At 53.7% G+C, this 135,450-nt stretch overlaps 6 protein-coding genes across 25 annotated transcripts; 5 read left to right on the forward strand and 1 right to left on the reverse strand.

The window, feature by feature from the left end:
- Positions 1-1,729: 1,729 nt before the first annotated feature.
- FAM214B (family with sequence similarity 214 member B) lies at positions 1,730-40,633 on the forward strand. 9 transcript variants are annotated; one of them, XM_032097617.1, is made up of 12 exons: positions 1,730-1,792; positions 7,096-7,192; positions 28,870-28,934; positions 31,114-31,206; positions 31,804-32,005; positions 33,639-34,911; positions 36,452-36,510; positions 36,817-36,913; positions 37,342-37,500; positions 37,874-37,942; positions 38,407-38,612; positions 38,836-40,633. In XM_032097617.1, the coding sequence occupies exons 6-12, from the start codon at positions 33,805-33,807 to the stop codon at positions 38,987-38,989; spliced, it is 1,851 nt and encodes a 616-aa protein (XP_031953508.1). In that variant the 5' UTR covers positions 1,730-1,792; positions 7,096-7,192; positions 28,870-28,934; positions 31,114-31,206; positions 31,804-32,005; positions 33,639-33,804; the 3' UTR covers positions 38,990-40,633. The 9 variants fall into 9 exon arrangements, with proteins under 9 accessions (XP_031953508.1, XP_031953505.1, XP_031953514.1 ...); XM_032097614.1 differs by lacking the exon at positions 28,870-28,934; XM_032097615.1 differs by lacking the exons at positions 1,730-1,792; positions 28,870-28,934 and adding an exon at positions 1,838-1,929.
- Positions 40,634-40,764: 131 nt separating this feature from the next.
- On the forward strand, positions 40,765-48,278 carry STOML2 (stomatin like 2). The gene is made up of 10 exons (XM_032097624.1): positions 40,765-40,869; positions 42,616-42,768; positions 43,047-43,146; positions 44,141-44,199; positions 44,454-44,555; positions 45,184-45,318; positions 46,420-46,564; positions 46,895-46,974; positions 47,176-47,304; positions 48,009-48,278. The coding sequence occupies exons 1-10, from the start codon at positions 40,819-40,821 to the stop codon at positions 48,138-48,140; spliced, it is 1,086 nt and encodes a 361-aa protein (XP_031953515.1). The 5' UTR covers positions 40,765-40,818; the 3' UTR covers positions 48,141-48,278.
- Positions 48,279-48,876: 598 nt separating this feature from the next.
- Positions 48,877-65,843, forward strand: PIGO (phosphatidylinositol glycan anchor biosynthesis class O). Of its 4 annotated transcripts, none has more exons than XM_032097607.1 (11): positions 48,877-48,958; positions 49,415-49,908; positions 51,779-51,922; positions 53,005-53,128; positions 54,103-54,262; positions 55,425-55,598; positions 57,445-59,014; positions 59,517-59,720; positions 59,991-60,193; positions 60,973-61,043; positions 61,642-65,843. In XM_032097607.1, exons 2-11 carry the CDS (start codon positions 49,416-49,418, stop codon positions 61,760-61,762), a joined length of 3,264 nt encoding a protein of 1,087 aa, XP_031953498.1. In that variant the 5' UTR covers positions 48,877-48,958; position 49,415; the 3' UTR covers positions 61,763-65,843. The 4 variants fall into 4 exon arrangements, with proteins under 4 accessions (XP_031953498.1, XP_031953495.1, XP_031953499.1 ...); XM_032097604.1 differs by having other exon boundaries at positions 48,893-48,998; XM_032097608.1 differs by lacking the exon at positions 60,973-61,043 and having other exon boundaries at positions 48,893-48,998; positions 61,642-61,747.
- Positions 65,844-66,369: 526 nt separating this feature from the next.
- Positions 66,370-76,676, forward strand: FANCG (FA complementation group G). Of its 4 annotated transcripts, XM_032097610.1 has the most exons (14): positions 66,372-66,523; positions 66,623-66,704; positions 68,275-68,406; positions 69,177-69,370; positions 69,979-70,132; positions 71,299-71,429; positions 71,799-71,945; positions 72,728-72,888; positions 73,122-73,188; positions 73,673-74,010; positions 74,169-74,224; positions 74,797-74,934; positions 75,780-75,912; positions 76,195-76,400. In XM_032097610.1, exons 1-14 carry the CDS (start codon positions 66,401-66,403, stop codon positions 76,310-76,312), a joined length of 1,974 nt encoding a protein of 657 aa, XP_031953501.1. In that variant the 5' UTR covers positions 66,372-66,400; the 3' UTR covers positions 76,313-76,400. The 4 variants fall into 4 exon arrangements, with proteins under 4 accessions (XP_031953503.1, XP_031953504.1, XP_031953502.1 ...); XM_032097611.1 differs by lacking the exon at positions 75,780-75,912 and having other exon boundaries at positions 66,371-66,523; positions 76,195-76,676; XM_032097612.1 differs by lacking the exons at positions 75,780-75,912; positions 76,195-76,400 and having other exon boundaries at positions 66,370-66,523; positions 74,682-74,889.
- A 1,315-nt stretch (positions 76,677-77,991) lies between these two features.
- VCP (valosin containing protein) lies at positions 77,992-100,583 on the forward strand. Its single transcript, XM_032096282.1, has 17 exons — positions 77,992-78,110; positions 82,972-83,083; positions 83,466-83,638; positions 85,434-85,576; positions 88,660-88,790; positions 90,468-90,599; positions 91,014-91,116; positions 92,838-92,971; positions 93,225-93,360; positions 94,388-94,500; positions 95,120-95,284; positions 95,393-95,515; positions 96,581-96,793; positions 97,940-98,248; positions 99,105-99,260; positions 99,587-99,741; positions 100,137-100,583. The coding sequence occupies exons 1-17, from the start codon at positions 78,094-78,096 to the stop codon at positions 100,240-100,242; spliced, it is 2,421 nt and encodes an 806-aa protein (XP_031952173.1). The 5' UTR covers positions 77,992-78,093; the 3' UTR covers positions 100,243-100,583.
- A 7,025-nt stretch (positions 100,584-107,608) lies between these two features.
- DNAJB5 (DnaJ heat shock protein family (Hsp40) member B5) lies at positions 107,609-123,029 on the reverse strand. 6 transcript variants are annotated; one of them, XM_032096600.1, is made up of 4 exons: positions 119,331-120,684; positions 116,061-116,305; positions 113,222-113,820; positions 107,609-109,092 (listed from the first exon to the last, which is right to left on the reverse strand). In XM_032096600.1, the coding sequence occupies exons 1-4, from the start codon at positions 119,396-119,398 to the stop codon at positions 108,859-108,861; spliced, it is 1,146 nt and encodes a 381-aa protein (XP_031952491.1). In that variant the 5' UTR covers positions 119,399-120,684; the 3' UTR covers positions 107,609-108,858. The 6 variants fall into 6 exon arrangements, with proteins under 6 accessions (XP_031952491.1, XP_031952493.1, XP_031952492.1 ...); XM_032096602.1 differs by lacking the exon at positions 119,331-120,684 and adding an exon at positions 122,971-123,029 and having other exon boundaries at positions 108,747-109,092; XM_032096601.1 differs by having other exon boundaries at positions 108,747-109,092; positions 120,512-120,683.
- Positions 123,030-135,450: the final 12,421 nt, after the last annotated feature.

Genomic DNA, 135,450 nt, shown 5'->3' on the forward strand with positions numbered 1-135,450 from the left:
TGGTTGGACTCCAGAGCTTCTTGCCAGCCCAGCAGAGATGACACACAGGGTCAAAAGCTAAAGTTTGCCCTGGAAGTCTGTAGGAAACCCGCACTGTGAAGGACAAGCAGGCATGTGGGGGAGCTGAGCTTCCTCGGCTCTTCCTGACACCAGCACCTGCACACATGAAGTTTGAGGCAGCAGCTCCTAAGTCACCAGGAACACCGGAGGATCGCGTGCTCCTGTCATTACACTCAGAAATTAAAATATTCCATATATTAAATACACTTTAGTGGTCCACAAGCTGAATTTGGGGGCAGCCAGGGGTTATTTAGCAAGAAATCTCCTACAGCAGCAACCTGAGGCCCAGGAGGAGATGAGGTCCTGTGTTGGCAGCTGCTCCATGGCAACGTAGCAGGACACTGAGCTGCCATCTCTCCCTGCAGAGAGGCACGTGCAGGGCACGGCTGTCAGAGGACCGTCTGTCCTGCTGCCCCTGCTCACTGCTATTCCCAGACAGCACCAGCACAGCTTTATCCATGACGGCACCTCCGAAAATAATGCCCCAGGATCAGCAGCAAGGCGAGGGGGGCGTTGGGACTCGGCAGCCGGTGTGCTGCAGGTTCCTATCCAGCTCACTGCATGCTAGCACAGTCAGAAGACGAGATCTTGGTTATATTTATCACTTGACGATACTGGCCCCCACTATTTTTAGAGTGGTGTTGCAGCTGCAGCTCTCTGAGGAGTGGGGTGAGTCAGTTGGGGGACTGATCTTTACCAAGCTTCACCCAAAATTGATGAAGTCAAGGCATCTCTTCCCTGGCCTGAATGGCCTGTGGTCAGGCTGGTGAGCTGCGAGCCGCTTCCCCTCAGGGCAGTGGGTCGGGGGTCCTCACGGGCAGGTGGCAGAGCCCTGGTGCCCCACGGCTGCTGGGTGTTTTCGTATCTCTGAGCAGCCTTGTCCCGGGGGGCAGCTGCCCCCTCGGGCCCGGCATCCACTGTGGGTTCTGGCACAGGCTAGTTCCCAGCCCAGCAGTGTGGGCGGATGGCAGACCGGGCCTGCGGGGCAGCGGCACCACCCGGGGAGTGGGGAACACCAGGGTGACCCCACTCAGGACATGGGGCAAGGGACACCTCGGGGGTGTCACCTGGGGGAGGCCATACTCATGGGTCCAGGGGAGGGCTGTCTTGGGGGCTGGCACATGTCGCACGCGTGGGGCTGGGACACGCTCTGCCCGAGGGTGTGTGCGCGGGGTGGGACACGCCGTAGAGCCGGGGGCACCTATGCGGTGGGACGTGCTGGGGATGAGGGGTGCCTGTGGAGTGGGACACGCCGTGCCCGTGGGGCCTTGCCGTGCCCGTGGGTGGGACACGCCGTTTTCGTGGGGCCGTGCCCGTGGGTGGGACACGCCGTGCCGGTGGGGCCGTGCCGCAGCCCCGCCGCGGGCCGGGGGTCCTCGCTCAGCCCGCAGGGCCGAGGGGGCGACAGCCCCGCCCCGCGCCGAGAAAGGCCCCGCCCCCAGCGCCGCCGTCGACCAATGAGAAGCCGCTCCGCCTAGGCCCGCCCCTTCCCCGCTGTCATCACACTCCCGCACGTGGAGGGGGCGGGCCGCGGGCGGGGTCTCGGCGCGCTGCTTCACCTCCCATTGGTCGCGCGGCCCCGCGGCGCGCCCCGCCCCGCGCCCTTCCCCGCCCGGCGCACCAATCAGCGCGCGGCAGGCGGGCGCGGGGGGCGTGTTCGCGGCGGCACCCGGAAGGAGCGGAGGAGCCGCGTACAGTCGGGGCCGCGGCGGCGGCGGCGGAGGGGGCGCTGGTGGGTCCGGCGGGGCCGCGGCGGGCAGGGCCGGGGGGCGCGGGGCACGACCGGGCTCCGGCGGGGACGGGCAGCCCGTGCTGCGTGCGAAGGGCTTCGTGCGCCCCATCTCCGCCGCCATCCCCCACTTCCAGAAGGTTCGGGGGGGGCCGTTGGGACCGGGGGCCCAGACCGCAGGGGCGAGCGGGAGCTGGGGGAGGCGCGACCGGGAGGGGCCGTGATCGGGTAGTACCGAGGAGGCCGTAACCGGGATGGGGGGCTATGAGCGGGGGGGGACCGTGACCGAGATGGGTTCTCTGAGCTGGGGGGATCATGACAGGGATGGGGATCTGTGAGTCTGGGACATCGTGACCGGGGTGGGGGCTATAGCCGGGGCACTTGGACCGGAGAGGGGCCTGGCACCGGGGGCGCTGTGGTAGGAGGTGCCGGGGCGGGGAGGGCAGGGGGCAGTGTGACCGCAGAGCGACTTTGGGCGGGGGGAGGGTGCCCGGGGGAACTGAGGCATCGGGAGGGCTGTGTCTGGCAGAGGCAGGTGTGGGGGGAGGCGGGAGGGACCGAAGCGGGGTGCAGGCTATGCTGCGGGGTGTCCCCGATCCTGGCTCCCAATGCCCCGGCAGCTCAGGGAGGCTGCACTCTCCCTGGTCTCGCCCACCAGGGCCACGTCCTCTGCGCTGTGACATGGGCAGGGACAGCCTGTCCGCGGCTCTGCCCGCACGGTGGGGCCTCCTCCCCCTCCTCCTCCTCCTCCCCCTCCTCCTCCTCCTCCTCTTCTTCCTCCCGCGGGCATCAGCTCCTGCCCAGCTGGGACGTGGTGGGTTGTTGTCCCCCGGGACGGTCCGCGGCGGTGGGGCCGGGTCCCCCGGGGGCGCGGGAGTCGCGGCTCGGGCGGCACCTGCCCCGGGGGTCCCTCCCAGGCCCCGGCGTGGGGCTGCGGGGTGGGCGCCGGGGCGGATGTGAACCCCGGCATCCGCCGCCCTCTGGTGACAGCCAGCCGCGGGCGGAAGGGCCCGTCGGGGACAGTCACCCACCCGAAGTCAGCGGCTGCCGACCTAGCGAGGTTTTCAAGCGTTTTGCGGGTTTTATACAGAAATCACGCAGGCGGCGTGCGCTCGTTAGCCCGGGTGTCATGTTTGGAAAGGTGGCCTGCGTTAGGGAAGGCAGAGGGAATGGCTGCGTGGTGGGTGCTGGGGAGGTGGGCTTGCTCACAGCCCGCCCGTGAACGAGATCCATCAGTGCGAGGGGCAGACACTTACCTCTGGGGTTTCCACACTCCTTTTATTATTTTTCTTTTAAGGAAGTAGTGTGGAATTTGCAACTGCTGTGGAAAGTGTATGGTAGAGGAATGTTGTGCAGTGTCTTAGTTTTGAAAGGCATTTGCAATCACTGCCTTTTAAAAAACATCAGACAAGCAGAGATTTGCTTGTGGACCTGTCCTCTCCCTGAATTGTGTCTGTTGGCATCAGCAAAAAGGGGAGGTTGGGAAATTGTGGAGTGTAGCAGGCTTGAACCCTGACACAAAGCAGTGTCTTGGCAAGCTTGGTAACACGAGGAGGTGAACAAGGTCCAGCAGGTGACAGAGGAGAAAACTCCCAATGTGATAGTGCTAGAGTTACTTTCAGCAGGGCTGGGCTTTAGGTTGAGGACTGGGAGAATGAAGTCATCCTGTAAAGCCTCGTCACCGCCTTGTTTCACTGCGGCAATTCCCATGGTGCGGGTCTCGGCGTGCGTGAGTGGTGGGGCCCTGGTAGGGACTCTACATGTCCCAGCATGCAGTCCCCTGTGCTAGGGCAGGGCACTGGTGGGAGTTGGTAGGGCTGAGGGGTTCGGACAGGGGTGGTTCCGAGGGACGCTGCTGCAATAGTGTTTCTTGCCAGGGAGTCAACACTTGCCCTCGCCTGACCTCCAGCCCCTGCTCCCATAACACTTAACCATAACACTGGATTCCTGCTGACTCCAGTGGGGCCTGGACACGTCCCTTGCCATGGAGCCTGGGGTGGTCAGGGTGTGTGGGTACAGCAGAGCCCTTGCTCTCACCCAGCTGTACAGCTGTGGCCCTTGGTGAGCTGGGCTTGTGGACCAAGGTCCAGCTGCAGTTGGAGCAGTGCTGGGGCTGTTTCAGCTCTGCCACTTGCCCACCTTGTTTCTGTTCCTCATGTGAGAAGTTTCTTATCCACTGAAAGAAGGAAAGGTTGTGGGGTCACTTTGCACTGACTGTGGGAACTCTGCTATTCAGAGGCACAGCTTGCTGAGGAGCTCTCTTGATTCCCTGCTTTTGCAGCAAGTCGTGCAGAGCAGCTCTCCATGCTCTATTTTTCATGTCTGCTCTCTCCAGAAGTGGCCTTTAGGGAACTATAGATAATTTAAATTTTACTGGTAGGGTTGCTCTTTCGCTCCTGGTGGCTTACTCCAAATCTGATGAAGGCCGCAGCCCCTAAACGCTCCCTTGGCTGGTGGTGCTGAGCTTTCTCAACCCCTCTGCCCTCGGCTGTCTTCTGGGGATGCAGAGCAGGAGGAGGAAGTTCCCTCCCTGTGTTCAAGGCACCTCTGAGAGCAGAGAAGCACATCTTTGCCCCTGGTCTTCCTTCTTGCTGTCTGCTACCAGCTGCTTGCCCTGGCACATTTCTGCATGACTGTGCTGAGTACCAGAGGCCAGAGATACCCAAACTTTGCTCTCTGAGTCTGAGGGTGATTGAAGGGGATGGTTATTGATCTGAGTCTTCAACATCAAAGGCTCTTGGCTCTTCCCAAGTCCTTTACATGCTCTTACTGCTCTGGGCTTGCCCACGTTTGTCCTCTGCTAGATTTGGTTAGCACCGTCATGTGCTGTGTGGAAATGCATCATGCCTGGGGGCCAGGACACTTCCTGATGCAGAACAAGAAAACCTGTTGTTGGTAGGTATGTGACCACAGACATGAAAGAAGAAAGTGAAGCCATATGGTTAGAAAAGTGGTGTCCTCAGCACGCTGTCAATGGAGCTGTAATCAAATTATCAGAGGCTTTGGTAGCTGGAGGAATTAATGAGTCGGGTTTGAGACAGGACAAGTGTGAAGGGCAGCATGGGGGAAATCCTGAAAGGAGGCATTTGTATGCTGGCAGATGGTTTGTTGCAGGTTACTTTGTGAGAGTCTTCTGTGAGAGGCTTTTGCCTGGTGTCTCTCCACGTTGCATCATTCCCAGGGACCCCCTTCCTCCAGGGAGCTGTGTGGCTCTCTGTGTCCTGGTAATGCCGTGTTACATTGTTTCTGATCCTTCCATCTTCAGTGCCTGGCACCTCTGCTCCCTGGAGCCTATTTTCTGACCAGCTCAGTTCCTTTGTTTTTTGATTTTGGTTTTGCTCGTGAGCAGGTGAGCCAGGTGAATATAAACTCCAGAGAACTTGGTCTCACAAAGTTCGAGGCCTGCTTTAAAAATTATTTTCTTTGACAGGGAAGTGTCTCTGTTCATCCTCTCTTTGGCTTTGCCCCTCTCTTTCACAGTCTCCCTTGCTTGGCCTGTGAATGCCCAGCTGCCAATAAACATGTTTTCCCCCTGTTTCTGTCTGCATCTTCAGCTGGTTGTGAATCTTGAATGAAGAGCAGCTGGGCTCACATGCTCTGCATTTCAGAGAGCTTTTTCAGGACCGGCCAGTGGTTTGCAGTCATACTTGCCTGTGGCCTGGACAACCCCCCAGCTAAGCAGCTTGATGGTAGAACAATACTTGGATAGGAAACCTTCAAAGGAGTCCTGTGTGCTGCAAAATGGGAAGTTAGTGATTCAGCTGGAAGTGCTTTTTAGTAACGAATGCATGTCCCGGGCCAGGGCTGATGTCAACCCTGTGATTCTTCTTGTTGGAAGTGAACAAAGATGCAAAGCCCTTTATGCAAGAGCTGAGGTGGTAATCCAGATCTGCTGGCCTCAGTCCATTTGGGGTAATTGCATTCTTCCTGGGTAGTGTTTTCAACCCATCCCTGTCAGATACATTGCCATCGCTTCCTGTGCTGCAGCAGTATGTGGGTGGCAGTCCTTCAGCCATGTCCAAAGCAATTCTTGTCACTGCTCAGGCTTAGCGCCTTTTGAGCCTTCTCTGAAAGTGTGCTAGAACAGGGACTTGGTGGAAGTTGGTACACATATATATATTTACATACACCCATGCTGCATTTACTGGGGCTTGCTCTGCTTATAAGCTCTCCAAAAAGATAGCCTTTTTGCCTAGCTAGTGCAGAATCCAGGTGGGACCTCTCCTGGGATGCCAATGTAGATGTCACTAAGCACAAGCTTTCTGAGTGCCCTCAGGACTGTTTTAAGGGCTGGAGTCCCAGTAGGGTAGTGTGGACATGCCTCCCTGCACCATGGTGTGGAGGCTGTGCTTCTGGGGCACTGGCAGCCTGTCTGCCCACGGTGGCTCTGGTCACAGCAGGGCTGTGCTGTAGTCATGCTGCAGGGTGGTTGCCTGTGTGGATGGTCAGGCTGGGGAGCAGGGACTGCCTCATAGCAGCTTTTGCTCATCATGCCTGAGGCCAGAGGAAGGTCAGACCTGATCCTGGGGAGGCTGATACTGTCCTGGTTTTCAGGATCTGCTATGCATGAAGACCTAGCCCCCACAAAATGTGATCTCCAATGGTCTGTAGTTAAAGCACTGGGAGCCTGGGGAGGAGACTTAAACAACATCTTTGTGATGGTGTTGGCAGGCCTCTTGGAGATTTCTATTAAGCAATTGTCGTTTTCTCCCTTCCCTGTAGCCTGGGAAACGCTGCGGCGTTGGATTTGTCTTGGTCTGTTTGGGTTGTTGGGAGGGGTGTCTCTCCAGCAGTGGAGTTTGTCCCTCCCTGCCCTGGCTCTGTGTCTCTGTGGGGTGGCTTAGCAGGTGGCCTGTGGAGACCACAGCCAGCACCTGTTCTTGCAGATAAACCATATGCCAGCGCACCCACTCGAGTACCAGCAAAGCCTGTGTGGTGAAGAAACCTACAGCTGCGTGGGTGGACAAGAACAAAGCCAAAGGCACAGAAAGGCCTTTATTTCCCACTGAAATCCGGGAAGGGAGATCGTGGCTGTGACCTTAGCAGCTCTCTCTGGAGAACCAACTGTGTGCCCACCCGCAGTCATGCAGGGAGCTGGGGGTAGATGGAACCCAGGAGGGAGTCAGGGCTGCAGCTGGAGGGGCAGCCTCAGCACCGGTAAAAGATGTGGTGGGATCTTTGAGCTGGTGGGGTGCTTGGGGTCTCTCACTTCTGTGCATGGGCCACTAACTCACTTGGCTTGGATGAGCAGTTACTGCGCACCCAGTGTTCCAGCTGAACTTGTGCCTGTGCACTTGTCTTTCCAGGTGACCCAAGACAGCCAGAACAAGCAACCCTAAGGCCACACTGCGAGTGCTGACAGCTGAGAGCTGCCTTCTCTGTCTGCTTCAGCCCTGCAACGAGGTTAGCAACATTCAGGCGTCACTGGTTTCCCTTCCCTCATCAGGGATGTGTGAAGAAACAGGGAACTCCGTGCTCTTCTCCCCTTGGCTCACAGGGATAACTCCATAAAGTAGGTGTCACCTAGGTGAGGTTCTCCCCCAGCCAAGGCTTTTTGGGTACTCCTGCATTCCACCTGGCTGTCAGCATGGCAAAGGGAACCTGGATGTGTGCAACCAGCACTGTTAAGACTGTTGAACCCTGCACACAGTTGTCAAGAGCTCAAGGGTGGTGTGTTCTAAACCCTTGGGAACTTGCAGTCTGTGCTGTTTGCCACACTCCCCCTTCTCCATGCCAGCAGGATTGATGGGAGCATTTTCCAGCTGCAGGTCCCTGCTGTCCTTCACCTGAACCCAGCTGAGACTTTATCCAGAGCTTGTGGCAGATGTCCTCATGTTCTCTATTAGAAGCATTTGGGTTTCCCCTGCATTTTCCCAGGATTTTGTAGCTTGGTGTTGGTGTATGAGGCTCAGACTGACAATGAAGTGTTTTAGGAGGACCAGCAGTTTTTGTGTTGCCACTGGCAAGAAATATTACCTGCTCTGAGGTAACCAGCCTGGAGCAGCCTGAGATGGCTGTGGGCTTCCTGCCCTGTCCCTGGATGCTTGTGTGCCTGCCTAGAATCCTGCCCTACCTGCACAGAGTGCTCTCACCTGGAAGGGAGCCCTCATCAGGACTGTGCCTCCGGCAGGGCAGGCTGAACCGTTCTCTCACCCCAGAGCTCGGGTGTGATTTGGCCAGGAGAGATTATGTGGGGAAGGTGTAGTTTAGGATGCATGGCTGCCCAGGCTCTGCAGCTCTTCCTCTGAAGTGTCTGCCAGGGATGTTGGGACCAGACCAGAGGCAGCTGGAAACTGGGCCTCAGGCCATCTCATCCTGCAGCCTGATGCTGAAGTGGTACCTACAGCAGGTGAGGCAGGGATAGATTTACCTGTGAAGGTGAAAGGAAGGAAGGACGGAATGAAGGAAGAAGTCCTTTGCTCATGCTAGTGCTCTGTGCTCCAGATTCCCAATCACACAGTGCAGTGACAGCAGAGTGGCCCCTTTATCCAGCTGGGTTGTGGCATTCACTGATACCTGTTCCATGATGGGATTTTATATCTCTCTTACTGATGAGAGACATGGCAAAGACCATAGAAAAGGTTTTCCCTCAGTTCTTCTGGAGCTGCTTGTAGGTCCCAGTCCACTAAGTTCACAGCATCTTCTCAGGGCTCCCCTGCCTTTTAACAAAGGGCATTTTAACACAGGGGTCACCACAGAATCATAGAAAGGCTTGGGTTAGAAGGGACCGTAAAGATCACATTCCAATCTTCCTGCCATGGGGAGGGGAGCCACACACTAGACCAAGTTGCTCAGGGCCCCATTCAACCTGGCCTTGAACACTTCCAGGGATGGGGCATCCACAGCTTCTCTCAGCAACCTGTGCCAGTGCCTCACCTGCCTCTGGCATAGTATTTGGATCCACTTTTATCCCACCCCTCCTTGCTAACCAGTTAGCTTAATATCTTCATGGACAGCAAATCTCCCATTTATGTGTAAAGCAGCAGCTTCTCCTGTTGCTTGGCCACAGCATGAACTTACTCTCTGGTTTGTATGTCACCTTACCCAGGTGATATCAGTAAGTTTATATTTGGGCTAAATTAACAATGTTGGTTCAGTTTAGTGCAGCTGGCAGTAGTCTGGAAACTGATACAGCTTGCAGACCCATGGACAGACTTGCAGGCTTCCTCTCTTGGGAATGGGATGGTTTCCCTTTGCTGGGAAACCTATCAACTGGGCAAAGTGGAGTTTATATCTTCAACAGAAAGCAGTCAGCCTAATGTCCTTCAGCCTTCCCTCAGTGTGTGTAGGCTGCCCTTGCCCCTGAGTCTGACCAGCTGATGTAGCACTAGGTCATCTTTCCACTGAAGACCACAAGAAAATGCTGCCTTGTCCTTCAGAACAGGGCTCTGGGTTCCTTGTGGGTATTGGCACTGGAGTTATGCAAGGAATCCCCTATTTGCCCTACCTTCTCTGTTGCAAATAGGTTGGGTATTCAAAGATCCTGTTCATGGGAGTGTTGGGACAGCTGGATCCTTGTTCAGTTCTTGCTGCTCCCAAGAATGGAGCAGAGGATCGTCTGCTGAGGCTATTTTAGGTTTCTGGACATTGCTGGTGTGTCCTATTTGTGTGCAATCCTACAGCTTCCTGCTAAGATCTGTGTGAGAATCCTGTATCCTCATGTGTGAAGGTTTTGCTTGGGCACGGTGTCCCAGGGATTAGGAAGAACTTTGAATTCCTCACTTACCTCGACATCTAAGCCATATCAGCTGTAACTGTGACCCCTTTTTCTACCTTTAGCTCCAAACATCCCTTGGACCTTGCTTTGTGGATGGCCACGTGTTGCCTGGTGGAAAGCAGGCTGCAGCTTTCCAATCTTTTCCTGACAAAAATGCAGCATCCTTCCTGTTTGCAGCAGTCGATTCCTTTTGTCTCAGATGGGAGCATGCATTGCCGAAAAGTCTTCCACGAAACCTCTAGGTGTGGAAATACTGCAAGGCCCACATCTGAGTGAGATGAGAGCCTGGCTCTGGCCATCTCTGTATGGCTACTTGCCATCTCCCACCACCATCCTCCAGCACAGTGTGGCACAGGGTGAGGCCTCCTAGCCTCTCCCTTCTTGGTACACCCAAGACTTTCGGCTTCCCTGCACTTTTTGGTTTCCACCTGCTCAGGTAATTTTTCAGCAGTGCTGAGCATTGCTAAGTTTCGTGTTGAGGCAAGATGTGGCTCTGCAGTTTTGGCCCATCTTTATTTTTAGCTGTGTAAGGCATGGTTGATGGTGTCAGAAGGAAGTTGCACGGCCTCCGGAGCTCCGTGACTCATCCTGGATCAGGACCGAGGCTTTGCGAGCTTCTGCTATAACCCTCAAGTGATGTAACTGGTTGTGGGAGAGGGCAGAACGGAGAGACAAGCAGAGCTTTTAGAAGTTCTTTTTTTTTTTCTTGTCTGCAAAGTTGTTAAATTCACATATTGAACGATATTGAGAGGTATCACTCCTGAGTGTGGTTCAACAGGGTCCTTTGTCTCTTCCCCTTCTGTCTTGTGCCTTCTGTCTTGTGCTTCTGTGAGAGAGGTGACAGGGAGAAGAGCTCTGCTTACCACCCAGGCTGGGTAACTGTTTAGTGGCACATAACAATGATGGGGAAGAGTTTTTAGGGCAGGAAACAAAGCAAGATCCTGTCTCCAATTCATGCCACAGTGAGGTTTGGTGCAGCAAAACAGATCTGAAGTGGAAACTCTCTGGAACTGGAGAGCAGAGGCTTAGGAGATGCCTGCCAGGATGCAGCAAGAAGAGTCTGAGACCCCCCCCATTCCCATCAGATCTGGTGCTGCTGCAATGTAGAAAGAGCTCCTGAGGCTTTCTGACCTGTAGGCAGCTGTGTTGGGCTGGACTGGACAGGGGGAGCATGTCACCCCCATGGAGCAGGCACTGTGGGACAGGTGAGGATGTTGAAGCATCCCTGCCTGCCACAGCATAAAGGAGATGCAGTTAAAAAGGCCTCTACTCCCCAAGTCTGGCAGCGTGGCTCTCCTGTGCCTTGCCTTGAGACTAGACAAGGTGGGGTGCGATGCACCTGGGTCCTGAGTAGGGTCCTTGCCCCTGAGGTAAGCAGGGATGATGGGTTGTGGAAGTGGGCTTACACCTCTGTCCTGTTTCCTTCCTTGGTGAAGGTGCTGCCTTTTAGGAGCATGTTGCAGCTTTTGGGTGTTTTATGTGTGGGGCAGCAGGGAGAGGACAGCAAGGGGGAAAAGAGGCAGGGGAGCATGCTGGAGGGTATTGCTGTGGCAACTTGCCACTGGCAGCATCGCTGGCAAGGCAGAAGAGCAGTCGGGCAGATGTGCAAAGTGCCACAGCCCTCAATGCAGCCCAGTCTCAGCTATGCCATGGGCTTGGGACCCCAGGACCCTGCCTGACAATCTGGCATCTGGAGCTGTTCTCCCCTGGCAGCAGCCTCAGGGTTAGTGGTGAGGGGTGTTTTGTCCATCTTCTCTCTGCTTTTGCCCCTCACTGGGACGTGGGCAGGCCTGCTTGCACACCTGTTTGGTTTGAAGCCCTGAGCTGCAGAGCAGGCCCAGCCAGGAACAAACCGGTCTCTTGATCCCTCTCACTGTACCATGGAAGAAGGCGAGTCATTCTGCTGCCCTTGCTTATCCTCAGTTAATCAACCTAAGTGGCTCCAGCCATGACTGCACCTTCCCAGGTTGCCTGGCCCTGTGCTGTGCTGTCCACCTTGCACAGCCAGTTTGCCTTGCTCCAGGGTATCTGTACTCTGAGGCAGAGCAGACACTCTTGTGACCCCCTCTGATATGGTTTGAGACCATTGGGACTGGTAAAGGAGAAGTTAAACATTTTTGAAGCTGCTCTTGGCTAGACCCCTTACCAGATCCTGGTAAGAGAGCTGGCTGCTGTTGGTGAAGGGAGCAGAGAAAATCATGCACTCACTAGCAGAGGGGATGGGTCAGGAAGCCATCTCCAACCTGGCTATAATGTGAGTGTGGCTGAGACTGGACCTGTCATCCATGATATGCCTAAAGGCCTGGATGTAAGCCAGGGAAAAGGACCTGCTGGCAGCAAGCACATGTTGCCCGTGTCAACATGGATGGCTATGTGAGCTGTAAACCTCTCTCATTACACCTCTCAAAGGTCACTGCTGGCAGCAAGCTGCAAAGCCCTGCCCACAGCTCTGCACACAGCCCAGTGAGAGAGGGGAACAATGCTCTTGGAGATGTATGGAGGTTAAACGTGTGGGCTTGCCATGGGGTGGCACATGCTGCTCTAGTGCCTGTGGCCAGAGTTGCCTGGGACTAGGATGTTCAGTCAAAAATGGATGGGAAAGGATGCCGCTCTGTGAGCTACCCAAATAGCTCTGCACTCAAAATGTCATAATCCTTGCCTGAGCTGTGACCCCTCCTTTCCAAGGCCTCATATATTCCCCTGAAAACCATTTCACCCTTTCCAATGTGTCATAGCATCCTTCTGCAATGTAGGGCTACTGTAAGATCTGTATGGACTGCCCACTTCTGTCCAGTGCTGCAGTTCCAGTCATCTTAAAACTCTCAATGAGGCTAGACTTGTTTGCACAATGTTCCCTGGACTCCAGACCCTGGTGTTCCCAAGGGAGAGCAAACAAGGAGGTGGAAGCTGGAACATGGAGGCTCTGGGAAAGCCGCCCGTGGCAGGCAGCGGTCTGCTTCCTCCCTCTCACTTCCAACAGGTTCCTTCCCCTTTCAGAGGGGAACAGCTTGCTCTGCACTGGCAGCTGGAGCTTCCTTCCCAGGGAGGAATCCGGGACACTGGTACCTGACACTGAAGGCAGTTTTGGGTCAGCAGCTCAAGCACTGCTTTCCATATATGTGACCTTCAGCACTTGGTGTGAGAGTTGGTGTTACAGTATATTATGGGTGCAGGTGATGCCAGAGCATGGTAAGAATCCATTGAGCCACACTGTAGTTCCCTCTGACCCCACTTTCACAGCCTGTGGTTTGTCATCTTTCCTCTGGACCGAGGCCCCAAGATGTGCTATGAAATACCATGGAGTGGTGCAGAGCCCAAGCAGATGAGGCTCTGGGTCATATGTGTGTGTTGGGGTGGGAATTGCTGTTTTCTAGGGCAGAGGATGTTGTCTCTTTTATCATTTGTGAAGCACCTTGCCTGCCAAGATCGCTGCCCAAAGCTCAATCTCTTGGGCACTGTGTCCCCATGAGTTACAACCATGTCATCTTTGAAGTGCTGCCCCCTCTTTTTCTGTCTTACCTGTTCCTACTACACAGTTTCAAGCACAAAGGACCAGAAAAGCTCAAAGGTAGTGGGGTCACATATGCTGCTGCTGATTTGGGGAGGAGTTAAGACAGGCAGTGCGGGAATAAGCATTTAGGGAGAGGCAGCCAAGAGAGATTTCCTCCTAGCTGAGCCGTGGTGTTGAGGCTCGGAGAGTACTGTGTTGGTTACGTGCTGCTGTGCTTTGCTGCTGCCATTACCTGAGACAAGTCCAGGACATGCATGCCTTCTTGTAATCAGGTGGGGACACCATCCTGAGCAGTGTCACTCTGGAAAATTGGACAGTGCCCTGTGGGACATCAGGAGCAACCTAAATGCTGCTGCTGTGGGAAGAGTGGTGGGGATTTCAGCAGAGAGGTGATAGATCAGTGGGACCAAGTGGAAACTTTGACTTGGGGGGTGTTTCTACCTGCATTCCCTAAATTGTGAGAAGGTAGCCGAGTCCAGCTGTGCTGCACAGATTGCCCTGCCTGGAAGATACATGAAGAATGGCTTGCAAGAGCAGACTCTTTGCTCCACTCAGGCCTGGAGAAAATGCCTGGATGCTGTGTACCAGGGTTTGCTTATTGCCAGTCATCGCTGCTGGAGCTGTCAGGCCAACGCTGCCACTCAGCCCTTTCTATACCAGCGTTTGCATTGCTGATGAGATTAGCATAGCTGGGCCAGCAGTGGACAAAGGGCGTAATTCTCAAGATCCTCTCTGCTGTGGCTGCCAGCAAAATAGAGCAGTTATGGCATCAAGTGGGGAGTCTGAGCTTTGCTTTCAATTCATCTTTTAAAAGCAGCAACAGCTAAAAATATAAGCTGTTTTTGAGGAATTAGAATATTCTCAGGCTTTTTTTCTAGGCCTGGTCTGCCAGCCTCTTTCCTAGGCTGACAGTCTGGGCTCTTAAGGTATTTGCAATGATCTGTTCTGGCCATGTGATGAATCTGGAGAAAGAACCAAAAAATTGCTGGCATCAATCTGCCACCCTGAAAGTGCTCCTCTTGCTGCTGTGCATGTTCCCTGTAACCAGAGGCTGTTTTGTGGCTTAGATTTGTTGAGGAAACAGACTTACAGCTCTCCTCTTTCTTCTGTGCAGCAATTTCCCTGGCAGCTCAGTAGGAATGATTTATTACAGATTTCAGCTGTTTAATTCTGTTTCCCTACAATATGACAGTATTGGAGTAACTGAGTAAAATGCGGTGGTGTTTCCGGAGGAAGACTGCTATCAGAGGCCATCCCTGTAGCAGAGGCTGGAAGCAAGGAGGAACAGTTTACCAGGAAATGCCTGTGTTCATGCACTGGGCACTTTTGGGAAGGAAAAGGCATCTCGCCGTTAAAGCTTCCTCGCTACAGGACTCCAAACATTGCTGGTGAAGCTCTTTGAGCAGTAGTGAGAATGCTGCCCTCCAGAGCCTGGGAAAGGTCTGACCAAAGTGGTGGTCTGGAGAGAAAAGGCAATATCTGTCCTTAAGTGAACCTTCAAGTGCTATTTTTGGAGTGTGGGGTTTTTTTTGTTTTTTGTTTTTTTTTTTTTTTTTGTTTTTTTTTTTTTTTTTTGTTTTTTTTTGTTTTTGTTTGTTTTTTTGTTTTTGTTTGTTTTTTGTTTTTTTTTTGTTTGGTTTGTTTTTTTTTTTTTGTTTGTGGTTTGGGCTTTTTTTGGTACTGAAAAGAAAAGGTATCACTTGTGCAAATCTGTGTAAGGAAAGAGAGAATTTCCTTTGGAGTGAGCTGGCGTGAAACTTGATACGTCTCTGATGTGTGTTAACAGAGAAATGAAAAGATAGTACCATAAAGTGATAGGGGATAATGAATTTCATCTAGTATTATGTTGTCCTGGGAGACAGGGCTGGGGCAAGGGTATTGCAATAATGTTACGCTTTGCATGACAATAACAGCAAATACCACCTTAACACACTTCCCTGGGGAGGGGTGAAAGGGTCAGTTTTCAGAGAGTCCCCAGGAAGGTGGAGCGAGGCAATCAAGAAGACAGGAGCCTGGGAAAAGATGCCCGGAGACTTAAAGATGAGCGGTGTGTAATAACTGTGCATCTTTTGCAGCTTGAGTTCTGCTTTCCCATTCCATGTCCCAGCTGAACTGGGCAATGCTGGGCTCTTAGCCTCACTGCAATCTTGAGAAACATACTAAAGAAAGCCTAGCTTTAATAACATTCATGAGATGCCTGACCCAGAGCCTGAATGAACAAATCTTTAAGTTCTCTGTCTACAAGGCAGATGGATGGGTGGTGGTTTGTTACTGCACCAGTCAGGGATTTTAAAGGGTTCTGCTGTGGGTGAACACTGCTGTAGACCTGGTCCCAGGAAGCTTAACTGGTTAGCAGGCCCTCAAAAGGGTTTCTGTAGGTGTGTGATAAAAACAGAGAGCCTGAGGTCAGTACCTGGAAACTTACCAGCTCCTAGAGCTGGACCAGAGTGTCAAGTCTTTACTCAAACACATGAATCTTTTAAGGTAAACAATGCCACAACTTGTTCTCAATGAAACAACCAGTCCCCTACCAGCCTTTTGAGATGTAGGGCACTCTTCTGATTTATAATGCTCTATCTGGATCTTTAATTTTTAAATTTTTTTTTCTGGGCTATGCTAAGTTACTGCATGTCCTGGTCCCCTCTGGTGGCAGAGAGCACGTGAGTCAGTTTGTGGGGCCAGATGTAGCCCAGCAGAGCTAGGTGCAGTCCATATGGCCAAGCAGCAGACTGAGGCCAACTTCTGCTTGAAGAGAGGTGGGAACAGAGGAGGCTCACAATTGGGAAAGCTGATGGATGTAGAACATGTGGGTACCTTTTTATCCCTCCCCATCACTGGGGTTCTCAGAGGTCTCAGTACCACCTTTGCCCTACTCCACGCTGTGCCAGGGGCTGGGGGCTGCCCACCCACTCTCCTTCCTTGGGGCAGGGCCAGCATGCTGTGACTCAGTTTCCCTGAAGCCTGAGGAGAAGGAGAGGGGTGGAGCAGGACCGGAAAGGGGCAGAGGGGAAGTTACAGCAGCTGGTAGGAAATGGCATTTTGGGGTGCTGCAAGGTGGCCCTACCCCATCTTGTTTGCCGGGGTGGTGTTTTGGGGTACAAGCAGGCTCTGTCTGTCATGGAGCTGGTGTTCCAGGATGTTGCTGGGCAGCTCTGTTCCAGCTGCAAAGCTGGCATTTTTGGCAGCCCTTGATCCATACTGCCTTTTCTTGTGCCAGGGATCATGCTAGGAAGGGAGAGCTGGCTGTACTTTCCATGTCCTCTGCATTCCCATGTGCAGGGTGTATAATTATGCACAATCCCATGGCACTGCTTCCCCTGGCATGTGACTTTGGGCTGCTGGTCAGGATGTGGGTCTGAGCTTATCTCAGACAAGGCCAGAATCAGCGTGCAGGCTGTGTAACAGCCTGATATCCCTCGCTGGCTCTGATTTGCTCCTGGTCATGGAGCAATGGCTGTACCTGGGGGCAGCAGCAGAGGAGTCCTTGCAAGACTGACAGTGGGGGTGCCCAGTCCCAGCTGCTTCCTTCATCTGCCCTATTCCTCTGTGTGACCCCAAAGCTGCATGCATGGAGCATGTTTTGTAATGAACCTGCTGAACTGAGGGGAGGCAGAGCAAAACCAGGAGACTATAAAGAGGTGTAAGTCCAACCCCTGCCTGTGTCGCTGCAGCAGTGTGAGGTACAGTAGTTTGTAATGATGATGCACATGGCCAGAGACATCCCTCCCACCCTGTTGTGAGTATCTGATGCATGGCACCAGCAGATTGTCAGTACAGTTCTTTTGTAAGTGGAGGGCAGGTCCAGCTTCCCATGGATGCTGCAAACTGCCTAGCTTCTGTGAATCTCTCTTCATTTGAGGCAGTGCCCTAAGGGTTAAGCCATGGTTGTGGGATAGGGTTTGTAACAGGAACAAAGAGGGCTTTTAAGGTCTGTGTTGGCCTAGGAATAGAGGGAATTGATTGAGCCTTTCCCAGTGTGTTGAATTACAAAGGTCATGGAGACCCTTTTGCTGGGAGGCAGCAGCCTTTGAGCTCCCTGCTGGAAGTGGGGCAGAGAGAAAAGAAACTGTGAAAGTCAGTGAGAGCAGCTTAGTGGAGAGCTTTAAGACCAGGTAAAAACTGGAACTGTATCGTGGGATAAATAATTATTGAACACAATGCTGGGTACCTTCTGCCCTGGAATTTTTGGGTGCTTTGGTTTTGTTCCACCTTCTTCCCCCTATTGCATTTACAGCTGCCCCCACACGTGGCACCTGAATTTGCAGCATCACTGGTGTAGCCAGAACTTGGGCCTCTCCAACCTGCTCGAGGCTGGTGAAGGCAGCAGAGGGTAAAAGGCAGTGGCTGTAAGGGCAGATCTTTCCAAAATGCAGAAGACGAGACAGGCCCTGGTGCCTACAGGCACATTTTGCCTTGACAGAAGAGGAAGCTTCATATGGGCCCAGGCTAAAACTGGATTTTTCATGGTAGTTGAGCAGGAAAGCCCAAATCTAGCTGGTTTCCAAGCCCCTCTTCTTAATGTTGTCTGTTCAGGATGTCCCATGGGGCACAGCAGCAGAGGGTCCAGGAAAAAGAGCTAGGGAGGGAATGGATGGCAGAAACCTCTGTTTCCCTTCCTGCAGCAAGAGGAAAAGTGGACACAGGTAGTTTCCATCTTAAGCTTTGGATGGCATGAGCCATCCAGCTAACCTACCCAAGATAGGTATGCAAAAAAGTGGTTTAGTCCTTAAAACTCTCAGGTTTTAAGTGCTAGCTTAGCAGGAATTTGGCCATTCACTGGCACAAACGTGCTCCCCGAGCTGATCTTTCATTTAAAGTAGTTCCACTTCTGGTCTTTATGTTGGATGAGATGACCTCAGATGTGATTTTTGGAGCAAAGGATTGTTTGGGCTCTGCCTGGGAGATGAAAGCTGGTTCGAGGGAATACCCCATGAGGGTCTGTGCAGCCAACACCTAAGTTAGCAGCCTAGAGGCTTCTCTACTTTTTCAAGCACTAGAAGGGCAGGACTGTGGGACCACAGAGCTGCATGAGAAGGGGGGCTTGTTTTGGAGCTCTCACAGACCAGAACATTTGTTCACCTTGGTAGCCAGCCTGTTCTCAGAGTCATTCTCTGTGTCTGTCCCAGTAACCAGGAACTGTTTCAGCAGAAGCATCAACTTCATGGACTTGTTGCTGCTTAGCATTGACATTGAGAAAGCCTGAATTCCTCCATCTATTGTTTCTCCAAATCCTCTCTCTCACCCTGTCCTTTGGTATCACCTGTGCTGCAGAAGCCTGCCACTAACATAAAGATGGGTGGACAACTGGGCTCCTCTCTGCTGTTAGTTCCCAGGTTGCTGACTTGGCAATTTGAAGACAGCAGGGTCTACTCACTGTATTTTGGGTGGACACTCTGCCACTCTTTTTGGCCACCCAGGCTGCAGAAGGAGAACATGAGGCACTTGCAAGGGTTCCCCTTCGTGTGGGAGCGATGTCAGAATCAAGGGCTGCTTGGCTGCCTCTGCTCTGCTCCTTCTCCCAGATGGAGAGGGGTGTTGCAAATGGGATGTTACCCCTCTGTTAGTCACAAAGGCGGGTGTGGCAGGAAAGTCTGGCTCAAAAGTCAGTCAGTCTGGCTCAAACTGGATCAGTCCCCAGCTGCTTAACTGGATGTGGGGCAGTTGCTCAGCTTCCTCTGTCCCCAGGGGCTGTGTCAGGGAGCTGACCATGTCCAAGAACTCATATAGGTTGTTGCTGCTCTCTCAGGGGCTCCCAGAGTTTGTAGGCAAGCCCATCTTTTCAGTGGTGGCAGGCTGATTTAAGCATGTGCATTTAAATTGCTGGGTCTGTCCTGCTGGTGCCTGCTGAGTTTCATTCAGGAGCTTGCCTAGTTGCTGTGACCTTGGTGGCACTGTGATCATGGTGTTGGCCCTGCTGACACATGGTGAGCACTATGGATCTCCCCCCTGCTTCCTTAAAAGAGACCCAAAGTACTGGAGCATCCTGATGAGAGGAGGAGTGGTGTGCAGGGGAAGCTGCTGGAGCTTATAAGGAAGCCATGGGACAAAAACTTGTATTTCTTTGTCCTGAGAGAGAGAAGAGGCTCTGATATACGTAGTGAGGATCAAAAATTTAAAAGTCCAGGGAGAAGCAGCAGTATACATACATATATGTATGTACATATGGCATACAATCCTAAGCTTTGGCAGAAAATTGTTCTTTGTGCCTATTAATATGTGACATTCCAGTCCAAAGTGTCGTCCCTCGCTCCCTGGCCAAAGCGTGGTTTACTTTGGCCTTAATTCCTGGGTGTCAGGGCCTTCTGTCCCAGCTGGGGCTGCATGACCCTGCTGAAGACGTATTGCTTGACTGACTTGTTCTCTTGCAGCATCAGCAAGGCTTGTCCTGAGTATCCTGTGTGCGGCTGCAGGCAGAATGCTGCAGCTGGCGAAGTGCTCCTGGGTGGAAGGGACCAGAGCCCCTTGTCAGCATGACTGTGACCCATAGGATGTGGAGAGGAAAGGGTGAGAGAAGAGCCTGTATGATCCCAATGATTTTCTGTTGTAGTCAACAGGAAATGGATCAGAGGCAGACAGGCAGAGGCACAGGTCTGTGAATGGGTGTGCTGCACAGAGCAGCATCTCCTGCTCACACTACAGCTCTCCTGTGCTCAGACACAGGTGGATGTGCAGAGCCCCTTGCTCTGCTGTCTGGAAGGTGTGCCACAGCTCTCACTGGGCTTGGCACAGCTGCACAGTGCCATCTTCCTCTGTCTGCTCTGGTCTCTCCCAGGAGACTGAGGTTACCTGGACAGCCCTCAGAAATGCTTAGCAGGTGGAGGCAATGTATGTGGCTTAGGAGCAGGCCAGGGTATGGAAAAGAGGGGAGGGAAAGGATGTGGGGCAAAGCCTGTTTGAGCCTCAGCCCCAAGCATTAGGGAATCGCCAGTCAGACAAGCAGCCTGCAGAGGATCTGTGTGTACGTAGATCATGTGCGTGACTTGCACTGTCCACACTCAGGAACTGGCCAAGCCTGTGGGCCCTGCATGCACTGTGGCATTAGCTGATGCCAGCTGACCGTAGCCATGCTTAGAAGTCATTTTGTGTCTCCCAGAAATCTGTCCACCTGGAGAGTGAAACTGGGAAGGGGCACAGCCTGGGGGGGGCATGTTTGACTGTACCCAAAGGCAGTTTAGCTGGCAGACATCTTGCTTGTGGATCTGAGCTGTGGCAGTGCTGGGTAACCCTCCCACAGCCAGCAGTGGAGGGCTGATAAAGGGAATGGGTTTGCCTGGAAGGCAGCCTCAGAGCCTGGAGGAAGCCCTCCCCTAGCATTGCTCCTTATCTTGGCAGTGCTGGCACAGAACAGCACTCCCAGCCTGCCTCTCTGCCCCTTCTCCCCACAATGGACTTGAGCCAGCAGTGTCACCTCTGCCCCTCTGGCTGCTGGGTGCTGCAGGGGGCGAGGGTTCTGGCATGGCCAGGCCAGGCTCCCTGCCCAGTCTGCTGCCTTGCAGAGTCCATGTCATTGCCCATGTTGCACATGCACACTCTCACACACTCTCTTCATACACGGGGCTGTGGCAGAGATGAGTTAGTCAGGAGGGGGTGAATCACAGGGGAATGAGTCAGTGGGAAGCAGAAGGCGGGTCCAGGACAGGGCCTTCAGGGAGCCCAAGGGTCTGACAGCTCGTGCTGAGCCCCTGGGAGATGGGCTGAGGGTGCCAGAGGGGAGCTGGGAAAGCTGCAGGGTTTAGCAGGTGGAGGCAATGCCTGTGCCTCGGGAACAGGCCAGGATCTTAGCTACATGCTGAATTCCAGCTGTGAGTATGTTGCTGTCCTGGAAAGGCTTGGGGCATTTGTGGTGCTGAGGCTTTCCCAAAGAGGAGCACTGCAAGGGAGCAGTCTGGGGACCAGGTATGCCTGCCTCCAGTGAACGGGGTGGATCTTCATCCCCACACAGGCAGTGGGGTGTCCAGCCAGTTCAGGCAAGCTGAGCAGTTCTCTATCAGATCCTGCCCAATTGTCTGAGAAAGCAGATGCAGGATGGAAAAATGAGTGATGCTTTCTGGGACAGAGAATGATAAATAGCTCTGGATTGAGTGAAGACAGCATGAAGGAAGAGCTGGGATGTAGATAATACACTGGAGATTTGGGGACATGGTTAGTTGTTGGCTCCAAAACCTCTTGTGTGACCTGGGCTCTGCTGCAGACCCTTGAGGGTATTGCAGGGGTCCCAGATGGCTGCTTCCCTCAGTGAGGGACCTGCTCTGGGCTGTTGACTTTCCATCTAGCACAGCTGGTCTCTGCTGAGTTGGATTCCTAATTGTCCTGCTCATCACTCCTGAAGACAGGTCCCTCGTGGGCATGGTGGAGGCAGCTTTGGTATCAGAGCTACAGTAGCACAACCAAAGCTCTCTGTGTCTAGGGCCAAACTTCTTGGAGCAGGTACTTGGGAATTCTCTCTTGGAATAACATAGGTGTATTGCAGCAGGCACTGGTATTGCTACCAACCAGAGCAAGGATCGGAGGATACTTGAACAAATCAGCCCCCGCTGATCTCAGTGTTGAGGTGAGTCTCTTTTTTCAACACCCCCAAGGTATGCAGGTGCAGGTACCTCCCGTCCTTCCTGGTGGCACCCTTGGCTGGGCAGGATGGAGCCCAGCAGGCTCCAACAGTCTGCAGAGATGAGATGGAGCTCTGGTGTGCTGCAGTGGGCAGAGGCTGAGAGTGGTGGGCTTGTGCCGCCTGGGAGAGGGAAGGCAGCGAAGGAGGCTCTTGCTGCTGCTGCAAACTGTGGGTTTGCAGTGAAGCTGCAGCTTGGCTCTCTTGAGAAGTGCCCAGGGGCAGGATGAGAAGCAGTGGCACACGAGGGAAGTTCCAATTAGATGTTAGGAAAAATATTTCTCTGCAAGGCAGTTAGGCTTTGGAGTAGGGCCCAGAGAAGGGAGGCAGTTTCCACACTTGGTGACTTTCAGCTCCTGGCATGGGCAAACCATTGCTTGAACTTGGCTCTGCTGTTAGCGTGATTGGACCCAAACCCTCTGAGGTCCCTTCCCACTGTTGTTCCTCAGTTCTGCAGTTCTCAGGTTGCTTGGCTATGTCACATGTTATGGACTATTGGATTGGCCAGCTTGAAGGCACATGGAGGGCTTGGGGTCTTGTTCTGTCTGTCCCCTTCTCACTTGGATTCACCTGTATGGTATTAGCAGTGGTGGGAGATGGAGGCACTGCCTTAGGAGTGTTGCTCAGCTCATTCACTTGCCCCAGTCTCCCTTAGCTGGAGCACACATCTCTCTGGAATTCTGCATTATTTCCTCTCCACATGAGCACAAGAAGCCAGTGGGCAATGAAGCACAGGATGTAAAGCATCCTCCTTGCTCTGCTGGAAGCACAGAGCTGTGATATGTAGGGGGTGCTGGTGTTTTTGGAAGGCTCCTGAGGAGGCTGGCCTCCAGCCCTCCAGATGGAAGGTTTATCTTCCCCATGATGCCTGTCCCAGAGATAGTGGCGATTGGAAGGGAAATCACTGGTAGCTTTTTTAAAGGTTCCAGCTGTTTGACCATCCTCAGCAGATGGATGCTGAGATGAGCCCAAAGGACTGTCTGGAAAGAATTATTTGCTCACAGTATTTTCTGTTTCTTTGCCAGCATTTTATTCTCATGGCTGCTCTTTTCCTGGTCCTGTCCTTCTGCAAGGCTGGCTGCTGGCAGTCTTATGAGTCTTGTCTTCAGGAACAACTTCACTCTGCGATTTATTGTGTCTCCGAGCTTTGACCTGGTATCTAATGCTGCAGAAGCCCATGTCTGGTGTGTAAGTGTTCAGAGGGTGTTTACAGTGTTTGGCCCATCCTGTCTGCAAGAGTAATGAACCAGAGCAAAGGGGTCTGCTTATAGCCATGGTGCCTGGGTTAAGCTGACCTGCAGCAGTAGCTACATATGCTTTCTTGTTTGGCAGAGGCTGGGTGGATGTCCAGGCTCCCTTTATGTAGGTTTTCAAGGTCTAGAACATTCTCATAAACCTGTGTTAGTCCCCAGATCCCTTCTGAAGTTGCTCCTTTCAGTCTTTCCCTCAGGCTTGTTGACACTGGGCTGCCATTGCCCTGTGTGCTCTGCTCTCCCTTCCTTGGCAGTCCACTCAATACTGCTCTGGGCATGCTTGCTTTAGTTGGATGTCCCTGTCACAGCACCCCCTGTGCATCAGGAGCAGCAGGATCTGGTGGCTTGGGCCTGAGGTTTGTTCCCAGCTGCGGGAACAAGTGCTGTGTGGCAGGGGATGAGCTGGTTTCTGGTAATCCAGGGAGAGCTCTTAGGCCTCTCACAGGCTCTGTCTCCTTAGGAGGGTCAGGTCTAGAAGGACATCTGTGTCCTCAGTGGCATGGATCAACCATCAGGTTGAAGGTGTTTTTGACCTAGTTGCCTCTGCTGTCTGTAGGACCCCAGGGGTGGTTCACGCTGTATGGACCAGGAGGTTTGCAGTTTCACAAGACATAATAGGAGCTGGACTGCATCTCCTGTGCTGCCTTTCATATGAATATGCCTACAGTCAGAATTCCAGTCCCTGCTACCCCCACATTTCCCTTCTTAGGGCCTTCTGCTCTCATGTGTTTGTCTTCATTATGGGCAACAGTGTCAGTGTTTAATGACAGCTGTGACAACCTGTTCGTAATTCCAGCAGGGTGTTTCTCTCTCACTTTCAGTCCTACAGGAAAGAGAGGTTTTCCTTTTCTGTGACAAGATGCAGGACATTGAATTCATGGTGGAAATACTCCTTGCCTGCAGTAGCCCTGGTTGTGTCCATCTTCTTAAAATCAAAGATGGACAAAGCCTCACCCTTATGGCCCAAATACCTGCCCAGCACACGCCATCACTCTGGCCTGTGCTAGACTTGAGCCTTTCTAAATCGCAGCTGGAAAAGGATGGATTGGGTGGCTGTGCACAGCTCTCTGTGTGTGTGTATGTGTGTGTGGTATCTCCTCCCCCTGTGCCACGTACATGTCTAGTACGGGGAGTGGAAAAGATGCTGAATGTCCCCACAGCTGCTGCAGCCTTATCTGCAGGCTGCAGCTTGGTAACCAAGCAGGAGGCCCGAGTGCCTGTGCTCAAGCACCTCCCTTGGAGGGCTCTTACAGTAAAAGGAAGTGTATTGCAAGAGGGCTTGCGGTGGGGAGGGGCAGTTCCCACGGGGCAAATGCTGCAGTGCACAATCCTTGCTGCCCTCCCCACTGCAGGCCATTTGCCTACTCTCTCTTCCAACGTGTAGCTTTGACACCCGGAGCTGATCAGAGCAATTCAGCATCCCTGGGATTTTCTCCACTGCCCTGAGGTGCCAGGTGACTGTTTGGAGCGGTAGGGAAAGGTGAAGGTGCCGTGGGTCTGTTGGGTGTCAGGGGCTCATCAGCTGAATGTGTGCAAGGAGGCTTGGACTTGGGGCTGTGGGTGTGTGGCAGTCGGGAATGGGAGGAGCCTGGGGTAAGTTAAGGTATGAACTGCAGCAATCAGGAGGCAACAGAGCACAGGTAAGAGCTACGGGCTTGCCTTGGGGGTTCATAGAAACCGGACAGGGTCTGATGGTGGTGGAGGATGGGGTGGGAATGAAGAGGAGCACACTTGTGGGGATACAGAGCCCAGGTGCCATGTGAAGGATGTGGGGAAGGGGCAGTATTGTGCATCTGGGTTTAGGCGGTGTGAATGGCTATGGGGCATCAGGGTACAGAAGGAGCTGGCTTGGTAAGGAGGCTGTGAATGCCTGTGGCTGTATGCAGTGGTGACCAGAGGGAGAAGAAAGGAGATGGCAGAGCAGGGAGCAACAGAGGTCCTATCACCTGCTGATTTCTGTGCATATCTTCTCCCAGCTTGCAAAATGTCACCCCACTACCAGAGCTCCCTGTCAGAGGCTCCTGTTTCTGTACTCAGCTAATAGTGCTGGAAAAGGGGCTGGGCTGTTCATGCTGGACACTGAGATCATGCTTCCCATGGTGCACAGTCCAGGAAAGGGAGCTGACAGGATGGGAGTTACTGTGTGATTGTCTTACCACTGGAGTTGAGTTAAACATGTTAGAGTATGGTTTGCAGGGCTTCTGATGCAGACACCATCTGCAGGGTATTATTCTTCCTCTTGGGAGATCAGATAAAAGGGACTCTTGGTGCTAACATTTGTACATCACTTAGAGTGGTGGGGGCCGCATCCAGATTGGGCCTGGGGAATGCCTCTCTTGGACAAGCATCCTTATTGAACTTGAAATGTGGCAGTGCATTGATGCCCTGGTCATGGCCAGAGACCTCAGGTGTCATGCAAGTGCAGACCAGAAGTGGTCCCTGCCCTTGGCCAGATCCCACTTGCCTTCTCAAAGCCATTCTGTGACTGGCTCACAGGCATGTGACTTGGTAATCACACAGTGGAAAATTTTCCATTGGTTTCAGTTGGCACCAGGGTCTGGACTGGAGCAGCCAGTCCGTGTAGTCATCCAGTGGCTGAGGTCCTCCACGCTCGTCCCTCAGGCCACCACCCCTGGAGAGGGACAGGAGGGCTGGAAGGGAGCTGGCTGACATGTCCCTGTGCTTGGGTGGCCAGGGGCTTGCTTTCACATTCTTTGTTGCCTCAGGGTGACTGCTGAGGCCACTGTGCTTGCCCCAAGTCCAACGCCATGGGGGTCCCCAAGGCTTGCAGGCGAGGTGCTGGCTGCACCTTCTCCTGTGCAGCAGCTACCCCGAGGTGAAAAGACACAGCTTTTTGTGAAGTGGAGCCAGCACAGAGGAATTTGCTGCTAGTGGACAGCTGTTGTCCTGGGCCTGGCTCGTGTCCTCCAGCACTTCTCACCCAGCACTGCCTCGGGAAGGGGAATGGGAGCTGCCCACCCTCGACTCCCTGTGCCGGGCAAGTGGGTGCCACCTCGGGCTAATGGGGGTGAATAGCTGCGGTGGAGCCTAGCAGCATCCTGCTGCCTCTGCAGGGATCCTCTTGGGCAGCGGAGAGTTTTCCCCACCCCCAGCTCTGCCGCTGCCTCTTTGTTTTCTGGCAGAAGCCTCTGTGCCTTTTCATTGCCGTTGAGGCGCCGAGCAGGAGCCTACATGTGCCGTGTGTGCGTCTCGCCGGGAATGTGATGCGGGCTGGGAATCCTGCCGGGCCAGGCATCTCCCCTGCAGGGCAGCGGGGGCCAAACAGCAGCTTCAGGGGTCTCCTTTCCAGGGGATTGTTCCTCCGGTCGAGTAAGGCTTCGAGGCAGCTGGTCTCCTCCACAAAACCCTCTCTTGCATTGGCAGCGCTTCTGCACCTTGCCACAAGTAGAGTAAGTTGGATGGGAAGGGGCTGGTCCTCAGCTGGGCACTCGGGCTCTCCGCTGTGGTCCCCCCTCGCTCCCGCTGGGAAAGCACCTGAGATTAAAGCAGCGCCAAAGGCTATGGAGCTGGATACAGCGGTGGCTGAGGATTGCTTGTGCTGCGCCTGCCTCTCCATGCATTTGATCTCTCGACTTCCAGCGGGGACTGAATTCCTGTGCTGGATTCTGGGCTCGGCTCTTGTGAAAGGATCCAATTATTTTAGAGCTTTGAGCATCTCCATTTGCTGCCCATATTTGCGGCGCGCTGGCTGGAATTCCAAGTGATTAACGTGGCTGTGACATCCCTCCTAGGGGTGTTATCTTTGCTCGCTGTCCCCCACCGCCCCCCTCTTCCTCCTCCGGCAGCGAGCGAGCGAGACAGGCAGGCAGAGACAAAGGTCTGTCCTCAACCTGGGCTGTCCTCCCCGTAAGCGGCTGCTGCATGGGATTTCCCTGCCCTGCCTGCTGCAGGTTTCCTGGGCTCCCGGTCGAACACTGGAGCTGGGCAGCCGTGGGCTGTATCGCAGAGGTTTGAACCTGCTGGGCTGGGTGGGCAGAGGGTGCTGCCGGCTTTGGAGAGCTGCCCGATTGTCCTGCCGGATTTTAAGCTGCTTTTCATTCTTTGACTGCGCTTTCCTGGGAAGAGGGGCAGCCGTGCGTGGAGGCGAGGTTGGCGAGGAGGGGGTTGGACGTGGGGGAAAGCTTTACACAGGTGACTGTCGCATAGTGGGATCTGCCTGCAGACCCTGTAAGCCCCCCTTTCCAGCCGCAGGCTATTGTCAGCGTCGCCGTCTGCAAGCCAGGCACCTGGGAAAGGTGTGCGGAGGCGGTCCGTGCCAGGACGAGGGGCAGCAGAGGGAGAAGGGGTAAGTCACTGGGCTGGGAGCTCTGCTCCGGCTCCCCCAGCTCCCAGGAGAGGTTTCATTGTGTTATCCTGACTTGGCCGAGCGGAAGGGCTCAGTCCCTGCGGCACCTGCGTGTGGTGCTGGGGCTGGGGAGGCATTGCATGTCGCTGGGCAGACCTCAGCCCTTGAGGAGGCTGCTGCAGCCTGGAGCCCCAGCAAGATGTACTGCAGAGAGGGCTGCTCTGTCCCCGGGGGCTTCTGCACCCCGTCAGTGCCGCCTCCCGCGGGATGGGAGGGAGCAGCAGCACCTCACGGACACGGTGCTGCGGGCACAGGGAGGTGTCGTGTCTCTCTCTCTCTGTAGAAGCTGTGTCTGGTGGTTTCTAGGAGCTTGCACTCCTGACATGGACATTAGATACCTCTTGCCCAATCCTTCCCCTCCGGGCTCAGGCTTCCTCTCCATTCCTAGCAGGGGCTAGCACTGAGCGAGGCTCTGCAGCTGCATAAATCTGGCATGGCAGGAGGCCTCCTGAGGACCCTCGAGAGCAGCACTTGCCCTTGCAGTGGGGCAAGGAAGCTCCCTCCCTCTGTTTCCACTCCCCCTCCCTCTCCTTCTTCCTCCCTCTTGTTTCCACAAAGTGTCAGCTCCTTCCTCCACAGCCTGAATTTCAGGATAGTGCCAGAGCCATGGCCAGTGGTCATCTTTCCCTTCAAGCATAGTTTGTTCCTCTAGCATCTCACTAGTCAGCTTCTCCCTGGGATTGCCACCTCTGCTACGGTGCTGGAGGTACTCCCCAGCCTCACGTGTCTGTCTCTCTCCTGATGGTGAGATGCCTGATCTGTCAGACTGTGCAGGAACCCTTCTCTGGTGGCAGCATTGCTGTTAGTGCTGCCATCCTTCAGGGTTGTGACGGAAACTTTCTGCCTGCTGGCACTTTGCAAGCTCTGCTCTTAGCCTGTGCCAGGGAGCTCCTGGGTTTGTGCTCACCACTGGTTAGATTTCCTTCTTTCTCCTTGGGTTCAGAGAGGACCTGTGGAGCTGTGATTTATCCTCCAGACAGTCTGTTTCCAGCAGTTTCTGTTGCCTCTTCTCTTGCCTTGTGCTCTGTTCATTCTAAGGATTATTTGCCCTCTGGTAATGATGGCCCTTTTCTTTCCTGGCTGTGTGGTTCCTGCTTCACCCCCAGTGAGGCCACCAGAGTCTCTCCGTAGCACTTCCCAGGAAAGGGAGCAGGAGAGAAGAAGGCAGCAAGAGCCACTTAGGGGTTGGTTTGGGGGTTTTTTTGTGGTCTAAATTGTGCAAAGACCTCTCTTGGCCCTGCCAGCCCCCAGGCTGGTGCTCTGTCCCAGGCAGCAGTGCCCAAGTCAAAGCCTCTTGTCCACTGGCCGTGTGTCCCTTCTGACCGGCTGGCAGTGCTGCTCTGGGAAGCCACTGGATCCCCCCTGAATGAGTGTGGCAACTTTGGGCACAGCTCTTGCTCTCTTCCTTGCACTGGTGCTGTGCAGCCATCCCTGCCAGGCTCCCAAGGGCTCTGCCTCATGACAGATACCTCCCTGCTCCACACTCATGCCGCTTCCTCTCTGGCTGGCGCAGTACAGCTCGAACAGCAAAGATCCTTTTGCAGGCTGCAGCCCGGCATGTGGCACTGCTGCTGCATTGCCCAGCTAGGAACCCGTCCTCACTCGCCATCCTGCTCTGTTTCCTCCAGACTGAGACCATGGTCTGTTAATCCTGGCTTCCCCCTGGATGTGCTAATAGCAATGGAACCAGCAGGTAAGCCAAGTCCCTGACCCAACCGCACCAGGCCTGGCTGTGTTATTCCATGTCAGGCTCTGGTGGTTCAGCGTCCCCAAGGAACACAGCCTTTCTGCCCCAGTGCCTGGGACACGCTCCCTCTCTGCAGGTCCTTTGGCACTGGGTATCTCTTGGGTGATGAAGCGTGGTGCCCTTCCCCAGGCAAAGAAATAGAGGAAAGCTGTGCCTGGCATAGCTCCAGATCCAGGTGCTGGGAGATCTTGGCAAAAGCACAGGGCCCTGCCTGTTTTCTGAGCAATGAGTAGCCTTGGCAGGAGCGGGGCAGAGAGTAGAAGAGCTCTGGCTAGGCTTCCCTCAAGAGGGAAATCTTTTTGAGTCCTGTCTTAGAGCACCAGCATGGGCTGAAACATTGTCAAAAAAAATGAGCATCACGTGGGCTTAGGAGGGACCAAACCCTTGGTCCAGGCACACGGAGCCCCATGTGCTGTGTCCAGGGGCTGGTACCTGTGCTGCTCAGCTGAGCTGGTGAGGCCCTGGGCCTGGCTCTGTCCCATCCATGTGGCCAGAAGTAGGGCTCTGGCAATGCCTGTCTCAAGGGGAAGAGAAGGCAGAGGTGACCAGGTGCTTTCTCCCTGTCCCCTGGACTGCAGGAGGCTGTGGTCCCAGGATTGCTGTCCTGCTCTGGGGGAGGTAGTGGACTCCCGTAGTGCTGTCAGAGGCTGAGCTCTACTGTGAGCAGGATGGGCTCTCAGCAGGGAGGAACTGCCCTGGGAGGCACTTGGCACTGCCAGGAGAACCTCCCTGGGACACAGCTCCTTGCATTTCAAAGGGGGTGAGAAGCAGTGCTATGCCCCAGCTGATCCCCATCCCAGGCTGATGGTCATTCCTCCAGAAGGATGTTCAAGGAGATCCTAGGGTCTACTTGGAGACACTTTGGGTGACACTTTCCTGTCCCCACCATGGGTTTGGCATTTCCAGCATGATGCTCCAAGCAACAGTATCTGGGCTGGCAAAAGATGGTGCAGCCCCTTGTTCTAGCTGTGTGTTCTATTGGCTGGTGCTGGCAGCACCTGAGGACTGGTGCTGAGAGCTCAGCTGGGATGGATTTCTGGTGTTAGCAGGTCAGCCTGTCCCGATACATCCATTCTTGTGAAAGGTAGCTGCTGCTGGGGAGAAAATGGCTGTGACTTCAGAGGGACACAGGGAAGAGAATGAAAGGATGCGGGTGAAACTGTGTGTTTGTTCTGGCAAGGACACATGCTTTCTTCCACTGAACCAGGCTGATTCTTGCTGTTGGTTGCTGATTTTGCTTCCCAGGGGTTGATTGTGCCACACAAGTCATGGTACAAGTCTCCCTCAGGGATGGAGGAGGGAAACAGCAACCTTCCAGGCAGGCAGAGCACAGCATGCTACCACTTCAGCATCCACCCACAACTGTGGGCATTCACTTGCTTTCCTACCTGCTTTGGTGCAGGTCTCACATGGGAAGGAGCCAGGAGGAGCTGGTCTTTACAAAAAGCTTTTGTTGAGGTTTTGGACCTGTGGTTTGTTGTGCTGCAGCACTGATTTGCCCTGCTGCAAGTGCTCCTTGGGTGCTGTTGTGTTGAATCTCAACAGGTCCTGTTCTGGCTGGTTGCTGGCAGTGCCCTTCCCCAGCAGCAGCGGTGGCTTTTGAGCTGTCCAGCTCTCAGGGACTGGTCATGACAGCCTGTAATTACAAATCTTATTGGAAATGTAATGAAAGAACAGCCTGTTTTCTGGGTCAGGTGAGGTCAGGCAGCAAGCACAGCTGATGCTGGCTTCCCACATGCAAGCTGGGGGGATGCAGAATTTGCCAGACCGGGATGCCAGAAGGGGATTGCACTTGAGTGTTGCTGCCTCTGGCCCTGCTGTTTCCAGCCTTCAGAGCAGTACTCACTGCTGGCTTGGGGTGCCCAGACAGTGACTTCCCTCTGGATGGGTGCTGCAGTGAGCCCCTCTTTGAGGGATGCATGGGGAGGGAGGAGAGGAGGGCGTGACCCCCAGGGACAGGCACCGTTTCCTCCTTCAGCTGCAGGTCCCTGGGCTAGTGAAGCCCATGAGCTGCCTCTGCTGTAGAGGTGCTGAGGTTGCAGGTGCCCAAGGGCTCCTGCCCACTCTGAAGGTGTTGCACCATGAGCTGCTGCATGAGCTGACTCTCCTCCACGCCCTCTTCCAGGCATCAAAGCTGCAGTGCCCGTGGATTATGACCACAGGGGAGCTGTGTTGCATCCGCAAATCTCCGTTGTGCATCAAGGGCACATCTGAACAGGTGACTGCTGTGCACATGAAAGGATTGCTGTCTTTGTGCTGGGGAAAACTGGTGGGGGGCCATCGTGGCTCAGGGCTGTCAGTCTCCTCATTTCTGCCTTCCCTGAAAGGCATCTCTTATTGGAAGAAAACAATTCCAAGCTCTTCTCCTTATCTGTAGGGCCAGAAAGTGTCCTGTGCTGTGGGTGGAAGGGGGAGGAGGTGAAAATGAGACCAGGAGCTAGCTGGAGGCCCAGAGGTTGCTGCAGTGTCTTGGAAAGCAAGGCATGAAATGGTCGCCAGAAAAAAGAGGAATCTCTTCCTATGCGCAGGGTTTCATACAGGAAGGCATGCAAAAGGGATGTAAAATCAAGCCAGGTATGAGAGTTCACAGCTTAGCTTAAAATATTTGTGGTTCAAATGGAAATCAAGGTGTTAGCACTGCCTGAGGTGGCTGAGGTGTATGTGGCCCTTGATTTGGGAGGTTGGGAAAGGCTGAGCCTAAATGCTGCCTTCCCTGCCTGTGTGACCCTGCAGACAGGCAGCACCGTCCTGCCTTTCTCCCAGGAAGCATCTGAACCACCCCAGCCCTGCATCTCCCCCTTTTCCTTCCCCTCAGAGCCACTGTGGACACTGAAGAGCTGGAGAGGACGTTGCAGAGGTTCGGAGGCACACCGTGATGGTGGGAGCCATTCCACGGCAGCCACGCCGCTTCTGGGGGGTGCCTGACTGGCAGGTGTCTTCAGCTAATTGTGCCAACGACCGCCTGCTGCAGGGCAGGGAGGTTAATCCGGAGCAAAGCAGGGTCCTGCTGCAGAGGGGTAAGTGAGGGGGACAGCCAGAACAGGCTGCAGTGTCGTGGGCTACACAGAGGGATTGAGGTTGGTGGGGATAACTGGACCAGCCCCACCCAGAGCCATTGCCCAGGACTTTGTCCTGATGACTTCTGAATATTTCCAAGGATGAAGACTCCATAACCTCTCTAGGTAACTGGTTACAGTGCTTGGTCACAGTAAAAGAAAATGGTGTTTTCTGATATTCAGAGGGAACCTCTTATATATATATCTATATATATATCTCTATATATCTATATATATAGATAGATATATATATAGATGAGATCTCACTGAGCCTTCTCTTCTCCAGGCTGAACAGTCCCAGCTCTCACAGCCTTTCCTCGTAGGACAGATGCTCCTGTCCCTTAATCGTTTCTTAGGGTCCCTTTGTTGCACTCTCTCAGGTGTGGCCTCACCAGTGCTGAGCAAAGAGGGAGGATCAGTTCCCTCAACATGCTGTTAATGCTGTACCTGGTGCACTACTGTTTTTCTTTGCTGCAAGGGCACATTGCTGGCTCATGGACAACTTGGTGCCCACCAGGGCCTTCAGGGCCTTTTCTGTTGTGCTGCCTTCCAGCCAGTCAGCCCCCAACATATCCTGGTGCATGGTTATACCTTTTATCACTTCTTTTAAACAAAATTCCTGGTCTTGACCACCTTGGCCTTCCATTTTCCCATCCCCATCCCAGCAGGGTCAAAATAGCATATGCAGCCTCACTGTCCAGAGAGCCTTGATCAACTTGGAGAACCAATTTCCCTATTGCTCACTTGCCCCTAAGCCCTTGCTCCACAAGATCAGGCACAGCTGCAAGGACAGGCAAAAGTCAGAGCTGCCAGGATGGGCAGTTTTTCCTCAGTCTGCTGGTGACTTTTCCTGCATCTCCTCAGCTCTTGCAGCCATTTCAGTATTTTTCATGCCTGAAAAGAAACAACATATAGACAGGATTCTCACAGCCCTCCAGCTGGACTGAAAATCAAAAGTGAGGCACCAAGCAGCATGGAGGAGGGCAGGCCCTCGGAGCTGGCAGGAGTGGGTGGATGGTGACACTGGTACTTCCCAGCTGCTGACTGAGGTGCTGGAGGTGCCTGGTCCAAGCTGGAAGGGGTAATGGGGATGTTAGGCCAGGTTCCTGTCCCCAGCATGGGACTGACACCAGCCCTGCCTCATTCAGTGCACGTGGCTGGGACAGGTTGTCTTGGCCAGTGCTGGGAGATGTTGCTGCTGTTGCCCAAAGGGGTGATTACAGGCCTGAGCCCCTGGGACTGGTCTGACCTGCCTGACTCCTGTGCTCCACAACAGCACAAGCGTGTCCCTGGCAGAGGGCAGGCCTCTTCCTCCCTGCTTGTCCAGACTTGTCCCCAGGAGTCTCCTGCCTGTCTGGAGACCTCTCCTTGCCTGAGCTGGGAAGGAAGTGCTGAACGCGCAGGTGGGTGATGCCTCAGGGTTTCCCAGAAAGCCACACCAGCCTGGTTCCTCTTCCTGTCCCTGGAGAGGGAGGTTCAAGTGGGGCTGTGTTAGGAGCTGCCCGTGTCCCAGTAGGTCCCTTGCAGCCAGAAGTCTGAATGAGGATGGGGGCTCCAGGCTGATCTTCATCCTTCTGCTTTCTTGTTTTTCCAGATGCTGTGCTGCAGAGCACCTCATAGTAGAGGGCTCACACAGAGATCGTGAGTGAGAGGGGATCCAGCTCCCACCCCCCTGCCCTTGCACCCTGACCTGTGGCACTTTACAGTCCCCCTCCTGCTGCCGCATGGGCTCCGCCCGGAGTCCCAGCAAGTGAGGCTCCATGCGGCACATCCACACAGAGACGTCCCTGCCCCCAGAGCGCAGCACGGACCCCAGCCTGTCCCGGCCCAGCGGGGAGACACCCTTGGAGCCTTCCTCGCAGTGCTGCACCCACCGCAGCATCCTCATGGGCTACAACGAGACAGAAATCAAGCGCCAGAAGGTTTACCAGGTGTCCATCTTCTCCCATCTCTCCAGCTCCTCTGAGAGCACAGAGCAGCGGGCAGGCACCCGGCCAGCTGTCAAGAGAGGATACCCCGAGCAGCGAACTCCGGAGGGGGGGCGAGATCCCAAACGAACTCACTGGGGTGACAGGGGGGTGGATGGGGGCCCTGGGCAGCCTTCCCTGGATGATGATGATACCTTTGAGGATGGTCTGCTGGTGGAGGAGCTCTCGCTCTGTGGCTCTGCCCAGCACTTCTCCCACAGTGGGCTGCGGGTGGTGGAGCACCGCTGTGAGGGCAGCCCTAGCCACAGCCCCAAGGCCAGCAGAGAAGACAAGTCACAGGATGTCTCCTCCTCCTCCTCTTCTTCCTTTTCCTCCTCCTCCTCCTCCTCCTCGTCATCCTGGCCCCGGCACATTGCTTGCAGTACTTTGCACATGAGAGACAGTTGCCCTGTCTCATCAGGGGATCAGCCCATAGACTATGGAGAGAATGGGGAGCCAGCAAGTGGCCACAATGTACTTCACCTTGAATTGCACAGTATTGCACAAACAACCCAGTTGGACCCTGGTGGGAAGAGAGAGAAGCCAGGGAGCAGCCCAGCTTGCACCAGCAGGGCTAGCGGAGAAGTGGAAGGGCCAGTGATGGCCAATGGGTGCAGGGAGCCCCCCACTCCACAGACAGCGCTCAGCCCCGAGCCCAGCAACCTGAGCTCCCAGGAGATGACGCCCTGTGGGAGCAGCCAGCTCAGCAGCACCTGCCCAGCCAAAAGGAAGTTGCTGCCTGCTGGCGAGGTTACGGCCGACTCCTGCTCTGAGGATGAGAGCCTGTCCCCACCAGCAAGGAAAAAGAGGGTCCTGCCATGCCATCCTGTGCCCACAGCCTGCCGCAGCACTGATGCCAAGGGAGCTCCGTTCTGGAATCACCTGCTTCCTGCAGCCAAGGTGAGCATTGCTCATGGGGGGAGGCAGCGAATGGTCTGGGGATGCCCAGCCCCACTGTGGCACCATGCCCCGAGCTGCAGTGCTGGTGTGAGCAAGGCAGCAGCTGACAGCCAGCCCTGGCACACATGGTCTGTTTTAACCAGCTCTTGACATCTTGTAGTCACTGGATACTCTGGATGCAACCAGCTTTTTCTCCTGGAGAGCCCTGCTTGGAGAGGAGACAACCTCCCCGCAGCAGTGAGAGCTGGACACATCGTGAAACCACATTTGGTGTCTCATGGCTTCCTGTTAAGCCATGATATAGCAGCAAGCTTGGGAAGAGTAGTTGGCCTCTACCTGCCTGATGAGGAGGAAGGCAGATGCATGGGATGGTTTGAACTCCTGGTCATGATGCCCATTAGAGCAAGTGTCTGGTGGCAGGCAGTGGGACTGGACATACTCTGACCAAGGAGCCCAGTGCTGTGTGTAGAGATGCCACTGGCTTTTCTGCCATTTTGGGGCGCCTGTGGCATGTCCCCAAGGTGCCACAAGGTCTTAGCAATGGGGCAGACCTCTGAGGTTTGCAGCCACCCTAGCAGCTCAGGAGCTGCCTGCAATTCCTCTTTTCTTACCCTGCTCCCTGCCCTTACCTGTCCTGCCAGCTGAGGCTGCAGCAGGCTCAGGCCAGACCTGGCATGCTCTTCTTTTTCTCTGGGGCATCCCATGGTGTGGGGACACACAGGAACTGATGTCAGAGCTATGCTGGCTTCTTGCTGCATGGAGCTGAGACACGCCATCCATGGGGCACAGCTCAATCCCTGCCAGCCTTTTTCATGACTGTCCCTCAGCCCAGCTGCTGCCAGCACTGTCCTTGCAGAGTGAAGCCCTCCAGCAGCTTCCCTGGGTTTTCCCGCCCGGTCATGCCAGCCAGCTTCATCATCCTTTTGTGTTGTGCTGCCCTTTGTGTGGCTTCCAGAAGGGAAAACCCCTGAAAAGAGGACATCTTTAAAAGAAGGCTGCAGTGTGGCTGTGGCTTTAACCCCCCACCCCACAGCTGTAGGATCCTAGCTGTGGGTAGCGATGGGAAACGCACCCCTCTGCCTGGTGGCACTGCTGAGGACTTTGCATGAATCACCAGGGGACAGAACTTTTCCCAGGCTGGTCAGGGAGCATCCTTGTAGGTGTCCCAATCCCTGGGAGGTGCAAGGGGGTGTCACTGCATGGCTCTGTCTACAGGTGTCTTTCACTGGGGCTGCTCCTGAGACCTGCTTTGTAGAGCGGGAATAGTGTGTTGTACCCTTGGGTACCAACACCGTCATTCCCAGCTGAGCCACTTTGGGGTTTGGGCAGCCCTATGTCCCCACCAGACACCCCAGTCCTTGTGCTACCCTGCTGGCCACCCCTGCAGAGGCTGCTGATGGCTGCCCATGGACTGGAGCCTGTTCATCTGCTGGGACACCCATGGGAATGTGGGGCAGGGCAAGGGGCGATGGCCCCTCCCAGGGGTGCACGGGCCTTGGTTGCTGCCCTAACAGAGTTCTCCATTTCGTGTCCCCTCCAGAGCTCTGCAGACTGCACGGCGGTTGGGAGGAGGCTGAAGAGTGGGCTGCGCCTCAAATCGTGAGTGTCCTGGCAGCCCCATGGGATGGACATGAGGGCTCAGGGTGCCTGCCCACCCCAGTACCCTGCAGCCCAATGGGAGGTTCAGGATGGGTCAAGTCCTCTTCCCTGCCCTGGCCCAGGTATCTCCCCTCTTGGACACCACAGACTGGGGGGGTTTTTTCTTCCCATGGGATGTAGGAAAGTGGGTTCCACCTCCAGCAAAGGTATAGGGGACCTGGAGAGGGATCCACATTCCCAGGGACATGAACAACCCAGGGCTGCGTGCTCTTCAGTCCAACACCAATCTTCTCTCCTCACTCCCAGGCGACATCTCCGGACCAGCCTCCGGAGGGGCACCAGGTCTCCCACAGTGCCCTGGGCCACCACCACTGTCAGCCATGCTCTGCTGGGCAACTTTGAGGTAACAGCGCCCACCTGCTGGGGGGAGGTGGGTCCTGGGGGCTCCACACAGGGCTAGCAATGGGTGTGAGAGGCTGAACCTGATGGGAGCCCTGGTGTGGGGCCAGGCTGCTTGTCCCCAAAAGGCCTGCCGTGCAGTGGCAACCACACAGCCACCAGCAGCATGGCTCAGCCAGCAGATCCTTGGGTGGAACCTGCTCAGATGGCTGCTGTGAGGCTGAGCCAAGGTACTCTCACAGCTTCTCCCTGTTAGATGGTTGGTGTTATCTCACCAGTTCAGGGTGTGTCTGTCTTAGAGCGAGGTCTCTGGGCACATGAGGGCAAGCAGTCACTTGGGTGCAGTGAAGATGGGGATGACTTCACCTGGAGCATTGAGGCAGGGGGTGGGGCTGGTGTTTGAGGTTCCCTAACACTTCCTTCCCCTCTCAGGAGTCCATCCTGAAAGGGCGCTTTGCACCATCGGGGAGGATCGAGGGCTTCACAGCAGAGATCGGTGCCAGTGGCTCGTACTGTCCCCAGCATGTCACCCTGCCCGTCGACGTCACCTACTTCGACATCTCTGAACACAGCGCGCCCTCGCCTTTCCTGGTACATGGATGTGGGGGAGGGGGGCTGTACCCCGGCACCCTGGCGCAGCCCCTCACTCTAGAGGGTGGCTCAAGCAACCACCTGCTTGTGGAGGTGGATGGCTGTGCCAGGGGCAATCTTTAACCCAAAAAGCCAAACGGGAAACAAGGGGGAACATACACAGGCCCAGCTGCTTCATGGTTGTCATTGTCATCACCTCTCTTGTCACCACCTCTCTGTTGCTGCTCCTGGTTTGGAGAGGAACTGAGCTGGGGGTCTTCTTGCTGACTTGTGCCAGGTGTTCCCAGCGAGGGAGTCTCAGGCCCATGCTGGTTCCCAGCTGGGCTCTCCCTCGGCTTTCTCCCTCTCTCACATGCTGTTTATTTTGCCCCAGGGAGTGATTGACTTGGAGGCCTTGGGAAAGAAGGGTTACAGTGTCCCCAAAGCTGGAACCATCCAAGTGGTGAGTCATTCCCTGGCCTGCAGTAGCAGTGTGGGGGTGGGGCTGGGTGGGCTCTGTTTGCCCTGCTGGGGTGGGTATGCTCCATTATGTTGTTAGGCAGGGCAGCAGCTGGAAGGCTTGTCTTCTGCAGAGGGGTTACATGGCCACCAAGACAGCACAGCAGAGGGGAGTACAGGGTACCTGGGATGCTGGCAGGGAGACAAGGTGATGGGAGAATCAGGGAAAGAAGAGGTTGGTGAGGGTTTTTGGCAGGAAAGTGTGCATGTGCAGTGGGAATGGGATGTGATGCAAGGGGAGCAAACGTGTGAAGGTGGGTGTAAAGGACTGACCTGTGGCACTCAGGCTAAGCCCTCTGGGACTGGTGTGAGGCTTTCTGGATCCTTTGACCAGCAGCTTCTGCTCCCAGATGCCCCATCTCTGCCCTGCATTCCTCCCAGTCTCACTCTCTACCCCTCTGCCCCCAGACCTTATTTAACCCCAACAAGACTGTGGTGAAGATGTTCTTGGTGACGTACGACTTCCAGGACATGCCAGCCAACCACATGACCTTCCTACGCCATCGCATCTTCCTGGTGCCCGTGGGGGAGGAGGAGGGGTCCACGGTGGCCCCCAGTGACCCACTGGGCACCAGCCCACCCCGCAGGGTTCTCTGCTACCTGATGCATCTAAGGTAAAGCATGCCAGGAGGGGTGGGCACCTGCCCCAAGGCCACCCCTGTGCTCCTCTCCAACATGTCCCAAGCCTGCAAGACTGGAGGAGGGACTGGGGAGGAGCAGGGACCAGCTGCTCCTTGACCAGGGGCCAAAGTAGCCAAGGGGGTTGTGCCCTCACTGAGGATGCCCTGCCCTTGCCTGGGAGCCTGAGGTCCCTCTGCCTTGATCGTCTTCACACAGGTTTCACAGTTCCAAGTCGGGGAAGATCTACCTTCATGACGACATTCGGCTGCTTTTCTCCCGCAAGTCGATCGAAGTGGATTCGGGGATCCCCTACGAACTGAAATCCTTCACAGAGATGCCCAGGCACCCCTGCTACTCACCCCGGGCCTGATCTTCTTCACCCCCCACCCCCCAAGGGCCACTGGGGGAGCCTCCAGCCCAGCACTTAGGGGAGAGATGAGTAAAGGGGCAGCAAGCACTGCTTTGAGATATCCCCCACCCTCCTGACCAGCACGGACACCACACTCTGCAGCAGGGCTGGGATCACCCCGGGGGCTTAACCAAGAGTGGCAGGGGCTGAGGAGCAGCCCTGGCACTCCAGGGACATGCCCAAGCCTTCTGCTGGCACTGCTCCCAGCTTGGAGACTGGTCTGTGGCCGAGGTGGGTGGGTGGGGAGTGAAGAGTTGGACTGGGGCTGTGGGTAAGACCAGCCACACTAGTCCCGGGTCTGGAAGCAGAAAATGTGGAAGAGTTTGTATTTATTAGTATTTATTGTTACTGGGAGTGCAGAGGAGGCTGGTGCAGAAGATCAGAGGTTCCGTGCTTGTTCTTCCCCCCAGCCCTGCCCCCACCAGGCTGCCTGTGTTGGGACAGGGCTGTGGGGACTGTGAGGGTGACTCGGGACAGGGACATCTCAGCCCATGGAAGGGAGAGTGACCCACTGCTCACCAGGGTGCAGCTCCCAGGCCAGGGCTGTGTTAAACACCCTGTGACAGGCTCAGCCTTGCTGGCACCCGCTATGCAGGGCCAGCCCAACTCAAAGCAGCTTGGGGAGGCCTGCACTTATCTTCTGGGTCTTTTAGGGCAAACCAAACCCCAAGAGGCCTGTGGCTGTCAAGGAAATGGCCACCGCCAGGTTCCTGACGGTAAGAGACACAGCTGTCACGTGGATGGGGACCTGGGGCTCTTTGCAGGAGTATGGGGATAGCCCTCTGGGCAAGAGCCTCCAGAGCACGTGTGCTGTGGATCTGAGAAGATTGCCAAAAAAAAAAAAGGAACCTTGCACTGTCAGTGGGTGGGGGGTGAATCCTATGAAGGAGGGAGCTTTGGGCAGGGTCTGCTGGCAGCGTGGTCAGGGGCTGGAGGATGGGCAGGAGCCCCAGCTTAGTTCCCTGGGAAGCAGGGAAGCAACAGAGGACATCAAATTCCAGGAGCTGGGCTGGATTCTCAGGAGCAGGACTGGGGGGAATCCAGAGAGGGGCAGGGCTGAGGGCAAAACAAGCTTGCACATCCCGTGTCTGTTATCACCCCTCTGCCCTCTGAGCGTCTCGGCAAGGCTCCCCCTGCCAGCCCAGGCTCTGGGGAGCCTCAGCCCCTCTCTCAGAGGGAAGAAGAGGGTGACAGGCCCGACCCCATCAACTCCCAGCCGTGGGGCTGCGACCCCAGTGCCGGGGCCTCGGTGTGGCCATGGGCCAGGAGTGGGGGGTGTGGGGTCGAGGTCCTGCTCTCCCCTGCCCGGGGGCGGCCAAGGGGCTCCGGCCCTGCTGCACTGAGAGGTGGAGGCCTGAACCCGCCCATACACTCACAGCGGGGGCCTGAATCCCCCAAACCGTGGATCTGAACCCCCCAAACACCGGGGGCCGCTCCTCCCCCTGCCCTGAGCAGTGGGTCCCGGGGGCCGCCATGACACCGGAGTCCCCTCGCCCCCCGGTCACCGGGCCTGCCCCTGTCGCCGTGGCCCTGCGGGCTCGCGAAAGCCGTGCCGGTACTTTTCGTGTTCCTTTTTAATTTAATAAACGTCCGTTTGGAGCTCCAGAACGAGCCCGGGGCTGCCGCTCCCAAGCAGAATCGCGGGGCGGGCGGGCGAGCGGAACCGGGGGCCGCGGCCGAAGGAGCCGGAGGGACCTATCCGGGTGGCGCACCCGGAAGCAGCGCGGCTGCAGGGGCCTTCCGGGCGTGAGGGAGCGGCGGCGGCGCCGAGCGGGCGGGCGGAGGGGGCGATGCTGTCGCGGGCGGGGATCCGGGCCCGGCCCGGCCTCGGGCTGCTGCAGGTGCGGGGAATCCAGCGGGGAGGGGCGGGGGAGGGAACGGGGAGAGCTCAGGGGGTGCCCACGTGGGGGAGGTCCGGGGTGGCGGGTGCTGGAGGGGCCGGGAGAAGGGGGCTGGGTTGGGGGCACCGGGATAAGGGGGATGGTGTTGGGGGCCTGGGAGGTGCTGGGGGGGGGACTGGGCAGGGATGGGGTCAAGGGGTGTGGGGGGGAGGCAGAGGGTGGACAGGCGGGGGGGGTCGGAGGTGGGGGTTCAGTGGGGTGGGGGTTTCGCGGGTCCGAGGAAGAGGTGAGGGGGACTTGGGCAGGGATGGGGGTACGGGACGGGGGTTAGAAGGGGCTGTGGACAAATGAGTGTCGGGGAATTGAGGAGATTGGGGGTATTTGTGGTGTTGGGGCTCCGGGAAGGTGCTGGGGTGGTGGTGAGGAGCTGAGCAGGAATAGGGCTATGGGGACACGGCGGGTGAAAAGGATAAATGGGTATGGGGGGACTGAAGGGGAGTCGGTGTGGTGGTGTTTGAGGTCCGGTGAAGGGCTGGCGGTGTGGGGGCTCGGTGGGGGAGAGCTGGGCAGGGATGGGGGAAGGGGTGCGGCGGAGTGTGCAGTGGACAGACGGGTATGGGGGATTGAGCAGGGGCAGTGGAGGGCAGTGGGATAGTGTTGGGGGTCTGGGGAGAGCCGGACAGGGATAGAGGTGAAGGGCAGGGCAGTGGTGTAGAGGACAAGACAGGTATAGGGAGACTGAAAAGGGCGGTCAGTGGGGAGTGTTCGGGGCTGGGGAAGGGCTGGGGTGGAGCAGGGGGATGGACAAGGAGAGAGAGAAAGGAGGTGAGGGGGTTGGTACAGCGGACAAGTGGGCATGGGGGCAACTGAGGAGGTGGGGGTTCAGTGGGATGGTGGTGTTGAGGGTTTGGGGAACACTGTGTATGCGGAGGAGCTGGACAGAGACCGAAGTGTGAAGAGGAGAGGTGCAGAGAACAAGTGGGAGTATGAGGGGGACTGAGAGGGAGGGGCCAGTGGGGGGGTGTTGGGGGTCTGGGGAAGTGCTGGGGTGGTGGTGGTGACCTGGGCAGGGATTGGGGTACAGCGGGGTTGCAGAGGAGGCTGTGGATGAATGGGTATGGGGAGGGCCAGTGGGGAGTGACTGAGCATGGGGTGGTGAGGTGGATTGTTGTAGGAGAATTGGATGCGTGGAGCTGTAGAGGTGTGAGCTGGGTTGGGATGTGGGAAGGTCGAGGGAAGCTGTGTGAGTGACAGTCTGTGGGGAGAAGGGTGAGGGAATGCCTGGACAAAACAGGTCTTTGTGGGGAGCCCAGGAGGCAGCCAGAGCTGCGGAGGGACAGGTTGTTAAAAAGGGGTGGCCTGGGACTGAGGTGAGTGAGAGAGCTGGGGGGAGTGGGCCTGAGCAGGTTATAGGGACTGAGCGGGGCAGAAAAGACCCACATGCACATGCCTCATTGCCCTTAACAGTGGCAGGGAGGCTTTGTTCCCCCTCCAGGGTGGATGTAAGAGGAGCAGAGATGTGCAGAAAGCTCTCACATGGGAGTGAGCCCCCCTACACCAGTGGAGAAGACTATCCCTGGGGCCCAGGCCTCATCCCTGTGGGAACACCCTTACAGCATGGGCTTGTTTGGGGCACTGTTTCCTGCCCTGGTCTCTGGGTTGTGAGCCCAGATGGGGTAACAGGTGTGGAGCTGGGCTCTGAGGTGCCAGCAGCTGGCCTCAAACCTGTTCCATCTCCTCTCCCAGCACTCCCAGCAGCTGAAGCGTGCGGCACGGCTGGCCCCAGCTCCGTGCCGCTGGAACTCCGGGCTGCCCGTGAACATCGGAGTGCTCTTTGTGCCGCAGCAGGAGGCCTGGGTGGTGGAGAGGATGGGCAAGTTCCACCGAATCCTCGAGCCTGTAAGGAGCAGCTTTTCTCCCCTTCTGGATTCAGCAGGTTCCTAAAGCTGTAGCGAGGCGCGTCCTTTGCACGAGGATCCGAGGGGTGGTGGGCTTAGTTTCCCAGGCTGAAATCCTTTTGGCTGCCTGTGGATTAATTTTTCTTGGTGAGGTGTTTAAAGCACTGAGTAACCAAAATGCCCTGTGTGTAAAATGTGTTTGCAGTGTGTGGCATGTGCTTTTGTTGCACAACTCTGTCTAGTCTGGCTATCAGCCATCTAATCCTACCCTTTTCCCAGGGTTTGAACTTTCTCATCCCTCTCCTGGATCGGATTCGTTACGTCCAAAGTCTCAAAGAAATCGTCATTAATGTCCCAGAGCAGTCAGCTGTCACACTGGGTGAGGAACAGCTTCTGTGTCCTGCCCCCTTCCTTCCTCTGCATCTGGGGTGAGCAAGGGACAATGTGGGGATGAGTGGAATTGTCCCAAGCTCCTGCACTCAGCTCTGTCCCTTGGTACCCAGGCTTGGCCATAAAATCACAGGATCACTGAATGGTTTGGGTTAGAAAGGACCTTAAAGTTCATCTTGTTCCAACCCCTTACCATGGGTAGGGACACCTTCCACTAGGCTGGGTTGCTCACAGCCCCATCCAGCGTGACCTTGAACACTTCCAGGGATGGGGCAGCCACAGCTTCTCTGGGCAACCTGTTCCAGTGCATCACCACCCTCACAGGAAAGAATTTCTTCCTAACATCTACTCTAAGCCTGCCCTCCATCAGCTTAAGGCCATTCCCCCTTGTCCTGTCCCTCCATGCCCGTTTGAAAAGTCCCTCTTAGCTCTCTTTAGGTACTGGAAGGCTGGTGCTGTGAGTGGGGGCACCTCAGGAAGTGAAGTCCCATGTGGTCTCTCTGGGCTGCAGCTCCCCCTTCTTGCTGAGTTGAATGCACCTGGCCAGAAATACATTTTTGAGGTGCTTTCCTTTATTGAACCACAAAAGAAATTTCTGTTTCTGTAAAAAAACATTTTAGAACAGGTTAATGGATGTAATGTTAATTGACAGCTCTGTTACAGTTTTAGTTATAAGTGGTTTGTTTTAGTTTTTTCCTCCTTAAGTCTTTATTTATGAGAGCCACAGTGTGAAATGCTTGATTTTCTATCTGGAAAATTGGGACCTGTTGTGTACTGAAACATCACAGTGTTTTCTAGGGAACGTAAGATCCTTTTTATGAAGCCTTTAGATAAGAAGATCTATTTCAGCCAATCCTTCTCTGTGCCATGCTGCTATGCCAGCACGGAAAGGGATGACCTGCCCAGCTGTGCTCTGGAAGAGGGGGTTTCCATGTTTTGTTTTTATTGCTTCAGTAAATGGGGCTGTTGTTCTTTCCCAACAGATAATGTCACCTTGCAGATCGATGGTGTGCTCTACTTGCGGGTTATGGACCCCTACAAGGTACAATCCCTGCCCCTTGGGCAGCTTTTCCTGGCTCTGCCCACTCCCTGCTCCCCAAAATGTGTGCTCCAGCCTCTGTGCTGTGCCCAGCAGGTGGGCTGGATACTCTGACTCCTCCCAAGGCTCCAGACTCCACGTTTTCAGCAGGAGTGTCTGGCAGGTTTCTTGCTTTAGTGCTGTGTTTGTCTCTTCTGCCTTGTTCAGGGTCCCTCTTGGCACCCCTATCCACTCTGTTTTGTGCTTCTGCTCTTCAGGCCAGCTATGGGGTGGAAGATCCTGAGTATGCAGTGACCCAGCTGGCCCAGACCACCATGAGATCTGAACTTGGCAAACTCTCCCTTGACAGAGTCTTTCGGGTGAGCTGGAGAGGTGAATCATGGAGCTGCCAGTGTCTCTCAAAACCCCAGGACAGCCTGCATGCCCAGGCTGATGTGCTTAACAACAAAATGCCCTTTGCTTAGAGGACTTATGGCTTCTGTTTCAGTTGACCTATTGGTGAATCCTTGGAGATGGGTCTTGTTTCGGTTGTTTTTGTAACAGGAGCTATTTTTTGCCCTGCCCTGGGTTATTTGGAAGGGGTGATGGGTGGCATGTGCCCAGACCCAGCTGGTGCAGCCATGTTTCTCTTAAGTCACTGACTCTTTGCTCAGCCCCAGTGATGAATATCCCTGACCTGGGTGATGGGGTGCTGTAATCCTTGTAACTGCATTTGCTGGGAAGAAACTGGAATTGTTGACATTCTGTTGTATCCAGATGTATGCCAGATGTTGTATCCCAGCAGCTTCAGTGTGGGGCACTGCCCTCCCTAGGAGGTGGTGACCCCTTCAAGAGCTGCAGGAAGCACCTGGCCCTGCCTGAAACCTGTGGAGATGGGTTTTTCTGGCAGACCTTGGCCTGTGAGGGAGGTGTCTGTTTTCCTCCTGACACCTCTCTTGTGCTCAGCACCTCTTCTCTGCTCTCTGCTGTTTCTTTTGTACCTCCCAGGAGCGGGAGTCCCTCAACGCCAGCATCGTGGATGCCATCAACCAGGCTTCAGACTGCTGGGGCATCCGGTGTCTGCGCTATGAGATAAAGGACATCCACGTGCCCCCACGCGTGAAGGAATCCATGCAGATGCAGGTGAGGCTCTCTGGGAGGGAGGTCTGGAACAAGAGGGAAGCCTCCTCTTCCTCACTGCATCACAGAGTCACAGAATCAGTGAGGTTGGAAAAGACTTCAGGTCAAGTCCAACCTGTGACCAAACAGTACCTTGTCAACCAGACCATAGCACCTCCAGTCTTTGCTTAAAAACCTCCATGAACAGCGTCTCTAGCACCTCTCTGGTAGCCCGTTCCAATGTCTAATCACCCTTTCTGAGAATAAATTCTTCCTAATATCCAACCTAAACCTCCCGTGGTGTTACTTAAGACTATGTCCTGTCATCCTGTTGCTGATTGCCTGGGAGCAGCCCCCATGTGACTACAACCTCCTTTCAGGTAATTGTAGAGAGTCATAAGGTCACCCGAGTCTCCTCTTGTAAACAACCCAGCTCTCTCAAGGGCTCCTCATCAGTCTTGCGCTCCAGATCCTTCCCCAGCTCCATTGCCCTTCTCTGGATGCTCCAGCACCTCAAATATCCCTCTTGAATTGAGGTGCCCAGAACTTGACACAGGACTTGAGGCATGACCTCACCAGTGCTGAGTACAAGGGGAGGATCACTTCCCTCATCCTGCTGGCCACACTATTGTTGATACAGGCTATGGTTCATTATTGTTACCTGTGCAGATTGGGCAGCACCCACCCCTTACCTCAGGAGGGCACTTCGGCTGGAGACATAAAGCTACTGAATAAATATATCCTGTCATAATTTTTGTGGTGATGACCCCTGCCTGCTACATACACACCATGCCAGCTCCCTTTAAAATCCCTACTGGGCTCTGTGGGGAAGCAAATCCCAGAGCTGAAGGTCTCCCCTTGAGGAAAGCTGGACACCAGATCTCTGGGCTGGAAGGGGAGGAGGCGAAAGCAGCTGTCCATGTAGGTGTGGACAGGGCTGGGAAGGGCTGCGTGACGTGAGGAGCAGAACCAGCCCTTGCCAGGACCACACAGTGTTCTGTAGCTGCATTCTCATGCTTTGTAAGCCATGCTTCCCCCAGCAGGACGGAGGAGCATGTCCTTGCCCCACAAATGGGATTTCCCCAGCACAGCCATGGCAGGCTGGTGTCTGAGCTGTGCTTGCAGGTGGAGGCAGAGCGACGGAAGCGGGCAACAGTGCTGGAGTCAGAGGGGACGAGGGAGTCAGCTATCAACGTGGCTGAAGGCCAGAAGCAGGCCCAGATCTTGGCATCAGAAGCTGAGAAGGCTGAACAAATCAACAAAGCTGCTGGTAATGCCTTGGGCTAGAACATGTGGGCATCTGTAGCCCTTTGGACTGAGAGGTGGTGCTGCTGGGGAGAGACTGCATCACTGTGGGCCAGGCTTCCTCAGCCACTTCTGATCCTTCCCTGCTGGGGCCTCAGGCTGAGCACCAGCTCATGTTGCTGCCCCGCCCCAGCCGCCAGCAGCAGCAGGAGGCATGTGCCAGTGTTGCTGTTGGGGAAGAGACAGCCATGCATGCATGAAATTGTCCTGATTCGCTCCCTGAAGTGGTTGGGATTCAGTCCTTGTAAGTGCTTTGTCGTGATTCTGATGTGCTCCCTGCTGTGGTTTGTTGTAGGAGAAGCCAATGCCATGCTGGTCAAGGCTAGGGCCAAGGCAGAGGCAATTCAGCTCCTGGCAGCTGCTCTGGCACAGCAGGTGAGTGATGGCTGCTTGGACCAGCCACTGCTTTGGTGCTGGCACTGGGGGAGGTAAAACCATGGGCGAGGTGGCACCTGGCTTTCTCCTGGACACTCCCTGGCACCTTCAGCAGCAGCAGGGAGTGAAGATCTTTGGTGGGCTGGGGATACAGGCAGGGATGAGCTGTTGGTGGCATGTGACCTGTCTCTCTGTTCCCAGCACGGCAATGCTGCTGCCTCCCTGTCGGTGGCAGAGCAGTACGTGAACGCTTTCTCCAAGATTGCCAAAGACTCCAACACTGTCCTGCTGCCCGCCAACACCGGCGATGTCACCAACATGGTCGCACAGGTCAGTGTAGTCTCCTGTGTCCTGGGCTGCATCCAGAGCCCCGTGGGCAGCAGGGGAGGGAGGGGATTGTGCCCCTCTGCTCCGCTCTGCTGAGACCCACCTGGAGCACTGCATCCAGCTCTGGGGTCCCAGCACAGGAGGGACAGGGACCTGCTGGAGCAAGCCCAGAGGAGGACGCCAAGATGATTGGAGGGATAGAATGCCTCTCCTACAGGAAAAGGCTGAGAGAATTGGGGTTCTTCAGCCTGCAGAACAGAAGGCTCTAGAGAGACATTGTAGCGCCTTCCAGTACCTAAAAGGGGCTTACAAGGAAGATGGAGAGACTTTACAAGGGCGTGTAATGATAGGATGAGAAGGAATGGCTTTAAACTGAAGAGTAGGTTAAGATTAGGCATCAGAAAGAAATCCGTTCCTGTGAGGGTGGCGAGGCACTGGAACAGGTTGCCCAGAGAAGCTGTGGATGCCCCGTCCCTGAAAGTGTTCAAGGCCAGGTTGAATGGGGCTGTGAGCAGCCTGGTCCGGTGCGGTTTGTCCCTGCCCATGGCACGGGGGTTAGAAAAAGAGGATCTTTAAGGTCCCTTCTAACCCAAGCCATTCTTGCTCTCACCCAAGTGAGTCTTGCTCTGGGGAGGTGAAGAGGGCCCCATACTGGGGCCTGGCCCTCTCCTCTCCTCCCCTCCCTGTGACTGTCTCATTCCTTCCAGGCCCTGGGGATCTACACCACACTGACCAAGCCACAAGCTGTGAAGACCCAAGATGGGATGCCCCAAACCCATGAGGACTCCCAGTCTCCTGCCGTGGAGGTGCTGAAGGCAGAACAGGGCAGCTCCAGCTAACAGGGCTGGAAGGATCCCACACCCTCTCCTGAGGCCTGCCGGCAGTCCTGTTCTGCTGTGGGCAGTCGCTCTTCTTCCCTTAGTCCCTATTTTATATTGGATTTAAATCATGTAATAAATGGTAACAGTGCTGCTGCAGCATGTTCCCTCGTGCTTGGGTGCCTGACCCCAGTGTTCCATGCTGAAGGGGGACCATCCCTCCTCAGCAGGCTCCTGCTGAGATCTCCCATCGACATGCAGTCACATGCACGAGTGGCAAATTAGATACTCTGAAAAAATTCTTCCTGTGAGGCTGGTGAGCCACTGGCACAGGTTGCCCTGGGAAGTTGTGGGGCTCTGAGCAACCTGGTCGAGTGGAAAGTGTCCCTGCCCACAGCAGGGTGTATGGAACTAGATGATCTTCAAGGTGCCTTTCCAACCCGAACCATTCTATGATTCTTTGAATTTGGGGACCCCACTCCTAGGAAGGATGCCTTGCCCAGCACATCACGTCTCTAGGAATGTGAGCTCCTGTCATCATCCCCTTCTCTGTTATCTCCCAGAAGTTGTCCCTACAGTGCATGACTGTGCGTTCTCTACAGCAGGCTCCTCACAGTGCGCACCACAGGGCGAGGAGCGCGTCTGTCGATTAATTAATTAATAGATTAATTAAAACAACACCCTCGCCGTTAAGAGTGTGCCTCGGTGAAGGGAGGTGCGCGGGGACCTCCCGGCCGCCAGAGGGCGCCGCCGCCCCGCGCTGCTCCCCGCGGTGCCGCTCTAGCGTGGTCGGCGCCACGCGCGGCGCTTCCGGGGGCGAGGGGCGCCCGGAGCCGCAGGTGGGACAGAACGGGAGCGGAGCCCCGGGGAGAAAAAAGGGTCTGTGAGGGCCGGAGGGGAGTCTGGGGCTCGGGGGACACAAGGGTGGCGCGGGCGTGAGGTGGCGGACCGGGAGTCGGGGGTGCAGGGGCGGGGCTGGGGGTGCGTGAAGGGGGATGGGGGTGTCGGGAAGGGGATGGGGGTGCGGGAGAAGGGCTGTCGGTGCCGAAAAGGCTCTGGGCAGCGCTGGGCAGTCGGGAGGGAGCAGGGCTCGGCTTCCGCTCAGGAGGGGATGCAAGGAGGTGCGTGGGGCAGTTGCGAGGACGCGGAGTGGGACCAAGGCAGATCAGGCTGGTGGGGGCTGCTGCGGGACAGGTGCGTGTGCGAGGTGTTGGGCCGGGGGTGGGTGCTGGTAGGGAGTGGTACCGGCCCAGGTAGAGCCGCGGGGGGTTGAGCCTGCCTGTCCTTCCCTCCAGGATGCAGCGGTGGCCAGTGGTGCTCTTCTTGGCCTGGGTTTGCTTTCTCTTTTTTGCTGGTATCGGGCTCTTCATGAGCGGCTTCCTGCTCAGCCGGATCGAGCTTGCCAGCAGCAGTTCCTGCGCAGACCCACTCGTGCCTCCACCTTGGGAGAGGCAGAGCCTCCCGCCGGGCTCCTGCTGGGCACCGCAACGCTTTTCCAAGGCCGTGCTCATCATCATCGATGCCCTCCATTTTGAGTTCGCCCGCTTTGACCCCGCCAAGACCAGCCCACTGCCCTACGAGAACAAGCTGAGTGTCCTGCACCAGCTGGCCACCTCCCAGCCCCGCCATGCCCGGCTCTACCGCTTCCGAGCTGACCCCCCCACGGCCACCATGCAGCGCATCAAGGGCCTCACCACTGGCTCGCTGCCCACCTTCATCGATGTGGGCAGCAACTTTGCCTCCTACGCCATCCAGGAGGACAACCTGCTGGCACAGCTGGTGCAGAACGGTGGGTTCCTGGCTTTAACCTCAGGCAGGGGAGTTTCAGGCTAGATACGAAAAAAAAAATTTTCACAGGCATAGGAGTAGGTTGCCCAGGGAGATGGTGGAGTCACCATCCCTGGAGGTGCTTAAGAGGCTTCCAGATTTCATGCTGGGTGATGTGGTTTAGTGGTTTAGGGTTTATAGTGGTAAGTGGATGATTGGATTGGATAATTTTGAAGGTCTCTTTCAGCCTTGGTGATTCTTTGACAGGGGCTATTCAGCCTGGAGAATAGAAGGTTGTGTGGAGACCTCGTAGCAGCCTTCCAGTACCTGAACGGGGGCCTACAGAGAAGCCGGAAAGGGATTCTTTATCAGGAACTGTAGTGATAGAATGAGGAGTAATGGGTACTAATTGTCAGAGGAGAGATTTAGGTTAGATATTAAGAAGAAATTCTTTACTATGAGGGTGGTGAGACACTGAAACAGCATCCCCAGGGAGGTTGTGGATGCCATCCCTGGCAGTGTTTAAGGCCAGGTTGAACGGGGCTCTGAGAAACCTGGTCCAGTGCGGGATCCCTTCTAACCTCTTAACGTTCTATGATTCTGTGACTCTGTGTGGGCAGGGCAGCATGCAAACCTCTGCTCAGATTAACCTGTGTTCAAAACCTTGATTCCTTTCTCCCTGGGAAGGGCACTGCTTACAACAGCTCCGCCCTGTGAGCTAATTGTTTTGCCCTGCTTAGTGACAGTTACCTAAGGCAGAGTTGTCATGCAGGCAGGGTGTCTCCAGCTGGTGCTTCGAGTGAGAAGTAGCTGTGACTATGGCTTCATCATCATCATCTTCAAAGATGACGAGAAAGCAGGTGAAAGTGGCTGCACTGCTGGTGCTTGTCCCAAGGTCACCCCCAGGAATGCCTGCAGGAAGCCAAGGGCATTCGGTCATGCCGTGTGAGGCGCATGATAGGGGAGGAGCCAGGTGTGCCAGGTGGTGGCAGGTGTGCCATGGGGGTGTCCCTCAGGCAGCCAGCCTGCCTGGACGGCTACCTGCACCTGTGAGGCAGTGACCTCATCCCATTTTCATTGTAGTTTGGTGCTGCTGGGGGGTGCTTAGTGCAGCTGTAAAGGTCTTGTTATGGTGGGATAATGGAGTAGAGGGAACAGGACAGGCCACAGTGGGTTGTTACCCAGAGAGACTTCCTCCCAAGGCTCAGACTGGACTAAGGCAACATGACTTTGTGTGAGCAAGGTGGGCAAATGCAGTAGATCATCTGAGGCAAAATGCAGCAGTAGATCCAGTGCCAGAGCAGCAGCCTTAGAGGAAAGGGTTCCTGCTCCCAAGCTGAAGAGGCCCTGTGGAAACACAGCTGGCTGATGGCAGGCAGAACAAGCAGAGCAAGGGCGGAGGGAAGCATCAGTGCTTTTTTGCCTTCTCTTTTCCACATCTGAAACACCATCACCATTGTGTTTAAAAGCCAGAGCTCAGGACTCATGTCTTCTACTCTATCACCTGCTGCCTTGCATTTTGCAGTGGGGTCACAGGCCTCTGGTGAGGGTTTGTCTGGTTTGTGCTGCACCCCCTGCAGCCACCTGTGTTGTGGTGGCCCAAGAGTCTGCAGGGTGACATGACAGGTGAGTGATAAGTTGTGAGGTTGTGCAGGTGGATTTGGGCAGGGGGAGCACTCAGGGGCTTAAAGACAGGGCTGGTCCCTCCCTGTATTCAAAGTCATTTGCAGTCAGATGGTCGTTTTAATTTTAGGTCAGTTTTGAGTGTGGGTTGGAGAGGAGCCAGTGCTCCAGACCCTGACCTGGGTCTGCCCAGGCTCTTGGGATTGTTGTGGTAACAGCACGACTCAGGAGGTCTCCATCTCTCATTGGTTCCTTTCTGTCTGGCTCAGGAAGGCGAGTGGTCTTCATGGGTGATGACACATGGGAAGGACTCTTCCCAAAGAAGTTTTTCCGCTCGTATTTCTTCCCTTCTTTTAACGTAAAGGATCTTCACACTGTGGATGATGGGATCCTGCAGCATCTCTATCCAACTGGTAAGCAGCTCTTTCACCAGGGCATGGATAAACATTGGCCTAATGTGGGAGTTCAACTGCAAATTTGAGGTAGGGCTGAAGGCTTTTTTTCTGTTGCAGAGCAGCACTGGCCAGTTACATGCTGCTGCCCAAGGATTACAGTGCTCTAGCTGGATTTCCACGGATAAGCCACTTCTTGGAGTCCACGGACCATTTCTGTAGATACCTTTCCTCTGTCTGGGACAGAGTTTAGGTTGTTGGGATCAGGTTAGCCTTCTACCTCTGTCTTACAAAATACCCTGGCAGGCTGGAGACAGAGGAGCAGCTTAACTTTGACATGTGGCTGCCCAGGCAGGCACACAGTGCTCTGGGAAAAACACAAGTCAGGAGGCTGAGACACAGCACTGCTCTGAGCAAAGCATTGGTGCTTCCTAGTCATGGGAAGAAGATGAAGCATGAGATTGTTTGAGAATTTTAGGTGATTTCCACCTCCCTGAGGTACTGGGACTAAGGGAAATGTTCTTTCATTTTTCTGTATGTGAATCTAAGCGTGCCTTGTGTGAGAGCTGCAGTTCATAATTTAACTTCAAATATGTTGGTTTTCATGTGTCAAAGCCCTGAAGCAGTGGGGAGAGGCCAGAGTAACTTCCTAACTAGGGACTGTGTTGGTGTGTCATGCCCTTGTCCTGGATGGGGTGCACAGGGGCACATTGATGGGTCCAACCTAAAATATCTTCAGGGAAAGATGGGAGTTCTGGGTTCTCCTTTTTCTGAGCATACCTTTGTTTTAGCTCGGTTTGTGGCAGTTTTGAGGTAAGTTCAGGATGACTTGGGTGACATTGTACTGTTCCCTTCCTGAGGAGTGGTGAGAAAAAACTAGGGATGCTTGCTAGGCTTTGAGATCCCTGTGCCATTACACCTAGGAACCTGTGGCCAAGAGTGCGCCTCACTTAAAACCTGCATTGATTTCCTTGGGAGCTGGCAGTGACAGTGGCAGGAAGGGAAGAAACAGTAGTGTCCAGGGGCAACCAGGAAGTTCTGGAAGGAAGATCCAGGCTTAGAATTCCAGCCTGGTGTGTGATAAGTTTGCTTTTGTTCCACAGTGGACAGTGGTGAATGGGATGTGCTGATTGCTCACTTCCTTGGCGTCGACCACTGTGGGCACAAACATGGACCTGACCATCCCGAGATGGCAAAGAAGCTCACCCAGATGAATGAGATGCTCAGGTGATTAGGGTGGGGTTGCTAGCTGGCCTCTTACTTCAGCCGGACTGCTGGGATCTTCCTGGGGAACTTAGAGACACTGAGGGCAACATGGGATGCTTTACTGAGCCTGTTAACATGGAAAACAGCTTTGGCCAGCTGGAACCCCAGCTATAGGCAGTGTTGCTCGCAGAGATGCGTGTTGAGAGGTTTGGTTTCAGAGGTAAGGCTGCCTTCAGGTCTCAGAGCCTTGGTTCTCTACCAAGCCATGAGACGATAGTGCAGCTGGAATACAACTGAGCCTCACTCTTTCCATCTTTAACATGGAGATTGTCCCACTAAGGTCTGGCTAACGTTTGAGAAGCAGATGGAGGACCCTGGCTAGGGAATGAATACTGCATTTACCACACAGACCCATGAGTTGCACCTTTGAGCCAGAGGGCAGGATGGGATCCAGAAATTTCAGTCATGCAGATCTGTATCAGCCCAAAATGCTGCAGCTTTTGATTCTTAGGAGTGCTCTAAGTTTTGCTGCTAGAAGGAGTTGGTAACTTGCCCTGCTGTATCTGAGAGCACAGTCTATATTGTGTCATACTTACAGCATCCTTCAGGGACTAATCCCTCCTTTTTTCTTTTGAAGTGGGAGATGGCTCACACAACATGATACATGACCCAAATAGAGGCAGCCTAAAATTTGGTTATTGTCAGGAGCATTTCTTCTGAATTGTGTTTTGTCAAGACCCCTGAAGGCACTGTTCAGTGGGGACCCAAGCAAGATCAGTCCACTCTGTCTTAGGACTCTGGATTTTCAGTTTGGCTTTAAATCACCAATTTAAAACACCCTGGTCCCTAGCTTGTAACAGTTCTGCATCAGCATTTAGTTTTGCTCACACCTTTTTGTGGGCTTCACCTCTGTGGTGCAGGCAGATGTCCCCTCCCACCTAGGCTAGTTGAGCCCTTGTCCAGGGAGAAGTTGACCTTCCTTATCTCGATGACAGGTCCTTGGTGGATCATGTGGGGAATGACACTCTTCTTCTGGTGGCTGGAGACCATGGCATGACAGAAACTGGAGACCATGGTGGCGACAGCGAGAAGGAAGTCAATGCAGCACTGTTTGTGTACAGCAGGACACCCCTGTTTGGCAGTGGCCCTCCAGAGGTGAGAAGCTGACTCTTAGCTATCACTGCCTGAGGTGGTATCCAGGCTGAAAACTACATCCTGGGATTACAGAGAGTGACAGGGATTGTTTAGACTGGGAGGGATGATCAGTCTGTTGTAGAATCATAGAGTGAGCTGAGTTGGAAGGGATCCATTAGGATCATCAAGTCCGACTCCTGGCCCTGCACAGGCCACCCCAAGGGTCACGCTATATTCCTGAGAGCATTGTCCAAACACTTCTTGAACTCTGTCAGGCTGGTGCAGTGACCACTGCCCTGGGGAGCCTGTTCAGTGCCCAGCCATCCTCTGTGTGAAGAACCTTTTCCTACTATCCAGCCTAAATCTCTCCTGACACAATTTCAAGCCATTCCTTCAGGTCCTGTCACTGGTCACCACAGAGAAGAGATCAGTGCCTGACCCTCTTCTTCCCCTTGTTAGGATGTTGAAGGCCACACTGAGGCCCTCAGTCTCCTCCAGGCTGAACAGACCGAGTGACCTCAGGCACTCCTCACACAGCTTCCCCTCCAGACCCTTCATCAACCTCCTGGCTGTCATTTGGACGGTCCCTAATAGCTTAATGTCTTTCTTATATTGTGGCACCCAAAATTGCCCCCAGCACTCGAGGAGAGGCTGCCCCAGCACAGAGCAGAGCGGGACAATCCCCTCCCTTGCCCAGCTGTCGATGCTGTGCCTGATGCCCCCAGGACAGGGTTGGCCCTCCTGGCTGCCAGAGCATTGCTGACTCACAGTCACTTGCCATCAGCCAGGACCTCCAGGTCCCTTTCTGTGGCACTGCTTTCCAGCCTTTTCACCTTGAGTGAGAGGAATGGGGAGTTTGTCACCATGTCCTGAGAGAACAGTGGAAGGGCTGACACAGGATGTGGAGGACTGAAGTGTTTGGAACTCACGTTCAGGCCACTACGGCTGTGAGGGGTGCTTGTGTGGGGCCAGATGTGCTGTTAGACAGCACCTTTCCCTAACATCAACCTGCAGTTCCCAGCAGGCATGTTTCCCATCACAGGACCCTTGGGGGGAGCAGAGCTGTGCTTCTGCCTGGATTCACCTTTGGATGGGGATGTCTTCCCCACTGTCCTTTCACATGAGTGAAAAGCTGCGTTGCTGTGTTCTCTCTGAATTTCTGATTCCTCCCCTGTCTCTGCAGGAGCCTGAGACCATTCCCCAAGTGAACCTGGTGCCCACTATGGCCTTGCTGCTGGGTGTGCCCATCCCCTACAGTAACATTGGGGAGGTGATGGCCGAGCTGTTCTCTGGGGATGGTGACACTGTGTCTGCAGCCTTGCAGCAGCTCTCGGTCTATCACATCAATGCCAAGCAGGTATGGGCTGTGGTAGGCCTCCTATTGAACTAGAGAGGAGAAGGAATGGGTTTTTAACTGCAATCCTCTTCTGTTAGGTGGAGGTGGGGTGATGACATGCTGTTATCTTCATGGGGGACTTATTTTGAAGCATTACATCCTTGCAGTGTTTGCTCCAGTAAAAGACAGCCTCATTTTCCGCAAAGAGAAATGAGAGCCACCTGTTTAGTGCTGTGGTGTGAAAAATACTGTCTGGGAAGGTGGAGGAGGGTTGGATCTAGATGGTCAGAAGTGGATTAGGTAATAGGGGACACTGGTTCCTCAAGTCTGAAGATGACCAGAGGCAAGTCTCATGATTGGAGATTTGAGAGTAAAAGTGGAGGTTTTGATCCTGCTTCAGTTTTGAAGGAGAAACAGTGTTAACAAAAGGCTACTCTAGATTAGTGAAAGAAGGAAAACAGTAGTGAAAGACTAAATAAAAGAAATAACTATGTAACAGGTAATACTAAAGTAGGATACTGAAAGAGCAATTTGTACAAAGTGCAACAAAGTGCAACAGGAGCCCAGCAGCAGAACGACAAAATTTAAATGAGAGTCTCTACACGAGCTATAAAAGAAGCCTAGGCAATGTAGCAGGCTCAGTGAGAGCCTCTATGAGTGATGTGAGGGCCATCTGTTGTGGCTCTAGTCATGCTACAGAACCAGATTTGCCACAAGCATTGCAAGGCATGTATCTCAGCTAAGGGCCAGTTTGCCTTTGAGGGACTCTGCATTGCTGGCAGCACAGGAATAACTCCTCCAGTGTCCAACCAGCTCCTTGGAGTGCCAGTTGGACAGCACTGGTGCAAGCCAGTGAGGAGCTGGAGAGAATCACTGCTGATGGGAAGACAGAAATATTCAGCTCTGTATTCACAGAGCAGCAGAGTCCAGTGACATTTAAAGATCATACGTGATGTTAGTGTGCATTAATCACTGAGGATATCAATCATCATCTGTTAGGAATTAGTGTTATCCAGTCGTACCTCTTTAAATATTTGCATTCATTGTTTGGGGAGGTTTCTGGCTTGATAACAGTGGTGTTGAAGAAGCTGTGGCATTCCACGGGGGCCCATGAGAGAGCCAGTGGATGTGTTTGCCATCCATGGGCAGAGCCAGACTGATTCTGACTGTGCTCTGAGGCAAATGGAAGGTGTGTGAAGTTACGGGTGCATTTCAGGACTGGAGCAGATCTACCCTGCTAAGCAGATGGATGTATGTGCAGGTGCTCTGCCCTGCTAATGCCCCTGTAAGACTTCTTTTATGACTTTAGGATTGTAGCTGCCTCTGTTAATGTCCTCTTGAAGCAGAAAGCAAAAACAATGACCTTTCCTTAACCTATGGTGCAGTCTATTAATGTGCTAGTATTGAATAAAGGGAAGCAGCTTGGTTTGACCCACTGTGAGCTTTTTAATTTGATGTTTTTCCTCAGACAAAACTATAAACTCAAAATGGGGTGCAGATTAACAAGTCATTAATAGAAATGACTTGGACTTCTGGAGGACATTTGCCTTATTGCTGCCAAAGACTCTATAAAAGCCCGTACTGATGCACAGCATTACCAGAGGTGTAGCCGCAGGAATCACTGTGACTGTCAGGATGGATGGATCACTTGAGAGGGATGTCACTTGGCCAGAGGGATTGAATTTTCTGATGGGGACATCCTGGATTTGTGTGACCAGCCCTGGGTGATGTGGCTGGGGACAGGTCTGCCCTAGCATGGCTTGGTAGATTGGGGTTGTTTCCATTCTGAAAGGGCAGTGTAAAGTAGTGAATCCCATTCCCAGTGTTCCCTGTGCTGCTGTCTGATCCCTTGTCGCCTCTCCTGCAGGTGAATCGCTTCCTGCAGTCCTACTCGCTGGTGGCTCAGGACCTGCCAGCAGAGCAGCTCCAGCACCTGCAGGAGCTCTTCTCCAGTGCTGTGGAGGAGCACACACAGCTGCTGGCCCAGGTGCAGGGGACGACAGTGGTGCCTGCAGAGCTGGAATCCAGGCTGGGAAGCCTCATCGGTCACTTCCAGCGCTACTTACGGGAGGCACGGGCTGTGTGCACCCAGTCCTGGGCCCGCTTCCACCCCCTGCGTATGGTGGGGGGCTGCATTCTTATTGCCTCCTCCTGCTTGCTCTGCTACATGGTGTCAGAGCTTGCCACGTCCTCGCACTCTTTCTGTCGCAGCTGCCTCCTGTACCCGCTGCCCTGGGTCCTTGTGGGGGCTCTGCTTGGGCTGGCCCACGTTTTCACCCAGAAGGGGCTGGATCTGCTCCTGGTGTCGTCATGGGCAGCCGCTGCTTCTCAGCTGGGTTTTTTCTGGCACTGGTGGGGCCAGCATCCCAAGAGAGCCCGTTTGGTAGGCAGTCAGCCGCCCTTGGCCAGCAGTGGCCTGAGGCAGAGGCTGCGAGCATGGCTGGGGCTGGCCTTCCCCATGGGCATTCTGTTCTTCCGCTGCGGAGCTATGTTTTCTGACAGCTTTGTTGTGGCTGAGGCACGGGTGGCCCCGTTCCTGCTGGCCTCGCTGGTGATGTTGTTAGTAGGGAAGCTCCACTGGGATGGTCGCCTGACTGTGCCAGAAAGTCCCAAGCAGCAGCTCCTTGGCTTTTCTTCTTACCGGAGAGAGATCTGGTACCTGCTGTGCCTCGTGGCCATGCTCCTGGTCTGTGTGCGCCTCTCCAGTTTCTTCCACCAGTGCCGCGAAGAAATTCCTCAGTGCCGGCCCTCTGTTTTCCTCTCCCCGCTTGCCAGCCTGAGAAACACACGGGCCAAGAACCTCTTCTACCTCCTGTGCGTGGCCTTGCTGGCTGGGCTAGTGTATGCAGTGCAGAGCTGGCTGAGGCACTACGGCAACCTGAACAGCTCGGACCCCCTCGTGCTCTTCGTGCGCTGGGGTTTCCCACTGGTGGTCCTCTGCATTGCCTGCTACTGGGCTGTTGCCTCCAGTGCTGATGACTCTCTTGGCAAACTGCAGGAGCTGGTGCAGGTGGCAGTCGTTGTCTTTCCCCGGGCTGTCTATGGACTAGCATCTGTGGGACTGCTGCTCCTGCTGTGCAATCCCATGACAGTGTTTGCAAAGGACACACGGGAGTTGGCAGGATCCATCGTCACTCCCTACCTGGGGGTTCCCAGCTCCGAAGTCGACTTCCGCCATGTCATCCCTCAGATCTACAAGAGGATGCAGGAGTCTCAGAGGAGCCGGCTGGAGCGGGGTAGCTGCAGGGCCACTGTTGCAGCGTATGGGCTGGGCAGCGTGTACTCAGCAGCCCTGGTCATAGCCCTCACCCTCCTGGGCTTCCTCTTGATGCTTCTGCACAGTGAGCGGCTGAGCTTCGCCTTCCTGCTCCTCTTTGTGGAGGCCTTCGTGCTGCTGCACATCCACACGTGTGCCAGAGGCCTTGCTGGAGATGCTGGTGAGTCTGGGCTCAATAGAGCAACCACTGGATGTGTGATCTGGGCCTCACCTGCAGTGACCTTGCTGTAATTCCAGTGCGAGGAGCAGGGTCCAGTTTCTAGTCTTGGGAAATACCGATGCACTGATCCTCAGGGTACTCTTAGCTTTTTTAGAGCTGCCTAAATGCTCTAGATTTGAATGTATTGTGGGTGGAGGAGGAGTGTCTTGGGTCAAGGAAAGGAGCTCTACACCTACCTCTTCTGCCCAGGGTATGAATAGTCACCAAACCTCTCAGGTGCTGACAGAGTCCAGTGGCGGGGCTACTGGCACCAGCAGAGGGGATGCCAGCTCCTTGCTGTATCTGTGGGGGGAGCTGGACTGTTTCCTCTATCTTAAAAGAGCCAACATGGAAGGGAAACCTGGAAAAAAAGGTCAATAGGCTTTTTTGGACCATGGATCTGTCTTGTTCCTTCATGCTGATATCCCCACCCCCTGCCTCTGCTTTTGTCTTTATCTCTCAGAGCCATTTTCAGTGCCCTGGTATGCAGTCATCTCCTGGCTCCTTGCTGCTTCCCAGTTCTTCTATTCCACAGGCCACCAGCCCATCTTCCCAGCCATCCACTGGAATGCAGCCTTTGTCGGCTTCCACCTTGACCACAGCACGAACCTCCTGCCTGCTGTCCTGGTGGGCGCCAACACCTTCGCCTCCCATATCCTCTTTGCAGGTAAATCAATTTCTTCCTGGGCTGTGGAGCCTGAGCAGACACAGCTCACTGCAGCGCCTTGTCTGGGACTCTGCAGCTGAGCAAGAGGTGCTAAAGGCTTCAGCACCAGCTGAGCAGCAGCATCCTCACTGTTCCCGTTGTGGCACCACAGCAGCCTGCCCTGGAGCTGAGGTGTATGCTTCCTGCACATCCAGGGCCGGATGGCAGAGCCTAGACTCCTCCTCACCTCCTGGGCTCCAGTAACTTCATGTGCCTTTGTCCTTGAGGTAGTTGGCTGCCCGCTGCTCCTGCTGTGGCCCTTTGTGTGTGAGATGACCAACTCACAGAGGAAGAAGCCCAAGAAGGAGTCCCGGGAGGAGCTGCAGGAGGTGGAGGAGCGCATGATGGAGATGAGGCTGCGGGAGTCTCCAGAGAAGTTCTCCACGGCTCTGTTACGACTGGGATTGAAGTACCTCTTTGTTCTTGGGGCACAGGTACGGGCAGAGGCAGGGTGCTTGTGGGAAAGGCTGTCTAGGAGGAAATTGGTGTGCCGTGAGAACTGTGGAGCACTCTGATGAGAGAAAGGGGTCAGCCAGGACACAGACAGGTGGGGGGGTGATGTGTCTGGTTGCAGGTGGAAGAGCAGGTCCCTTTTCAGCCATGCCACTTGCTGTGTGCTTTGGAATGGCATGGAAGCTGCCGTACGGATTAGGACACTTTTCACACCCATATGCCCAGAGTGGTAATGTCTTGTTCAGGAGCTGCATGGTTGTGATCCTACTCCCTGTCTTCCTTACCATTCCTGTCTCACACCAGCTCTGGTTTTCGTATGTGCTGTGATGATATAGGGAGCTAAACACCAGAAACTTGAATCCTGTGAGAGAAGTGAATAGCTTTCTGGGATTTATCCCTTCAAATCATTCTCCCATGTGGTCCGACCAGAGACAGTGCAGGGGAAGGGGGCAAGCCCTGCAGCAGGAGAGCAGGAGTGCCCCTCTCAGTGAAATAGCAGGTCAGGTTAGCCACAGTGTGAGCCCTCCTCTGTGCTGCCCCAGCCTGGCCTCGGGAGGGCCTGCACATACCCCCAGCTGCTTGTGTTTCCTGACTTGAGGACATCATGGAACGGAGTCCTCTTTAGAATGCTCATTCCTGGTGTGTGCCATGCCAGCCTCTCAGGCATGTGCTGTTTAGTACCACCTTCAGATGTGAACCTAGTCCCCAGGAGGTCTCTCCAGAGTCACCTGTAACTTGTTTTTCCTGATCTTCCCTGCAGCTTCTGGCCTGTGTTTGTGCAGCTATGATCCTCAGGAGACACCTCATGGTCTGGAAGGTCTTTGCCCCAAAGTAAGTCCCAGGAGTTGCTCTGATGCTGGATTAGGACTTAAATCCCTGACATCTTGACTAGAGTTTACAGACAGTAATGTTGGAAGAGACCCTGTGATTGATCTTCTGACTCATTACCTAGTAGTGGTTGTAGGAATGTCCCTAACTAATTCCTGCTTGAAATTCAGAAGCTAGACTTAAGCTAGAGCCTAGAAGTTTCTCCTCATCTTAATTTCCAAGGACAAACAGAGCCCAACTGGAAGCTGAGAATATTGTAGGTCAGAGAGCCAAAGGTAAGGATACCAGACCAGGAGTGATAAACCCAGAAATGCTGAACCAGCAAACCTTTGAATTAGCTGGTGTGAGGGGTGGCCTCAGCCTCTGAGGGATTCAAAATCCCACCTGAATCAACAGGTCCTGAGTAGCCTTTGAACCAGAGGAGTGCTTGGCTTACAGGTTTTAGGCAGCAACTGCTGGGGAGTGAATGTAATTCAGGTTTTAGGATGTGAGATGGTACCAGCCTCTCATTGTCAGGAAGATCAGTCAGCTGGAGGGTAGCAGCCTGTCTTTGTAGTGATGCTGGCTGTTGTATCCTTAACTGCCTCTGTTGTGCCTGCAGATTCCTCTTTGAGTCGCTGGGCTTCATGGTGAGCAGCATCTGCCTCTTGCTGGGGATCTCGCTGGTGATGCGTGTGGACTGTGCTGTCAGCACCTGGTTCAGCCAGCTTCGGCTCAGGTAGCCTTGGAGACGTGGGGAGCCTGACCTGCTCGTCGGCCCAGGCTGCGGCTGTCTCCTTGCCTCCCTCGGGTTGGGAGGGATACATGAGCCGCCAGCAACGAGTGCCTGCCACAGCAGTCAGGGATTATCCCCGGCTCCCTGCTCTGTGCTGAACAAAAGGACAGGAGCCAACTGTTCTTGCTCACGGGGATGGTGTTTCTCAGCAGGGGAGGAGGTCAGAGCTCTCACTGGGCTTTTGCTGGCAGCAGGTGGACTCTGCTGCAGGAGCCCAAGAGTGCTGAAGTGCTGCTCTGGTGAAACACCAGCGGGGTCTTGCTGCTACTTTCCTGACAACTGTTGCAATGTGCAGCTGGTAGGCTTCAGTGGCCAGCAGGGTGTCACCTTGACTGTGCAAAGACAGTGACTCATGGAATGGGACCTGCTGAGGAGGGGAGAGGAGGTTAGAAGGGGAGGGAATGTCCCACGGCTACCACTTGTTTTCACGTGCTTGGTTTTCATGCAGGAATCACACTGTGCATGGTTCCATGCAGATGGTTCCTGGAGCCTTGGTGGCAGCTACTCCTCTGTAAAGTCAGTCAGTTGCTCTGTAGTGAGGCCTCTCTTGCCCTACACTCAATCCCATTTTCCTGGTTCTCCTCAGCCCTGTGAAGTGCAGTGGGGAGCACTCTGGGCTGCCTTGTACAGCAGGCTTAGCTTGGGGCAGTGGTAGCAGGGACAACTGTGTCCATGACCAAGAAACTCTCCACTTCTGTTCTCATCCCGTCAGGGTCCCTGTGGGCTGGGTGGTAGCAGCCAAGGCTCCTGATCTCTCCCTGAGTATGTGCTGCTGGACGCTGGCAGTTGACTGTGAACAGTTAAGATGCAGGAGGATGCAGTGACAGAACATGGACTCACCCATACTGGGCCTGGCCAGCAGGAAAGGAGAACCTGGAGTAGCTGTCCCAGCTGCAGGAGTAGCCTTGGTGTGAGCTCCAGCCTGGGAACAGCTACTTGAAAGCCTTGAGAAGGCACCAGTTCTTTTGGGAGATGGTTTAACTCACTGGTGCCTGTGTATGTGCTGGGTGCTATGGACCAGATGCAGTCAATCACATCCATGATCCCATGTTTGGTGCTTGTCTCCCTGTTGGCCTTGGCATTCTCTGTTAGACTTCATGCCACAAGTGAGCTATGCCAAACATGCCCTTGACTGCTCACTGTCGGGAGACATGGTGTTTCTTTCTTTATGGGCAGAAGTAGAGAATGGTGACCATGGTGCCTGGCCACATCCCAGCTCAGTTCCTCCTGCAGTTTCATTTGAGCTGGGATTCATTACTGCCCTGAACCACTGTGTGGCATTACTTGGTGCTATGAAACCTTTTGTCTCTTTCCTCTCTGGATAGAGCCAAGGACTGCTTGCCTGGGATTTCTGCAATCCCATTAATTTTTAACTCATGCACCATGACTGCCCTTGTTTGAGTTCCTTACTGCAGACTGTTAGCATAACTCCAGGCTCTTCCTCTCCTCTGCCCTGCAGAATCCCAGGGAAAATGTCGTGTCACCTCTCTCATTATTTCATTTCTTGGCATTTTTCCCAAGTGCTCAGTTGCTCTGGCTCTTGAGGGCAAGTGGAATTTTGTATTTTAGCCCTGCAAAATGCCTGCTCAGGTGATAGGATGCAATTCCAAGGAGAATAAAACTGTTCTAATATTAGGTTTTCATTGCCTGGCCTGCTCTTGAGCTGCTGGCTGTGCTGTGCTACCTCAGCCTCTCATCTCCTCTGCTCTGTGGTCCTGCTCAGTTTCACCTGACACAACCAGGGACTGGTTTGTAGCTGGTATCACACCCTGGCCTGCCTCACTGCCTGGATGCATAACACCAGTGCTAGGATAAGGAAGGGGCAGCAGCAAACAGTGGGGGAAGCTGGAAGCTACAGGAATGCATCAGCCCACAAATAAAATGGGCTTAGGCAGTCACACCCTTAAAAATAGGTTATTTGCTGAAAGCTAACTCTCTGGTGGCCATAATGCTTCTGGAGGAATGAGGGGTGCATCGATACAGGGAGGAGGAAGGGGGTGGAGGTAGCAGATACCCAGTAAATTTTCATTAAATGTGATGTTAATCTGGATAACACACGTTGCTAAACCCTGAGGCTGGAGCTCAGATAGGTCTTGTTGTAACCTCATAACCTGGTCAGGAACTTTCTGCCTGACTGTATTTGTGCTGGCAGAAGTCCCTGTGGTCACTGATAGTGTAGGACTGACTCCTGACATCCCCACAGCTGCCATCCAGGCCCCTTGGCTTCCATCTCTGGGACTGGTTCCTCTTTCACTGGTCACTCCAGTGCAGCTGAGCCTTCCCATGCTCGCTGTTCATGGTTGAAGCACTCACAAGGGGCTTGGGCATCCTCTCCTCACCCCTCCATGTCACCCCTCTGTTGTGTGTGGGCTCATGGTCCCAGGAGACCAGGGAGAGCAGAGGGAACAGCAGAGCTGTAGCGTCATCAAAGGACACACACTTATCTCGCCAGAGACTAAACAAAACTTGCAGCAGAAGAGCTGCAAGTACATTCTTGTCACTGCAGAGATGCCACGGAGTGCTGGCTGCTCGGACACGGCAGACTGGCTGCTACACCAAAGATTTCAGATTCATGAAGATGAGTTTTCCACGGGCTGGAGATGCTCTTGCTTCTTTTCACTGACTGTTTTAGCCTTTGTCAGCCTTCCTCAGCTGCCGTCAAGCTGATTGTTTGGCTGCCATTCTCCTGAGCATGCCGGGGATTAGAGAGTTAATTCCAGTCCAGGGCTTGGTGGCCTTGGAAGCAGATCATGCTGCTGATGCTAGAGCAGACAGGGCTGTTTGCTGATTTAAAACCCCAAGAGGGGATTGCCTCCTGGTCCAAACCAAGCCTCTTTGGGAAATCTGGTGTGCTGGGGAGTCGGTTTTTCCCCACATCCCTCCAGAGAGGTTGTTGTAGGGCCCCACTTGTCTCTCCTGGACAAGTTATTCCAAGTGGTTTATTTCTGGTCCCTGTGTCCCTCGTTGAGTGTGACAGTGGACAGAGTGCTCAGCTGAGCAGTTTCCATCCTGCACTCCACAATCTTTCTGCGCTTTGGGCTTAGCAAGTGTTGTGCATGTGTTTTTTGGGGAGAGCCATTGGGAAACTTTCCTGGCTCACGCCCATGGTGTGTCCCATGGTCCTGGCACAGAACAAGAATTCAGTTGTGTCTCTTTTTTGCTGCCTAGAAAACAGTGACCAAAACCTGCAGCCACTGTGAAGGGTTGTGAGTGTTGAGAGCATCCCTCAGCTCTGGTCCATGGGGCTAACATGGATCCCAAGAGATGCCACTGTTTTGAGGAGCCCAGGGCTCGCTCTAGCTCTGTTCCCACAGCCGTTCCTCTGTCCTATCTCTCTCTGGTTTCCCCTCAACTCTTCAGGCTGCTTTTTTATGCCAAGGCACAGTCCCAGTCTCGGTGTGCATGTCCCCCCTTCCCCTCAGGAAACAGCAGTGCCAGTGTGTGCGGAGCAGGGCTGGGGAGCGCTGCTCTCTCCCCCGAACCCTGACTCAGTGCACCACGTGGCTTGGAGCAAGATTGTTGTTTTATTTTTTATTAACCTCTGTGTGCCTCAGTCCCTCATATGGGGAAAAAAAAAAAGGGGATGGACCCAGTTGTGGAAAGCAACCTGGGAGCTCTGCATGCAGCATGGTGCTACACTTTCCTGGGTGTCTACATACCTGGCTGCCAACGCTTTCATTCACATCCAGCAGCTACACCTGGAAGGTGGAAGCAAAGCTCAAGTCTCTGCTGGCTAGCAGAGCCTTTTTACTTTCAAAGACTGCTCCAAAACAGGCAAGCTGGCAGTGCTGGTTCACCTGGCAGCCGTGGTCCTTGAGATTGGTGTCCTGCATCCAGCAGCGCTGGGTATGGCACAACTGACCCAGGAAGGCAGCCAGGGAGGGGTCACTCCGTTATTAAATTGTGTAATTAATTAATTAATCGGGAGTGGGGTGAGGTGTGAGTGGAAATTTGCTTTGCGAGGGTGGCACAGGGCTCCGGGTGGCTGTGAAAATGATGTCTGCAAATAAAACTGTGAGAGCCAAGGAGAGTTGTGTTGTCTCCTTCCATCTCTTTCCCCAGCCTGTCCGGGATTTCCTTTGTGGGGAACCCTCATCTACAACTTCCTCCTGAGGGGACGTGGAGGGTTAGGCACTGATCTCTTCTCTGTGGAAACCACTGACAGGACCCGGGGAAATGGTCTGAACCTGTGTCAGGGGAGGTTTAGGTTGAACTGGGGTCCAGGACTCTGGAGGTTCAGGAAAAGGCTCTTCTTCAAGAGAGTGGTTGGGCACTGGAGCAGGCTCCCCAGGTTAGGGGTCACAGCCACAAGCCTGCCGGAGTTCACGAAGCGTTTGGACAGCGCACGTGGTGTGATTCTTGTGGGGTCCTGCACAGAGCCCGGAGCTGGCGATCTGATCTGTCCCTTCCAACTCGGGATATTCTGTAACTGGTTCTGTGACCGCTGGCTTCGCCTTGCGACGAGGTTTGTCCCTCCGCGGCCGCCCCCTTCCCGGCGCGCGCCCCCTCGGCCCCGCGCTTCCCTGTTGCTGTGGTGACGGCCGTGCCCGCCAATCGGCGGCGAGGGCGGGAAAGCGGGCTGGCGATGGCGGCGGCCATGAAGCGGCGGCGCGGGACAGAGCCGGGGCCGGAGCCGGGGCCGGAGCCGGAGCGGGGCTGCCTGCGGGCCTGGGCCGCCCACAGCCGGGTGCTAGTCGGGCGATGGGCGGTGCGGCACGTCCCCTTCCCTCCCCTTCCTTCCCCAAGCCGCGAGGCTGCCGCCGGTGCCGGTCCTCAGCCGGGCCGGCTGTAAGTGCGTCCCTTGCAGATGGCGCGGTGCGGCGGAGAGGCGCTGCGGGCGCGGCGGCAGCAGCGAGACGAGTTCGGGGAACTGCTCCGGCGCATCCGCGGTGAGTGGCGGCCGCCTTCACCTCCCGCTGCTGTCCTGGGCCTGAAGCGTGTGGGCGTGGAAGCACCGGGTCTCGAACACCTCTGTTTACCGGGGTGCAGCTCCGGTATCCCGGAGCTGGAAACAAACCCGTCAAGGGGGCGGGGTGAAACGGTCTCCACTGCTCCGTGCTGAACGGGGCGTGCAAAGAAGTTAATCATAGAATCATCAGGCTTGAGAGGCACCTCTGAAGATCAGGTCATGCACTCCAACCCCCCTGCCTAGGCAGGGCCACCTGGAGCAGTGACACAGGAACACATCCAGGTGGGGTTTGAATGGCTCCAGAGAGGGAGACTCCAGGGTTGGTGCCCTGTAACAACAGGGTACCAGAGACTCCCTGGGCAACTGTTCCAGTGCTCTGCCACCCTCAGCATAAAGAAGTTCTTCCTCAAGTTGAGGTGGAGCTTCTTGTGTTTTATTTTATGGCCATTGCTTCTCTGAATGCAGCTCCAGTATCCCTTTGCTGGAAACAAGCCAGGGTGATATGATCCCTGTTGCCCTATGCTGACCTGGGCCAGCAGAAAGGTTACTGTCTAGCCCCAGCCTCCACCCTAACTTGCTGGGCAGAGCTTTGGGGTTTCTGTAAAAAGAGTGAGGCAGCCTTTGCCCTGGAAAGTCAGGGAAGAGGCTCCCTGATACAAGTGTGGTGCAGAGAAAGCCCCATATGAGGCAGCCTGATTTCCAGTTTTCTCAGCTCCTCAGTGCAAGAGAGACACGAAGTTCCTGGAGAGGGTCCAGCAGAAGGAAACAAGGATAATTAGAGGACTGGAGTATCTCTCTTATGAGGAAAGGCTGAGTGAGCTGGGCACGTTCAGTCTGGAGCAGAGGTGACTGAGAGGGGACCTCATCGATGTCTGTCAGTGTTTGCAGGGAGGGGTCAGAGGATGGAGCAGGCTCTGCTCAGAGGTGCCCAGCAATAGGACACGAGGCAAGGGGCAGAAACTGATGCACGGAAAGTTCCGCCTGAACACAAAGAATAACTTTACCCTGTGGGTGACTGCGCATTGGAACAAATTTCCCAGAGAGACTGTGGAGTCTCCCTCACTGGAGATACTCAAGAACCATTTGGATGCAGTCCTGTGCCACGTGCTCTAAGATGGCCCTGCTTGAGCAGGGAGGTTGGGCAAGACGAGCCACTCTGGTCCCTTCCAGCCTTACCCATTCTGTGATTCTGTGATAAGGAGAGAGAGACACAGTGTGTGAAAGGGTGAATGTGTACTGGAACAGAGCAGGCTATTGATGGTCTTTTGAGAGAGCTGAAAGGCCTAAGTCCTGAAGGACTGCAGCATTTGGATAGCTGGGGAATAGATGTCTAAAGCAGTGTTGGCACCTGGAATGCTGAGACATGCTGTCTGTCTGGGCACCGCAGTTCCCAAGTGGCTAAATCACACCACAATCCCTAAAACATTCTTGCCAAGCCACTTTTCTTGTCACCAAGCGAGGCGTTGCCACCTGAGCATGGATGGCTGTTTATTCTTAGTTTATTCTCAAGTGTTTATTCTAAATTTCTTGTTGGGTTGCTGTGCCCACAGGGCTGCCGGCTGCCCTCCCTGCCCTGCCTCTAGAACTCACTGTCCTCTACAACTCCCTGCTTTTCACTGTGGGAGCATCTGACTCTGCCATCAAAAGAGAAGCAGAGGGAATACGCGAGGGGCTCCTCAGGGGTAAGGATGTGGTTCTTTGTACAGCGAGTTCTTGGGATGAAGAGAGTGTTCTCTGTGCTCTGGAGATACTTGGTGACTGGCTGGAGGTGCAGAAACTATGCGCAGACACTCCTGGCTCTGCCAGGAAAGGCCAGAGATGGGGGAGACTGTGAGCAGACACGCCTGGCTCCACCTGGAAACTGTGGGCAGGCATGCCTGGCTCTGCTTGGAAGTGCTGGAGATGGAGGGAGCTGTGAGCAAACATCCAGGCCCTGCCTGTAAGGACTAGAGGTGGAGTGGCTTGTGGCCAGGGACAATGTGCAGCTGCCTGCCTGCTGCTGCCTGCAGGGATGGGCTGGAAGTTTCAAGAGAAACAACGGTTTTTAAGTCTCTAGCAAAGTTTTAGTGACAGCATAAAATAAATGTTTTCTTTAATTATGGTTTGCTGTCTTCAAAGGAAACTCAGTGAAAGAGGCTGCAGTTCAGAGGTGGATCTGCAGTGTTGGCACATGTTTACCTGAGGGTGAATGATTTCATGAGGGCTCAGCAGAGCTGGGGTCTAGCTCTGAGTCATGCTGTGTGTTGTCTCCTGAGTGTGCTGCTCTCTTTCAGAACTTGTTTTCCATTCTGCTGAGGCCAGGCCAGCCCTACAACCCCATTTCTACCATCACTACAAGGAGCCCGTGCTTGCTTGAGGCTTTCTCTCCCTCTCTCAGCCAGGGTGCCTGTTATGGGGCACCAACCCACTGCCTCACATCTGCAGATCTTTTTGCCTGGGTTTTTTTTTTCAGTTCTGGAGGCTTGTGGGGCCTGCGGACAGGATCTTGGCACAGAGGAGCTGTGGCAAAAGGTGCTGCAGGAGGTAACCGTGGAGGAGCTGCAGGCACCTCTGCACCGTCTGGGGGCCCTGCAAGCAGCCTGGTGGCTGGCAGCCGGCCGTCTGGGAAGTGTTGCTGGCCTGTTCCAGCTCCTGAGCACCGCTGAGGTAACTGGGCACAGGCAGATGCTGGCAGAGCTGGCATAAATACCATGTTTCTCACAAAACTCACTCTGCAAAATGTTGTTGTGGCACTTTGACACCTGAACCCATCAGTGCTGCCCAGTCAGCATGACTCATCCTCCCCCTGATATTCCCAGCATAGCCTAATGGCCCTGAGAGCATTAATGGATCCCAGAATATTCTGCCTGTTGAGGCCCTGGACCTCTGTGTTTGAGACAGGAGACTTGGGCGGCCTGGAAGAAGGCTGCAGATGGACTTGCAGACTCTGTAGGGAACAGCAGTGGGATGCAGAACCTTCCCTGCTGATTGCGAGGCTGCTGCTGGGTCCCATCCATCAGCATCTGTTGGATCTGCCATGCCAGGAGGCCCTGAAGGTGCACCCCACTCTGAGGTGGGGAGGTGCTGCCCCAGGCCAGGCAGGAATCACTGCAGTAAGGGGGTTGTAGCTGAAGTGAGTAGATGGTAGGACATTGCTCCCCAGTGCAGGGAGTGGTATTGCGTGGTTTGGTGGGACATGTTTCTCTGTGCCCTTGGACCAGTGTTTCCTGCTTCCCTTCAGCATTCCCTGCTCTCTCTCCTCTGTGCCTTCACAGGAGCCAGGAAGATCTCACTGCAGTGAAGGGCAGAACAAGCTCCTCTCCCTGATCAAGGCATGGAGGGTCCCTCCTGAGGGGGCCTCCCTGCCTCTTGTACAGAGTGCCAAGGACTTGAAGGAGATCCTCTGCACCACAGCAGCCTTCCTGCAAGGTTTGTAGGGGGCAGGTACTCATGCCAGCACAGTCTCCTGCTCTGTCCCAGGACCACTTTCCCTGCCCTTATCCTGGTTTCTCTTCCCAAGCAAACTGGCCCTTGGGGTTTTCTGGGTTGTTCCTTTGGAAGAGGGCCTGGGCTGAGTCTCTGAGTCTCAGCTTTTACATTCCATATTCAAAGAGCTTCCCTGCTTTTTCCCTAGCCCATCCTTTCTCTGTTCTATCACAGAGCTCCTCTGCCTGTCTGTGACTTTCGGGAGGTATTTGGGCCCTGCTGTGACCCTAAAGCAGAAGGCTGGCAGGGGACTTAGGAAGATCTTCCTTCCTTCTGTCTGTCTTCCGGAACGTGCCTTGTTGCAAACATGTTTTTCCTGTCAGATTATGGTGCTGCAAGAGCCACGAAAAGCTGTTGTGAGGCTTTGTAGCCTGGTGTCACAGCAGCCAGTGGATCTCATCTGACCGCTGTGTTCCACCCTGCCTGTTTTCTCTCCTTTACTGTTTTGACAACCCCAGCAGCTCCAGGGACAGCCAGCGCTGCCTCAGTGTGCTTGGGCTCATACAGGGCCTTCCTGCCAGGAGACAGGGCAGGAGCTCTGGCCCACAGAACTGGAGCCAAAATACTCTAGGGTTTGCACCAGCACTTCCAGCAGGGAGGTGGCAGATGTGAGTGTGATGCTGGTATGTAAGAGCAGCCTCAGGGAAGCCTGAAGGGAAGATTGAAGGAAAAGCAAATAACCAGTTGTGATACATATTAATGAATTGATATCCCAAAGCATCCTGCTGGGAAGTGACCCAGATGTGCTGGAAAGATTCTGAGGTTCTGTGTGTGCTTCCCCATCTGCACTACTGTCATTTTGGATGAATGTGGAGGTGAACCTGCCCAGCACATACCCCTGTCCTTGTTCTGGGCCAAAGCAGGCATCTTGGTTTCTGGACTTGGAAGCTGCTGTTATTTCTGCTGGACATTTCCATTGAGTGGCTTGTTCTCTTGCAAAACCATTAAAGCAAAGATGGCAGCTTGGCACTATCCTGCGGTGCATCGCTGCATTTGGAGGGGATCAGGCAGGTCCCTATAGCTCTGGGAAGAAAAGGCCACCACACTTGTTTGGGGCCAGATGGGACAGGAAGGTGAGCCACTGAGCCAAGATGCTGGGTCTGTCCTAGGGCTGCAGGAGCTGGAGGCTGGGAACTTCCCCACCGCCCTTTCCCTCCTTCAGGAAGCTGCAGGAGGATTCTGCTCCAAGAAGATCCTGGCCCAGATCTACACCTGCCTTGGCTGCTGCGCTCAGCGAATGGTAATGACAGCACAGAGCGGAAGGGCAGCTTAGAGCTGTGGGGTGAGCAGGCTCAGGCTGATGTCCACACTGCCTTTGCATGGCCCAAGGCCTCTGCAGGGAGGGAAGGCTTTGAGCAGAAGTTGCCCTTGTGGCCCCAGCCTCCTTGGACAGGCTCCAAAATCCATGCAAAGATTTTGGCTGAGTGCAAAGTGTCACTGCAGAGAGAGAAGCTCAAAAACCAACCTGAGGAGGGCTGCCTTTGGCTGAAGTGCTGCCCTTGCTTAGTGGGGATCTCTTGGGGAGGCAGAGCAAGAATCTGGATCCCATCAAACAGTAAAGAAATCAGCAAGATGTCCTTGCAACATGCATGTCTTCCCATCCACCTAGGGCAAGCCTCAGACAGCCCTTCAGCACCTGAAACGGGCCCTCCAGATAGATTTCCAGTGCCTTCCTGCCCTGTCCCATGCGGCAGCAGTGTACCACGAACTGGGAGAGACTGATGTGGAGCTGCAGGCCCTGACGCTGCTCTATGAGGTTCGTCTGGTTCCTGTACTTCTGGGATGAGTTTTGCCCAGCAGAGCCTGCACAGAACTTCAAGCAGGCTTCTTCCTTCTGGAGGGCTGTTTGACCCTGGAAGGGGCCTCCAAAATAGCATGGTGCTGCCTTCAGCAAGTGGGCAGGAAGGAGCCCAGCAAGATCTGAAATTCCTGCTCAGTACTACATTGGGATGTGGCAAGACCTTGAGTCCTAGTTCATGTTCTTGGTGGCTTGGGAGGAGAGGTTATACTCTCAGGTCAGAAAGTATCAATCTCCTAATAAAATATGTAGTAGTAAAGAGGCCTTTAAGGGCAGATTTTGGCTGCAGTGAGGCAGTGTGCATTAGCTGTGTGAACCTGCCTGGGAGAGCAGGTCAGAGCAGTAGACCCTGAATTATCTCTTCAGCTGTTTGAAACTGTCAGATACATACAGAGCTATGGAGAGGGAACTCTCTCCTTACAAATGGTCTAACTAGATCTGTGCTGCAATGGGACGCGGTGTTCCAGGCAGCTCAAAGCAACTTGAACTAAGAACGTGAGGTGACCTGGGTGACATTGCAGATCTCCTGGTGCCACATGGAGATCAGAGGTCTGCCTGCCCCCGTGTGATCCTGATGGCTCTTCCTGGAAGCGGCTATGAGAACAATGTAGCTGTGCTTGTGAAGTGCAGCACTTCTGCTTGCCCGGGTGCATCTCCGGTGACAAAAGTGACAAATGATTGCAGCTGCCCGAGACTTGACCAGTGTGGTGTTGATCATATTTTCTGTTCCTGTTTCACAGGCTCTGGGAAAAAACCCTCCAGCAGCTGCTTCCTCTAGTCCCTATTTCCTAATGCAAACAGAGCTGCTTGTCCACACACCAGTACTCGCTTCTCTCCTTCGCCATCACCACCCCTCTGAAGTGAAGTACCTGCTGGCACAGCGGTGTCTCCAGGATGGGAGGTAACAGTGCCTCTGCTCTGCTTGCAACATGCTGCTTGTTTGGGCTCTGCAGTTTTCCTTGTTCTCCTGGAAATGGTCCAGTTCAGTACTGCTGTCGTAGGTCTGCTCAGAGCATGGATATTGTGAACAGGGCGAGTGTGGTGCAGGGGGAGAGACTGCGGGCTGGCAGTCCAGGTTTCACTTGGCTGATGGCACTTCTGCTCCTTCCACCACATGTCCTGTTCCTGTTGCAGGGTGGCTGGTGCAGTGGAACATTACCTGGATTTTCTGTCCCTCCTTCAGGGAGGGCTGCAGCAGCAGGTAGGTGTCCTGGGGAGGAGCTCTCTTGGTGACTTGGAGGATGAGGGTTGGAGGGATCCAAACCCAATCCCAAGGGCTAGGCCCAGGCATCAGCCCTGGACTCCAGACTTCAGTGTCTAGTTTGAGATGTGAAGGAAATGAGTTGGGGGCTGGCACCCCTGAACTGTGGCATGTCTGCCTTTGGATTCACACCAGAGAGCACTCACCACTGCTGTTGGGAGAGACAGCTTCCCCTTCCCTGTGGGGTGTATCTGTCACCCTGATTTTGGATGTCCTTCACTTCCAGAGTAGGAATTTGATGCCTTTACTCTGCTTAGTTATGAGTGCTTCACACCTTCTGCCTGTTCCACCAGGCTCCAGTTACTGTGGGAGTGGGCTTGAGCTTTGCTGGGCAGCAGCTCCAGGTTCCCAGTATGCACGGAGTCATTCTGCTTGGCTGAGAACTCTGCAGTTCTGCAGCACTGACATCACTTTTGCTCCCCAGGTGCCCCTGGATGGTAGCTCAGCTGTGCCCAGGATCCCAGAGGTGTTCCTGGAAGCAGCATCTGCCTTGGGGCAGGCTGGGAGGCACCAGGATGCCATAACTGTGTGTGAGGAGGTCATCAGCCGGACGACTGACCTCATTCCACGGGTGTTACGAGTGGAGGCGAGGCTGGAGCAGCCAGAGTGCTCATCGCCAGGGGCAGAACTGGCGGGTGGACTCCTGTCCCAGAAGAAGGAGAGTCTGTGCTGCCTTGCCTGGAGAGCATCTGGATACCTGCACCAGGGCTGGGCATGGGCCAAGCTGGGCGAGAGCAAGGAGGCTGTAACACAGTTCAGCAGGTGATGAAGCCTTGCTGGGAGAAGGGCCCTCCCCAGCAGGCAGCAATGCATGGTGGGGCCAGGGCAGGGCACAGCACGGCACTGGGGCTGCCCTGACAACTTGACACTCCTGACAGCCCAGGAGCAGCTCCAAAGCTCCTCTGTCCTCCCACCCACAGGTGCCTCAATGATCTCCTGCGTCTCCAGCTTCATGGGTCTGGTGTCAAACCAACAGGTAGGACACTGCACAGGTGGGACCTGTGTGGGGCCTGGGCTGGGTCAGGATCTGTGTGCTTGGCAGCAGCAGATACAGGAGCAACGTGGTGGGCCCAGCATCAGTCTGGCAAGAGGCAGTTGTCCCAGGGTGCAAAGCTCTGGGCCGTGCTGAATTCTCTGAAGACACTGGCTGCATTGTTTGTAGCAGAGCTTGGCCTTGACTCTGCCTCTTTCTTCATTGTCTAGGTAGCAGTTAAATGGGCTGTGAACTGGAAAGTTTCTCCAGTCCAGTCTTTGGGGAAAAGATACGTGCCAGTGGTGCAGAGGGGCAGCCAAAGGCCAGGCTGCTGCTGAGGTCACTGTTCACCACAGCCATGTAACATTCTGGGCTCTTGACATTCTTCACTCTCCCCCTCTGCTGCCTCCCAACCTCTTCCTACCTGGCAAAGAGGCTGAGCTTTGCCATCTGTCTGCAGAGCTGGAAGATGAGCAGCCCAAGTAAATGTTTGGCCTATCCTGACTGCTAATCTGGCTCAGCCTGCTTGGACAAGGAGGATGCTGTCTTCAGGTATGTGTGTCTTCCTGTGACAGAGAATCTCCCAGCCGAAGTGGAGGTGCTCCAGAAGATCAGGTTGCTCTCTCTCATCGGGCGAGGAACGCAGTTCTTGGAGCTGGGGAAGCACAAAGAAGCCCTGTTGGATTTCCAGCACAGTTTGCAGATCTCACCAGGTAAGAGGCTCATTTTGGTGAGGAACACAGGGGATTTCCCCAAGTTTGTCCTGGGCTGCTTTGCTGTCTTCAGCAGGAAGTTCTTACACTTTAGACCACATTTATTCAGGTGTCACAGACAACAGTAGGGCCACTAGCAAGGTTGCATACTACTGATGCTTCTGTGAGGCCTGGTCGGCTCACTGCCCAGGAGAAACAGACCAAAACTGTTGTCAGAGGAGTATATCAGAACTCTGACAACAACCTGTGCTGTCAGCTTGGAAATTTCCTTCCTCAACCCCAGCCTGGTACAGCCAACTCTGTCCCACACAGGTCTGCTTTCCCAGAACAGAGGAGCTGGAGTTGTGCTTCATGTCAGGAAGCAGCATGTCCATGCCTAGCAGTACAGAGGCCTTCAAGGGGAGCATTCATGTCCTGAGCTCAGCCAAGGCATGGCTAGTGCTGCTCACAGGGCTGCTCTCTCCTGTTTAGTGCTCTGCCTGTGCTGACACGCTGCAAAGGTGTGAACTTCACCAGAATCTGCCAGACCTGCTGGTCCCAGTCCTGACCATGGCTGCCTCCCTTTGAGGGTGCAGACGTGCCTGCAAGGAAAACCCCAGTCTCTGTCCAAGGAGAGGTGTGGCAGGCTGTGCTGCAGGGCTGATAGCATCTGCCTTGGCTGCCAGCCCCGGGGTTAATTAGAGCCTGTGACACAGCCAGGGCAGCCTCCTCCCCATTATACCACCTCTCTTCACACTCATTGCCCATGTCTGGCTTCTAAGCTTCTTTTATAACACCCTGCAAGCCACAGCCATGCTGAGGACCTGCTCTTCCCCTGCTAAAGGCTGATCCTTTCTGGCTTGCAGGTGACCCAGCTGCTACCTCCTACCTGGTGCAGGCCTTGTGGAAGCTGAACCGAAAGCAGGAGGCAGCTGCTCAGTGGCAGAAGTTGTCCCAGAGCTCCCCTGAAGAGGATGGGCAGCAGCAAGGGCAGGGAAGGTGTGTAGAGGGATGGGTGGGATCTCACGTCCAGCAGTGCAAACTGTCAGGCTGTGAGGTGAGACACTTTAGGTGTCTGAGGAGCTTCCCCTGATGACGGCTCTGAGGGGCATCAGGCTGTAGCTCTGCTGGGCCTCCCTGGGGCACAGAAGGGCTGACATGGAGCCAGATGGGGAGGGCAGAGGCTGCAGGTAGAGCAGAGGGATCTGCAGGACAAATGTCTTAGGGCATGGCAAAGGAATGCTACAGTCCTCACTGCTGCCATGTTCCCTTCTCTTTCAGGCCCCTCCCTTTGTATCTGGTTTCATGTCTGGAGCAGGCTATGTTCCCTCACAGTGAACCTCTTGCCAGAAGCATCCAGGATTACCTCGGGACAGCAGCCCAGGACACCTCAAGCTAACCTGGTCATGCCCCCCATACCTGCTGAGGTCTCCCTGCACTTGGCTGGTACAAGGCCATTAAGGACTCCTTCAAGACTTAGAATTACTCTATGATGAAGCTGGATTCCCAAAGGACTGAAACAGAATAGATCTCCTTTTCTAATAGAAAACTCAGCTCTGTTAAGCTTTGGGTTTTTCCAGGCCCTTTTTCCAGAGCAAAATGTTGCAGTCATGGCCTTGACTCCGCCTGGAGCTACTACATGGCTGTGCCCTGGATGTGTGAGAGATCAAGGGCAGAGATACCCTCATCCATCCATCCTTTGTGCCCGGTGCACGGTGGGGCTGGCTCTGCAACTCGGGCTCCAGGGAGCTGGTGGTCTGTCCCACCTGTGCTTTGTGTACTGTTTTTTTTTGCTCAGTTACTGTGGTTTGGAGCCCAGAGAAGTGGTTTTGTCTGAAGCATGCAGCTCTGAAGCCTGAATTTCACGATGCTGCACTAGCCAGAGACAACAGCAGGGTCCAGACCCATGCCTGTGTGTCCCCTCTGTCCCTGAGGGTCTGTGCCAATGCTGAAGCTCCAGGCCCCTCAGTGACAGTGAGCAGGGAAGTGAAGGAGCACATGTCCCTGGTGTCTGGTGGAGCTATTTTTGGATGAAGAAGGTCCCCTGACCACATGACCTGAGCCTTTGGCAAGCCTTGCTTCCCACAAGTGGGAAGGGGTGTTTGACGGCTGCAAGGCAAAGAAGGAGTGGGGGGAGAGGAAGGAGGGCACAACAGAGCTCGGGGGAGTCGCCTCCTGTGAATGCTGGAGGGACAGAGCAGGGCTTTGCATGGGCTTTGTCCTGCAGTTCCTTCAGGAAAACACTGGCGTGTCCTGGGCTGCACCCAGAGCCCCGTGGGCAGCTCTGGGGTCCCAGCACAGGAGGGACAGGGACCTGCTGGAGCCAGTCCAGAGGAGGCACCAAGATGAGCAGAGGGCTGGAGGATCTCTCCTGTGAGGAAAGGCTGAGATAAGTGGGGTTGTTCAGCCTGGAGAAGGCCACAAGGATACTGTCCATGCCTTCAAGGGACTGGAGAGCAGGAGAGCGACTTATAACAATGACATAAAGTGACTGTTGTAAAGCTGTGGCTGCCCCATCCCTGGGAGTGTTGGAAGCCAGGCTGGAGGGGGCCTTGAGCAGCTCGGTGCGGCGGGAGGAGTCCGTGCAGGGGCAGGGGTGGGGCCGGGTGCTCTGTGAGGTGCCCCCGCCCCGGCCATTCCATCACCACGAGCAGGAGCCCGCCTGGCCTGAGTGGCGGGAACCGCCGCGCCTGCGCGCCCCGCCCCGTCTGATTGGCCCTGCCCCCGGGCGCTGCCCAATCAGCGGCGGCTGTGGGGGCGGGACTTCCTGTCCGCATGGTCCCATCGGTGGCTCTTCGCCATTGGCCGAGGCGGAGCTGTCGCTCGGCGGGAGAGCCGCGTTGCGATTGGCTGCGGGGAGGGGCGCTTGGCTGGTGGCGATTGGCCAGAGCACACCCAGGGGCGGGGCTCAGGCTGAGCCTCCCGTCTTTTTATTTCGCCGCCACCCATTGGCCGAGGCGGCCGCCGGGCGGAATTTCTGATTGGCCGGCGCACGCTGTTGCTAGGCAGGCGAGGCGGCGTGGGCGGGGCTCTGCTCGCCGATGAGTCGGCGCTGAGGCTCAGCCAGCGCGGACGCCCCGAGCCCTCCGCCCGCCGCCCGCGACCCCCGCGACCCTCCGGACCCCCCGCCCGCCCCGAGGAGCCGCCGTCCGCCGCCCCTCGCCCCCTCCCCGCAGCGCCATGGCCTCGGGATCCGAGTAAGTGCGGGCCCCGCCGCCTCCCCGCGGCCTAGGCCCCGCCGCGGCCTGGGCCCGGTCCGGCCCGCCCGCCTCACCCGGGGCGGCCCGCGGGCCCCAGGCGGGCGAAGGAGGCGCCGGGACGGGGATGAGCCGCTTCCCGCCTGGGGCCCCGCCACGGCCGGGCCTCGCCGGGAAGTGTCGAGTCATGGCGGTGGGGTGAGGCCGGGCCGGGCCTCCCGCCGTGCCAGCGCCGGGCCTAGGGCCGCCCGCCCGCCTGGTCCTGAACTGCGGAGGGCTTTGTTTTCTAGACTCGTCCCGGGCTCCTCCTGCTCGCAGCGGTCCTCGGGCCGGTGCTGGCGAGTGACTTGGCGCTAGCCGAGGCAGACATGTTGTGCCGGGCATGGCCGAGGCGATCGGCGGTGTTTCCGTCTCGGGTGTCTTGCCTCACTCTTCTTGCCTGTACTCAGTTACTGGCTGAGGATCATCTTCCGTGCTCCTCAGAAATGGGTAACAGTGTCTGCACGCAGCCCACGTGCGTTTTGAGCGGAGCAAAATAGAATCCAAAGATAAATGTTCCCAATCCAAGAATACTCGAAGTGACTTTTTTGACCTCGCTAGAGGCACTTTTGGTCCCTTTGGTGCCTTTTGATGTTATTTGAGTATGTTTTCCTCTTCTTTTGCGACTCGTGGAATCTAAACCTGCTTGTCCCAGCCGGGTCAGTTCCAGGGAGATGTGCCAGAAATTCCGTGTCTGCAGTGGAGGTGACATTCCCAGACCCCAGTTGTGCAGCTGCGCGAGTTAACAGTGTTTTTAAAAAGGGATTTCTACTTTAGCAAAGTTCTTCTCACCCACATAGGAAACAGCAAAAGTTAGTTTGCAGCTGGAACACGGTTACTTTTTAGATGCCATTTTTTGTCACAGCTGCTGGCAGCCATCTTGCTGAACCGAGCCTCAGCATGGCAAGAAACATTCCAAAAGCTAAGGGAGTGTGGTTTCTGAAGGGATTCCTGTTTTCCCCTCCCAGCCTGTCTGAAACAGTGTTGAAAACTTGGCTTCTCCACAATGGGTCTAAACTCCCCCCTATAGTTGTCCTGTTTCAGTAAGTGGCTGCAGTCACCACATACCTCAGACACTTCACTTGGGGATAAAAACGTTTTATGATTTTTTTTTTTTTCTTTAATACCTACCTGGTAAAAGCAGTCCAGTCTGTACATCAGATGTTCGGATTGGTAAGAAATTGCTCATGGGTTTTATCTGGGAAGTGATTTCACAAGGGTGGTGGTAAAAAAGCCACGCCAGTGTGCAGAAGACATGGCTGATTTCACTTTCGTTACTGCAGCGGAATAATTCTGGGAAGTGATTTTTTGTTTATTTTTTGCACAGACTTGAAGGAACAGCTTGTTTCCTTTCTTTAAGTGGAGCTTTGGAGTATGCTTGTCATTTTCAGAAGGATCATTAGTTGGTAATTACTTTCTGCTCTGGCTGTTCATACCCTCCCCTGTGATGCCTCTGGCCATTATCACTTGCTGAACAAGGGGAGCTCTGGCACAGAGAGGAACCACGGAGTGGTGTAATTAAGTCCATGAAGCTGTGTCAGGGGAGGTTTAGGTTGAATATCAGGAAAAAATTCTGAAGGTGGTCAGTCACCGAAACAGGCTCCCCAGGGAAGTGGTCACATCACCAAGCCTGACAGTTCAGGAAGCATTGGGACAATGGTCTCAGACACAGGGTGTGATTCTTGGGGCTGCCTTATGCCAGGCCAGGAGCTGGACTTGATAATCCTGATGGGTCCTTTCTAGCTCAGGATATTCTGTGGTTCTAAAAGTTGTAGAAAGTCCCCTCGTTCTCCCATGTGTGAAATGGAGCTGTTGAACTGCTTTAATGAGAGAGAAAAGGAGGCTGAGGGAACCTGTTATGGTTGGCCTTCAGGGCTAGTACGTATTTGCTTCAGTTTTATAGATGTCTTGCACTTTATATGCTGGCTTGGCCATTTGCTGTACTGGTGATTTGTGTCCTCACTTCTGGCTTCTGTCTAGGGGCAGCTTAACGCAGACCTTGAATTTCCTTTTAATTCTGAAACAGCTCTAAAGCTACATTTTGTGTTCAGTTTGTCTCTTTGTTAAGTCAGGGAAAGAAAGGGGTGAGAGGGAAGGTATGTGAGGGAGCTGACAAAAGGAGTGGGTCAGGGAGGTGATTTGGAGGGTTTACACTTTGGTCTCTGACCAGAAGCTCATTGAGGAGCTTTAAAATTACCTGAGTTAGCTTTCTGTCCCTGTCCTTTCCTGAAGTTTCCCAGCAGGGGTAGGAAAGTTGGCAGGACAGAGTCCCAACCCATGCCTTAGGCTTTCCTCTTTGGTATTTTCTGTTTGTGCTCTCCTTCCCACAGATGTTGGGGTTTGTCTGAGCAGGGTTGAGGTGCACAGATCTCTTCTGCCCTGTTATTTCAGCTGCAGTGCGAGGAGCCCCTGGAGAGATGCAATGAGGGCAAATGATGATGGTAACAATATCATAAATTGCTGCTGAAAGATGGGTAGTGCTTGTCTGTTCAAAGCCTTACCCTTGTCTGCAGGAGGAGTAACATCATTTCCGTGAATAGCTGACATGGAATTTTGTAGCACCTTTGTTTTTTCCTCTGCAGAACTGTCAGGTCAGAGCACTGAAGCTGACCCTGCACGTTTAGCTCCCTGGATGCTCTTTCTTGGAGACTTTTATTCCATTTTTAATGCCTCTAAGCTTTTTGATCCTTCTAAGTGTATCTGGTATTGATCCAGCCTTCAGTTCTTAGGGAACTGTAGGTTCAGTTCTTCCATACTAAAACTTTTTTCTCTTATTTCAGCAGAACCAAGTGGATTCTTGCTGTGTTCTTCAGCACTGCTGTATGTCAGGAGTTATCTGAACTTTCTCTCCAGTTTTTTACAGCTTTTGCGTTGTAGGCAGTGTTGATTGAAAAGCTTCCACTTGTTACCCAGTTCCTTTATCATTTATTTTTCATTTTGTGTCCCAAGCTGGTTTTCAGGCTGGATAGCAGTCCTTGCATCCCAAGGGACAAACACTTATCACGTAGCCAAAGTCTGGCAGGGGTTTCTTATCAAAAGGCCTTGGGATGTGCAGAGGGATGAGTTAGAGTCACACTCTGAATAACCCAAATACGAGTGTTGTGTCTCCCTGGTGTTTCTTAGCTGAAATCTTGAAATCTACTTGCTGGATTAGTTTCTAGTGGGAGGAGGCAAAGTCCTTACAAGTAGGTTATTGGTTTTATGTACTGTTTACCTGTAATCTGCCCTGATAATGTATGTTCAGTTTTCTTATTGCTCTCTCAGTTTTTGTGGAAATCAGAGACGTTTTAGGATTTGCAACAAGACCATATTTTTAGATTGAATACGGCATTTATAAGCCCTTTCCAGGATGTATGCATTAGCCTTTATTGTGTCTTTTTTGCTCAGAGAATAGGTCTGCAGTGTCTTACCTCTTGCACTCTAATAAAGAGAGGAAAAAGGTAAGTTTCATAGTGCTGGCGTTCCAGGAAAGAACATGTTTTACAACTTGTTTTGTTCACGTAAAATAATGTTGCCTGTCTTCGCAACATGTTTTCTGTGCTACCACCCTTTAAGGGAAGCTTGAGAAACTTTTGGAAGCGAGCTGGCTGCCCTCACAGGCTTGTTTGGTATTGTTTCCCCTTTTACGTGTCAGAGAAAGGAGCCAACACTACATAGCCTGACTTGGAAAAGCCTCTGTCTTGAGGGGGGGAGGGACCTGGGTAACATCACACCATATGTATGTCACCACTCTCTGATGGACTCTTAAAAATGCAGTGAACACGCCAAGTGCTGCCATTTCCACTCAAGTTTTGGTTTCTTCTGGTCATTCTGTCTCTAAAAGGGTGAGATGGAGCCAAAGTTATGACTGCCAGCATTGTCCACAAAGCTCCCTACTCTTTGCCAATGCTTGCTTAGGACAAAGGAAGACTTTATTTTTCTTTATTTTCTTTCAGAATCAAGTCAGACTGTGCAAAGTTTTCTTTTCTTACCTTGGAAGCTGGCACAGCCACATACTTGGAGAAAGTAGTCAGGTGCCCAGTGGGGGAAGCTACAGTACTCCACCCCTGTTGTGTGTGGCTGATGTACAGCTTCCAAGAGCTCCTCAAGAATAAGTTGGTTCAAATTCCTTTTATAACATAGAGTGAATTATTTGCTGTATTAGATTTTGAAGGAGAACAGTTGATCTGCCCTTCTTCCATTGCCCTGACGTTTTTCTTGCTCCATTTTGTCAAGGCAAATGAATGATTTCTTGTATTTCTCGTGGCTTTGTTGGCCAGAGCTGCTGTGACTCCTGTGAAGGTATTATGGAATAGTGCTAAAAAAATCCCATCACAAAATCATTTTCTGTGACCACTTGAATATTTCTATGGTTTGCTTGGTTTAACAAACAGGCCTCGACAGGCTAAACTCTTACAACTCTTCCTGTCAGGGTTACTGCAGCATTGTCCTTTAATTCCCCTATTTATCTGGGATTTGACACCAAATAGACTTGAACTTCTGTTATGTTGGCAGCAGTTACATGTGATTTCAGATGAGTCTGACTAATTCATTGAGGCAAAACATCTTACAGTCAGCAACATCTCACTGACCACTTTTTTTCATAGATAGTTTCATAGCTGTATTCAGTGGAAGCTCATAGGTTTTTTTTCTGACAGAAAACGTCATCCCTTGAACTCCTGCTACTGGTCTCTGGGAAGTAATGTTCTCCTTTGTTCTACAAACAAGTATAGTTTATGAAAGACAAGACAACAAAGAGATTTGTAGGAAGTGGAGATGAAACGGGGGGTGGCTGGACAGGGCCAGTATCACTCAGACTCATAAGCTGTGTTTTCTCTCCCAGCTCTAAAGCTGATGACTTGTCGACTGCTATTCTGAAGCAGAAGAACAGGCCCAATCGGTTAATTGTTGATGAAGCCATCAATGAAGACAACAGTGTTGTGTCACTGTCCCAGGTGTGTCATCTGTAGAGGCAAAGCATTTAATCTGGTAATTTGCGAGCTGTTGCTGTCTGTTAACTTGAAATGTGACTTTGCAACATGAGTACAAGTGTTTGCGTCAGAAGCTACAGCTGTTACCACAGAGGGAGGGTTGTCTTGTTTTCTGACACTCCTCCTTGATATAATGTTTTTTTGAGTCTCAGTTTGTAGGATTCAGTTGAGCTTGTGCCCTTCCTCTAGTTTCAGGATTAGCTGTATACCACTGTAGTGAGAGTCTCTGTCCTCTGGATTTAATATATCGCTTCCAAGGTGTAATTTCCAAAGTCAAATAACTCTTCTTCAAATGCTCGAATTCCTATTTTTTCAAAAGCTTGTTATAACATTTTGCTGTTTGCAGGCAAAGATGGATGAACTGCAGCTGTTCAGAGGAGACACTGTCCTGCTCAAAGGAAAGAAGAGGAGAGAAGCAGTCTGCATTGTTCTGTCAGATGATACCTGCTCAGATGAGAAGATTCGCATGAATAGGGTTGTTCGCAACAACCTGAGAGTGCGCCTGGGTGATGTGATCAGGTGAGGACACAGTGTTACCAGTGGAAGACAGTAGCAACATCACACATTATCTCATAGTATATGAGCTGCCCTATTGCAAAAACAAGTTAAAACCTGTTAGAAATGAGTGCCAGAAAAAAATGGAACAGCCAAATAGCAAGATTAAAAATCCCTCAAGGATGTTTATATTCCAATTTTTGTTGTAAAAATAATTTTAAATTTAGGAATGCTGAAAAAATGTTGCAGAAATTTTGTTGTGCAGCACTTGCAGGAAATAGAATCATAGAATTGTTTGGGTTGGAAGGGACCTTAAAAGCAGTAGGAAAACTTTGAAGTACGGATCTCTGCTTAGAGGAGACAAGTCCTATTCTGTGATGGGAGTGGGTAGAAGGGTAGCACGTGAGCATTTCCTGAACATAAAAATGGTAGTTTACAGGTTTAAATATGACAGGGCTATCAGCTCCTCCTCCTGAGCATTGTCCTGATATGGAATATCCCACACGTTCTGAGAAAATAAGAGCTTGGGTTCTGACACCAGACTTTCTGAAGTGGTATCTGTAATAATTTTTAAATGCAAAATGTGTTTCATACAAACTTAGTAGATGAGAAGAAAAGAGGCTGTTCCACCCATCCCTCTACCACTAAAAAGGCAAGTTTTAAACACCACTGTAGTTGGTTCAGAATGGTGCTTTGTGTCTTTGGATTTAAAATAGAGGTGAATTCTTACTTTAACTAAATGTGAGATTCCTGTTGGAGTCTCTTCTAGCATGACAGCCCATGCTCTCCTCTTTGTTAGCACTATGTCTGTAGTGGTTCTCAGCCTCCCAAATGTGTTACCAGTTGTCTTGACTCACTGTGAGGTCAGGGAATTTTCACACCACTCGCCCTCAAGGTTTTTCTTGCCAATCTTTAAGAGCTTATAGGTTACTGTGTCCTGGTTTCTGCCGAAGTCCAGATTCATGTGCTAATCATTTGCTGATTGTGGTCTGTCAAATGTTTTCCTTCTGGGACAGTGTGTCTTTACCCTTTTGCTATGTCCTCTCTGTAAAGCACGTGGTAAAATAATCTGTTAGGAGTCTCTAACAAACGTCACATACGAAAAGCTGCCTGCTCAGCTGCACTTCCATGCAGGCTTTTCTTAGCTGGCGAAGCCAGTTTCTGCCACGGCTGGATACTTTGAGCTATCGCTACTATAGGCTGTTGTGCTACACTGCAAAATAATAACTGTAGCATGTATTTAAAAAGGGGGAAGGGACCCTCAGCCTTTAACCTAATTATCAGCCCCTACAAAGTGGGACTGACAGACACGTGGCTGCCGAGCTGTTTACCCCTGGTTCGTACTGCGAGAGCCTTTGCTTGGAATCAGGTTTGTCAGCAGTAGGGACTCTGGGGACTGTAGTGAGAGAGAGGAAGGAACGAAGAGTTTTCCCCAGCTCACTTTTCCTTGCAGCTGGTTCTGCAGTAGCTTGTTGAAATAAAAGCTACCTCATGACTCTCACTGCATTAGAGGTGTGTGAATGTGGTGAGGGGGTCTGCAGAAGAGCAGAAGGGTAGGAGGAAACTATGAAACTCTCCAGTGGTCTTGGACAGGGCTGAAAGGAGTGAAGGCAGGTGTGTGTTGTGAAGACCAGCTCTGGGTATGATTTTTGCCTTGTCAGCATTGAAATATTCTTGTGTCAGTAGGAAGTCTTGCTAGGGCTTTTGATAGTCTTTGGGTGTTCTTTTGTGGGAAGGGGCATATCTTTTCTTTTCCAGGTGTAACACTGAGGTGCAAGTCCAGCATGATGTGGCTAACTGGGGTTTTCTTATGTTGCAGCATCCAGCCTTGCCCAGATGTGAAATATGGCAAACGTATCCACGTGCTGCCAATTGATGACACGGTAGAAGGGATCACGGGGAATCTGTTTGAGGTCTATCTCAAGCCCTACTTCCTGGAAGCTTACAGACCTATCAGGAAAGGTAATAATGCCTGTCATTGAAGTCCTCATGGCAGCAAGTGTGAGCTAGTCCTGAGACTGAATACAGAGAATTTCTAGAAGCTTGCACAGATCTCTGTAAAGCATTAGACCAGCATTTAGACACCAGTAGGGAGAGATTTTGCTAGCGTTGATTTAAATTTTCCCTAATCTTCTGAAGGAGCGATTGCTGCTGCTGGCTGGCAGAGCAATTTGGTAGTTCTGCATTTTTTAGCTACATGAGATGGGAGAGCATCAAAAAGGCTTAGGTGGAACTTGGGAGAAAATCTCATTAGACTAAGTTGCTAGCACGTGATGTAATTGGTGAGTTGCCTGCGTATTAATCAATTGGTTGGGTGTACGTTGTGCTTATCCAGTCTCATCAGAGTCCATCCTTCATTAATGTGGTAATTGAAGGGGAGTCAGGTTCAGATCCCCACATCTGGAGTGGTAGAGTTGGGTGCTATGTGGTGCTGAATGTGGTGACGTGCATATACCTGCCATAGAAGTGATCATATGCAGCATTATATAACAATTAACATCATACGATTTAATTAACTTCTTACTCTCACCTAAAATCCAGTCACCTTGAGCCATACACTGGCCTTCTCCATCCTCCCACATCACCCATGAAGTGCACCCAGGTCCTTGAGGAAAAGCAGAACCATGGGTGGGCTTGCCTTTGCCTGAGGCAGCAGTGACCCAGACTGTTTATCCCAGCATATTACGTGCATTACAGAAACTTTGTCTACTTCTACAGTATGTAAAATGTTGGCTGGGGAGGGGCAGTCACCAGGTGGCTTTTGCTAAATGTGTGTCCCAAAGTTTGCTGTTCCCACCGCACTTTGCTCTCAGTGTAGTCATGAACAGTCCATTGCATCATTTGGTTTTCCAGAGGCTGATGTGCGATAGGAATGCAATACACCATCTCAGTGCCATGCTTTGCCTCTCCCTGGCATTGGAGTAGCCTCAGCGTCTGATGTTTTGTCATCAGATCCAAAGACCGTTTCTTCCTCTTAGGTTATGGAATAACGTGGAACAGACTTCCGGTGTGCTAGGCCAGGTCCCGGCACACTGCAGTGATTTGTGTCTCTGGATCTGCCAGCATGACCTTTTTCCACATATTTACTAGTTTTTCAGGATTCTACATTTGTTCAGGAGTGAAACTCCAAGATGTTGTAGGTCCACTGGACAGCCTGGACACTTTCCCATACTATTCCACACACTTTGCCACTTATAACTGTTGGTCCTCTAGACATATCCCATCACATAACCTTAAACAAGACCTGAACCACATTGAGCAACATGCTGTTTCACAGCACCAAGCTTGCCAGAATTCCAGAAGTATTTGGACGACACCCTCAGGCATGTGGTGGGATCCTTGTGGCTGTCCTGTGCAGGACCAGGAGTTGGACTCAGTGATCCCCTTGGTTCCCTTTCAACTCATATATTCTGTGATAAGAACCAGGCTGGCTTCAGGTGTACTGAAAGGGTATTAAAAATCTTTAAAATGCTCAAATGCTACTGTAACCAGCTTGGTGAAGGAAGACCTCAGGAGGGAGATGTAGGAAAGGTGCAGTTACCAGTAGTTCCTGGTGGGTGGCTCCCAAAGTACAGAGTGGATGGCAGTGCTCAGTTCACTCATCAGATTCATCTCAGGACCAGTGATTCCGTCGCATCCATAAGCCCCTGCTGCAAGGAGCAACACAAAGATAACCTTAGCCCAGGCACCAAGGCAATAAACCTCACCACAGGGGACACCTACACCGAGTGAGGTGTTAAAAAACGTGCCCTGAGAACAAGCACGACTAAACATAGTCACCAGCTACTGTTATATACTGGATGCTTGTAACAAAATTGGTTTAACATGCTCTGCTCAGATCTGTTATTATGCCAACCCTTCGTCCCCATGCTGGGTACCAGAAAGGACTGTTGTCCTTTGACCCCAGCATGTGACTAAATATCACACAGCCACTCATTCCCCACCCAGCCGTGGGATGGGGAGCAGATCAGGAAAAACTCAACTTATTGAGTTAAGAACATTTTAGAAATTGAAACAAATTAAAATATAATAGTAGCAGTAATGGAAAAGAGGGCGGATGCAACCCAAAGAGACACCTGGGACAGTTGCTCACCGCCTGCTGACAAATGCCCAGCCTGTCCCTCATCAGTGTGTGATGTCTCACAGTGAAATCCCCCTAGTTTATACACTGGACATGGTGTTCTATGACATGGATAATCCTTTGGCCAGTTTGGGTCAGCTCTCCTGGCCATGCTCCCTCCTGGCTTCTCGTGCACCTGCTCACGGGCAGACCATGGGAAACCAAACAGTCCTTGAGTAAGGGTAAGCACTGCTGAGCAACAACTGAAACATCAGCGTGTTATCAACATGATTCTCATCCTGAATCCAAATCACAGCACTGAAACAGCTACTAGGGAGAAAATTAACTATCCCAGATGAAACCAATACAAGTATATCAGCTGGCACCCTGACTAAATTCACTTCGTTAGAGTAATTTAAGGAATAACTGGGAGACTGAGTAGAAAACCAAATGCACTTTTGGGATTGTGTTCATAGCACTTCTGCTGTAACGTAGATGAAAGTACACTATATAGACACAAGTTGAAGTTATCCAGGTCTGTAGCCCAGCGCAGCCAGGAGTTGTAGTGCAGTTTTATATATTATTCTGCTTCTGGAGACGAACAGTTACAATTAGTAACAACTAGTTATAATGAATTCAAAATGAATTTTTATTATGTTAAGGCTTTTTGCCTATTCTAGAAATGTTAAATTGAAACTGAATGGGAAAAAAATGTGATTTCTTGCCTTTGTGTTTTGTATTTGGGCAGGGTGTTCTTTTCTATTTGCTGTTTTTTACTGGATGAAATTGGAGAACTGAAACAGTGCTCAGGCTGTCTCAGTGGATGCAGATCCTGAGTTTAACATGCAAAGCAGTGTTATAAATGCCACGGTGTCTGCTGGCGTGACCCGCTTCCTTGAACTCTGGGGCTGCTGGTTGTACAGGGGTTGACATTTTGCAGGTATGGGTTGCAACAGGCCCCTGACTGATATGTGGGGTTTTACAGGTGACATCTTCTTGGTGCGTGGAGGGATGCGTGCAGTGGAGTTCAAAGTGGTGGAGACGGATCCAAGCCCGTACTGCATAGTGGCTCCGGACACAGTGATCCATTGTGAGGGAGAGCCCATCAAACGAGAGGTGAGTAGAACCCTGCCATGTGGTTCTCCTCTGTCCAGAGTCTGTTTCTGGGACAGGGCTGGAGTGCAGCAGTGTTTGCAGTTCCTGTTTTGACATTTTGTCTACTGACTGTAATGGTTAGAAACGCCGGTTTCAGGGGATGAGCTTCTGCTGGAGGTAATAAGAGAAAGGTACTTCCAGTGTCTTCCTCATATGCTGAAAGCAGCAGGGGGTAGATTTGCTGATGAGATGCCATGCTTTGGCAGCAGCTGCTTTGCATCTGCCTGCAGATATCTCACACTGTGCTTGGACGCATCTTCTAATTCCCGTGTTCCCTTGATTCGTAGCAGAGAGAGCTTACAATGCTGCTAAATTTCATGCTGTGTAAAAAGAAAGTAATAGGCACTTTTTCTGAGAGAAATTTGAAATCCCCAAATGGTTGACATTAAAAAAATAAGAATTCCCCAGTCCATTAAGGTGTCTAGCCCTGAGTGTTGCAACCTTGTGGCTGCCTGCAGGGCTTGTCTGACCGGTCTTGGCCACCTGACTGTTACAGAGTAGGAAATCTCAGGGAAATGAGCTAAGGTGGGTGCATACTTCATAGAATAAGTACCTTTTTCTCCCTGCAAATAGAGTGAGTGCTGGTTTGTTGTTAGCTGCCTTCTGAAGAACTCACCTCTGTGACCCTTGTGAGACTGCACCTGGGCACTCCATGAATCCAATTTGGCCTCTTCAGGCCACAGCAGAGGTAGATATGAGTAAGTTCAGCCAAGGCCACGAAAGTTATGAGGAGCTGGAGGTCAGGAATGAATGAGGAGGGACTGGGATCAGGGGATGATGCAGCCTGGAGAAGGGAAGGCAAAGGGACAGACCTGATGGGAAGGGGTAGATGACCAGAGTCTTCTGAGAGCTGTGCCCACGGACAGGACTGGAGGCACTGGCATGAGCTGGATCAAGGGAAGTTACCAGTAGATACTAGGAAAAATGTTTCTCCCGATCCTGAAAGCAGAGACCAGAGAGGGCAGAAATCTCCAAGCTTGAGATCTTCAGTGCTTGTTAGGTCCAGCCCCTGAGTGACCTGATTGAGGTAGGTGAGGCTTAAACTGAGCGCCTCTGAGATTCCAGGCTGTGTTATTATTTTAGTGTGGCCTAAATAACTGAGGCCAGTAGAGGTTTGGACAGCTGAATGAATGGATGCTGTGAAGGAAGAGTTGGTTACAACTAATCTTATCTATTTGTCTGGACCTTAACATTCTGTGCTAATTGTAGTCAGTGTCAAAAGGTAACACTGCACCTGAGTAACTGGCAGATAGAGTGTGCCAGATAGTTAAACATAGCATTTACTCTAAGAAGTAGGTATATTTTATACTGACATTGTCTCTTGTTACTTCCATTAGCCCCACCAAAGAGTCACAGAGCTTGTTTTGTGCTAGAGTCTGTAGGGAACCTGGCAGCAGAGGCTGTCATTCCAGAGGGTGGGCTTCAGTGAAGTCTGAGTACGTGCAGGCAGTTCTCTTTTTATGTCTGGGAAGACAAAGCTAAGAAACAATTATAGAAGACATCAGGAAGACTTGAAAGGGAGAATCTCAAGACAGGCAAGAAATGTCTAAAAAGCCATATTCCTGGCTTCTGTAGACTGGGAGGGGTTGTTAAAGTATTGTTTTCATTCAAATGTTTGATGTATTTCCTCCTGGGTAGGATGAAGAGGAGTCGCTGAATGAAGTGGGCTATGATGACATTGGTGGCTGCCGGAAGCAGCTGGCTCAAATCAAAGAGATGGTGGAGCTTCCCCTCCGACACCCCGCTCTCTTCAAGGCCATAGGGGTGAAGGTATGTCCCCGTGTGCAGGTGGATAAGTGGCCTTACCCTGGGAAGTGTTTCTCCACGACAGAGGTTTGGGAGATATTGGAGAGGGGAATAAATAATTTGTGGTGTGGGGTTTTGGTTTTTTTTTTAATGCTAGTGTTTGGAAAGCATTTGCTTATGTGTTCTGGACACAGACTGAAGCACTGGCAGCTTGTAAAGCAGAGTGATGCTTTGAATCAGTGCCGCCAGTTACTGGCAAGGTTTTTGTTGTATGTTGTGTGAAGTAGTAAGGGTGTTGATAGCAATGCTGGGATGGCAGCTGTTGCATGAGTTTGCATCACAGTTTCAGACTAGCATTATCAAATGCTTACAAATTCAGTGTGAAGCTGCTTAAGCAGTCAGATACTCACCACCTAAGTCCCTTGCCTTTGTCCTCAGCCTCCACGTGGGATCCTGCTGTATGGTCCTCCTGGCACTGGTAAAACACTGATTGCCCGAGCAGTGGCCAACGAAACGGGAGCTTTCTTCTTCCTGATCAACGGTAAGTTTTGTGTCTGCTTTGGCCCCAGATCTGCTGTGTGCTCATTCGTCCACCTTATGGTAAGGAATGGTGTTATTAAGGCTTGTAGAGCCCCATTGTCTTCCTGACATCCTTCCTTACTTATTTCAAGCATGCCTCTGGGGATACTTGGAAGCCCTTTGTGTGAAAGTATCCGTTGTGGCACTTCCCTGAAGCTTGATTTCGTTGTAGCAGAGTGCTTGGAAGATTGTGGTGGGACATGGGAATTTGGAGTCTGTCTGTCCACTTATGTTGGTGAGGGCAGAGCTGGCAGGCTGGCTTTGGTCCCACCCTGCTCCATTCAGAAAAGAAGCTGCTACGGATTCCTCTTTCCCCTAAGTAAAGCACAAAGACCTCTTTTGTTTCACAGTACATTATTTGGAAGGAACTTCGCTGAAAACTATAATGAGATCCTTTAGACTTAGCTACAAGTGACAGAACTCCTATTGATAACTCTCACCTGTAGCAGTTGAGGTGGCTACTGGTTGATATCTAGTAAGGGCCAGATTCTGAATTTTCCGCACGGTTTTTCTGTCCCATTTTAATCAGTGCTGGAATAACAGAACATTTTTACTGAAGGAAAATGCAGCTTTTCTTCTCTGGTTTCAATCATGTGACAGTGACAGCAAACAACAGTATAACGCAGCACAGCAGTGACCAGCAGTAGGGTTGGTGACTTGCTTTTATCTCTAGATAGTGGTTGTAAATGGGCTGGTTTTATCCATATGTCACCACTGTCATATACTTCCTCAAGTGTGTGGAAGCTGTCACTGAATGCTAATGCACCAGCCGTTTCTTTGTGTGGTTGTACATCTACTGCATAATAAAAATAACACTGTCAGAGTTAGCGATGCATTCGCTGCCTGCTGGCCCCACTCCTGAGCTGTAGGCAGGGCTGATATGAACTGGTGAGTTACCTATAATGAAATACTTGGAGCACCTGGCCACACCTGTGCCTTTGCACCTGGCAGCTTTGTGTGCCTGAGGGTCAGGTTTATTTTTCTTGGATCCTTTAGAAGCATATTTTCTCTTCATTACGTCTGCCATCAGCATGATAGCAAAATCTGTAAAAACAGAATAAATCTCTAAACCTGCACCAGTGTTCAGCAGTTGTAGATGTCAGGGGAATGCTGTCCATCCATTTGGGATCAATGTGTTTACACACTTTTATTTTGTATTTAACCTTTGAAAGGAGATGGGGGTTGTGTTTTTGTTTGTTTGTAGTTGTTTGTTTTGATTTTTTAAACTAATTTTTAGGATCATACAGAGGTAAATGTATACCTGTATAATGTAAGCTAGAGATGGCCTCATAGAGGTTTTCCTTCCCTATCCTGGTAATTCATCACCTTATAATTTGATTGCTTCTGTTGCAAGCTAGGACTGGCATTAACTGTGTGTGGTGGCACATTACAGAGAAGCTCACCAAGTGTGAAATAGGGTAAGGAAAGAGGCAGCTAAAGGTAGCTCATTGACTAGTGCTGCATTCTCTTAGAGTAAAGTGGAAACACCAAAATAATGATAGAAAGTAATTCTGCATGCTGGTCTTGCCTTTCAGCTGCAGATTTAGTGAATTTGATGGATAGTATTTGCTTTGGCTTGTAATATAGTTTGTCCCATGTGAACGTTGTACTAAAAAAATTCAGCTGCATGTTTTTGGGACTAGCTGCCTCTCTTCTGAATGCCACAGTACCACTATTTTTTAGGTCCTGAGATCATGAGCAAGCTGGCTGGTGAATCTGAGAGCAACCTGAGGAAAGCCTTTGAAGAAGCAGAGAAGAATGCTCCTGCGATCATCTTCATTGATGAACTGGATGCCATTGCTCCTAAGAGAGAGAAGGTAAAGAGAGCCTGTAGGAGGTAAATTAGTATGTCCTTTTTTGGTAGCAGCTGGCATGAGTCCCTGCATTTGACTACAGGGTAAAGCAGCATTTCCTTAACACCCGAATTGAGTTGGACATGAGATGGGTCAGATACAGTTCACGACATTTGTTACCGTCCTGTGGCTGCTGTATCTGCCAGCTCTGATGCAGTGCTGGCTCCCATGCCCCTTGTAGAGCTGTTGGTCTCAGCGCTGCTTTCTCTCCCCACAGACACACGGGGAGGTGGAACGTCGCATCGTGTCCCAGCTGCTGACCCTCATGGATGGGCTGAAGCAGAGGGCACATGTGATCGTGATGGCAGCCACCAACAGACCCAACAGCATTGACCCAGCGCTCCGGCGATTTGGTAACCACCACTGCCCTCTCTTCCCCGTGTGTCACACACTTTGTGACAGGCCACGCTTCAGGGGCCTCAGATTGAGCAGAAGTTCATGGTGAACATTTTCTGTGTGTTACATAAACTATTGACCTGTCTCCAGCTCCTTGCTAGAAATTAATTTCCAGGTTTGCAGCCTTTGATGTCATTTTCTGTGCCATGTAAGGTGAGAGCATGTAGAAATAGAATAATAGTTTGAAGTGGGAAAAGTGTGCTAGCCTCTATTAGGTGAAGTTGTTTCAGGACACAGTTAAGGAGGAAATGCCTAAGAGGATGTTCGTGCATTAGATTGCAGAAGGCTGTGAGTTACTTGATTTGTCTTTCTTTTATTAATGGCAAGTACAGTAGTTTCTGAGACTCGGGTTTTCAAGACATGGCACTGTGAATGAATGTCTGGTGTATGACCAGTTGGTACAGTTTGTAATAGCAAACCTGTCAAGTGTATGGTGGAAATGACCTCTTAAATGTGTAGTTAGACATTTGAAAGCACAGCTGTGACTGGAGGAAAAATAGAGGTGTGCATATCATAGTGAATATTGCAGTGATACCCTGTTTTCCTCAAGTGTTTCACCACTTGGGTACTGCTCTGAAAATCCTAAAAAATTATATCTCTCAGTATTTCTGGACTCTTGTGGACAAGGACACAAAGGTAGAAATAATCAAAAATGTCTCACGGTATGTTGGTTCAGTGAAGCCTATTTTACCAAAAATGAGGCTCAGAAAAAGTTATTACATGAGCAGTTTTCTGTGCTGTATCATCCCCAGCTCTTACTGTTAGTCTCACAGTAGTCTCACTTACCCTAAATGCCTATTGCCTTTCCTTCTTCTGTGTTCTGTCTCTTCTGTTGTGCTGATAGATGCTGCAGGCAAACCCAAAACTCTGGTATTTTCTGAAATTTTGTGGAAAAAAATTACTTTGTTCAGTCAGTGGAAGGCAGCAGGTGCAGCTCCTCTGGTGTGCAGAATCAACAGCTCAACATGTGTTTGTACTCCCCAGGTCGTTTTGACAGAGAGGTAGATATTGGTATCCCAGATGCCACCGGGCGCCTGGAAATCCTGCAGATCCACACAAAAAATATGAAACTGGCTGATGATGTGGATCTGGAACAGGTGAGTGACATTAGGAAAGCTTGTCTCCTACTCAGTGCTCTGTTCTGTAGTGGAAGAGTTGTTAAGGCTTGATTGTACAAGTGCAGTAGCTCAATTAGGACAGCATGAAACTGCATGAATGTGTGATGATCTCTGGGGTTCCTTCTGACCAGTTTACCAGTGACCACAAGTCCTCACTCACTAGTTAACAATGGCATAGCTAAGTGAAACAAATATGTGTCATTCCAATCTGGAAGTGCTTTGCCACTGTCCTCCTGCGTTTGTTTGCTGTGGCATTGCCTTTAAAAGTACAGCAGGCCTGAAACAGCTCCCACACACCTGGCTGAACATTGTGGTGTCACTAGACACCACTTGTAAGCTGGATGGTTTCTGTTATCTCTGTCCTGAATGAAGAACTGCAGTCCTCAGGGTTACCTTTCTGCACACCATCTGAATTCCAGATGCAGATTGGATCTGCAGTAGGCAGTAGAAAGCAGAGTGTCTTTGCCTGAGTGGTAGCATTTGTCTTGAATGTGCAGCAAAGCCCTGGTGTTGCTGCCCTCCCTTCCCAATGAGGGACCAGAGCGTGTGTTGCCCTTGCTTGTATCCCTGTGAGTCATGGTCAGTGCTCTGCTTTCAGGTGGCAAACGAGACCCATGGCCATGTTGGTGCTGACTTGGCTGCTCTTTGCTCAGAAGCTGCTCTTCAGGCTATCAGAAAGAAGATGGATCTCATAGACCTGGAAGATGAAACCATCGATGCTGAAGTGATGAACTCTCTGGCTGTGACCATGGATGACTTCAGGGTAATGCAGGAGTGCCTCTCATTTCTTCTGGGTGCAATTAATTGCTTCTCTGAAGCAAGAGAAGGTAACATGCTAGAATTCATATAATACCATTTCTTCTAACAACAGTGGGCTCTAAGCCAGAGCAACCCTTCTGCTCTTCGGGAGACTGTGGTGGAGGTGCCACAAGTTACCTGGGAAGATATTGGTGGCCTAGAAGATGTGAAGAGAGAACTCCAGGAGCTTGTACAGGTAAGGCTTTACAACAGATTTTTTTGCTTACCCATCTTAAAAAATAATTATAATAATAAAATCCAGAATATCTTCAGTTTCCTGTCTGGGCTGCAAACAGAGTAAATGCAGAGGCTTTATGGTATCTACTTGTAATGGACTATAAATACCATGCTGTTCCATCTTAGTGAACTTGGGGAGGAAGGTGCTGGGAAGCAGCATCAGGTCTTCCTGAGCTGAATCTACAGTGACATTTTATGTGGGTGTTGTGCAACGTGCAGAAACAGCCACAGTTCTGCCTCATAAGTGGAGACCAGCAGTGGGACCACTGCTGAGAATCATCTTACATGGTAGCTTTATCTGCCAGGCAGTGGATGAAGATGCTAATACAGAGAGCTTCTGAAGGGCTCCCCATCAGCCTAAGCACAGGGACAGGTGAGAAGTAATTGTGAAGCCCTCTACAAAAGGAAAGATCGGGACAAAATGTTACAAACGGTCTGTGGAAACTCCAGGTGTCTGCACTGGCATGGTTTGGGTTTGATACATTCCTGCTTTAGCTAGCTCTGTAGAAACATCCTGCCTGTGAATAAAAGAATCTAAATTTTCAGTCTAATTTTCTGATGTTAAAATCATCACCTGTCTTGTATCTGACCTCGTTGCTGAGGATAAAGGCTCACATCAGACACCTTGCCTGTCTCTGGAGAGCAGAACAAATGGGTTAGGTAATGAGCTGTTCCCTTTTGCAGGGCAAAAGTGAAGCTGAGGTTAAGTGTGCTGGAAAGTACTGAACTGGTACTTAGTTCCTAGAGGTAAATAGGTTGTTCTAGGCACCATTCCAAGCCAGTGTCTACTTAAAAACTGTGGTGGCACCAGGCAGGATCTTTTGTTTAACCCACCAGAAATCTCAGGCAGTGCTTCTGGTAGAAGCAAGAAGAAGAACTGACTCAGAGAAAGGTGTCCCTTCCCATGGCAGAGGAATTGGATTGTATGATCTTTTGAAGATGCCTTCCTACCCAAACCATTCTGTACTTCCAAGGTAGCCTGTTCTTGCTCATCATGAGAGGTTTTTGTTTTGTTCTCCTTCAGTATCCTGTGGAGCACCCAGACAAGTTCCTCAAATTTGGCATGACCCCATCAAAAGGCGTTCTGTTCTATGGGCCACCTGGTTGTGGTAAGACACTGCTGGCCAAAGCCATTGCCAACGAATGCCAGGCAAACTTCATTTCCATCAAGGGGCCGGAACTGCTCACCATGTGGTTTGGTGAGTCTGAAGCCAACGTGCGTGAGATCTTTGACAAGGTAAGTGTTTCTCCTACTCCCTGTGCTATCTTTGTCTCCACTGCATCTGTCTTACTGGTTCTTGGTTGTGTTTTCCCCACTTGCACTGAGAGCAGGAGCTGCTTTCCTGGGGGAATTAATCCTCTTCAGCAACATAACTCTTAAAACGGTTTTCTCTGGCTGCAGTTGGCATCTGTTGTTAGAGGGTGATAAATTCCCCAGTGCCTTTGGCAGAGGCTATGGTTAGGATGGCACATGTGTGCTCCACATCCCTGGAAACTTAGATTAACACCTCATTAACTGTCACCATCTACAGATTTTTAGAATCTCATGTGAGGTTTTGTCATGCAATATACACAGTTTAGAAAGGAGCTCACTCCTGCTCAGTTGTCCCATAGTGTCTGCATGGATTATCTTGTGAATCCTTGCCCTTGTGGTCGGGGACGGTGCTATTAGAACAAAGTTGTCAGGAGAGTAGAGAGGAATTTAGGTGGGAGGGAACCTCAGAGACTGTCTAGTTCAGCTGTTTGTGCAGAGCAGGGAGATAACTTTGAAATTTCATCAGCTCAGTGCATTGAGTTCTGGCCATGGGTGAAGGGTGGAGAATCCCTGACCTCTCTGGGCTTGTTTGCTGGTGTTGGAGAGCTCCTATTGTGAACATTTTTTTTTCCTTATTTCTCACTGGGATTTTCTCAGCAGCTGTTTGTGCCTGTGGTCTTTCCTCCTTTCACTGCACACTGTGAAAAAAGATCCAGCTCCCTATAACTATACATTAGGTAGCTGAACGCAACAATTGGATTTCTCCCTTCCACTGGATATATCTCACCTACTTGTGTGCCTGAATGCCCAGCTGACATCCTCAGGTCTTGCAGGGAGAGTTCTAGTCCAGCAAAATGGCTGAATTTTTCACTCTGGACATTGGAGTTGCTACTTTTCTGCCTGGTTCACAATATTCCCACTGTGGGGAAATCCAGTTTGCTCAGGAGAATTTGATGGAGGGGTTGTGTGGCAGGGGATTGTTCTGGAGCAGCTCTTCCAAGCTGTTCTTGTGAAGAGCTTCTGGTACTCCTGAGCTGTGTTAATGGTAAGGAAAGCTTATAATGAAGTCAATGTGCTCCTTGTTGGGCAGTATTAGCATGGAATAATGGTGCCCACTGCTGTTTGCAGGCTCGCCAAGCAGCCCCATGTGTGCTGTTCTTTGATGAGCTGGACTCCATTGCCAAGGCCCGAGGTGGGAATATCGGCGACGGCGGCGGTGCTGCAGATCGTGTCATCAACCAGATCCTGACTGAGATGGATGGAATGTCCACTAAGAAAAACGTCTTCATCATCGGTGCCACCAACAGGCCGGACATCATTGACCCAGCCATCCTGCGCCCCGGCCGCCTGGATCAGCTCATCTACATCCCCCTGCCTGACGAGAAGTCACGGGTTGCAATCCTTAAGGCCAATCTGAGGAAATCACCAGTTGCCAAGGTAGGATCTGTGCCCTGACCGCTTCTGGCTTGGGTTTGCTGTGTGCTGCTCGTGTTCCTCACAGGCTATGGACAGCACAGAGGTCTGGAGGCTCATCTGTATAGTAGGGTAGAAGAGGAGGCTGGAGCTCTGAGGTTAGGTGTCAGAAAAGCTGGAAATCGGTCTGCAAGCACAGCAAGACTGTGTCAAAGTGGGGTTCTGCTCACAGTGCAGGGTCAGAAAAGCCTATTTTGGTGAGGTGGAAAAGATTCTTACAGTCTGGGAAAAAAAAAAGTGTAGAACACACAGATGGGAAATAGGAATTGAAGAGGAATCATTGCAGTGAGTTGTTGCTGAACCCTGTCACAGGCAAGAACTGTGTCCCTTGCCTGGGAAGAGGCAATAATGAAGCTGAGAGTTAATCAAAGAAAAGCAGACATGAAGTGAGAGCCCAAGCTTGCCTATTTAGGTGCTGCTGAGAAGGAAGGTTTCAAGGGAGGTTGCAGTAACACCCTCTCAATTGAGGGGGAAGAGAGGAGGAGGTCGGCTGTCTTGGTCTGCCTGTGCCCCATCTCTATTCCCAGTGTGATGGTGTTTTGTTTGATTCCTCATGCTGAGACCTGAGCAAGTCATATCCTAAATCTGTAAGTGCAGAGGCATTTACAGCCACTTTTTGGATTCTTGGTGGGTGTGAGGAGCATAGCCTGCTTTCATGTGTGGTTAACTTTTCCTGAAAATGAGAATCTTAACAGCTGATCTTTCCAAAATTGGCCATAGTTAAGGGAGCACCTTGATACCCTGGGATCTGACGACACCTCTCTGTCACTTGAGGATGTGAGGTATAAAGGAAAGGCCTCCCTTCTGTATTTTTCTCTAGGATGTCGACCTGGATTTCCTGGCTAAGATGACCAACGGCTTCTCAGGGGCTGACCTGACAGAAATTTGCCAGCGTGCCTGCAAACTGGCCATTCGCGAATCCATTGAGAGTGAGATCAGGCGAGAGCGTGAGAGGCAGACCAACCCTTCTGCCATGGTGAGTGGGACAATGAGCTCTCCCTACCCACATTTGTGAGGTGTGATGTGTTCCTCTGTCATCCTCGGGGATGAGTGGGCTCTTGTGCAGAGCGGGGAGCTGGAGCACTTTGTTCTCATCTTGTGGGAGGTTGAGGACCCTCCTGGGATGCCTCATGGTCAGCATTGCTCAGGAGGTGCCTGCTGCAGCCCTGACTCATGCACACCTTTCCAGCCCCCACCTTGGAGGGTGTTGGGAGCTTCCAGACCTGGAGGGAAGCTGTGAGCAGCTGTTGGGCCTGTGGAGCTTGGGCACACAGCTCACCTGGTCCCTCTGTCCCGCTGCAGGAGGTGGAGGAGGACGACCCGGTTCCCGAGATCCGCAGGGATCACTTTGAGGAGGCCATGCGCTTTGCTCGCCGCTCTGTCAGCGACAATGACATCAGGAAATATGAGATGTTTGCACAGACCCTACAGCAGAGCCGTGGCTTTGGCAGCTTCAGGTACCTTTGGGGTGTGAGGGGTGGGCAGTGTGGTTCAGCCAGGCCGGAGCACAGCACTGAGGCAGCTTTCTGCTGGGTTCTGGGCAACAAACCTCTTCTCTACTGCACATTCCCATTCAACCCAGCACGCAGAGCACCACTACACAGTGTGGCGGGTGTAGGCTGTGCTGCAGGTCGGTTGTAGCTGCTCTATTAGTGCTCCTGAAGTCCTTTTTTTCCTTTAACTCAAGTGACAGCCAGCAGCCACGAGCCCTTAGACCTTCCCTAATGCTTCATCCCATTCCTCTTTGCCCATCCTAGTTGTCACTGGGGGTTGGCGCAGAGGGAGGGGATGGTGCTGAGCTGCCAGCAGGCTTTTCAACAGCATCTCTTCTGTCCTGCACTGCTGCACACAGGTTCCCGTCAGGCAACCAGGGCGGCGCTGGTCCGAGCCAAGGCACAGGAGGTGGCAGCGGGGGCAACGTGTACAGCGAAGACAATGACGACGATCTCTATGGTTAACTCGCTGTCCTCGGTGGACCAAACTCCACATCAGGCCACGTTGTACAGGGAAAAATCCAGTGTTCAGTGGACTCTTGGCTTCTTCATTCCTCAGTCAGAACAGTGTAGCTGCACGTCAGACTTTGTACAGGGAATGTTTTCTGCAAAGACTGGTGTTCAGTTGGGAGGCAGACAATGAATTAACAAGGAAGGGAACTGACTAATTTCTGAGAAATTTCTGTTCTAGTTTATGTGGCAGAATCAGCAGCTTTAGCAAAGGGTACAACGCTAGCCTGTATTAAAAAAACAAAACCCCATAAAAAAGAATAAAAAAAAATTAATAAAAATCCCACAAAACTCTAGCCAGGCCCCGGCAGTTCCTTTGTGTGGTGATGGCACTGTCTAAACCCGTGTTTCTGGCGTGCTGTCTGAGCACTCCTTGCTCCAGTGGAGCCCATCCGTGTGTGTATTCCCCTGCTGTGGACAGGGCTGCTCTTTATGCTTAACACCTCTTAGCTCTGTTAGTGGAAGAAATGGGTTTGGCAGAGTCTCTGCCCTGCCCTGGCTTGGCAGCAAGAGCCTGGCAGCAGGTAGCTGGTGTTGCTTCTCCGAGGCTGGCCATGAGCTGTCAGGTCTCCTGCTGCTGTGGCTTTGCAGCGAAGGACCTCTCCAACAATCCCCGTCTCATCTAGGCATGAGGGGCGCTTGGGGTGTCTCTGGGGTTCTGGCACAGTGTGACACCACTGTGGCCGGGGAGAGAGGAGCTTCAACGCATTCCATGTGTCCCAGTGGCTTTCTGATGGTTGTCTTGGATCTCTGGTGCCAGCTGGCCTTGTGTTGTGACCCAGACTCAGTAGTTGGGTTCTGATCATGGTTTTTCTTCCTTTTCACCTGTTCTGACTCCCCACCTTGCTGCTTCGTTTTTTTTCCCTTCTGTGAGCTGAAGAATGTGCTGCTGCTGTACGTGGTTGCTTTATGTCAGGGAAGCCCTGGGTCCTAGGGAGCAGGAGCGGACAAGAGGCTGGATACGGCTGAGCCCTCAGCCTGAGGGGGGCAGTGGCTTTAGGATGCACAGAGCAGCTTTTAGGGAATGCAGGAACTGAGGGTTTCTGCAAGGAAGGTAAAATGCAGTTTGTGTGACAATGTTTCCCTGGGCCTTTGGGGCTGAGCCATGAGGGGGAGGGCAGGAGTTTTGTGGGGCTGGTCTGTGGGGTTTCTGTCCCAAAGCCTGGCATATCTTGGAGGGCTCCATCAAGCCATTTGTATTTAAGGGGAGAGGATTTAATGGCAGAAGGATGGGACTGGGCGGGAGAAGGGGCTTGTGCGGAGCCGTGGGGATAAGCACAATGAAATTGGGAACGCTGCGTTTAAATAGCGCAACCTCCTGTGGGGGAGGAGGCGGTGCAGGCCCCGGGGGCCCGGGCTGGCAGCTCACCTGCGCTGTCCTACTTGGGAGCTGTCTGCCGGCACCGCTGTCCCGTCCTCACACCACCTCTGCTGGGGAAATCGCTCCTGCCGGCTCTGGCAGGGACGCTACTGGCAGCAGGGCTGAGGCTGGGAGGGCCGGTGCTTCCCCTGCCCCACTCCAGCCCGTTTTTGGGTTAAATATCACCTCTCTGGTCTAGGATTGATTCTCCTTTCTGAGCTCTGCAGGGACACAGATACCAGAACTAAACCCAGGTGCTTTCTGCCACCCAGGAAAGGAGCTCTCCAGGACTCCCCAAAGTCTTCCACAGCTTGAACAGGGGATTCTTCCTCTCTGCAAGTGTGAGAACATCACCATCCAGCAAGTGAGGGGCAGATCCATCCTGGCATGTCTGTCTGCTGTGGAGGCTGGGGTGATGAGGCCATGGGATGGTGGGGTGCATGTCCCTGCTCCTGGCAGCCCATATATTCCCCACTGCCTCCCTAGTCGCAAATGCTAATTAAATCCAGCAGAGCGGCTGGAGAACCTCCTCCTTTCTTCCCTGCCATTTGTGGGACGTGGTTCCTGGTGGGGGTACAGCACCTACAGGATTTCCAAGAGCATCTATCCCTGCTCCAAGGCTGTGTAAACCTGCTGGGGGGGCTGAGGGTGTCCCCAAGGTCAGCACTCACAGCCCTCCCTGTGAACCTCAGCAGCCCCAGGTGAGCAGTTGGTATCAAGGCCTGCGTTTGTCCCCAGCCCTGCCCCTTTCCAGGACCCCTCCAGCAGAGACCCTGGTCACTGCCAGGGCAAGAGCCTTTCTGCAGCACCCTCCTCCCCTGCCCAGATCCTTGCTGGGGGTACTGGGCAGCTCCTGAAGATACTGAGGGGAGGAAGATGCTGCTGGCTCAGGCTTGCCCTGGCTGGTGTGGGATTAATGATGGGAAAGCTGAGGACATCCCCTTTCTTTGCCCACATGATCAGCAGCTTCCTGTACCCCCTTGGGTTTCACCTGTGGCTCCAGAGTCCCTTCACCCCCTACAGCCAGGCCCCATGGGGACCACTGGACTTGATGGGAGCCACAGTCCTGCCACACTTGATGCAGGATGGCAGACCCCTCTCAGGCCCCAGTATTGGGGTTAGAGGCTGGTCCCTGATCCAAGAGACTGGGACCCTCCTGCACCACCCCAAAACCCTCTAGGCCCAGCAGGTGCTCCTGTCAGCAGAGGGCCAGGGGTGACCACTCTCAGCAGGTCCTCATCCTTCTCCAGGCCAGGCATGGATGTGCTGTGGGCATCCCTGCTCCACTGGCATCACTGGCCCCCAGGACGTCTCTTCCTCTTGAGCCCCCTAGCCCATGTACATCCTCTCCCCGTGGCTATCCTTATCCCAAGGGCATCCCTCCTCCATGGGCATCCCCTGCACTATGGATGTGCCCTCCCCATAGACATTTCCTGCCCCATGGGTATCACTTCCCTATGGATGTTCCTACTCCAAGGGGAAAAAGGATGTTCCCCTTCTGCGGAAGTTTTAACCCAGCTGGCAAATTAGTACCTCTCAGCTGCTCATTTCCCACCCCACCTGCCACAACCCTCCATTTAATACACTGGCCATGATGTTCTATGGCATGGATAATCCTTTGGCCAGTTTGGGTCAGCTCTCCTGGCCATGCTCCCTCATGGTTTCTTGTGCACCTGCTCACTGGCAGAACACAGAACACTGAAGAGTTCCTTTGTCCCTCCAGAAATATGAATGGGTTCTGCCCTGTGTAGCTCCATGACTTTAAGGTGCCCTGTGTGGGATAGAGGATAGAAGCAGGGCCCTTCTAGTCCTGGTCATAGGATTTGCCACTCACTTCTTGTAGAAATGGATTAGGATGTCTTGTAGAATCACAGAACATCATGAGCTGGAATGGACACATCATGAACATCGAGTCCAGCTCCTGGCACTGCACAGGACACCCCAAGGGTTACACCCTGTGCCTGAGATCATTGTCCAAACACATCTTGAGCTCTCAGGCTTGGTGCTGTGACTGCTTCCCTGGGGAGCCTGTGCCAGTGCCCAACCACCCCTCTGTGTGAAAAACCTTTTCAACCTAAATCTCCCCTTCACAGAGCATCACAGCTTCATTCTTGCCATAGGATCAGGAATACCATCAACCCTTGGACTCTGCCTGGGAAACTACCCACTGGAGACTGGGCAGCGAATATTCTGGAAGAACCCCCATTTTTGATTGTTTTCCTTCACAATTCCCATACCTGTGTCTCTATGGTCAAGGTAGGTTTTCCTTCCCACATTCTTGTCTCGTCTCCATGTTCTCGCAGGTAAAATCACCAGGTACCCCATCCCCTGCCTGTTCCCTAAAAGGATGCCTGCTGTTACCAGTCTGGGGGAATGGAGGGCTTCTGAAGGTGGAAGGCAGGAAGGGATTACAGATGTGGACGCCCCATCCCTAGGAATGTTCAAGGTCAGGCTGGATGGGGCTTTGAGCAGCCTGGTCTAGTGGAAGGTGTCCCTACCCATGGCAGGGAGTTGGAATGAGATGAGCTTTAAGGTCCCTTCCAACCGAACCCATTCTATGACTGATTCTGTGAAAGAAGGGAGATGCAGAAAAATACTTCTCCCATAGTTCGACTCTCCGAGGAAAAGGGCCAAAGGTTGCAGTTATGAACAGTTCCCAACAGATGGCTCCCGAAATACAGAGGGGATGGCAGTACTGAGTGCTTGTATCAGATTTGTCTCACAAATGGAGATTCTGCTGTACCAATGGATCTGTGGGCTGAGGCCAATTGTGTGAGATTCAACCAGGACAAGTGCCAGGTCCTGCCCTTGGATCACAACAACCTCCTGCAGCTCCAGGCTGGGACAGAGTGGCTGGAAAACTCCTAGGTGGGAAAGGACCTGCTGTTTTTCAGTGGCTGAACATGAACTGGAGTGTGCCCAGGTGGCCAAGAAGGCCAAGGACATCCTGAATGTATCAGCAATGGTGTGGCCAGCAGGACCAGGACAGTGACTGTCCCCCCGTACTGGGCACTGGTGAGGCCACACTCCAAGTGCTGTGTCCAGTTCTCGGCCCCCCACAGTAAGAAAGACTCTGAGGTGCTGGAGCGTGTCCAGGGAAGGGCAACTGGGCTGGGGAAGGGTCTGGAGCACAAGTCCTGTGAGGAGCAGCTGAGGGAGCTGGAGGTGTTTATCCTGGAGAAAAGGACGCTCAGTGTGGACCTGATCACTCTCTACAGTGACCTGATAGGAGGCTGTAGCCAGGCGGCGATGGGTCTCTTCTCCCAGTGAAATCCCCATAGTATTTAAAAGATGTGCATCATAGAATCACAGAATATTTGGGTTGGAAAAGGCCTCTAAGATTATAGAGTCCAACAATTAACCCACCACTGCCAAGTCCACCACTAAACCATGTTCCTAAGCACCAGATCTGCACATCTTCGTGGAAAATTTCAGGGATGGTGTAGATGTGGCACTTAGAGACACCTGTAAGCCACTAGTGCAAAGAAAAACCCACCCAGGCCCCATGGAGGACCAATGCCACCACACGGGACACGCACCAAGCAAGGTGCTCCTGTGAGCACATGCACAGGAATTCTTCAGTGCAAACAAAACAACCGTGTGACCAGAAACTATTAAACTAATACAGCAAATGCTTATGGCAAGCCTCGTCTAACACAGTCTGCTCAGATCTCTTGTTTCTCCATCCTCTGGGCCCATGTTGGGCACCAGAAAGGACTGTTGAGGTTTCACAAGTGCCATGCAGCCACTCACTCATTCTCCCCATTTTATACACTGGACATGGTGTTCTATGGCATGGATAATCCTTTGGCCAGTTTGGGTCAGCTCTCCTGGCCATGCTCCCTCCTGGCTTCTCGTGCACCTGCTCACGGGCAGACCATGGGAAACCAAACAGTCCTTGAGTAAGGGTAAGCACTGCTGAGCAACAACTGAAACATCAGCGTGTTATCAACATGATTCTCATCCTGAATCCAAATCACAGCACTGAAACAGCTACTAGGGAGAAAATGAACTCTATCCCAGACAAAACCACCACTTCTTCCATACCATTTACATCATGCCAGGTCCCCCACTTCCCAATACCCCATCACCTTTCCTGTCTTCTGATATCAGTCTTTTGATCCCTTCCACTGCCTGAAGCGAGCCTATAAAAAGGATGGGGAGAGGTTTTTGACAAGGGCATGTAGTGACAGGACAAAGAGTAATGGCTTAAAACTGAAAGAGGGGGGATTTAGATTGGATATCAGAAAGAAATTCTTTACTGTCAGGGTGTGAAGCACTGGCATAGGTTGCCCAGAAAATTTGTGCATACCCCATCACTGGCAGTGGTCAAGGCCAGGCTGGATGGCACTTTGAGCAACCTGGTTGAGTGGAAGGTGTCCCTGCCCATGGCAGAGGGGTAGAATGAGATGAGGTTTAAGGTCCCTTCCAACCCAAATCATTCTTTGATTCTGTGGTGACACCATTCCCCCTGTCTATGGACCACCCTCCCTACAAAGTCCCTTGAGGCTGTTTAGTCTGTGATTTGGGCTTCATCTGTCCTAAGAGTCTTTTGGGGCAGGAATGATGGTGTGTAGTGGTGTCACATGTAGAAACCAGTTCTGATTCCATCACTGCTGGGCTTGGCTGGTTTCATCAAAGCTCATCCTTCATTAACATGGCAATCAAAGGAGAGTTGGGTCCATATCCCCAGATTTGGAGAGGTGAGGTGCCCAGTGAGGGTGATGGGCATATAGTGGCCATGGAAACTATATGCAGTGTTATGCAGCAATTAACACCATACAGTTTAATTCATTGACTATTCTCACCCAAAATCAAATCCTCTTGAGCCACACACCGGACTTGAGAGACAGGCACAAGGCCCGTGGGTTTTGCTCTCATCTCCTGTCCCTGTGCATTGCTCCTGATGGGAGCATTGTGCAAACATTCCCTGGCATCAGCAGGACTTTCCATGGGTGCCAGTAATGCCTCTGGCTCTCACCGTGCCCCAGTGTCCTTCTGAGATGGGCACTGCTCTTCCCAGCCTCCCCCTGCAGCCCTTCACTGACCATCCCACTGCCCATGTTAGTCACGTCCCAGAGCCCTGAGGGGACAGAGCCCCTCACCAGCACCCTCTACTCCCAGTCCTTGGCAATGTGGTCAGCACAACTGAGGCCATGCATGAGGGGAGCAGCCATTCAGGACCAAGCATGTCATGTATTCATTCCCATCCCCTCATTATCAGGCCCTGAAGGGACCAGAACAAATACATTTCCCTCTCCCTGCCAGCCACAAGGGCACCTGGCCAGGCTGGTGGTGGCAATGACCCTGGCACAGAGCCCTCTGCCCGCTGTCTACTGGAGCCCAGCCTGACACCTCCCATCACAACACACCCCAAGGAAGTGTATTTTTCAAAATACTTGTTTATTTCTCTCAATACTGACATTACAAAAAAAAAAAAAAAAAAAAAAAAAAGAAAATTACAAAAAACCCCACTATAAAACATTCAGGTCTCGTTGAAACCGAGAAAAACAAATCAGCTTGCGTCTGCGCGCTGGCCTGTCTTCTCGCTCACGGCGTCCACCACATTTCTCCACACTGAACTCCACAGGGACCAGTGGAGGGAACCAGTGGCCTCCCCTCGCTGGCCAAAGCGGGCGATTGATTCAGCAGCACCTCACAGGTCTCCTCGCCCCACAGGGTAACACTGCACAGCTGTACCCCCAGCCTCACAGACACCCCCCACACAGCCCCTGCCCCCAGGGACCCCCCACTTCAATTCAGTGAATTCTCTTTTCTTTTCTTTAAGAAATTAAAAAAAAAAAAAAAAAAAGGATTCCTGGAGTGGGGGGGAATATTTTGGCAGGGGTTTTCTTGGTGGTGCTGTGGTCAAAAAAGAGCTGTACAAAGCCAGGTCGAACGCGCCTCCTGCTCCATAGCAGCCCTTTCCTGGGAAAAAAAACTGGCCTGAGGCAGAGTGGGCCGAGAAAGGTAAGAAATATAAAAATTCTCCTGGTGGAAATCCAAATGTTTTAAAAAAATACAGTATTTGAAAATGGAGCCACTAAACAGACTGCCTCATGCACCTCCCAGCTCCGCCCTGATGTCCAGAAACACCTCCTGAATGAATTGTCCCTGTAGAAAAATATATACACACGCCTCTCTCTTCTTATTAGAATCCCTAATTTGACCTGAAACACTAGTGAAACCCACAGCTCTGCTCACGCTTGGCTCTGCTTTTGCACCCAGATTAGTGCTACACGCACACACAACCCCACTCCAAGGGTTTGCTGTTCGTGTGGCTGAATCATCCCCCTTTCAAAAAAAGCCTGGGTGCGTCAGGCCAGTATCCCCAATACAGGCAGAGAAAAACCCTTACGAAGTTTATCTAATAAGCTCTACATATATGTATTTAAAAAATAAAAGCAGCAATGCAAACTCAACACATCTGAAAAAAGAAAGCTCCACCCTGGGCTTTCCCCCCTCCTCCTGCTGGCTGGGGCCCTGTGGGCAGCAGGTGCAGGCAGGTGCTGCCCACGGGCACTGGGGACATCCCCAGGCAGGGGCAGGAGGCTGGATGGACCATCCCCACGTGCTCCGTTGTTTGGCACAGCCGAGGCTCGGTGTAGGCTTGGCACAGCAGAGAGGACCACGGTTGGACTTGGTACCATGGCCCCAGGTGAGAAATTGTCCGGCTACTGGGGGGGCCACCGCAGGCAGGAGTGATTGGCACCGCGGTTCAGCCGGGACCCCAAACAGCAGCAAGTATCAAAGAGGGGAAGAGAAAAACCAGCAGCGGGGATGCCAGATCCTGCGGAGTCCTATTTACACTGCGCCGGACCCCGACAAGTCCAGCTTCTTGTGGGAAGAGTGGCCTGAAAAGCAGGTGACATAAAAAACCCACAACACGACGCACCTCCCCGGGCAAAGGGCCCACGGCTCCCGCTCACGCGAGGCAGAAAAGATGGACCTCTGGGGAGAAAGAAAAGGTGTGGCAGCTGGGAGAGCTGTGGCAGACAGGAGTCTCCCCATTGTTGGAGTAAAAAACCGGCCAAGAAGGATGGATAGGGGGTGGGTCGGGTGGGTTTTTTGAGGGAGAAAAGTAGTGTGAGGGGTTGGATTTCTTTTTTTTTTTGCATTTAAAAGTGCTGTGGCACCTTGGCTCTGTGTGGGCCAGGTGCTGCGGCACATGCGTTTGGAGTATTGCTGCTTTGGAGGAGAGTCCCTGGGCTCTAGGAGCATGGGAGGTGCTGCTTAAGGATCTGTCTCGTCTGGGGAGCTATTCTGTCCGGGAAGCGGATTTTGAACTCCACGATCAAGTCTCCTCGCTGGCTGGGGGCCTTGGGGAAGGGCAGCCCCTCCCCACGTAGTCTCTTCACTGTCCCCGGCTTGATGATGTCGTTGCAGGGAAGTGGGATCACCCGTCCATCGATGGTGGGAATGTTCACGGTGCAGCCGCACAAGGCCTGAGGGAGGAGGAGGGGAGAGGCCATCAGATGGGGTGACACCCCAAAGCATCCCAACAACCACATCCTGTCTCCCCACTGGCTGCTCCCTGGGTTGAACCGCCCAGCTCCCTTTGGATGCTGCCCAAGAGCATTGGGTGATGCTCACCAGTGCAAGCACAGCTCGCTGCTGGTGCCAGCCTGGTCCAACCACCATGAACTGGGCTGCAGGAGAAGTGAAGGAGAGGGGTGCCCCAGGAGAGGGGTGCCCCAGGAGACAGGTGCCCCAGCCCTCATGGGGGGAAGGACTCTCCTTCCTACCTCCTGGGCTGCCCAGAAGGCACCACCAGCAAGCACCCAGCCACCCACAGCAACAGCACAGGCTAAATTTAGCCCCTTTCCAGCCTCGTTGCCCAGCCTCAGGCAGCCGAAAACCCAGCTGAGATCATGGGATGCCGCCACAGCCCATCAGCTGTCACCCTCCAGAGCACGGCAGCTCTGCCCGGTGCTGGGGTTATCTATAGCACAGCCCATGTCCCATGTCCCAGCCCTGTCACCGACAGCCCCCACAAGACGATGCCAGCATGGGACAATGCTGTGGCTGTGGCACTGAGCTTCCCTGGGAGCTGGGGCGCTGGAGGGGCTGGTTCCTGTCTCCCATCCCACTGCACAGCCAGGAGCCGGTGTGGGGGTGCCACCCTGCTGTACCCCAGCCCCTGGCAGCAGCCGCACACTGGCCTGCATTGGCGAGCCACGTGACACGGGAATGCAGCAAGAAAATCCTTGTGTCCTTAAATAACTCAGACAGCTCTGTCGTACATGTGGGCAGGATCGTCTCCAGGCTTTCGGCAAGGGCTGAGCAAGAGGACTGCAGAACGATGCTTCTGGAAGGGAGCAGGGGGTGGGGGGTTGCTGAGCTACAGCCTCGAGCTTCCATGTGGGGGCTGGCACAGGTCTGAACTGGGTCCTGGGGGTCCCAGCCCTCCCAAGGCACCTTGCAAGGAGAGTGGAGGAAGATGCAATTGCTGTTTCTGGGGTAGGTGGGGGAATGTTCTGCGTTCCCCTCCCCAGAAAAAGCCTCCAGAGTCAGAGCAGGAACAGGCACCAGGAGAAACATCTCATGCTGGCCACTGGCTCTGAGATGATGGATGGGGCTTCTGCAGCTGAACCAAGGCTTTGAACCAGAGGGTTTGCAGTGGGATCTGTGCCAGAGCTGGTTGGGGGTCTCTGGTGAGTGGAGAACAAGGGAGAAGGTCCTGTCTCCTTGCATGGCTCATCTGCACAGGTCTCCTCCTGGAGAGCGTGTCCTCAGGGATGAAGTCTTTAGCCTGCTGGAGGATGCCATCATCAGCTCTGTGTGAGCAGCAGGTGCTTGGCTGATCTCCAGCAGGTTGGGGGGTAAACAAAGGACAATCTTCCCACATCAAGGAGTTTCTGCTGTGCACTCAGGCAAGGATGCCAAAGCCCTCCTGCTCGCTGGTGCCCAGTGCTGTGTGCCATGGCTGCATGTGCCCACGTGTCCCAAGAAAAGGACACCTCCAGCCACAAAATGGAAAGGAGCACAAGAACTCCCTATGGGAACACGTGGATGGGGAAAGCAGACAGAGCTGTGAGCAGAAGCGGGCGGTAACAGTGAAGGCAGACAGGATCTTAATGTTTCCTTCCCAGAGCCAAGACGCAAGAATCCGAGGCAATCGCTCCCCCGCCGTATGTCCCTGTTTTTCATTCTTCTTGCTCAACTTTGCTGGCATTTGGGAAAACGGTTGCTGAAGTAACACCAGTAACTGCGGGAGCTACCCCGCATCCTAGAAAGAGGCTTGGTTCATCTCTGGGGATGAAATCACCCTGGGTTTGAGTGCTGTGCTGTGTGAGAAGAGCTTTATCTAGGTCAGCGTTGGGTCCACCTCCGCTCGCAGCGGAGCCACCAGGGAGGATGTCAGCATCGGCCATGTCCCAGCCGGGATGAGCTGAGCTGCAGGTGCTTCGAGGAAGGTAATGCCGGGTAAAGGATGCAAAGCAGGATGGTGCTGAGGGCAGGCATTAGGCAGCAGCCAGGCGGGCACAACGCCCTGCCGGCAGCACTGCCTCCCAGCAGAGGCAGCTGCTGGCGGAGCCCTGAGCCTCCTCCCTCCTGCAGCTCCCCACTGTGGCACACGCCTCTGATTTTAAGAAGGAAGACAACAAATCCCAGGAAAAGCACTCATACATCTTTGATTCTGCAGCAGACAGGTGGCAAAAAGCCTGCACTGCCCTGGCCAGGCACCAAACAGGGCTGGGACTTGAGGGCTGGGAGGGCCCTCCAGCACAGCTGAGAGTGGGGCGAATCACCCATCACATGCCAGCTTTCCTGATGGCACTATGTTCTCTCATGGCAGTGACATGAGAGAACTAACTCAGGCTAGAAAAGGCAGCCTTGCAAGGAGGAAGGTGCAAGGAGAGCACCCAGAGGCTGAGGAGACGGAGAAGTTGTGCTCTGTCACATATTGAGGTGGTAGCATACAGAATTGGAGAGCTCCCAGCATCTGATCGTGCTCCAGAGCACTTAAGGAACTTCTTTTCCTGGAAGACAAATGCAGCAGAGCATCACACTGCCCTGGCAAGCAGCAGGCTGGGGATGACAGCCAGACCAGCAGCTCCATGAGGACGCCCAGCATGTTGGGTTTGTGGCGGGGGAGGTCAGAGACCAGAAATTCCAGCTGAAAGAGATGAGGAATTTGCCTGGACCAGCAATTTTCTGCTTTGTGACTGCATTGTGCAAACCCACTGCCAGCTTGCAGGCCTTGCTCATGGAGCTCACAGGTGTCCAACACTTCTGGTGCAACAGTATGTGGAGCTGGAGCAAGTTTCTCTGGTTGCTGCTCAAAGGTCAACTCCAGGCACGAGTCCCTCCAGCCTGAGCAGTGCACAAACTTGGGCTAACATGGTCTGGGCATCAGCACAGTCAGCACAGGGTTAACTTTACTGATAAGAGGAATGAACAGAAGGAAATATCTGAGATATGGCATGCACAGCTCCATAAATAAGGCAGTCTCTCCCAAGTATTTCTGGATCAGCCAGGAGAACCAGCTATTGCAGGAATAAACCTCTGCACTTTGCACTGTGAGGGAAACTCTACTCCTGAGTCTGCAGGTTAAGTGGAGCTGAGCTTCCTTCAGGAGTGCCTAGCTCTGCCTGGCCCACATGCTTTTTGCCACCAGTGGCACAGCCCGAGCTGGGATGCAGAGCCATTGCAGAACTCTCCTGACTCGCCGGCACACTTCACAAGATCACGTTTCCCTGCCTCAGGTCTGGCCCATTGAGCTTATTTCTATTAAACGCATTTGAGAACATAAATCTGCCTTCAGGAAGGAAAAAAAAATCAGCTCATTAAGAAGACAGACAGCGTCTACCGTCTGAAAGGAACAGCAAATAGCAGCTGCCAAAAGCGTCAACGTTAAATGCAGCTGCCAGCTGGGATTTATTAAAAGGTAGTTTTACAGCAGCGGTGGCGAACAGCACATCTTGTACTGAGGTAATCTCCCCTTTCCTCTCCCACCTTCGTGCAGATTGCTGGATGATCTGATGCATCCAGCCCCGCCGTGACCTCCAGGACTGGCAGCCCGGAAGTGTCGAGTTTTACTCATTGCCTGGGTATTTACTTTGTTTGGTTCTTTATCTCGGAATCAAGGAAAACAGCTAAAGCACTGCTCAGAGAGGGCGAAGGATCACTTTCCTCCATGTGATCCCACTCTCTGCCTACAGGGAGAGGCACCTGGTGCAACCCCAGGCAGTAACTATGCCACAGCAGGCTCAGGTACAGGAAAAGCAGGAATCAGATGGATGCCAGCCAACCCAGGTTTTCCCTTGTTCCTACAGAGGATGTTCCACATGTGAATACCCTACGCTAAAATGGAAAAACAAGACATATGGACAAGGGAGAAAATTAATAAATACCACCTGTATTGGCACAAGAAGTGAGGTGTCTTTAGCAGGGACTGCAGCGTCCGTGTCCCGCATCCAGCACTGAGGTCAAGAACCTCCAAAACCAAGACCAAGTTGGCTTCTGCAGTTCCTTTCTTGCGACCTACCTGGTCCTTCCTATCCAGAGTTGCCCCAAATGTCATGAACCAGTGCCACCTCCCATCCCACGGGGTTTAGCAGCCGTACCCACCTCTTTAAGACTGATGTTTGCCGTGTAGATCACATTCGTCCCGTCCCTCTTGAAGTGCGAATGAGGCTTGTCCTTGAGGATGAAGACAATGTCTGCAGGGATGTTGTCCGGAGTGGCATCCCCTTCTTTGGGGAATGTGATTTTGGTTCCCTCCTTCCAACCCCGCTTGATGACAATGTTTAGGATCTTGTCCTCAGTCCGCATGGTCCGGCCATCAGCATTGAGCCTTCTGCGAGTGATCTTCATCCTCTTGGTGGATCCGTGGTAGATCTCTTCCAGGGACACCTTGAGCTCATGGATGACAGGTGGGTCTTGGACCTTCCTCCGCGTGTGCAGGGACTCCTGGTGCCGCCGGTGAACCCCATTAATGCCATTGAAGCCAAACCGGCCAAAGGCACTGAAAGGGTCATCGTCGTCATCCATATCCATGTCTTCCTGGTCAAAGCCATTGAACATCCGGGAGCGACTGCTGGCGAAGAAGATGTCGAAAGGGTTGGAGCCTCCGAAGAAGGACGCAAAGGTGGCATGGGGGTCTCCATGGAAAGTGTAGTGGAAGGTGCTCCCTGAGCCACCTGAAGAGCCACCTCCAGTTTTGAGGCCTGGAAGAGAAGGGGGAAGAGGAGACATGAATGCTCCCTGTGGGGGAATGCTCTGCTGGGACTGCACTGCCCAAGTGGGAGAATGACCTCTGCCACCTCCAGGCAGTTCTTCCACCCTCTCCTTTGGTGTGCAGATCACCACCTCCAGCCCAACCACTGTGAAGGCACCATCTCCACCCATGACACACAGTCCTACCCCTACACCCTGCAAGCTCCGAATTCATTCAGGTTTTGTTCCCTCTATCCCTACTGAAGGACTTCTTTGGTTCTCTCCACCCAATTCACCTAATTTTAATTTAAAACATATCCTGATCAGCCCATCTCCATTTTTCCCCATGAGCAGGCTCCTTCCTGTCCCAATTTCCTTGTCTCTGAGACTGGACATTAGGAAAAATTTCTTCACAGAAAAGTTGGTCAGGCATTGGAACAGGCTGCCCAGCAAAGTGATGGAGTCACCATCCTTGGAAATATTCAAAAGTTGTGTGGATGTGGCACTTAGGGACATGGGTTTGTGGTGAACATGGCAGTGCATCATTAAACGATCCTACAGATCTTTTCCACCCTCAATGATTCTATAGGCAGGTGGAAGTGAGCAGACCTCCAGGTCAGCATGCAGCTCCCTGCATATTGGCTGTAAAATGCAAGGTAAGCTCCGGGTTTGGATCATCTGGCAACCCTTCCCATGCGAAACTCTGCTGCCAGGTCCCAGGCTGAGCCTTACGTCACTGCAACTCCTCCCAGGTCCCAAGGAGTCAAGGCACATGACAAGTGCCCCCCAAAGAGGTCACACATGCTTTGCAAGGCTATTTTTGACCAGGAGGGTTGGGAAGGGTTAAGCCAAGCCTAGCTCAGGGACTATTTTCAGGGCACACCAGTGACAGTGAAGGACTGTTTCTGACAGGCTGTCCTTTGTCCCAGTCCCCCACGCCCCTTCCAAGCAGGACAAGTTTGGGGGTCTCTTCTGAGTGCTGAAGTCAGTATTCTGAGTGGGTTGAAGGGGCTTTTGTGCTTCACCTTGCCTACACAGAATGTGGGACCCAGAAGCTCCTCAAAATGCTGACCTCCGTTGCTGAAACAAATGGGAAACAAAAGGTGTGTGTGGGGGGGGTCATGGACCATGAGAGATTCAACTCTGATGGGGCATGGGGGAAGATGGTCTTTAACTTGATGGGGCAGCAAGGGGGACACTCTTACCCTCTTCCTTAATTCACTCTTATTTTAGATGCCTGCAGGCTATGGGGATTTTGCCAAATCCCCAGTGAGCCCCATTCCTAATAGACTGTACAGCCAGGAGGTTTCACCTTTAATCCCATGACGCCAGCCTGAGCGGGGTCCGATTTCATTGAGGCCTCCCGGGAAAAGCTGGTTTCCCACTTGAGACAGTCTCTTCTCATTTTACAGGGCGGCAAATCACTGTGCCTGGTGCATCCATCATAGCCCTGACATAACTAACGGGTCAACAATTAACCCACTGCTGCTTAATGCTGCCGGTGGCTTGTGAGGGGATGCACCTGCCTGAGAGAGGAGCTGCCTCTTCCACCCAGCAGCCTGCTCCTGCCAGACCTCCTGCTCTTTTAAGCACCCAAGTCCTGGGCTGATTAATGCAGATGTTATTCAGCACTCTCCTCGAATGGGGTTGCGCTCTTCCATCTTCGACTAATAAGGCCGCCTTCGTTGGAGCGGCTCTCCTCCTCCTCCTCCTCCTCCGTGCCAACCACCAGACAACAGCAGCCGCTTGGTTTCAAAACAAGGGCCTATTACTTAAATTGGGAAAAGCTTTGAATCCTGTAGGTCAGCCTGTACCAGGGAGGACAATGGGACCAGTGCCCAAGTGCAGGGGGAATGTGGGCAGAGCAGTGAGTCTCTGCTGTGTTATTTAGGTCATTTAAAGAGCTGCTAACGAACTACCCCAGGTATGACCCAGGAGGTGAGCTCCTTTCACTTCCATTTCTCAGCTGGTGCCTGGAGTTTTGGGGCAGAGAGCAGGGAGAGCCCAGCCACCCCAGGAAGCAAGGTGACAAATTGCTGGAAAAGTGAAGCTGCCTGGGGAGGAGCAGGATAAGAGGTGATTTCTGACACCTGTGGAGCATTCACTCTCTCTGATTCTTTGGAAACCATTCCCATTTCAGGAATAGGCATGAAACACTGAACCACCTCTTTGTGAAAACCCTCCCTTCACCTCTAAAACCAATTTGGACTCCACATCCCTGCCTCCCAGTGGGCAGTGCTTATCCCCTTACCTTCCTCTCCGTACTGGTCGTATACAGCTCGTTTCTTGGGGTCACTCAGGACATCATAAGCCTCTGCAATCTCCTTGAACTTCTCCTCAGCGCTGGGGTCTTTATTCTTATCGGGGTGATATTTCAGGGCCATTTTCCGATAAGCCTTCTTGATTTCATCTTCATTGGCGCCACTCTGGATGCCCAAAATCTTGTAATAGTCCTTCCCCATGACGGCAACGCTGCCGGGAGCCGAATACTTATTCCTGAAAGGAGAAAGACAGCTCTTCGTAAGGTGAATATCACACTGGAGCAGTTGGGGACGGGACCAGCACACACTTATCACGGAGCCGATGCTCCCTGCGTCCCAAGGGCCAGCAGCACCAGAGCTGGCTCAAGTCCACGCTTCCCAACAGAGGTCAGAGCCCTGGTGCCAGAATGTGTCCCAGCTCTGGTTTTACCCCGCTAAGCCCCACGGCAGGGATGGACAGACTCATCTCTGAGGCTGACAGGGAGAGAGAGCCCAAGTCGGGGCACGGCGCTATTATAGGGGCCACGCCACTGCTAACGTCAGGCCAGGACCACGTCCCTGTCTGTCCCCCCCTGCCTGAGTCAGGAGGGCTGAGCTATGTCCAAATGTAGCTGCCTGCCTGTGTCCACCCCCTTACCTTGTTCTCTCCCAGCTGGGGACCTGAGACCCAAGTCAGGGTGATGACAGCAGGTTTTGGAGGCTGAAAGCAGCGGCAGGGACCACGCTGTGCCTTCACCTTAAAGGAACTTCAAACATTTTGTTCCTGAAAGCAATTGGCATTCAGCTGATAAGCGCCTCCGGCTGTCAGAGCCATAATTTGTATTTAGCGGAGAGAGAACGGAGCCGTTAGACAGAAACATCTTGTGATGGTGGGAGGGCTTTTTTCTTTTTTTGTTTAAAAAAAACCCAACACTTTCTAGCCTGACTTGCACTCCCTGAGAGCCTCCAACTGGATCTTGCAGTAAGCCAGGAACTCAGGGCTCACTCGCTCCATCGTGCGGGGGCCGAGGCCATGCCCATGCCTATACTAAGGCATGGAAAACCCGGTGGCTGTAATTCATCCCCCAGTCACCGCTGGAGTTGCAGCCACCCAGGGAGCAGCCAGGAGAGATGGCAGGGCTGCTCCTCCAGGAAAAAGCTAACAAGTCCCACGCTTTTCCACAGATGTTTCCCAGTGCTCCTCGACTTTTGGCTATCTGACAGCAAACACTTGATACCCTGAACCTCAGGGTCCTGCCTGGCCCCTCTCACACTCAGTGCTGACCCTGCTCCCCAGGTGCTGCCCCAGCAGACCTGCACTCCCACTGCTCATATCGTGCTCCCTGTTACAGTCCAGGTTTCACCCCATCCTTGCTCCAAATACACCTGAGCCACCTCAACTCACTGTGCCCCTCCAGGAGATGGATTTTGGCATAGGGTGTGAGCCTTGGCCCTTTTTCTCACCATCATACAAGCTACCACATGTTCTCCCCATCCTTATTCTATCCATGACCTCCCACTGGAAGTCACAGAGGGACCCCCCAACCACCACAGGTCAACCAAGGGTGGCTATTCTCCGCCAGGATCCTTGCCTGGGTGCTACACTGAGCCCCTGGCAGCCACATCAAGCATCCAGCACTTGCCTTGGGCCATGCCTTGGGCAATGACCACCTACAGGGGCTTGGAAATCGGCCCCACATTTGGCCACCTCCTTCCAAACCACCAACTTCTGCTCTTTTTTTGCTCCAGCCATGAAGCAGGTGCTTTGCTGTAGATGGGGAGGGGGGCTAAGGTACCCCTGAAGGACCCAGTGAGGGGAGATACGGGCATCTGCAAACACTGTACAGCAGCTCAGGGGGCACAAAATAGGTGGGAGGAGGTCCCTGGGGGCATAAAGAGCATCTGACAGCATCTCCTGTGGCAGCTCCCAGATGCCAGCACATTTCTATACCAGCTCCTACATGCAGAGATGCCAGCAGCACCCAGCCCACGCAGGTGCTGGGGGATGCTCTGCCCCCAGCCCACACCCACCTCCCCATTTACCCTCCCTAAGTGGCGGGGGGCTGCAGGAGACCCTGGGGCGAGCAACAGGCAGGAGAGCCAAGAGCTAGCCTGTCCATTCTCCCCACCAAGGGTCAACCCAACACCCTGCTTCCCCACAGCTACCCCCAGTGGAGGGCAGGGGCTCCCTGAGACCAGTACTGGGACGAGGATTTGGCCCTGTCTGGAGGTTGCCAACCTTCCCACAGCGAGAACAAACCAAGCTGTGCTACAGACTACCCCATCACACCCTAGCTCCAGCAACACAGAGGTGACAAACCTTTAACTGTCGCTGCCCAGGAACCACAGTATCTGGCTCCGACCCCACGCAGCCCAACCTGACAGCACCACTTGGACCCCCTCATCTGGCCAAAACCCCGCAGCGCTTCCCATGAAAACACATCCCGTCCAGGCAAAATGCTGCCCCCACCCACAAGATCTCTGGTCTTGCCCAGCGAGAGATCTTTGGCCAGGGTGGGGACGCCTGATGAGGATCTCTGACCAGACCGGGGACCCCTTCGGCTGGCTGGGAGCCGAGGGGAGGGGGCAATTTCTATACCGAAATGCATCCCGGTGCCGCGGTTTACCGTGCCAGAGAGGACCAGGTGCCGGCGGGTGACCCGGTGGGTTAAGGCACACTCCGGAGGCTCAGCTCACATGCACAATGGTGGTAAAACACGACTCTGTCCCCGCAGAGCCTCCCTCCTTCCCTCCCACCTCTCTGGGATCAGCTGCGCCTTGCCACCGATCCTCTCCCCCTTCTGCTCAGTCATCCTCTCCTGCCTTCCCATTTAACCCCCTCGGGAGCGGTGGGGGGTTTCAGGCAGGCAAAGGCATTTCTGCATTGCCCTTGCAAACTGGATGCCTCCAGATAAGCCACGGCCACCCTGCCTTGGAGAAAACCACAGGCATTCCCATGCCCCGCCGAGCCAGCCCAGCCTCCATCCTCCTCTTGCAACCACACCAAAAGAGAAAAAAAAAATTAAATAAAGAATAAATCTTTGTTCCGGCCCCGCACATGACATCAGCCCGAGCAACTGCTGGGCGAACGCGCCAGCTGAATAGCGATCGTTTGACATAATCCCTCCGCTCGGCAGTCATCTAAGGGAACAAACCCACCCTGGCAACGGCACAAGGCTTTTTTTTGTTCCATCTCAGGGTGCAAGGTCACCGCGGGATGCCAGAGACAGGCACTGATGGTTTAATGAGGACACAAGGTCGAGAGGCAGAAACCCACTTACCGAAACTTTACGAACACATTCATAGTCCAAGCTGTCATTTTTAAAGGCTCTAGTTTTATTTTAAACATCGCGGCTGTCCGCAGGCGGCGGCAGGTGCTGTGTGCCCGGCCGGGAGGCACTGGAGGGCGGGAGGAGGGTGGCGGAGCGAAAGGTGCCGGCTCGTGCCGGGGATGCCGCCGCCGCCAAGGGATGCTCTGCTGGCGAGTCCCCTCCTCCACCTCCTCCGGCACACCCAAAGGGCTGCTCCTCGCCAGCCCGGCAGCCGTGGTTGCCTCTGACCTCGCTCCCAGGCTGGGTCCGAAAGGGCTCCTCCAGTCAACGCGGTGCTGCTGGGGAGCTGTCGTCCTTTGTGTGCTTCCCAGCCGCGCACGGAGAGACCCTTCAATGGAGTCACTTGCCGTGCTGTAATTTTCCTTTTAATTGGTTTCTCGACGCTTTCTCGTTAAATTGACAGATTAAGACACTTCTGCTTAATCCGTCAGCTCTGGCATTCCTCTTCCCCGCTGCCGCAAGGCACCCAGCCGCCCGGTACCGTCACGTCCCCCACGCAGCCCCCGCCGAGGAGCGCAGGGAGCGCAGCCAGGAGCCCCCCGGTGTCCCCAGAAACGACTCTGCTGACGCCCAGGGCTGAGCACCCGCCAGGCGAATCGGGTAGGGAGAAAAGTAGGGCGGCGTTGATATGGAAAAAAGTCACGTTAACCAATGTGCACCTCCCCAGCTTTTCCCGTTCGGATGCATGGGGGTCCCTGTATCCCCCTCACCAGGCGCCGGCACCGGTCCCCCGGCAGAAGGGATCTGAGTGCCGCACTCCCGCCCGGCATCCGGCGCTCCCCGTGGCGGCAGGGCAGCGGGACGGGGACGGTGCGTCCCCCGAGCCCACGGCGCAAAACCTACTTCTGAGAAGTCACCTTCAGGCGCGCCAAGGAAAGCCAATGCCACCGCGTTCCCCCGTCTGTCACCATCACTTGCGGGCCACAGAGAGCATCCTCTCCGGACGCCCTACACCGAAATTGGGCAGCCGTACTGGGAACATCACCAGGCAGCTCCTGCATCCCACCCGCGGCAAGCAAAACGCCGGGCGGGCGACAGCCCCTATCCTGCTGCGGCCCCAGGGGCTGGGGTCCCGCCGAGCTCCGAGCCGGGTGGGTTCGGCGAGGCGCGGGTGCCGAGGCAGTGCATACCTCTCGGCGCGGCTCCAGAAGAGCAGGATGGCCGGCATGGCAGCGTATCCCGGGTTTAGTCAGGGAGCTGGTGGGGATCTTGTCGCGCCGGGGCAGGCAGAGCCACCCGTGCCCGTGCTGGATGGCAGGCGCAGGCAACCAGGCAGCAATGTCATGACTACCCGCAATGAATCATCCCCTCCCCGAGCCCCCACACGCACCGCCCGCCTCCCCCTCCCCACCGACAGCCCCACTGGGGTGCCGGCACCTGCGTGGGGATGGGGTTAACCCTCCCCTCGCTGCCTCTTGCCAGCACAGCCCCCGCTGCCAGCCCCGCTGGCGGCCGCCTCCTGCGTGGGCACGGATCAGGACCCCCGCTCAGAATCTCCCCAGAGAGGGTCCCCCATTTCCATACCCACAAAGTGCTGCTGGGGATGGTGTCAAATACCACTTGCTATCACCCCTGATAGGGTCCCCCATTTCCAGACCTATCTGGTGCTGGCTCCTGGGTGGAGATGGGGTCAAGCCCCTCACAGAGTCTCCCCAGGTAGGTTCCCCTCTTTTCAGCCACACTCACAGCTGCTCACAGTTGTGTGGAGATAGGGTCAAGCCCCTCCATGCTGCCTCCCCGCGTAGGGTGCCCTATTTCCAGACTTAGTAGGATGCTCACAATGCCATGGGGATGGGGTTAAACCCCCTCATTGCACAGATCGACACCCCGTGCCCCCTGCCCAGCCCCATTGCGGGGCTAAGAACTTCATGGGGATGGGATTTATCCCCCTCCCAAGTCCACAGGCACTATCATTTTTAGGGGCTGTCACCCACATGGGGGTTCACCCACACGTTGTGCCCCAGTACACAGACCCACGGGGTCCAGGGGTGACCCCCTGCCATGATCAAGCCCCACTGGGACCCACTGTCTGCCCCAAGAGGAAAGCAGATTAACCCTTCCCTCCTGGCCAGCCCTCCCAGGAGACACTGTCACCTCAACTGGGGACAGGGGTTAACCCCTTCCATGCTGGTCCCTCTAAACCTGTTACTGTTACCTGGGTGGGAGGTTACCAACTTTCTCACCAGCCAGTTCAGCCCCACTGGGATACATAGGTACCCCCAGTATGGTGGTGGAGGAGTGTTGACCCCTTCTTGGCCAGACCACATAGCTCAAACAGGGCACATTATTCCCTCCAAAGCGAAACAGGAGAGAGGGGTTAACCCTAACCTCATCACCCTCTCCAGCCCCACAGAGCTGTATTGTAGCCCCATGGCAGGGGTATTAATCTCTCTCTCCCAGCCTCACTTGGACGCACTATCCCCGTTATGGAGCAGAGGGGATTAACCCCTTCCTGCCACCCCCTTCAGACCCACAGGGACATGTGGTCACCAAGCAGGGCAGCCCAGTTAACCCTGACCCACAGCCCCACCAAGAAACCCTGACATCCCACAGGGGCCAGAGATGCCAACCCCTTCCTCCCCCACCTTCAGCCCCATAGAGAGGTCATGTCATCCCATGGTGACAGGACAGAGTGGTTGGCTTCTGTTCCCCAACCATGAAGGGGAAAAGGGGCTAAGCTCCCAGACCCACAGCAAAACCCTGTCACCCCTTGGGGCAGAGAGGCCAATCCTCCCAGCCCCCGAGGACACCCTATTACTTCATAAAGCAGGGGTTTAAGCCCCCACATCAGGACAGACTGTCACCCCATGGGTGCAGCGGGACGAGCGTTCCTTCCCAGTCCTACAGGCATATGCTGTCACCCCATGGGCAGAGGGGCCAATCGCCTCCAGCCCCATAGTGACACCCGGTCACCCCTTCAGGCAGAGGGACTGTCCACCTCAGCCCCATAATGACACCCTGTCAGCCCTGGGAAAGAGGGACTGATCCTCCCCAGCACCACAGTGACATTCTATCACCCCACAGGGCAGGGGGACTGACGAATCACCCCAACTTCATGGCAGCAACTTGTCAACCCACAGCGCAGAGAAATGACGCCCCCGTCCCATGGCAACACCCTGTCACCCTATGGGCAGGGGTACTGACCCCACGGTGACACCTTGTTACCCCCGAGACAGGGGCACTGCCGCCCCCGCCCCACAGTGACACTTTGTCACGCCCCGGGGCCAGCCCCCGGCGTGAGGGGGACTGACCCCCGCCCAGCCCCACGGCAACACCTTGTCACGGCGCAGAGAGTGACGCCCCACCCCACAGTGACACCCTGTCACCCCCCAGTGCGGGGTGACACGACCCCCCCATCCCCACGGCGAACCGCCTCGCTCCATGGGGCGGGGGGACTAATTCCCCCCAGCCCCACGACAACAACTTGTCACCCCACGGCAGTCCCACAGTGACACCCTATCACCCCACTCGGCAGGGGGACTGTCCCCCCTCGCCACGGTGTCCCGCCGCGGTGGCGCAGGCGGGGCCGGGGTGCGGGGGTCGGTGTGGGGGTCCGGGGGCGGTCGGGGGGGCCCCCCCCGGCACTCACCGCTCCCGCTGTCCCGGGGCGCCGCGGGCTCGCTGGGCCGCCCCCGCCCCCGCCCCCCGGTCGCCACGTCAGGGGAGTCCCGCCCGCGCGCGCCCCGCCCCTGTTGGCCCGGGGGGCTGTCCATCGCCGCGCTGCGCCGCGCTGATTGGTTATCTCCGAAAGGGAGGCGGGGCGAAGGAGGGCCCCCGACGCTCCCCTCCCCGCCTCTCCCCCCTGCGCGTCCCCGCCGCCGCTTTCCATTGGCCAGTTCAAGCCTGCACCGCCCTTTCGGCGCTCTCTGATTGGCCTGGCGCTCGCTCGCAGCGGCGGGATCCCCGCGGGGAATCTTCTGGAAAGGTGTGACGTCACCGCGGAGCCGCGCCTCACGCCGTGCCTCAGCGCTCCCTCCTCCGCCGCCCGCGGGTCCGGGGGCTCGGGGAGCGGGGGATGTGACCCGGACCCGGGGCGGTGCAGCGGCGGTGGGTGGTTCTTACAGCGCCAGGGGCACATAGCACGCTCTGCGGGGCTGGGGGCTACGCACGGCCTGTGCCCCATCCCCCAGGGTCTGGCAGCCCCCCAGGACCCCGGCCCGGGCCGGGCTGGCGTTGTGCAGAATCGCAGAATCACTGAGTCAATGAGGTTGGAAAAGACCTCTGAGCTCAAGTCCAGCCTATGACTAGACAGCACCCTATCAACCAGACCATGGCACCAAAGTGCCATGTCCAGTCTTTTTATGAACACCTTCAGGGATGGTGACTCCACCACCTTCCTGGGCAGCCGATTCCAATGCCCAGTCAGTCCTTCTGTGAAGAAGTTCTTCCTAATGTATAACCTAAACCTCTCCTGACACAGCTTGCGGCTTTGTGCTCTTGTCCTGGCACTTGTTGCCAGGGAGAAGAGACTGACCCCTATCCGGCTACACCCTCCTGTCAGCTCACTATAAAGTGTGATAAGGCCCCCTTGAGTCTCCTCCAGGCTGAACACCCTGAGCTCCCTCAGCTGCTTCTCATCAGACTTGAGCCCTGTACCCTCCCCCAGCTCCATTGCCCTTCTCTGCTGAAGGAAGTTCAAGGTCCTGGAAGCAATTTGCAGGGCTGGGAGGGCTGGACCCAAAGTGGGAATTGTGAGGAGAAAGCACTGGAGCAGTGGGGCCGTGCTGTGGGAGTGCAGGGCAGTGTAGGCATCCCAAGAGCCCTGCCTGCGTAAGGTGTGCCCTGCTCCATATGGGACTGGTGGGGGCAGGTGGGACAGCAAGTCCCTGAGGCACTTAAAAAGGCCATTGTGGTGCTGGAGTGAGTCCAGAGAAGGCCAATAGTGCTGGTGAAGGGTTTGGAGCACTAGTCCTATGAGAACTGGCTGAGGAAGCTGGGGATGTTTGGAGAAAATGAGGCTCAGGGAGCACCTTATCACTCTTTGCAACTCCCTGACAGGAGATTATAGCCAGATGGGAGTTCATCTCTTCTGCCAGGCAGCCAGGGACAGGACAAGAGGACAAAGCCTCAAACTGTGCCAGGGGAGGTTTAGGTTGGACATTAGGAAGCATTTCTTCACAGAAAGGGTGATTAGATATTGGAATGGACTGCCTATTTGTGGACTCCAGGTGGTGGAGTCAACTGTCCCTGGAGGTTTTTAAGGAGAGATTGGATGTGGCAGTTGGTTCGCGATCTGCTTGACAGGGTGGTGTTTGGTCATAGGTTGGACTCGATGAGCTCAAAGGTCTTTCCCAGCCTAATTGGTTCTGTGGTTCTGTGGGGTGCTCTGACGTGTCTGACAGGGGTGGTGGGTGAGCGTCCACTCCGCAGGAACAATATTGTTGCCAGATCAAACACCCAGTGTGACGGGGCCAGGGTCCTTATGCAACAGAGGGTGGCTGAGAGTCTTTAGCTGTGTGAGGCTGGGAAGGCTGACACTGTGTTATGTTTTTTCATTGTGTAAAAGCCACTAGACTCCAAAGCCCTGGTCCAGTGGGAGGCTCAGTGTCTGTGTTTAAAACAGCTTTTGCTCTGACATCGGTGCATCCCAGCTCCGCAGCAGCTGTGGCCAGCTAGCAGGGAAACTGGGTAACTGAGCCACACACGCTGCCAGTGCTGTCCTGCTGCAAAGCCCTGTCAGGCGTCCCCTTCCGAAGTGGGAGTGTGTTTGGGCTTTTGCCATGTGAGTCTCCCCCTTGATCTTTCCAGCATCCCGGCCTGAGTTGGACTGGGAGTGAGGTGGCTCCTGGCTGGAGGAGCAGTCTGGACCCAGTGACCTGGATTTTGTCCTGGGAAAACCTGCCTGTCTTGAGAAGAAAACCCATCTCTTGATGCTGTCGAGTTGGTGCGGAACGTGGGGACAGCATCCTGCCTGCACACCTGTCCACAGACTGAGGAGGAAGCATCTGGTTGTGCAGGTGCTGCAGCTCGTGGGTGAAGCTGAGCACCGGTGAACGTCTGAGGCTGTTAAGATGTTTGTCCTTTTGTAACCTCTTTGTGCTTCCCCTTACTGATGGAGTGTTTGAACAGGGCGCTTTGGAGTTCACATCTCGTCCGTCCCTTGTGGTTTGATCACAACATTGGTCTCCCTGTCCTGCCTAGGCTGGGGTCTTTGGCTCTCCGGAGTCCCCAGGCAGGGTGTGAGTAGCCACCTGGGCTCCTCGTTTCCCACCATGGTCTCTCCGTGGAGCCCCTCTGAGCTGGAAGAGTCGGAGGTCTCTCTGCACTGCCCGTGGAGTGGCTGAGTCATCGTGGTACTAAACCAGCACTTACTGTTGCCCGTCTGTTTTGCTGTGTGTTGTTCGGTGGCCCCGTCCCCGCGGCGGGGGGGGCTCGTGCTGCGTGTCCCGCGCCGTGCCCAAGCCCTGGCCTTGCAAATGCTTTTTGTTCCGGCTTTTCATCGCCGGGAGCTTTGGGGGCCCCAGGGTGGGGGAGCTGGTGCTGGCCGTCCCCGTGCTCACAAATGATCTGCTTGGTGTGCAGCCTGCCCGGGGACAAACAAGGGCTCTGGGCCAGGGGCTGGCTGCGGCCCCGCTGGGCAGCAGCGGGGTCAGGGCAGACCACAGCCTCCCCTCCTGGGGCGCAGAGTGTGTTTTAACCAGAACCGCGCCTTCTTCGCAGCCCGTCTCCCTCGCTTGCACATCCGCACCCTTTTAAAGACACGTCGGGAAAGTGCAGGGAAGGGTGGCAGGAATAATTAAAGGTACGAAGCCGTTTCCATAGATGGAACAATTACATAAACTGGCTCTCTTCCGTCTGGGGGAAGAGATGACTGAGGGAGGCATGATGGGGAATAACAAAATCCTGTGTGGTGGGGGGAAGGAAGGTGAGCAGGGAAAGGTTGTTCGAGTTCCTGTAATGGGGCATCTTGTGTCAGAAGATGCAGTGACCTTTCAGGACATGAATGCACTTTCTGAAGCAGTTTGGGATTAACCTGTGGAGATGGTGGCCTTAGGTGAAGTGGTGGAGGGAAGATGTAAGAAACTTGCCTGGGATGAAAAGGCAATTGAGCAAATTCCTGAAAAGAGAAATCCACGAGGGTGGATGAGCCCACTGATGGTGATTCTGGTGCAGGAAATCCCCAGACTGCAGGAGTGAGCAGCATGCTGTGTTCACCTGGAGCTTCAGCTCATCCCAGTGCTTTGTGCCTCACCTCCAGAGGTACTGGGGAGGTGGGAAACTGCAGCCTGGGCTGTTTTTCTGTTAAAACATCATTACTTGGTGTCTGAAGGTTGAAGCAGAGGAGAAGGCCACTTAGCACTTCAACGACCTACCTGAGTGCCATGCCACTGCAAGGAAGACCTTTCCCAGCTTGCTTCCACCTCCTGCAAGGCACTGGCTCCCTGCTGCTCTCCTGTCCCGCTCAGACTCCTGCTCAGCGCAGCACGGGGAAGTCTCCAATGTCTGTGGCTGGGTGAGCTGGGGAGATGCATCTGAGGACACCGGGCTTGGCAGCAGCAGGGTTTGCGCTCTGTTCTCCATGGTGAGAGCAGCACCCACGCATTTGGTGCTGTCTCTCCTTCTTGCCTGTTCCCATCCTCAGAGATGTCGCCCGCCTTTTCCAGCACCCTGAGCTGTAGCAGGAGGAAAAAGCTGCAAGGAAAAATCCATGCTCAGTTTTTTTGTTTTTTTTTTTTTTTTTTGGTGGGATTAATGCACCATTCCCTGCCTGCTGCTGTCCTGGCTGTGGTCCGAGCTCAGTGCATCTCTAAGGAGATACTGGTGGGTCACCTTCCAGGACAGGTTGGGCTCTTAGTTCCTTCAGAAGCTGCTGTCTGTGCAGGGGAACCCTGTCCAGGAGACATGGGAACTAGCTTCCTCGGGGTTCATCCAACCCCTGGCCTGTCCTTTGAGGAAACCACCAGCTCTCACCCGCTCCCAGTCACCCTGGTTGTGTCGGTAGCCTCAGCATGTGGTGGGCTTGTGTCTGCCTGGCTCTGAGCATGGGGTAACCCAGACGGGAGTGGTTCCCAATAGTCTCGTGCTGCAAGCAGGATCAGCCACAAGGTCAGCATGCGCTGCTTGGGGCTTTATCCAGGCTGACGTTGCAAACCACCAAGGACAGGCATTGCAGCACTAGAAGAGCTTGTTCCAGCAGCATCTTCCATGTCCTTGTGCTGCTGTGTGTCACCAGAGCCTGACTGGCCTCCCAGGGTGTGAGGGAGGAAGGGGGTGGAAGCTACTCTCAGCTATAATGATGGTGTTCAGTTTGTCCTTCCCGGCTGGGGCTGAGGATGGTGGCCTCTGTCTACCCCCTGCCAGCGCCGCCGGCGGCAGCCGAGCCGGCCGCTCCGCTCGGCACTCCGCACCTGCAGGGGTGGCATAATGAGCCATGTCCTTGTCTCAACCTGCCGCTTCCTCTCCCAGCAGCGTCTGTGCTGCCAGCTGGGTTATTTTTTCTTTTTCATCTTTTTTTTTTTCCTTCTTCTTTTTATCTCTTTTCTTTTTTTCCTTCCTGCCGCTATTCTTGAGTGGTTCCCAGCCGGTAGTTGGCAGGCAGCCCTTGCTGGAGACCATCTCCTGGGCTGACCCCTGCCAACCCCCTCGGATGAGCACAGCAGGGCTCTCCTGCCACCCACATCAGGTGTGCGGGTGAGATGCAAGCAGCTCTGAGTGGCAGTGGGCAGCAGTGTGTGGGAGAATTCGATCTTCTCCAAGTCCCTTGCTGTCCCCACCTGTGCTCACGCTCTGCTGGAGTGGCCAGATCCTGAGGACAGAAGTGAGTGGGAGGAAAGGGCAAGCATGGAGGATGCTGCAGTGCTTCTTTTGTGGTAGAGCCTCAGGAAAAGAAAGGTTCCACTAGGCAGATCCTGCCTTTGGACACTTTGGTTTGTCCTGACCTAGCCTGCTGTCTCCCTTGCTGAACCACCAACGCACAGGCCTAAACTGGGCATGCAGAATGTGTGGGAGGGGAAAGCCCCTTGTGGAGACATCTCTGCCAGCCCTGTATCCAAGCAGGTGAAAGAGGAAGGGCAGTGTCCCCACCCCGACTTGGCATGCTGGAATGTAGCAATTTGTCCCAGGTTGCTGTGGGAATCAGCAGCAGCCATGGGACTGGAATTTGGAGTGTCTTGCTGGGTAGCATCACATCTGGTTGTGATGCTACCCAGCAAGGCAGGATGATGATAAATGAGAGCCAGCAGCACCCCCACAGCCCCTGCCATCGTCCTTGCCACTCACCTCTGACCTCCACATCTCCCTGGAAGGGAAGCCAGCTGTGACAGGGAGCCAAAGAGCGTCAGCCACCCCTGGGGACCCATCTGCGCGTGGAGGACGCGCGCTGAAGTTTGGGTTGGCTCTATTTCAGCTTCCAGCCTTTGCCCTGCTTTCGTCAGCAAAGTTGTCCTGCAGCGCTTGGTTCCTCCTGGGCACGTCTCTCCCAAGTTACATTTTGACCAAGCTATTTACTTGGTTTCTCCTGGGGATGTCTCTCTGTCCGAGTTACATTTTGACCAAGTTGTTTCTGCTCTCTGTTCGGGTGTCAAGCACGCTGAGCCATTCTAGTCTCACCAGCCAGCCCATTTAGGAAATTTTGGCCTTGAAACATCCTAACTCCCTGCTTTCCAGGACAAGGGTGTCCCTAGGTGCTTCCAGCAGGGGTGTTGTCCCTGAAAGACACAGCTGGAGGTGGGTAGTGTCTCCAGGCTGGAGACATACCCTGCTACATCTACTGGAAGTGTGTCCATCTGATACCTTTCCATTGCAGATCTGCCTGGCACCTAATTATTGATATTCCAAATGAACTGTGAGGAGTTCATTGGGACAGCAAGTGGGGCCCAGCTGACTGCTATAGGAAGCTTCACGCCTCTGTGGTGCTACCAAATCTGTGACCTCTAGAATAAAAGTAAAAATATCACAGGGGTTGTCTGCAAGGAGGATTTTCAGAAGTAGCAGGCTAGCTTGCCTTTATTTTGGTCTTGACTCTTCTCTGTTGCCTGCCAAACTTCCTTCCCTGTGTCTGCCCTGGCCCCATGACAGGTGGCGCTTAGAGGGATGCAGGTGATGTTCTTCTGAGGGCAGAAGATTCCACTGGTGCTGCAGTGGTAGTGGTTTGCTTCCCTGTCTACCCACAGCCCATAACTACAATCTCTCTGATTTTGCTGCTTCCTTAGTATCCCATCTTCTTATGGATAGTGGGCAAGTGAAGCTCTAAAGATCCCTGTGCAGAGGAGAAAGCACAGGGTTAAGATTCCCAAACACTCCCTCAGGAGTGCTGGAGGATGCTGAGGTGACCCTGTCTTGTCTCTAAAAGTAAAAGGAGACATGTGGAGCTCCCTAACTCTGGGCATCTTGACTCAGTTTCGTGGGGTTTTGTGACTCTCAGCCCAGCCCTTGGACTTGCTGTACGCCACTGTGCTGGTTGTGTGATAGCTCTGCAGATCTCCAGGTCACTGCTCCTGGCAGGGAACAGTCTTGCCTAGAGCTTTTCACCAGGAGCCCAAGACACCAGCCAGTCTTGACGCTGAACTGGGAGGGGATTGCAGTAGTGAGTGAGCTGAGGATGCTGGCAGGGGCTGGCTGAGCATCTAATGCTCTGGCTGGAGGCTGTAGCAAGGAGGCTTTTCCTCTCTGGCTGTTTCTTGCTTGGAGGCAGAATAGGGGGAGATGGGGCAGGGTGTGGGGGTGGTGTTTGAAATGGGGAGTGGTTAACAGTGTGTTATAGGTCACTATCTGCAAGTCAAGTAGCTTTCTCATGTCCCTCTGATCCAGAGGGCAGTCCTTGGGGGTTTCAGTTGGATCCGGTCTCCCTGGGTGGCTATCACCAGGTATCTGAGCACAGTCATACTCTCCTGGCAGACATGTCTGTAGTGGCTGCTCTCTGCATGTGTTTCTGCTGGATGCATTGCTCTTCTCCTTACGGAAAAGGAGATTGGTCTTGTCCAGGGGGCCTCAAAGGTGTCCACTAACCTGGGAAGATATCCTGCTCCTTCCACACTTGCCCAGCTTGGAATGAGGATCCTGCTCATCACCTCCATCACTCAGGTTTGGCAGAGCCTGGGCTTGGGGCTGAGCTTGTCCTCCTTTGGAGCACAGACATGAGAGGAGACGCCAAGAGCAGAGTGAGCCCTGCATTCTCCTCTCAGCCCAGGCCAAAAGACTGGACAGGGGGTTGGCTCTTCCCCAGCACCCACCAATGCTTCCCAGCAGCCTGTGGAGGTGGGACTCCAGAGAGGCCAGATCCCTGGGGATGCAAAGATATCTGGAAGCCCTGCACAGATGACCAGCGGTGTGGCTCACATACGGAGCACTGGGGCTCTCATTCCCAAAGCCATGTCCTATTTCCCTTGGTGAGAACTGCAGAGAGGATTCAACCTGGCACATGGTGCCAGACCCCAAGATAAACCCGATACATCCAAGTATCAAGTACATACTAAGAAAATACATCCAAGCCTGGTCAGGGGTGGTGGTGAGTGAAAGTGAGACTTTGCAACCCCCCCCCCCCCCCCGTTTTGATTTGCTGGGAGAGAGAGCATGGAGAGGGAAAAGTTACAGTGCTGTGTAATTATGGAGTAAATGAGGAGAGCAGCAGCGTCTCCACATGAGAACAGGATAGAAGAATTAATGCTTCAGAAAATCAGTCCCAAACAGATCGCCTGCTTTGTTTCAAATTTCAGTAAGGGCAGCAGCACTGAAAGTACAGCCCAGAGGATGGAGAGTGGGAGGGAGGCGGAGAGGAGAAATTGCCGCTGCTGGAAAGGAACAGAAACACAGCAGGTTCAATGTACTGGGCCTGGGGAGAGAGGCTGAGCTGCACCATGGGGACCTGGGATTGCTGCCACACAGTGATGGTGGCAGGGTCCTTCTTTGGCAAACCACCTTCTTTATAAAGTGTCTCTCAAGCTGGCATGGGACCGAATGACCTGTGTTTGTGGTGGAGGAGGGTTCAGCAAGAGAGACAGCAGGCGAGGTCAGGACAAACCAGCAGTCTGGGTACATACAGGTCCCTGTGTCTGGTCTCAAATTCTAGATAAGGCTGAGGAAAAATATGAATGCTCAAAGTCAAATGGGAAGAGCAGTCATTGAAGGTGTGGGCCCAGACAGGGCACACAGTGGGTGCTGATGCTTTTGCTTCCTTGAGGTGTGTGTTGGGCATCTGAATTCCTGGGTCACTCTGAGGTGAGCACCAGTACCCATGGCAGGAAATGTTCCCTGTCCAACGCAGATGTTGGCACATGTCTGTGCAATTAGAGGGGGGAACTGAGCTGGGTACCTGTCCTGCAGGTCCTGGGGTACCTGTGAGTGCATCAGTGTCTCACTCCCGTACGAGGAGAGGGAGAATAGTATTTGGGATGTGTCATGACAGCTGAGCATCATGGATGCCAGGATCTGTGACCTGGCTCTGTGTTGGGAAGGGGTCCCATGCCAGGGCATGATGACATGCTCATGGATGCCACATGCACTGTGGTGGCTGCCACTGCAGCACTGCAGGTTGGTGCTGCTGAGTGAGTGGGAGGGAGGTGGAGATGGGATGTTTTCTTGGGCACCTCGAGGGACTTGAAGTTATTCTAGGAAAAGTAATGAACTGAATCAATTCCATCTCCCAGCTTAGTGCAGTGGCTTGTCCCACACTCATCTGGAGTTATGTGAGGACACACCGACAGAGCGGAGTCATGCTGGGGCACAGGCAGGCATCATTCTGCCCTGCTGCTGCCTGGCCATGCCTGTGTGTGCCTCATGTGTGCTGGGTCAGCAGAGCCCATGCATCGTGGAGTGTGTCGGGGGTGTGCACACTCATGTGGGCACAGACTGCATCTGTCAGGGGTTGCACACTGGAGTGTGCTGTGACATCTGTGGCAACTGTGAGCCTGTGCATCCTGGGGAGTGTTTGCTGCGTGACAACCCGAGGCCAGACCTTTCAGCTTAGTAATGGAGGTTTCTGTCCATGCCCATCCCACATGGATGTGTCAGTGGGCATTCACACACTGCCTGCCATGCACATATGTAACCCCTGTGCCATGCGTGTGCCAGGCCCTGCACAGCTCCTGCCAGGTCCAGCTCAGGCTTTTTGGGGTGGATTGACCTGTGTGGCCATGGTGAGGGTTTTTGCTACAGTAGCATCCCTGTAGAAGGGTCTCCACTGAGCCATGGGGGCAAAAGTGGCTGGGAATGCTTTTCTGTGTGCTAAGGAGGTATGTCCCGTGTGAGAGTCTCTGGATTTAGGACCTAAAAGTGACAGGGCATTCCCCACCGCTGGGAATATGGGACCCCCCACCATGCCATGAATCTGCCCCAATCAGGGTTGCCCTCCTATGGAGCTGGGGTTCTCCTGGCAGGACGTGCACAGGTGCAGACTGTACTTCAGTTTGGAGAGGGTGGTGAAGAAGGTGGCTGGGGGGGGCCAGAATTCCTGGAGGTCGTAGGGGATGGTCGCACGTGTCTGCCACATATGTCTGCCTGCGCGTATGTTTGCATGTACGGGCAAAGCTTCCGGAGAGGGTGAATGAATGAGGCAATTCACTATTTCAGCTCTGGCTCTGGCTCGGCTTTTCCTTTAGAGGCAGGCGTGTGCCGGCGTGTGGGCTCCTGCCTGCGTATGTGCGTGGGCTCCTGCCTGCGTGTGCAGGTGGGCATGGAGGGGGCTTCGGGAGATGTTTGCCACGTCAGGGAATTCACTGCGGGGGCTGCCGTGCGCCCCCGCAGTGCTCGCTGCCTTGTCTGCATAGCGCAGCGTTGTGTAACTTCCGATACCCCACCGGATCTCCTTACCCGGCAGAGTGGGATGTTCGGGCTGCCCTCCTGCCTGCTGCTGAGCAGACTTCCCCTCATCCAAATGGGATGAGGAGGGCAGTCCTAATGTCGCATGTGTCTTTCCTCCCCACCGCAGGGGTATCCCTGAACGACAGGCGAGCTACGGCAGACGGAGGCACTGGCTGCAGGCGAAATGCCCTTGGCAACCAAAAAAGCAGGAACCACAGAAGACGGGTCTCACAGATTTGTGCCCCTCAAACCAGGTGTTTGCTCTGGAAGTGGAAAGGGGGGGCATGGTTCTACCCCCGTAGGGACCCACAAAGGGCGTCTCCCTGCTGCCGTGGCTCCCCATATGCCAGGACTCTGAGACCTGGGCTGAGACCCAGCAACTCATCTCATACAATTCTGGGCAATGGGGAGGGGAGATGAGGCTGGCAGGGTTCATCATGTCTGGTGCCCAGAACCCTTCAGAGGTATCCAAGGGAGATGGGGAAGCTTTGTTGCTCTGAGAAGCAGAAGGGGGGATCTGCCTGACATTTTTATCTCTCTACCACCGCGTTGCCATGCCAGTACTGCCGTTTCCATGCCAGTACAGCTGTTTCTATGCTGGTACTGCCGTTGCCAGGCTACGCCCAGGGTGTTAGAAGAGGACATCAGGTTGCTTTGAAGATGAGACCGTGGGAGATGAAACTGGGGTGATGCTGTGGCTTCTGAATCCCACCTTGTTGCCTGCTCAAGGACATGCCAGGCATAGACCATCTCAGAGGGGGCTGGGCAGTGACAGAATTGTTGCTGCCTGTGGGAGCTGGTGTGATGGGTGGAGGTCCATAGGGCTGGGCCCTGGCAGGTCACTGGCCTTGCAGTGCTCACCCAATGTTGCCTGGGGCTCCCCTGGCATTTCTCTCTGCTCCCGTGGCATTGTTCTCTGCTCTCCTGATATTGCCTGGTTCTTCCCTGGTATTGCCTGGTGTTCCTCAGCATTGCCCAGTGCTCCCACAACATTGCCCAGTGCTCCCCCTGGCACTGCCCTCCAGTGCTCCCCTGGCACTGCTCAGTGCTCCCCTGGCATTGCTCAGTGCTCCCGCTGGCATTGCTCAGTGCTCCCCCTGGCACTGCCCTCCAGTGCTCCCTTGGCACTGCTCAGTGCTCCCTCTGACCCTGCTCAGTGCTCTGCCAACACTGCCCAGTGCTCAGGGTGATGAAGGGATGACCTGATAGCAGCCTCGTATGTCCATGTTGGTGTTTTAGCCAATGAATTTATGAAGTCATCAAATAAAGAAGTGTGGATTATTTGACAAGCCCTGTAGAATATATGGTCATGAAATCATGCTGGGTTATAGCCCCTTCCTTAATTTCATTTCCTGCACCATCTTGGGGTGTGGTCCTGCTCTTGTAGCCTATTATGTTCAACTGATGGGACTCCTGGCTGCAAGGGTCGGGGACTTTCTGAGCTAAAAATGATACACCCTAGCAAACATCCTGGGCTGGATGGTCTGGAGGGCACAAAGGTCACTTGAGTGTGCTCCCCATGCATGGAGCAGCCTGCGGGCTTCCACAGCTTCATGTGCCGACTGGGTTGGGATGTTTGTACCACAGTTATGCTGCAAAAATCTTTGCAAAGTGGGTAGCAGCGTGGCAACCTTCAGGTGAAGGAGGCGGGGTGGCCCAGTCAAGGTGTCAGCTTGAGTTGTGGCTCTGTATCCTTCACTTGCTCTTCATCCTTATGCCAGCTCCTAAAGCACTAGATGACCCCATGAAATAGATTTGGGTACCTGTTGGCTTTGTGAGGTAGTGAGGTCCCTTCCTTCCTGGGAGCAGGGATTGGTCCCAGAGGATGCTGAGCCCCTTGGTCTTGACATCCCCTTCTCCTTTGATTTTTGTTGTGTGCCAGGTGGTTACATGAGAGCACAGTTGTGGGCTGGGGCTCAGAAGAGGTGCCATGTAGTGGGGCCATTTCTCCACCCTCTGGGGCCTGCCCTGTGCAGGCAGCTACTGGGTGTTTTCCCATGTGTGTGGGAGGTGCTGCCTGTCCTGCAGTGCTGATGGTAGGTCTCTGAGCCAGTGCCTGGCTGCAGGGTTGCAGCCAGGGCAGGACACTCCCTTGGCTGAAAAGTATTTTCTCCCCAAAAGTGAGCTAGCAGCTTCCAGTTCCCCAGCTCTTGTGCTGCTTCTCACCAGTACCTGGTGTCCCTTCGGCAGCGAGGGGGAGTATTACCAGAGCATCCCACCTAGCCTCCACCTTCCCTCCACCCATCTCCTTCCAGCCCCCATCCTTCCACCCCCATGCTCCAGCCTAAATAATTCCTCCTCTGCCTGGCGGTGTGCAGACTGCTCTCCTGTC

The sequence above is a fragment of the Corvus moneduloides genome, chromosome Z, assembly GCF_009650955.1.
Source record: "Corvus moneduloides isolate bCorMon1 chromosome Z, bCorMon1.pri, whole genome shotgun sequence".
In the NCBI taxonomy this organism is placed as follows: Eukaryota; Metazoa; Chordata; class Aves; order Passeriformes; family Corvidae; genus Corvus; species Corvus moneduloides.

Coding starts and splice junctions, on each gene's coding strand:
- FAM214B (XM_032097617.1), top strand. CDS start 33,805: ATGCGGCACATCCACACAGAGACGTCCCTGCCCCCAGAGCGCAGCACG. Junction 37,943..38,406: donor AAGCTGGAACCATCCAAGTG/GTGAGTCATTCC, acceptor CTCTGCCCCCAG/ACCTTATTTAACCCCAACAA. Junction 38,613..38,835: donor TGCTACCTGATGCATCTAAG/GTAAAGCATGCC, acceptor GTCTTCACACAG/GTTTCACAGTTCCAAGTCGG.
- STOML2 (XM_032097624.1), top strand. CDS start 40,819: ATGCTGTCGCGGGCGGGGATCCGGGCCCGGCCCGGCCTCGGGCTGCTG. Junction 42,769..43,046: donor TCCACCGAATCCTCGAGCCT/GTAAGGAGCAGC, acceptor CCCTTTTCCCAG/GGTTTGAACTTTCTCATCCC. Junction 47,305..48,008: donor TCACCAACATGGTCGCACAG/GTCAGTGTAGTC, acceptor CATTCCTTCCAG/GCCCTGGGGATCTACACCAC.
- PIGO (XM_032097607.1), top strand. CDS start 49,416: ATGCAGCGGTGGCCAGTGGTGCTCTTCTTGGCCTGGGTTTGCTTTCTC. Junction 59,015..59,516: donor AGGCCTTGCTGGAGATGCTG/GTGAGTCTGGGC, acceptor TTTATCTCTCAG/AGCCATTTTCAGTGCCCTGG. Junction 60,194..60,972: donor TCTTTGTTCTTGGGGCACAG/GTACGGGCAGAG, acceptor TCTTCCCTGCAG/CTTCTGGCCTGTGTTTGTGC.
- FANCG (XM_032097610.1), top strand. CDS start 66,401: ATGGCGGCGGCCATGAAGCGGCGGCGCGGGACAGAGCCGGGGCCGGAG. Junction 66,524..66,622: donor TGCTAGTCGGGCGATGGGCG/GTGCGGCACGTC, acceptor CGTCCCTTGCAG/ATGGCGCGGTGCGGCGGAGA. Junction 68,407..69,176: donor ACGCGAGGGGCTCCTCAGGG/GTAAGGATGTGG, acceptor TTTTTTTTTCAG/TTCTGGAGGCTTGTGGGGCC.
- VCP (XM_032096282.1), top strand. Junction 95,285..95,392: donor TGACCATGGATGACTTCAGG/GTAATGCAGGAG, acceptor TTCTAACAACAG/TGGGCTCTAAGCCAGAGCAA. Junction 96,794..97,939: donor TGCGTGAGATCTTTGACAAG/GTAAGTGTTTCT, acceptor TGCTGTTTGCAG/GCTCGCCAAGCAGCCCCATG.
- DNAJB5 (XM_032096600.1), bottom strand. CDS start 119,398: ATGTTTAAAATAAAACTAGAGCCTTTAAAAATGACAGCTTGGACTATG. Junction 116,306..119,330: donor AATGTGTTCGTAAAGTTTCG/GTAAGTGGGTTT, acceptor TTCTCCTTTCAG/GAATAAGTATTCGGCTCCCG. Junction 109,093..113,221: donor CAAACATCAGTCTTAAAGAG/GTGGGTACGGCT, acceptor CTCCTCCCTCAG/GCCTTGTGCGGCTGCACCGT.